At 41.7% G+C, this 144179-nt stretch overlaps 1 protein-coding gene across 1 annotated transcript; it reads right to left on the bottom strand.

Annotated features, from left to right (window-relative positions):
- Positions 1–44561: 44561 nt before the first annotated feature.
- mtmr14 (myotubularin related protein 14) lies at positions 44562–94252 on the bottom strand. Its single transcript, XM_028574814.1, has 19 exons — positions 93342–94252; positions 92191–92339; positions 89469–89577; positions 88717–88792; positions 76823–76883; positions 76579–76701; positions 74522–74595; positions 74000–74070; positions 73837–73911; positions 72763–72829; positions 71824–71909; positions 71359–71435; positions 68878–68914; positions 66317–66387; positions 66026–66084; positions 55749–55881; positions 48106–48282; positions 46539–46745; positions 44562–45105 (listed from the first exon to the last, which is right to left on the bottom strand). The coding sequence occupies exons 1-19, from the start codon at positions 93474–93476 to the stop codon at positions 44925–44927; spliced, it is 1968 nt and encodes a 655-aa protein (XP_028430615.1). The 5' UTR covers positions 93477–94252; the 3' UTR covers positions 44562–44924.
- Positions 94253–144179: the final 49927 nt, after the last annotated feature.

Below are 144179 nucleotides of genomic sequence, written 5' to 3'. Positions count from 1 at the left end.
GTAGCCAGTAGAGATTTGCTTCTAGCACCAATGCACTTTATGTGTAGCACATTTGTTTCTATAAAACGTAAAACTCACACCGGTTAAGTTACGCAGTGGGATGAACTCATGAGTAAATGTGAGTTCAAGATTATGTGAAGATGTTCTGAGCAGCAAAGCATAAATTATATAATTTAGCGTTACAGCTAATGGAGACTACTTGTCACCCCTCAGTCCCACAAATGACACTGTAAATTGTTGGTCAAATGGAAATCTGCCTCTGTCCTCAGTCAGACATCTCACCTTGGCTTACCTGCTGGCCTTTACTCACAAGATAAAACCGTTCTCTGTTTGGCTAGAGAGAGAGCAATGCTGATGGAGGACAGAGGCAGTCACAATGATAAAGACATTTAATTTGATGTGAATAAAGTACCAGAGTGTATACTGTAAAAAAGCATAAAATGTATCTCTCTTTGTTTCTACATCTTCCTGCTTTTTTGTCCCAATCTCAACACAGTTTTTTTGACTGCTGGGCATATAAACATTAAAAAGACATGAAATATAATGTTGCTAATATTTTGCTAATGTCTCTTCAGGCTCCCACCACCTACAATAACCCACCGTGGCCAGCCACACCCACCACCTCCACTGGGACATCATACCGCTCGGTATACTTTCATACTCATGTAACCTAAGTGGCTGTTTGTTGGTTATTTAATTTGTGTGGTGTAATGTTTCGGCATTAGTTCCAATCATGGTGGCATATTTAACACAACAATAACATGTGACAAGGTAACAACGTCTTTGGTATTTTGTTTATATTTCAAAACTGCTCAGGGCTCCAGCACCAGCGCTACCATACCTTTACCAACAACAGACTTTGTTCCAGTGACATGTCTGTCATGTTATTAATATTCATGTTCATATTTGTTTGATTTATTTCTCATTTACCTCTCAGTAACCTTTCATCTTTTGATTGTCCATTTTATTTAAATATTCCTTAAATAAATGTACAGTACAATCTATAATTCTCTTCAGTCAGTCTCTTGTTTGTTATAGAAACATGCCAAATGTCATATTCTTTGCTGTGTTCTAGAATGACCACCAAGGAAGACATCAGATTTCCAAAGAGGAGCTTGAACATGTTCTTTCACTGAAAACCACCTTTACAGAAGCGGCATCTATTCTTTCAATCTCAAGGCCAACTTTCTACAAGTTACTGCAAGACTATAATATCCCAACGTCAAAATTTAAGAGCATCAGTGATCAACAATTGGATCTTGAAGTGTCACAAATAAAAACTGAATACCCAAATGTTGGAGAAGTGATGCTTATGGGGCATCTCCACTCCAAAAACATTGTGGTTCAAAGACAATGTGAGATTGACAAGAGATTCACTGCGAAGGATTGGTGTCCTAGCCAGGAGAAGAACAGCAATAGCTCGGCAAGTATACTCTGTCCCACATCCAAATTTCATATGGCATGTAGACGGAAACCATAAGGTAATCGTTTTGGAATATAAAGCTTGGATATTACATTTCCTTGGACTCTTGGGGATTTATGAAAATCAAGTTTTGGTCAAAATACCACTTTGTTGCTGAAAGGACAACGAAAACAGGTATGCACTCTCGGCTGCGCAGATTGAGGCTGAATTGTTTTATTTTCTGTTACTTTGTAACAGTTGTGTACATGACTGTAAATTTTAAAGATTTAATGCTTTAAAGTAATAAAAACGCTATGAGTGGAAGTTTTATCGAGGTTACAGCGACGCCCCAGTCACAAAGCGTCCCGTTGACGGGACGGTGATTCTTGAGAGGTTAAAAGTTTATTAATTCTGAACGTGTCTGGCCTGTCTATCTATATTGCACCAAATACGACAGTGCACTCCCTTGTGAAGTCGTTTGGATGAAAGGTTCTCAAAATAATCAAAACACATAGAGATTCCTGCCTTTATTAGAGATAATAATATGTTCAGCCCCCTCTCTCCAAAGCTTCGAATATTCGATGCTCATTACTACCAAAGCTTCAAAGCTCAAAAAATGGTATTCGGACCAGCCCTACTCTTTACTGCAGCTATTGGACAGTTTGGCAGACCACTGCACATCAGGACTGATTACGGAGGAGAGAACGTTCAGATTTGGGAGGACATGCATGCAAGCAGGGGGGAAGGCTCTGTCTTAACAGGAAGTTCTGTACACAACCAGAGGATCGAGCGTTTTAACCGAGACTTGAACAAAAACTGCACCCATCTTTTATGAACCAGAATCCCTGGGTATCCTAGACATAGACAATGCAACAGACCTATTTTGTCTCCATTATGTCTTTCTACCCAGAATCAACTGCACTTTGGAGGAATTCAAAGCTGGATTTAACAATCACTCTATGTCATCTGAAGGAAATAGAACACCTGCTCTGCTTTTTCGTCTGGACAATGATTTGCCTCATCTTCACAACCCAGAACTTTCAACAGCAGGGTTAGTTTTTTGTTCCTCACCAAACTCTCAAACAGGATTTTCCCCATTGAATGACAGGGATTTGCAAGACCTGAATGATGCCATTAACCCTCTTCAAAATGACAACAACAATGGCAAAACATTGTTTCAGAGAACACAACAGTTTATTTTTGATAAACTTGTAAATGTGTGATCTTAGCATAACATGGACAACTAGGTAACATTAGCCTTATTGTACTTTCAAAAGTACACTGTGAAACAAATATTGATGTTTTGTTGTGCTTCTTGAACTGCAAGTTTTAAAGCCTCTTGCCAGCATATACAGTCATGTGAAAAAATTAGGACTAAAAAGAGGAATACAAATCTTTTGCAAATTGATCTTAATGTCTTAATTAAAAAAAAATGAGGAAAAATCCAATCTTTAAGGACACCAATTTTCTTTGTGAATGAATAATGTATCGTAAATAAATAATAAGTATATCGTATACATGCCCTTCACCATACCTAGAGATTGGCATGGGGTACTTTCCATAAAATCATCTCTCAATGCAAATCAAACCAGCTATTAGGCTAACTGAAATAACACCATGCCAATCTCTAGGTATGGTGAAGGGCATGTGATGATGTGGGGCTATTTTAATTCCAAAGGCCAAGGGAACTTTATCAGGATGCATAGTATCCTGGATCCATGAAATAACTAGCCTTTAAAAATAAAAATCTGCCTGCCTCTGGGGATTTAACATAGAGGTGTACTGACTTATGCCCCCTGTATTTTAAGGAAGAACATTTATTTATTTACGATACATTATTCATTCACAAAGAAAATTGGTGTCCTGGTGGTGAAAGGTTGGATTTTTCCTATTTTTTTTTAATTAAGGCACTAAGATCAATTTCCAAAAGATGATTTTTTTTTTTTATTTCTCTTTTTAGTCAACTTTAGCATCCATCTTCGTCCGCTTATCTGGTATCGGGTCGCGGGGGGAACAGCTCCAGTAGGGGACCCCAAACTTCCCTTTCCCGAGCAACATTAACCAGCTCCGACTGGGGGATCCCGAGGCGTTCCCAGGCCAGGTTGGAGATATAATCCCTCCACCTAGTCCTGGGTCTTCCCCCTAGGCCTCCTCCCAGCTGGACGTGCCTGGAATACCTCCCTAGGGAGGCGCCCAGGGGGCATCTTTACCAGATGCCCGAACCACCTCAATTGGCTCCTTTCGACGCGAAGGAGCAGCGGCTCTACTCCGAGCTCCTCACGGATGACTGAGCCTCTCACCCTATCTCTAAGGGAGACGCCAGCCACCCTCCTGAGGAAACCCATTTCAGCCGCTTGTACCCATCGAGAGCTTTGCCTTCTGGCTCAGCTCTCTTTTCGTCACAACGGTGCGATAGATTGAATGTAATACCGCACCCGCTGCACCGATTCACCGACCAATCTCCCGCTCCATTGTCCCCTCACTCGCGAACAAAACCCCAAGGTACTTGAACTCCTTCACTTGGGGTAAGTACTCATTCCCTACCTGGAGTAGGCACTCCATCGGTTTCCTGCTGAGAACCATGGCCTCAGATTTAGAGGTGCTGATCCTCATCCCAACTGCTTCACTCTTGGCTGCAAACCGATCCAGTGAGTGCTGAAGGTCGCAGGCCGATGATGCCATCAGGACCACATCATCTGCAAAGAGCAGCGATGAGATCCCCAGCCCACCAAACCGCAACCCCTCCCCACCCCGACTACGCCTCGATATCCTGTCCATAAATGTTACAAACAGGATTGGTGACAAAGCGCAGCCCTGGCGGAGGCCAACCCTCAACTGAAATGAGTCCGACTTACTGCCGAGAACCCGGACACAGCTCTCACTTTGGTCGTACAGAGATTGGATGGCCCTGAGAAGAGACCCCCTCACCCCATACTCCCGCAGCACCTCCCACAGTATCTCCCGGGGGACCTGGTCATACGCCTTTTCCAGATCCACAAAACACATGTAGACCGGTTGGGCATACTCCCAGGCTCCCTCCAGGATCCTTGCGAGAGTGAAGAGCTGGTCCGTTGTTCCACGACCAGGACGGAATCCGCATTGTTCCTCTTCAACCCGAGGTTCGACTATCGGCCGAACCCTCCTTTCCAGCACCTTGGAGTAGACTTTACCAGGGAAGCTGAGAAGTGTGATACCCCTGTAACTTTAGCATGGGTGTCCTAATTTTTTCACATGACTGTAGATGTTTAAAAATTACATGATGGCACATACTTGATGTCAGTGTTAAAAAGGCTACAGATGCACTTTGGCAACTGTTAAAATTTTCTGTCAAGCCTGATTTTTAAATTACCTAAATATGCAAAGTAAAACTACACAGTAAAGTAAAACGATACCTGTCATTGTTTTATTATCTTATACATTACATCCATAACTATTGTATCTTTATTATGAATCTCTGAGAAGATGGCTGTTCATAAGGTAAGAAAAAAACTGTTTTCAGCTTTGTGACAATGCATTTTGCAGCTAATCCAAAAGGTTTTGTAAAGTGCTTGAGTAGGAATAGGAGAAGGATTTTTTTTTCAAAACATGAACGAATACATTCTTCAGTTTATCACAAAACATTCAACATCAATAAATCTGAATATAAATGGCATTCAATGGTGAGGAAGGGAATTCAAAATTGTAATCTGAAAAGTACTTCAAATTTCTACTGAAGTACCTTGAGTAAATGTACATAGTTTATTCCTTCACTACTGTTTCAGTATAAAAAAAACTGGTAGTTAAATGAATCAATCATTGTTTTTTGTTTTTTTATACTTTATTTTTTTTACTTTTTTCGAAACAGATAAAACAACATCAGCAAACATACATTGGTCACCAGGGATAAACTTATATTACATTCATGATCACATGATTCAATCAAATTCCACAGTAGTTTTGTTAAGGGTTACATATCCCACACTGTCCATTCGTTAGAAGTCAAAAATGGTTTTCATCTCTTTTCAACCATTTCTGCCAATATGAAGCAGTACTTTTAGGTTGTATTCTTAATGAAAAAGTCAGAGATTCCATATTGTACACATCCGTTACAATCTCTTGCCATTCGTATATCGATGGGGGATCTTCTTTGAGCCATTTCCTTGTAATGACCTTACTGGCTGCTAGTAGTATATTAGAAAGATAAATGTCCTCCTTTGTCATATCTACAGGGATGATGCCCAAGTACATCGTTTTAAAGTCACATTCTAGATTCAACCCCATTATTGCATTCATCTCTCTATTCAGATCCTTCCAATAGGTATGAATTATGTTACAATCCCAAAAGATGTGAAAATGGTCAGCCAGTCCATTTCCGCATTTTCTCCAGCATTCACCAGTTTTTGGATTCCGAGTTTGTAGATACTTTACTTTGGGGGTTATGAAAAACCGTACTGTATTTTTCCAGACAAATTCCCTCCATGAATCTGAACTTGTTGTACTCATCTGTGTTTTACACATAGCTAGCCATTCTTCTTCTGTTATACTTATATGGGCTTCCTTTTCCCATTTTTGTTTCACATAAGTTGTCGAGTAATTTTTTGCTGACATTAAACAGGAATAAATTCTTGATACTACTTTCTTATTCAACTTCTTTTTATATGCATCTATACATATTTGCACTATTGTGGAACCAGCTTCTTCCACATCCTTTATATTCTTTTTGAAGTAATGTCTAACTTGAAGATATCTGAAAAAATCTTGTTATTATGCAGAAAGATGTTATACCTTGTGAACTCCATTGTTTAAATCTCGGATCCAGTTTTGCTGGTTTAAATTGTAAGTCATGCTCCACCCATCTTAATATTCTTCCCTGTCTTTCAATTTTAGGATTTTTTAGTTCTTTATACCATACTTCCAAGGGAATCTTTGTCCAGCAGTTCAAATTATGTAATTGTGTCTGCTGAAAATGTCTATCTCCCAATAACGCTTGAAGGGGTAATTCAAGTTGTGACTGTTCAAATTCTTTCCACCTTGCGCAGTATTCATCATTACACCAGCAAACCAAGTGTCTTAGCTGTGCCGCTTTATAATAATCATCTAACGATGGCAGACCTCTCCCACCCTGTTCTCTAGGGAGTTGTAAAGTATTAAATCTCACTCTAGGCTGCCCACTTTTCCAAATGAAGCGTGGCAAAATATTCATCTTTATAATCTCTATTTGATTGTATAGATCTAAAGGCAGGAGAAGCCATCTATTCAAGTCTGTTTTTATGCTTTCTGTAATAGGGCAGTAATTCAATTTATAAATAGTTGATAAATCAGCCGGAATTTGAACTCCAAGATATTTAATAGTGGATGTATTCCATTTGAATGTATATTCATTATGTATTTTATTACTCGGATTATAATTACACGAGAGAGTTTGGGTTTTATGTATTAAATATACATAAAACCCAAACTCTCTTGTGTAATTGAAAATTTTTTTCAAGGGAATGCATCACTTTGGAAAGGCTGAGTTCAGGGGATGTGAGAAATAACAACACATCATCAGCATATAAACATATCTTGTGTTCTATATCCTTTACTATCACTCCTCTTATTTCTATGTCAATCTCTGATTAGTTGTGCCAATGGCTCAATAAACAAAGCAAACAGGGCACGGCTTAATGGACACCCTTGTCGGCATCCCCTTTCTAAAGTAAAATAATCGGAGACCTCACCATTAATTTTAATTCTTGCTGTAGGGATTGAATATAAGGATTTAACAATTTTAATAGAGTCATTTCTAAACCCAAACCGTTGCAAAACTAAATATAAGAATTCCCAACTCACTGAATTGAATGCATTTTCTGCATCTAAACTAATTATGAGGGCACTTATTTTATTCTGACGTATATTGTCAATTATGTGTTAAGGTTCGCCATATATTGTCATATGTGGATCTTTGTTTGTTTTGTGTTGATCCAATTGATGGTAAATCTAATGTGTACAAAAATCTTTGTATGCTTCCAGTCTGGATATAATTTTTTTGAGTGTATAATTCCTTATAATACCTTTTAAAAGCTTGTTGTATTTCTTCCAGTTTATGACATACCTTTTTGGATTTGGGATCTCTAATTTTAGAAATGTTTCTCTCTGCCTGCTGTTTCTTTATTCTCCAATCCAAAAGCTTTTTTGCTTTTGGACCATTTTCATAAAATCTCTGCCTTATAAATTTCAGTTTTACTTGTTCTTGCGCATCGTAAATCTTATTAAGCTCTGATTTCACCTCTTTTATCTTTTTCAAAATAGTTGGGTCACTTCTCCTACCGTGTTTAGTCTCTAACTCTTTAAGTTGTGTGTTCAAATATTTTAAATATTTCTGTTTTTCCTTTTTTTTCTGTGATGCCCACATTATACGTTTGCCTCTCATAACCGCCTTAGCGGCATCCCATAGGGTACAGGGTGACACCTCTCCATTATCATTATGTGTTAAATATTCGGAGAGTTCTTTCTGAACATATTCTTTACATGCCCGATCATTTGCATTGAGCCGCCAGAATGTCTTTTTAGGTCTACTGTCCAGGAGCACTGTTAGGTACACTCCCGAGTGCTCTGAGATGTCCCTTGTCCTTATTTTGCAGTCTTTCTGAGCCAAACATAAAAAAATAATCAATTCTAAAGTGGGACCTATGGGCGGAGGAAAAAAATTTAAACTGTTTTTCTAAAGGATTTATATCTCTCCACACATCCATTAAACCTAATTCTTGCATAATATTTCTCATTTGTCTAGCTTCCTGACTAATTTGCTTGGTGGAATAAGATGAGTCAAGTTTAGGTTGAAGTTGCAAGTTCCAATCTCCCCTGCAAATCAGTGTCCCAGATGCCTCCACTGCCAGAAGATTATTTGTTGATTTTCTCTTTTCATTTTAGTAATAAGTTAACTTCTTTTAATTGGACTTAGTAACCCATTAACATTCAAGGTAACTACCTTATGTTCCTGTCTCAGCATGTAATCTAAGTAAAAAAAACTGTAGGAATTGAGGTGACCAAAACATACAATTCAAAACCGTGAACACATTGAACCACACAAAGAACGAAAAAGAACTGACCTCCAAACTTGAAGTTTTGCTTAACTTCCAAATGTGAGGGGTAGGCCTTCTTTCTCTAAAGGGCCCCTCTCTGTTGTGCTAATTGCACAAAATGTGTTATCTTTTCAGCACCCATAATGACTGGTCTTATATTCTTGTATTTTCGGCTAGGTTTACAAGTTAAGCCCTTATTTTCTTCTTTTATACTAACCGCTTTGCTTTAGGAAATTATAGTGTTCTTGTCGATTTATATGTCCGTTGTTCATCCAGTATTCTGAGTCTTGTGACAGCTTTATCAATTTAATCCGATCATTCAGACAGAGCTTGCGTTGTCTCTCTGAAACCCGCGTAGTTTCTCCTGGATCTTTGCTCGATGCTCTTCATTATTTTTCTTTGATTTTCGCGCCCACCTTTTCCCAAGGTCCCTGCTTCGCTTTTTCAGGAGGGCCCATTCCAGCAGCCTCTTCGGTATTTATCAGTCCCTTTTCTTTCAAGTCTTTCATTGCATCCATCATTGTATTATATGTAACCGGGCCGTTCTCCAGAAAGACTTTCAGCTTTGCAGGTGGTGGCGTTTGGAACTTGATTCCTTTCTCTTTGAGAATTTTCCTGATTGGTGCGAATGCCCTTCTTTTCTGTTGGACCTCTGGTGGATAATCTTGGTCAAAGAAAATCCTCTTTCCGTTGCAGTTCACTTCTTTCTTCTTCCATGCAGAGCGGAGAACCAAATCCTTGGTCTTATATTCCAGAAAGAATACCACTACCGATCTCGGGTATCATCCGTGGGAGGTTTGGGTCAGAGTGCTCTGTGACACTGTTGGATTTTGAGGTCCAGGTCGCCAAGTGATAGCTCCGTTTTAATGATAGATTCCACAAATTCTTGGACATTATTCCCTTCCCCCATTATACCTTCCGGTATTCCGAAAATCCGGATATTATTTCTGCGCGAGCGTGTTTCAAGATCTAACAGTCTCTCCTGTAGATTATCTTGTATTTGGATGCTTTGACCGAGGACCTCTTTCAACTCAGCTGTGTTTTCCTCTAAATCTGCCACTCGCTGTTCTGCCTCATCGATCCGCTCTGCTGTGGCGTTTAGGTCCGTGACTAGCCCATTTAACTTTTGGTTGACTTCTTGCTTAAGATTGCACAATTCTTCATGTCTTTCGCAAGAGAATCTCGGAAAACCGCCAGTTCAGTTTTAATATCCACACGAAAGGCTTTAATGTCAGCATGTATCGCCGCGATGGTTTTCAGCGGGGTCGTCAGATATCTCTTCCACTGTTTTTTCAGCCTTTTCAGGTTTTAGTTGTGATTTAATCCTAGCTTTTTTTGCTTTGTCCCCCTCCATGTTGTTTAATTAGATTTGTTGGTCGATACGAAGTATAAAATGGGGGATTAACACCAGACCGTCTGGGAGCACTTACATTAGGCTGCTACACGTGTCGGCGCCATTCCAGAAGTCCAATCAATCATTGTTAAAAAACACACACACACACACACACACACACACACACACACACACACACACACACATCACAAGGTTAAAGTAACTACATTAGTGATTTATTACTCCAATGACCGATTCCATATCCTTCCAATCATACAGTACAACATTTTACAGAATAAAGAAGGGTCAGATACAGTCTTCACAGAAGTAAACACTTTTTGTAATTAACATCCACAAACAGGAATAGAGTTTTTACAATCAAAAACCACAGAAACCACATGGAAACCAGAGCTGATAGCTCTATCAATCCTTTTATACTAATACTAGTACGTAATGAACTCAAAGGAGCTACGGTTGCACACTTTTTTTTTTCTTTTCATTAGGCTATACTGATTGCATATGGCTGGCTGTTGATTTACAGAAATCAGGAAGTGATAGATGTGTTTACATAATGTGTACATCACAATGTTGCATTTTTATTGCAAAGGAGCTCTTAACAGAAAATGTTATGACAAGATTAAAAAAAAACAGGGCAAAGAATGTGGAGCAAGATGGGAAAACACAATCTAAAGTATTTATTTTTTCAGCTTTCTTATGTACTGCAATTGAAACCACTGCTTTATAATATGGACAAACTATGCCCTCTATGAAGTACACTTACACATGGACACAATCAACTACTGGGCTGTAGTGTAAAGTTTTAGGGTTGTTACCATGAGGGGGGCAGAGGGTACACAGAACACCACAGCAGCCTGGTTTGACAAACATGGGGAGCCCTGCACTAAACAGTGGTGTATTACACTGCAGCGGTTCTTTTACAAATTAACTGATTTCAGTAAATTAGTAGTAGATTTACAGTAAAAATCAAAACTAGGACAGTACATGTATGCTCCAGTTGTGCTTGCAAAAAATAAGCCTTGTACTTTTATGGTAGCTGTTAAACGTCTCGTTGTTTAAATGGTGCTGAATAAAGAACCATTCATTAGTGCTACTAGGAAGCAGTAGTTAAATTCATCATCATCAGCCATTGTTGTTGTGTTCACAAAAAGGTGAAGCTCATTTGCACAAGTGTGCGCAATGGGAAGATGTTTTTTTTCATCATGAATAAATATTAATATAGGAGTTGGACAAAAACCAATGGCTGGGACTTGTAGCAAACGCCAGGATGTGACCAGGGCTCAAAGTCTTCAGGAATGCCTCCTCATCGTTGGTTAGAGTTTCTGTCCGCATATGTGTCTCTCAGCTCTTTATCTAAAAGGAAAGAGAAACCAGTTGACTTGGAGACTGGAAAATACTCAGGTTTAAGAAAGCCTGAATCAGTGAATAATTGAGTGACTAATGGATTACTGTATAGGTATTTTGGTGAAAAAGCAACATTTTATTCTGAAAAGCAATCAGATAACTGTATTCTTGTTTGTGGTACATAAACATTAGATAGGCATAGCTTCATGAGTTGTAAAGAATAAAATGAATCTGTAAATTCCCTGGATTGCCTGTTGTATAATATACTGAATTACAAATACATACTTACTTTCAACACATTGGAGAAACTCCCTAAATTTGACCACCATCAACTCCTCCTTAGCTCTTCTGTTGCTCCCCAGTACGGAGTAGCTTGGCTTGAGAATACCAGCTACAAAATCAGTGTCTTGACCTTTGTCCTCTCCTGGTATGTCAAGCAGCACATGCAAACTGGGGTTCTCTCTCAGGAGTGCTAAAACCTGGAGGGAAATTCAACACCATAAATGAAAGGCCATAAAGATAACCAAAGATGATACAGAACTGTGAGGTAAATCTTACTCCATAGTGGGACAAGCCATCAATGAGTTGATCAAGACAGCTCTGCCGTTGCATAACAGTATGGTATAGAACTGCATTTTTCACAAACACATCTCTGTTGGCCATGGTGACTGTGAGTGGAAGCCCCTCTACTTGATTGAGGGGCTTGACTTGCCCCCTCTATTTCCCTTGGTGATGAAGGCACTGTACTCCGCACTGCATAAAGAAAAGGAGGTCAAAGGGAAATATTTTATCTAAGTGCAATTTAACCCTAATTCCATCTTTAAGTGTGTTTCCTTTAAAAAAAGAAAAAAAAAATTAAAAGGCAGCCTTTAAGGATTTAGGGTGAAGCAAAACTGAATGAGATGAGCTAGGTTTGAGAGTTGCCTCTCCCTTTCAGTACAAATGACTGAATTGTGCTACTAAGCTCAGTCTTAGTCTCTTATGACTTGTAGTTAGATGAATCAAGACACCCAATCCAAATACAGTTTAGGTTGCTTACAGTGATCCATTTGAGGCTGACAAAAAAATAATAATAAAAGAACTGGTGCTTAAATTCTGTTAGGTTGGCTTTTGTTAAGCTTTGGTCACACTACAGGACTTTCAAAGTCTTAAGATCACTGTACTGTTCACACTACACGCCTGTTTTGTACTCAGGAGTGTTGTGGTTTGCACACTTCATGACTGGGGGGTAAATCATACATTACATTACATTACATTAGGTTAAAGTTTGTTGATTGCTCTCGGCGGAGTGGAAAATCAGGGCTACAATCCTAAAGTGTGAACTTAACTTTTGCAGTAAATAAAGCAGTAGTACTGAGTTGTCAAGGACAAGGGTATACTTTATTAATCACACATACAATTTTGTACAGTGAAACTTGTCCTCAGCATTTAACCCATCCCAGGAGCAGGGGCAACCATAGCACAGTGCCCTTGAACCAACTCCAGATTCTGAGCCAGTGCCTTGGTCAAGGGCACTGACTGGATAATTAACCTAAATGTGCCCGTTTTTGATGGTGCAGGAAGCCCACACAAATACGGGAGAACATGCAAACTCCACACAGAAAGGACCAGGGCTGGACTGGGGTTTGAACCAAGTTACCATACAGCCCATAGAAAACATTAAACAAGTACTTTAACCTACTTCTTCTTTGATGCGATGGACTTTCTTGCAGTCTGTCATGTTGGGGACCAAGAAGCTGGTTAAACAGTGATTTGGCTCAGATTGAGTTGACTGGTGAGACACAGGGGAGGCAAGACAAAGGATCTTGGCCTACATGTGAATCCCAAAGCCAGTATCACCAAACTCCTACAAGCCGCCACTTCGCAAGATGGAGAAAGTGCATTCAACACGAGGACGGTAAGGCAGACTGGTGGTGAGACAAAGAACTGCTTCACACCTGTGACCAGGTTGCAGTTTTCCCATTGGTCGTCAGGTCCTTGAATGCACCACCCCGCCACTAGGAGGCGGAGGAAGGATAAAAGCTGTCGGCACTGTGTGTTTCTTCGCTTTTCCACGGTGACTCAAGTCACTACAGGAAGCACTCTAGTCCCGACTAGTTAGCCAGCATCACCTCGCTGGTCGAGTTTTGAGCTGGGTCAAGTTTATATCGGCCTGATATACAAAGGGGATCCGAGGAAATACCGTCCGAGTATTCCTTCATCTGCAGCGGGTTTAATCAGCCTGGATTCAAGAAAAGGACGGAGTTCTGTTTCTTGTTTTGTCGAGCTGGATCACGTTCGTCTCCTGCTCGGGACTAAACGGATCGTTAACCTCTGGCAAGAGGTTTAACTGACAAACAACGCACAGTAAGAGGCTATTACACAGTTCTGGGCAGATATTAGAACTAGTGCGTTTTGTTTTGTTATTAATGAGCAAAGGGTTCGCTACCATTGTTGCCATTAATGTGATCTGATTTATGTGATCTAATCATGTACTGGTCCATATGTGATTATTAATCTGTTCTGTGAATGTATAAATTGATCACTATACTCGTTGATTTATGTTGTGTTAAGTAGCTGGTTAAAACCATAAGCGCTACCTGCTAAGTCACTCCTTTCATGGAGTTTAGTTAATGTCTGCGATGGAGTGGATGCTGGAGTGGTTATAGTGACGTTTTCCTCAGCAAAACCAAAAGTCTCAATCTGTCCTAACTACACGTTAGCCCAGACCTGAGTGGCTGAGGGGAACTGGGTCATTATCGATAACTAAGATCAGAGTGCCTCTTTTCTTTACTCTTCTTCTCTTTCTCCTCTTACTAACACACACACACACACACACACACACACACGACACAGGCTAGCCGCGTAGCTCCCGAGCTAACGCTGTAGGCTAGCTTCACACGTGGAATCGGCTTACGTTCGTACAGAGCTAACATAGGAACTAGCTACCATACCGGCTAAGCGTGCGCGTTGCCTAGCAACCCCCGGCTTCTTCAGCCCCTGCCCGTGCACCCAGCACCACTACCGCCCTCTTGAGGCTAAATAGTTTTGTGCAGCTCACAGGAGTAGCCATTTTTGGAGTTGTTTTTGCGTTAGAACTACACTTCGACACCGCCCCCTCCTTTTTCACTCACTCTCTCTCTCACACACACACTCACACACAGACACAGACGTGCCCATGCTGCTTTGTTTTTGCTTTGTTTTTGGTTGTGATATTGTAAAAAGGTATATAAGTATATTATTGAAGGATTATTGATTAGCTACTGATAATTGTGACGTTAATAAATCTTATTATACTTAATTAGCAGTTGCTTGTGATTATTTGTGTACTTGTTGTAATAACTGCTGGTCGATCAGGTCGGTCCTTGGATTCACCCCTTCCTTTATTTCCTTTTTAAAGGATTACCACAGAAATGAGACTGTTCTACAGTTTGATTATTGGTCCCTGACTTGCAGGGTGGTGCCCCGTTTTGATTGTTTGTCGATTTGATACAGTTATTAATAACCATATTCATAACTTTATTAATATTGATAAAACATCTTTGATAATTTGCCAATGATCAAATCTGTACCCTACAAGAATCCTACAGTCATTTTCACTCCCTTGACTGATGAGCTCACTTTCACTTGTGGAAGGTGACACTGTATGAACTAAATTACATGATGTTATGGACAAAAGAAAGGAAAACATATATCAGTAATTGGAAACAAAGTACTTAACATTTTTTATTTAATTACCCATATATGAATTTTGGGATGAGCAGAATTAATTATAAATAAAAAAAAAAGTATAAATAAATGATAAACCCATTGCTGTAAGAAAATAACTGTTGACTGTGCCTACAACCTGTTGCGAAACATTTCAAATTCTCAGACCCACCTCTCCTTCTCCAGCCCACAGGACTTTCAAAATCACTATCGGAGAGTTCCTCAGGTTCCTCCTGGAGAAAAAAGTATGTTATGTGTGATATATAATACATCAAGCCAGTGGCAATGCTAGTTAACCTAAAAAAAGGATATGCTATTTATGTAAAGAAGCAGAATAAGCAACATACATATTTTTTACTTCTAATACATTGAATGTTGCCCATAACTGAAACTCTGTACTGTCATATAAACTGTTTACCTGTACAGGTTTGCGTATTAATGCCATTATATAGAGATAAGTGGCTGAACTAATCGAGGCAACTTCCTTTCCACCCCACAGAAAACTGCTTGAGACATTTGGTTTCATTAGTCTTTTGCATCCCTTGACTGTACTCAAATACTCGAATGGGAATGACTGGCCCATAGACAATGCAAACGTTCTTCTGAAAATGGCAGTAATTTCTTCTTTAAGTTGTGCTTCAGACCAGTCAGATGTAAAGGAGATCTTCCCAATAAGGCCATCTCGTGCAAGCACACAACATCTCTTGTATAGTGTTTGCAGGCTTTGTTTTTTCTGACAAAACGTGAGTGTGTAGCAGGCCTTTGAAGAACTAATGGAAATGGAACCTGAAATCAATGAAAACACAGACACCTGTGCTTTACAAGAGAGCAATAAGTTTTTAGTTAATTGTGAATGCAAACTGTAGATGCAAACCAACTAACTGGTAGTATCATCAACCCATCATGGGGTCTCTATACGATTGATCGATTACTAGGTGGTTCCTTAACCTTTTTTTTGTCAATAAGCAATTTATTAAATCAAAATGCTGGTGTTGTGTAAAATATGCCACCATAATTGGAACTAATGCCGAAACACACAAATTAAATAACCAACAAACAGGTTACATGAGTACGAAAGTATACCGAGCGGTATGATGTCCCAGTGGAGGTGGTGGGTGTGGCTGGCCCCGGTGGGTTATTGTAGGTGGTGGGAGCCTGAAGAGACATTAGCAAAATATTAGCAACATTATATTTCATGTGTTTTTAATGTTTATATGCCCAGCAGTCAAAAAAACAGTGTTGAGATTGGCAAAGGACAAAAAAGCAGGAAAATGTAGAAACAAAGAGAGACACATTTTATGCTTTTTTACAGTATACACTCTGGTACCTTATTCACATTAAATTAAATGTCTTTATCATTGTGACTACCTCTGTCCTCCATCAGCATTGCTCTCTCTCTAGCCAAACAGAGAACGGTTTTATCTTGTGAGTAAAGGCCAGCAGGTAAGCCAAGGTGAGATGTCTGACTGAGGACAGAGGCAGATTTCCATTTGACCAACAATTTACAGTGTCATTTGTGGGCCTGAGGGGTGACAAGTAGTCTCCATTAGCTGTAACGCTAAATTATATAATATATGCTTAGCTGCTCAGACCATCTTCACATAATCTTGAACTCACATTTACTCATGAGTTCATCCCACTGCGTAACTTAGTGTTTTACGGTTGATAGAAACAAATGTGCTACGCATAAAGTGCATTGGTGCTAGTAGCAAATCTCTACTGGCTACCGTTAGCTAGTTTAGTTAAGTTAGCCTTGACAAGAATCCAATGCTACGTGATTTGGAAAACATAGCTACTTACCAAGGTGGCCTGTGGTGGCCCTGAGGCGGTTGCTGTCGCTGTTGAAAAAGTTTGTATAGCCGCCAGGACGGCTCTGCCGATGTTCTCGGCTAACGCCGATTCGTTGGACATTTTCGCAGCGCGACCATGGCCGACATTACCGTACCTGGTCAGGTGCGGGCGGGGACAGGCTCTTGCTGGCCTTCATGCAAGCGAACATGACAGATCAGTCAAAGTGAGCCCCCTCGTGGTTGGCTATAGTGGCTACAGGTCATAAGTCTCGCCCCCTTCATAAAAGTGACACTAAAAAAAACACTGAGGTGAGTATTGTGAACGTCACTTCCGTTTCCGCCTGACTTCCTGTTTCTTCCTGTTTCTTGTTGCAGACAACGGCAGATGCTTAACGTCTTGCGATTTTAAGTCCTCCACAACGAAATACAGTCACTATTTACACCGTTTTAGCTGTATATTAACCGGACCTGTCTGGCTGCAGTTTTTCCGTTGTTTGCAAAACTTTCCTCCGCTCCGTTAGCTAACGTCTAGGTATTTGTTGTGCTAACGGCTAGTTAGCCTGCCTGCTAGCGGGAGGTAAAGCGGACCACTCAGGATTTTGCCTCCTTGGAATTCTATTCTATATTTTGGTAGCAGTAACGGGCTATCCACAGCTGGCTAACACAAGCAGGAACACCTGCATTGTAATTCGACTTGTAAAAAGGGATCGATTTTAGGAAAAGGCCTCCATCAACGTTGCTACTAGCTAAACTAGCAAGCTACACGATGCCCTCCCTCAGCTGTTCACCTGGCTGTGACTCGTGCCTCCTGTTCAGCCAGAAGATAGTGGAACTTGAAGCCAGAATATCAACTCTCCACCAGATCAAGGCAAGTGAACAGTTCCTCGACTCCATTATCATTGGAAGTTCCCCTCACACACACACACACTGTTGGATGTCTTGATTCCACTGTGCCCTGCAATACTCTCACCCCACCACGCACTAATAAAACCTCTGTCCCTGTTGTCTCTCCTCGGCTTCTGCCTAGGACCCAGCCAGCTCTGCTGACCAGCTCCACTCCACACCAGCCTGAGCCATGGCGTGTAAGCAAGCACCAGAGCAGGCAGTCAGGACAACGCTCAGCCCCAGCCCAACCCCTACAACTAGAAAATCTAGCATTCTGATGAACGACGAGGAGTTCCCTTCTCTGCCACGTCCCCACGCAGCTCATCCTGGTCCATCCACACAGTCGACGCGCCCACTGAGGGAGGACTCTCCCCCTTCGGACTCATCAACCTCCACGCTGGTCATCGGAAGCTCCATAGTAAGGGACCTCCACATTCCCCCTTTACCTAGCGGTCCCTCCAAGGTCTACTGCTTCCCCGGTGCCAAGGTCTGTGACATCCAGCATAAACTTCCCGGCATCCTCGCCCGCCAAGCCAAGGTCGACAACATCATCGTGCATGTGGGCACAAACGACATCAGAGAGAGACGGTCGATAGCACTCCAGAAAGACTTTACCACTCTCCTCTCCACCCTGATGGGCACAGGTAAACGGATTGTCATCTCTGGGCCTCTACCTACCTACAGGAAGGGTGCGAAGAGATGGTCCAGACTGTTCTGGCTCCACACCTGGCTGGAACCACTCTGCACTTCCCTGAGCATTCCCTATGTCGACAACTTCAACTTGTTCTGGGAAATGCCCAACCTCTTGAAGCATGATGGTTTCCACCCAAACCGACACAGAGCCAGGCTGCTATCTGACAACATAACGACCACACTGAAAGGCAAGTATTGACATTCTGTTGAAAATATCACAGATTCATGTCCCCCAGGTATTGATCCTGATAGCACTATACAAGTGGATGAATCTGAAAATATTTTCTGCAGGATAACATGTAGTACTAGTATTATTCCAGTAACATGTAGTACTAGTACTATTCCAGTAACATGTAGTACTGGTACTATTCCAATTATAATCAACAATAGACCATACAAAGTGGTGAAGCCCCTAAGTAATAAGAAGTTGACTGCAAACATTTTAGCATCCAGTTCTTCAGTCAGAGTGTGCGTGAGGCCACGCACTGTTTTAACCACACCCTCGACCTCGTGCTGGCATATGGTATCAAAATTGAAGATGTATTAGTATTCCCGCAAAATCCTTTATTATCAGACCACTTCTTAATTACTTTCGAATTCTTAATACCCAATTATACGAAATTAGATAAAAGCTACTATACTAGATGCCTATCTGACAGTGCTATAGCTAAATTTAAGGAAGACATTCCAACAGCACTAAACTCATTACCTTGTTTTACACTGTTATACAACAGAGGACCTTTATGTAAACTTTAGTCCCTCTCAGATCGACAATTGTGTAATGGTGTTACGGCCTGCCTACGGACTACTTTAGACTCTGTTGCTCCACTCAAAAAGAAGAAGATGAAGCAAAGGAAACTAGCACCTTGGTATAACTCCCAAACTCGTAAATTAAAGCAAAACTCGCGAAAACTTAAAAGTAAATGGCTCTCCACCAAAATGGAAGACTCTCGTTTGGACTGGAAAGTCTGAAAACCTATAGGACAGCCCTCAGACATGCCAGATCAGACTATTACTCAGCATTAATAGAAGAAAACAAGAACAACCCAAGGTTTCTTTTCAGCACTGTAGCCAGGCTGACAGATAGTCACAGCTCTACTGAGCCATCTATTCCTCTAGTTCTGAGTAGTGATGACTTCATGAGCTTCTTTAATGATAAAATTATAACAATTAGAGATAAAATTCATCACCTTTTGCCCTCAACTTCTAATGGTTCACCTTTCAACGCAGGACTGCTAGAAAGAACGACTAGACCTGACATATACTTAGACTGTTTTTTTCCTATAGACCTTCAACAACTAATGGTAAAGGTATCTTCAGCAAAGCCATCTACCTGTCTCTTAGACCCCATCCCAACGAGGCTACTCAAAGAAGCATTACCCGTGGTTAACACCTCTCTACTAGATATGATCAATATGTCTCTATTAACAGGTCATGTACCGCAGTCATTTAAAGTAGCTGTGATAAAACCTCTTCTGAAAAAACCCACCCTTGATCCTGAGGTCTTAGCAAACTATAGACCTATATCTAACCTTCCCTTTCTCTCCAAGATCCTTGAGAAAGTAGTTGCTAATCAGTTATGTGATTTTCTCCATAGCAACAGCTTATTTGAAGACTTTCAATCAGGATTTAGAAAGAATCATAGCACAGAGATGGCACTGGTGAAAATTACTAACGACGTTCTAACTGCTGCAGACAAAGGACTTGTCTCCATACTTGTTTTATTAGATCTTAGTGCTGCTTTTTACACTATTGACCATACAATCCTGTTACAGAGATTAGAACACTTAGTCGGAATTAGAGGAATTGCACTAAGCTGGTTTAAGTCTTATTTGTCTGATCGATCTCAATTTGTTAATGTTAATGATAAATCCTCTAAGTACGCGAAAGTTAAACATGGCGTTCCACAAGGCTCAGTGCTTGGACCAATTTTATTCTCCTTATATATGCTTCTTCTTGGTAATATCATTAGGAAACACTCAATTAACTATCACTGCTATGCGGACGACACCCAATTATACTTATCAATCAAACCAGACGAAACAAGTCAGTTAGCTAAACTTCAAGCATGTATTAAAGATATAAAATCCTGGATGACCTATAATTTTCTGATGTTAAACTGTAACAAAACTGAAGTTATTGTGCTGGGCCCTAAACACCTCCGAACTTCATTATCTAAAGATATAGCTACTCTGGATGGTGTTGTCCTGGCCTCCAGCACTACTGTCAGAAATCTAGGAGTTATTTTTGATCAGGATATATCCTTTAACGCCCATCTAAAACAATCATCGAGAACAGCCTTTTTTCATCTTCGTAACATTGCCAAAATTAGGAATATCCTGTCTCAAAACGATGCTGAAAAACTAGTCCATGCATTCCTTACTTCCAGGCTGGACTATTGTAATTCCCTACTGTCAGGTTGCTCAAATAAGTCCCTTAAGACTTTCCAGCTGATCCAGAATGCTGCAGCACGTGTTCTGACGAGAACTAAGAAAAGAGATCATATTTCTCCTGTTTTAGCTACTCTGCATTGGCTTCCTGTGAAATTCAGGATTGACTTTAAAGTCCTTCTCCTGACCTACAAAGCCCTAAATGGTCAAGCACCATCCTATCTAGAACAGCTCTTAGTACCTTATTGTCCCACTAGAGCACTGCGCTCCCAGAATGCAGAGTTACTTGTGGTTCCTAGAGTCTCCAAAAGTAGAATGGGAGCAAGAGCCTTCAGCTACCAGGCTCCTTTCCTGTGGAACCAGCTCCCAGTCTGGGTTAGGGGGGCAGACACCATCACCTCATTTAAGAATAAACTGAAAACTCTCCTCTTTGATAAAGCTTATAGTTAAGAAGTGAGGAGTTGCAGCGTCCGCCTAACCCGGCCCACCTGCTTCTCTTCGTAGTCATCAGATTTATTGATCATATAATCAATAATATAGTGTGAGTAGAGGGAGGCAGGCCAGTACAGCCTCTCATCAATGTTTTCATTTGTTTCCTTTTATATGCATCCTGTCCCAGAACTGCTTGTTACTAACCTAGCTCTGGGGAATTTACTCCCCGGAGTCCTTATGTTTCTTCTTCGCAGAGCTATGCTCTGCGATTCCCTTCAAACGCCCGGCCGCGTCCTGCTGCGTTTGCTGCACCCACCCATGCTCTGCAGCGCCACGTTTCATCCCGCAACGTCCTGCTGTGACATGAACTACAACAACTACCTTCAAAGTCACTGTTCCACTATCTTTAATGCGACTATTATCGCCATCACACCCCCAACCGGCCCCGTCAGACACCGATACCAAGAGTCTGGGTCTGCCGAGGTTTCTTCCTAAAAGGGAGTTTTTCCTTGCCACTGTGCGTTTCAAAATCCACTAAGTAGGCAAGGAGAGGATTTAAAAGTTTAACAAGTATTTATTTAAGTAAAATTATAAGAGCATAAACGTGTACACGGGTCCGAGTCGAGCAGGCACACAGGCTTCTCTCATCAGACTGAATTTTCTGGCTTATACATGAATTCATATATCAGTCTCTAAGAGCATTTTGATTTGTTTATTAAAAGTTGGAGGAGTACCGTGGTTTAGACTTAGCGTCCCCTGGTTGGTGCACAGACTGGTCCCAGTCTTTTGGCACACGCCCTCTTCATCAGCTGTTAGGCAGACTTTAGCTATGCTGATGGTCAGAAAGAACAATGCGCCGCTGTTGCCTGTCACAGGTTGAGGAGTAACTTATTCTCATGGTCAAACTGATATCAAACTGATATTAACTTTGTTGCTGCACTCTTGTTGCTTTCTGACCACCGTCATACAGTGCTGCTGTACAACAGTACAACAGTATCCTTTTCTCATTTTGCATGACTAAGCTGTCACAGTGCTCTTCCACTAAACACACAACTATAATTCAACTATGATTTGTATCCTCATAAAGCATAGTCAGCTTGACTGATTATTCTTATTTCTTACAGATCCCCCTTTTCACACCTCAGGTGTGAATACTACTAAGCTTAGGATTATATGGCCCTCAAACTGGTAAATAATTGTCTGCACTAGGGGAAGAAGAAGCAAGATTAATATAGCATAGCATTACATTGGTGATTCACTTCCTTCATTGTCCGAATCAGTCTCATCACCATCCTCCATCCCCAACAGGGGCATGGAGTAGGCTGGAGGAGCATCTTTCTGGGGATCTTTTTTGGTCAGAGCCACATCAATCCATCTGTTCACCAGAGTGCAACAACAAGGGATGCAACAGCATCCACAACACACCAATATGCCCACAAACACTGCCACGGACATAAGCATAGAGAGCACAATTGCTTTGTATTTGCCAAAAACGTCCTCCAGCCAACTGGTGATGGGGTTTTCAGCCACACCCGAGTTCTCTGCTAGTTCATTGGCTAGAGAGGTCAACCCCTCCAAGGCTCTAGTGATGCTACCATCTGGGGCAGTATTATTGGGAATAAATGTACAACAAGCATCTCCAAACATGTGGCACACACCCCCTTTTTCTGCCAACAACATGTCCAGTGCCATACGGTTCTGAAATGCCATGAGTGAGGAGGCGGCTAATTGTTCGGACACACCCCACAGGCCATCCCTAGTCCGGTTCAAAAACCTCTGCTGGTTGTAGTATATATAATTTATCCAGTCCACATTCTTGTTTGTAGTTATCCAGGGCAGTATAGACTCAAAACCCTTTGCTATCTGATTCTGAGCTTTGAACTCCTCTGGTACACCCCTTGGTATTCCAATTGCATCTATATACACACTACTATCTATAGACCCGAACGGGGTGCTTGGATCTCCCCATGTACCAAAACCCAAGTCAGTGTCTCTTTTAGCCCTCTTCAAGGAATGTTTGTGGTAGGTAGACTGTACTGTCTCCTCTAGCTTCCCTGCGCTAATAGGAAGCATGGTAATTGGCAGTAATAGGGACACTAAGGAGCAGGTTCCCCCCCATTTAGCAGGTAAGGATGGTCTAAGGCGGGGCTGTGTCCCACACATCCACCAGACATCAGCGAGTCCCTTACTCTGATTGTTAAACATCGACTGTGTGACATTGGGAACGAACGAAGATGTGTTGTAAGTGTACATACAAAACTTCTTAGGTAGGTGTCCCACATTCATGGTAGAGCTGTTGGGTTGTGTGATGCAAGTATAGTTACCAGGGTAGGCGACCACTCCTGGAGGCGGTTGTATTGCACGCACTCTGGGATACAGGAGAGACAGGATCCTGCAGACATCACTTTCCATGGTCACATCACTGTAAAGACTTAACATACAATTATAACCAATAAGGTCGTCCACAGGTGAGAGTGGGAATGGTACGGTCCCCAAATGAGGTCTTGCTTTAGTACAGATAACACAGTCAGACATTTTATGCGTTCTAGCAGTATATTTCATCATTTTGAGCCACGTTGTTACCTGAGGGTGTGAAACCAGTTTCCATCTCCAACCTTTCCTCAATGGTAAAGTCCTCTAGGTTCAAATATTTCACTAATGGCCCTTTAGAGTCTTTCAGGACACCCATACCTGTGTTCATTGCGTCAACCTGGGCAGTAATGGATGTGGACGGTGTACTATTACTCCATGGGTCTGTGACTCGAATGATGAACTGTCCCAATGGATCTTTCCCTTCAGCATACAATCCCATAACATAAGTCCCTGCATCCTCTGGTTTTGGATCCTTCAACGTCACATATATAGGATTACATTTCTGTTCCTGGCATCGTCCTTCCTGCTTTCTACCTACACTCCGTCTGGATTTCAGGTCCCTATGTGTTATCGTAAGGTGCATTGTATCATATGGTTCACATCCCACATTTCCCCAATCTGAGCCTGTGTTAGCTATGGCACACTTCCAACTGCTACACCACTTGTCTGAGTTGGTCGTGACGCATATGTATATGACTTCCTCTCTTCTGTCTTTGGTGGTGCATGGCACTATGTCGCATAGGTCTAATAGGGCTGTGCTTGTGTGTCCCCTAATAAATGACAATGGGATCTGTCCCTTTGTTCTAGTCACCTGAACCTCCCTTCTTCCTCTGTCATATTTGGTATCTATGAACCAAAATAACAACATAACGAGTATGGCTGTAGATATTAGCATACCTACCCAGACCTTCCATGTGCATCCATAGTAGTATTTTTGTCTGGGTTCGCTCCCTTGGCCTGATTGCCTAAGTTTGAACGGGAGCGGCATTGTTGATCAAATCAGCTCTAACTTCCCTCAAATCACGGGAAGGTGTAGGTGCTGGGGCACAATGTGTCAGGTGGTGCCAAGCAGCTCCTGCCCGGCCTTTTACTTGGACAGAGTGTGAGGTAACCTCCCTCACTTCGTACGATCCAAACCACCTGGGCTCGGTCCACTTTCTCTTGTGGACTTTCACTCGCACCCAGTCACCTACCTTGACACTGCTCCGGGGCTCCTCTTCTCCCGGGGTCTGTGCTCTGGCGACCTGTTCAGATAAAACTGAAGTAAGACTGGTCAATGCCTTCATGTAGTCATCATATTCTTGTTTACACACATCCAGGGATGGCATATGACCTCCATCCCTGGGTGGGCCTGGCATTTTTCTTCCAGTCAGTAACTCATGAGGAGATAAGTGTGTGTCAGATCCTGGGGAACTGCGCATGGACATAAGAGCTAACGGCAGTGCTTCTACCCATGTTAGTTTTGTACCTTCACATGCTTTAGCGATTTTTCTTTTCAGTGTCTGGTTGGCCCTCTCCACTAATCCCTGTGATTGTGGATGATAAACTGACCCATATCTGTGTATGATCCCTAATGCCTCTTCTACTTTCTGTAGATGTTTGTTAGCAAAATGAGATCCATTGTCTGATCTTATTTTGCGTGGTACGCCATATCTGGGTACTAGTTCATTTTTCAGCCATTTTACAACTGTCTGTGCTGTTTCATCTTTACTTGGTATCTTTTCAACCCATTTTGTGAATCTGTCTACCATTACAAGGAGATACCTTTTTCCCCCTATTCTGTTCTCTGGCCCCATATCTGTGAAATCTATGGTGATGTCTTGAAAGGGGGCTGTAGGCACAGGGAATTTTCCTGCTGGGGCCTTGAATGGTTTCTTGTTATTGTGTTTGTTGCATGTGTCACATTCTTCCACAAAGTTGGTGATGATGTCTGACATCCATGGGTGCCACCATAGTTCTTTCATGTTTGTAAGGGTTCTTCTGGTTCCCTCATGGGTGGGTCCGTGCATGGTTGGGAACAATAGTCGACATAGCTTTGCCGGAGCCACTATGTGTCCAGTGTGTGACCTCCAAATGCCGTCTTTATCCTTGCATGCTCCTTTTCTCTGCCATTCTGAATGTTCATATGGTCCGGCCTCTTCTTGGATGTCTTTTATGTTTTCTGTGGTTAGTTCTGTTGGTCCTCCCTCTGGTTGCAGTGTCATTTGTCTGGGAGTGTACCCTCCAACTTCTTTGGCTCTTTGGTCTGCTGCTTCATTTCCTTTTGCCACCCTTGTGTCTGCTTTGTCATGTCCTTAAAACTTCATTATTGCCACTGCTGCTGGCGCTTTTACTGCTTCTAGTAGGGTTACCAGTTGATCCTTGTGCTTGACAGGAGTCTTGCTGGTGGTCAGAAAATTCCTCTTCTGCCATTGTGGTCCATCTATATGCACCGCTCCATGTGCGTATGCTGAGTCTGTGTAGATATTGACCCTTTTCCCTTTCTGACCACTGCAGTGCTTTTGTGAGTGCCAATATTTCAGCCATTTGTGCTGATGCAGGTTGTGGTATTATTCCTAAGTCCACTTCGGTGTGTGTACCGTCTGCGTGTTGTTCCATCACCGCATAAGCAGCCACATTTCCATTTTCTCCTTTGTAGCAGCATCCATCTCTGTACAGCCAATGTTGTGCATCTGGCAGAGGTTCGTTTTTGAGGTCTGGCCTGAGTTTCAGTTCTTGTGCTGCCACTTCTTCACAGCTGTGGGGTTTTCCGTGTCCCATTTTGTCTGCCAAATTTATGGCTGAGGTTACAAAAGTGATCTGGGGTTGTCTCAGCTCCTTTTCGTTCAGTACTTAACGTGAATGCATTGCTCTGCAGGAATGCGGTCACTCCGTGGTCCGTGTGGATCTGCAATGGGTGATGCATGACCAGGTGGGTAGTTTTTTGGACAGCTTTCGATAGTGCAGCCAGATTTTTAGCACAGCATGTTTGTCCTTGTTCAATAGTGTCCAATTTCGAGCTGTGGTAGGTTAGCACTAACCCGTCTCCCCCTTTTTTTCTGGAAAAGAGCGGCATGAACATGTCCGTTCTTGACAGAAACATCAAGATGAAATGGAATGGTGTAGTCAGGTGCAGCCAATATGGTGGCTTGGGAGAGTGCTTCCTTAGTGAGGGAGAAGGCAGTTTCAGCTTCAGGAGACCATTTGAGGAGAGCATTTAGGTTTCTGTTTCCAGCTTCAGCCACTAGGTCTCTGAGTGGTTTGATGAGGAACTTCTTCAGTGGCTTTCGAGACCTGTAGCTTCAGAGCTCTTTTGGTCAGTTTCTGCATCTCTTCATCATCTTTGGCTGTTTGTTGGCAATCTAGGTCGGTGTTATGGGAGATGTGCGCCAACCATTGTTCTTCTGGCAGGTGAGCTAGGCCAACGGTGAGTTTCAGTTGTTTTTGCACTGGCTCAGGCAGACCAGCTATGCATCTCTCTCTCCACAGCAGGATGGAGGCCTTGGAGCGGTTATACTTCTCTCCCCAAGCTGACTTTCATAGAGATTTAGCCCTGTTAAGATAATCAATGGGGTTTTCGCCTGGTTTCAGGGTTAGGCCTGTCATGGCTTCTGGGTTGGCCTTGGTGGGATATTTATCACGAAGCCCATCCCAGACAACTCCTCTATAGTTCCCGAAATTGTCTCCATCATGGTCATGTCTGGAGATGTGGAGGCTCTTGAGCAGGCGTTTGGCTTCATCACCACCCATGGCTCTGGTGAGGAGGGCTCTCATATCTCCTAGGGCCAGGGTTTGGCCCTGGCAAAGTTCTTCCAACTTTCGTATCCATGGTCCAGCTCCCTGGGTGATTGGCGGGAGGTCATCCAGTAACCCCTCCAGATCTCTGTGTTTGAATGACACATACACTCCGAAGTTGGTTGAGGGGTGTTCCATAATAGGGAAAGCTCCAGTCCCCCCTTTTTGGGGTCTGTCTCTAAGGTCATATACTCTTTGCTTCATCCATGACCTTCACTTCTCCTTCAAACTCACCTTGCAGCTGCAGTTTCTGCATGCCTCCATCGTGTGGGGGACCCCTTTTGGTGAAGTGTTTTATAATTCTGTGCTGCTTTTCATCTTCATCGTCAGTAGAGGATACGTCAGTTCCTGATTCCTTCAAGCTAACCGCTGAGGTGTGGCTGGAGAAGGTGTAGTCAGAGTGTTTGGAGACTTTATCTGAGGGGGCATACTCATTTACAAATGGATCAAAAGGAGGTGGTCTCACTTGCAGACCTCCTCTAGGAGGGCTCTGGGACCGAGGTTGGGGCAGGAGTTGAGGCGTTGATTGTGATGGTGGCAGTTGGAGTGATGCAGTGGATGGTCCTGGGGGTCCTTGGCCTGATGGTGACTGTGTCCCAACCATGGATTCCCCCTTGAGCTGGCTCATTTCTGCTCTGGTGTTTTGCATTTGATTTTCTAGTTTGTCAACTGTGTCAGGTCGGCTGTGCATTTCACCAGATTTGCCAGGTCGTTGTGTTGGGGGATGTCCAGATCCAGAACTCCTCCATTCACCTCCAGTACACCTCTCTTTACTGGCACCACAGGAGCTTGAACCACTGTTATAGCCTCGTAGGATGGAGGTGCTGTTGGTTGTGGCAGGGAAGGGTACATGATGGCAGTGGCTGTGGTTGGGTTATTATTAGTCTTTTCTGGTACTACTTCAGTTGTGCCACCAGATGTTGCCAACTTATCATTTTTCCTTTTCAGTTTACCCAGCAGTTCAGTCAGCCCCCTTGTGACATCTTTCTCCACGGCTTTCTTTTGTTTACGCCCCCATGCAGTCCCCCACCTACTACTCCCTTTTTCTTTCCATTCTGTGTCTGCCACTCGTGCCTGACTCTCTGCTCTGATATTCAAAGTTCTCAATACACTCTCATCTCTCCCTATGTCTGCCAACAGTCCTTCCTTTTCCCACTTACAGAGTATCTTTTTCCCTGTCTCAACCCATTGTTTCTGCTGCCCCCCCGGTGCTTTCTTCCCCAGTTTCACCAACAGAAAAGCTTTCAGTTCTTCCATTTCAGCACTGTATGCACAATCTTTCACTTCTTTATACCATGATACAGTTCCCAACAGCACCCGAAACACACTATATATAAGACACCGTATATATTTTCAACGAACAATTGTCTCTGCTTTTCAAAGTGTCAATTTGGCTCTGTAACGTCAGTCTGTCTCTTGTCCTGCTGTATGTTGCTCTCAAAATCTGAGTCTAGCTCTAAACTCACTTCGTCACCACTACCTGTTACTGTTTCACTCTTTTCCTAAAGTGTTCTCTCCTGTCCGTTCGGACACTTCACACAATGAACCTTCACTAGTAATTGTTTCTACTTCAAGCTGTGCCTTATTAATTTTATCCTCTTCACAGTATACCTCAAAATCAAACAGTGCTCTAGTAATTTTATTCTCTTCACAATATACTTCAAAATCTGCCTCCGTATCGAAATGTAAAACGTTTTCATTGCATTGAATTCACAATCATTGGCTTTTTACAGTATCTACTAACCAACCGATTGAATAACCAACCATTGTCTTTTTACAGTATCTACCAACCAACCGACTGAGATTCCTCTAATTAAGTCAAATTAAACCAATTCTCCGATTTTTCTAACCAAGAGCTTTTTACGGTTTTATTTCACCCAATGTACTCAACTTTCCAACCAGTTGTAGATCAAAAGCTTTTTACGAGTCTCTTATAGCCAATTTATAGGTCTCGTCAGACCATTGAACCTTCGAAGGTTTACCTCTTTGATTTTAGTTTTGCCCAACTCTCCAATTTCAATGAACCAAGAGCTTTTTACAGGTCTAATTTAGATTTAATTTTTGTCACCCAACTCCCCGGTCACGGCGGACCAGGAGCTTTTTACAGGCTAATTTAGATTTATTTTTTGTTGCCCAACTCCCCGGTCACGGCGAACCAGGAGCTTTTTACAGGCTAATTTAGATTTATTTTTGTTGCCCAACTCCCAGGTCACAGTAGACCAGGAGCTTTTTACAGGCTTTCTTTTCACTCTGTTAACAGTTCTTATTTTGCAATTTCGTTTTACTGTTTAGTTTTCTTTTATACTCTTAAGATTTCATTCAATTTACCAACAGCACTCTTGTTCTTTTTCACTCAAAAATTTGGTCATGCTCAATGTACAGAAGTTAGATATTAACAGGTCTCTGCTTACCTTATTTTTGACAGCGCGCTGTTTTGAGTGAAGGAAAAACTGGAGTCCGTCCTGTCTGCTCAATTCAGGGGAAAGTCCTCTGGCGCCACTTGGTGGATCACGTCCGGGGTCACCACTTTGTGCGTTTCAAAATCCACTAAGTAGGCAAGGAGAGGATTTAAAAGTTTAACAAGTAGTTATTTAAGTAAAATCATAAGAGCATAAACGTGTACACGGGTCCGAGTCGAGCAGGCACACAGGCTTCTCTCATCAGACTGAATTTTCTGGCTTATACATGAATTCATATATCAGTCTCTAAGAGCATTTTGATTTGTTTATTAAAAGTTGGAGGAGTACCGTGGTTTAGACTTAGCGTCCCCTGGTTGGTGCACAGACTGGTCCCAGTCTTTTGGCACACGCCCTCTTCATCAGCTGTTAGGCAAACTTTAGCTATGCTGATGGTCAGAAAGAACAATGCGCCGCTGTTGCCTGTCACAGGTTGAGGAGTAACTTATTTTCATGGTCAAACTGATATCAAACTGATATTAACTTTGTTGCTGCACTCTTGTTGCTTTCTGACCACCGTCATACAGTGCTGCTGTACAACAGTACAACAGTATCCTTTTCTCATTTTGCATGACTAAGCTGTCACAGTGCTCTTCCACTAAACACACAACTATAATTCAACTATGATTTGTATCCTCATAAAGCATAGCCAGCTTGACTGATTATTTTTATTTCTTACACCACTGTCGCAATAGCCACTGCTAATGCTTGCTCTTGAGGGAATTACTGTAATTGTTGGGGCTTTGTAAATTATAGTGTGGTCTAGACCTACTCTATCTGTAAAGTGTCTCGAGATAACTCTGTTATGATTTGATACTATAAATAAAATTGAATTGAATTAAAAACTCAGTACTCTTCAAATACAGTTTCTGTTTAATATTTAGGTACTTATTATCACGATAATCCATGTCCAAGAGTCCATTTCCCCGGATGAGATGTTTTTTTATTCACACTATAAACACACACTGACCTACTCAAGCTTTTATTTTGGTACTTCCGGTTACCGGCATTTTGAATTTGCATATTAGCTAAATATTTAGCTAATATTTAGATTCAACATTTAGATTTAGATTTAGATTTAACATTTATATTTAACATTTAGATTTAGATTTAATATTTACATTTAACATTTAGATTTAGATTTAATTTTAGATTTAACATTTAGATTTAATATTTAGATTTAACATTTAGATTTAGATTTAATATTTAGATTTAACATTTAGATTTAGATTAAGATTTAATATTTAGATTTAACATTTAGATTTAATATTTAGACTTATATCTAAATTTAACATTTAGATTTAGATTTAACATTTAGGTATAACATTTAATGTTTAGATTTAACTATTTAAAATATCTCTAAGTTGACAAATATTGTTCTAAATGTGCTAAAAAGTGACCCTCAAAAATTCATACCAGTTTTTTAAACATTGTTTAAAGCTAAATGTGACAAAATGTTGCTGTTATTTTCAGAGTGAGCCGCTTTACAAACGGCACCCCATAACGTTGGGGCCCAGGAAGTTGTACTGTACTCTTGTACGGTCCTAGGTACTGTAAGTGAGGCCTACCTTGTCCACTCACCTGATAACCTTGTGGAAGAGGGCGTAGCAGCTACTGTCTCGTGCTACTGCAGAAATACAGTGGGATATTTTCAGCCTATGAGGGAGATTTAGGTTGCACTAACCTCATTTCTCATGATATCCCATTACTAGATGACGTGCCAGTGCGCCAGTGATATCAGCGTATTCCCCCTTCGGAGTACGAGGCTGCGAAGGCCCACATTCTGGATGCACAGGTCATCAGAGAAAGTAGTCTTCAGGCCAGAAGTAAACTACCTGGGTCACGTCATTTCCAGCGAAGGTGTAGCCACTGATCCTGGCAAAATCGAAGCCGTGGCAGGGTGGCCAAAGCCTAACCATGTGTCAGAGCTACGCTCTTTTTTAGGATTCGCCAGCTATTACAGACGCTTTGTAGAGGGGTTTGCCAAGCTGGCAGCCCCTTTGCATCGCCTGGTTGCTCAACCAAAACCAAACCAAAGCACGGAAACCATCGAAAGCAAGCCTGCATGGTGTATGGACGGAGGAGTGTGAGCAGGGCTTCGAGGGCCCAAAAAGAAGGTACGTGTCTGCTCCAGTCCTGGCCTACGCCAACTTTTCATTACCCTTTATCTTGGAGGTGGATGCCAGCTACAGCGGACACGGCGCTGTACTCTCCCAAGAACAAGAGGGTAACGTCAGACCCATTGCATATACTAGTCGTGGCCTTAAGCCAACAGAACGCAACATGACAAATTACAGCTCCATGAAACTGGAATCTCTCGCCCTTAAATGGGCTATGACTGAAAAATTCAGGGACTACCTATTGGGACAGAAGTGTGTGGTGTATACAGACAACAATCCTCTCAGTCAGTTGACCCACAGCAAAGTTGGGTGCTACAGAGCATCATTGGGCTGGACAGTTGGCTTCTTTTGGTTTTCCATCAAGTACAAGCCTGGTCGAAGCAACAAGAATGCAGATGCACTTTTCAGGCAGTATCCCCCAAGCACTCACACATCAGAACATGTAGCTCCAGGCACGTCAGTCCCAGAATTGCTACAACAGGTGGCTGAGGAGAACCAGGTGACCCAAGCCACTGTCACAGCTTTTCCTTGCCACTCTACCCCTGACTTGCATGTTTTACAGGAAGCAGATCCAATCATCAAAGAGTTCCTGACCTTTTGGACCAGAAATAGGGCCCCTGATGCAGCTGAGCAACAGCAGGCTTCCAAGGACATCCTGGTGCTGGCCAGACAGTGGGACCGGCTAGTGGAGCAAGAAGGCTGTGTCATCCTCCCCAGGGGGGGACAAAGTGCTCCAGCTGGTACTACCTGCATCACTCAAGACACAGGTACTACAGAAGCTGCATAATGAACATGGCCACCAAGGTGCTGGGCGGACAACAGAGCTGGTCCATTAGCGGTGCTATTGGACTGGGATGCATCGTGACATCAAGCAGTGGTGTCAGGAATGTGAACGCTGCCAGGTAGCCAAATACACTCAACCTACAGTCTGGGCATTTATGGGTCACTTGCTTGCTTCTCGTCCAAATCAGGTCCTTGCTATTGATTTCACCGTTCTGGAGCCATCGAAGAATGGTGTGGAGAACATCCTGGTCATGACTGATGTTTTTTCAAAGTATACCCAAGCTGTCCCAACCCACGACCAGCGGGCTTCTACAGCGGCCAGAGTGTTGGTTAACGGGTTCTGCAGGTTTGGTGTGCCCAGTCGCCTCCATTCTGACCAGGGCAGGAACTTTGAGAGTAATCTCATCCAGCAGCTCTGTCATATGTATGGCATTGAGAAAAGCCGCACCACCCCTTACCATCCAGCTAGAAATGGCCAATGTGAGAGGTGGCCAAGACCCACAATTACCAGTTGACTTTCTTTTAGGCAGAGTACAGGAACCTGTAGCTGGCCAACCCCATGATTGGATCGTGGAACAACAGACTTGGCTACGCCATGCTTTCGAGGCATCTGGAAGCTGATAATGTTGACAATGGATGTAATGGAATATAACAGCACTTTCTATTACAAATCACCAATAAAGGCTTCTAAACAAAGTACTACACAACCGGACATCTTCCAGCAGGAATGTGATCTGAAATTGGGGAGAGATTAACAACATCTGCAGCCAGGTTGACAGGTTCCTCTGACATTAGCATGTAGCTACATGTAGCAGGGTATGTAATATTAAGTTAGGGCTGGTCCAGATTTTCCTTGGACCAGCTCTTAGTTATGCTGCTATAGGTTTAGACTGCCAGGAGACTCCCTTTGACACACTGAGCTCTTATCTCCTCCTCTCTCTTTCCATTTGTGTGCATTTATGTCCTATTAATGCATGTTACTAATTTAGCTTACTCCCCAGAATCCTTTGCGCCTTGCAAATATCCTCGGATTGTGGTGGCACCTGGATCATGGTTGCAGCTGCTGCTGTGGTCCTGCTCGACGCCAGAGTTGTCAAAAGTATTCACATTCATTTCTCAAGTAGAAGTATAGATACTAGGGTTTGAAAAGACTTTTGTAGAAGTTGAAGTATCAACTCAAGCTTTTTACTTAAGTAAAAGTGTAAAAGTACTGGTTTCAAAACTACTTAAGGTATAAAAGTAAAAGTAATGTAAGGCAGAGATCTTCAACAGGGGGTCCTCAGAGTCATTGCAGGGTGGCCTCCAAATTATTGTAAATTTTTGAGTCTTTAAAAAAAATAAAAATAAAATCCATCCATCTTCGTCCGCTTATCCGGTGTCGGGTCGCGGGGGGAGCAGCTCCAGCAGGGGACCCCAAACTTCCCTTTCCCGAGCAACATTAACCAGCTCCGACTGGGGGATCCCGAGGCGTTCCCAGGCCAGGTTGGAGATATAATCCCTCCACCTAGTCCTGGGTCTTCCCCGAGGCCTCCTCCCAGCTGGACGTGCCTGGAACACCTCCCTAGGGAGGCGCCCAGGGGCATCCTTACCAGATGCCCGAACCACCTCAACTGGCTCCTTTCGACGCAAAGGAGCAGCGGCTCTCCCGAGCTCCTCACGGATGACTGAGCTTCTCTCCCTATCTCTAAGGGAGACGCCAGCCACCCTCCTGAGGAAACCCATTTCGGCCGCTTGTACCCTGGATCTCGTTCTTTCGGTCATGACCCAGCCTTCATGACCATAGGTGAGGGTAGGAACGAAAACTGACCGGTAGATCGAGAGCTTTGCCTTCTGGCTCAGCTCTCTTTTCGTCACAACGGTGCGATAGATTGAATGCAATACCGCACCCGCTGCGCCGATTCTCCGACCAATCTCCCGCTCCATTGTCCCCTCACTCGCGAACAAAACCCCAAAGTACTTGAACTCCTTCACTTGGGGTAAGGACTCATTTCCTACCTGGAGAAGGCATTCCATCGGTTTCCTGCTGAAAACCATGGCCTCAGATTTAGAGGTGCTGATCCTCATCCCAACCGCTTCACACTCGGTTGCGTACCAATCCAGTGAGTGCTGAAGGTCGCAGGCCGATGATGCCATCAGGACCACATCATCTGCAAAGAGCAGCAATGAGATCCCCAGCCCACCAAACTGCAACCCCTTCCCACCCCGACTACGCCTCGATATCCTGTCCATAAATATTACAAACAGGATTGGTGACAAAGCGCAGCCCTGGCGGAGGCCAACCCTCACCTGAAACGAGTCCGACTTACAACCGAGAACCCGGACACAGCTCTCACTTTGGTCATACAGAGATTGGATGGCCCTGAGTAGAGACCCCCTCACCCCATACTCCCGCAGCACCTCCCACAGTATCTCCCGTGGGACCCGGTCATACGCCTTCTCCAAATCCACAAAACACATGTAGACCGGTTGGGCATACTCCCAGGCTCCCTCCAGGATCCTTGCGAGAGTGAAGAGCTGGTCCGTTGTTCCACGACCAGGACGGAATCCACATTGTTCCTCCTCAACCCGAGGTTCAACTATCGGCCGAATCCTCCTTTCCAGCACCTTGGAGTAGACTTTACCAGGGAGGCTGAGAAGTGTGATACCCCTGTAATTGGCACACACCCTCTGGTCCCCCCTTTTTTAAGGGGAACCACCACCCCAGTCTGCCACTCCTTTGGCACCGTCCCAGACTTCCACGCAATGTTGAAGAGGCGTGTCAACCAGGACAGCCCCTCCACACCCAGAGCCTTGAGCATTTCTGGACGGATCTCATCAATCCCCGGGGCTTTGCCACTGTGGAGTTGTTTGACTACATCAGTGACTTCCGCCTGGGAAATCGATGACAATCCCCCGTTATCCTCCAGCTCTGCCTCTAACATAGAGGGCGATTAGTCAGATTCAGGAGTTCCTCAAAGTGCTCCTTCCACCGCCCCTATTACCTCCTCAGTTGAGGTCAACAGTGTCCCATCCTTACTGTACACAGCTTGGATGGTTCCCCGCCCCTCCTGAGGTGGCGAACAGTTTTCCAGAAGCACTTTGGTACCGACCGAAAGTCCTTCTCCATGTCTTCTCAAACTTCTCCCACACCCGCTGCTTTGCCTCTTTCACGGCAGAGGCTGCAGCCCTTCGGCCCTTCGGTACCCTGCAACTGCCTCCGAGTCCTCCGGGATAACATATCCCGAAAAGACTCCTTCTTCAGTCGGACGGCTTCCCTGACCACCGTGTCCACCACGGTGTTCGTGGGTTACCGCCCCTTGAGGCACCTAAGACCCTAAGACCACAGCTCCTCGCCGCAGCTTCAGCAATGGAAACTTTGAACATTGTCTACTCGGGTTCAATGCCCCCAGCCTCCACAGGGATGCACGAAAAGCTCCGCCGGAGGTGTGAGTTGAAAGTCTGTCGGACAGGGGCCTCCTCCAGATGTTCCCAATTTACCCGCACTACACGCTTTGGGCTTACCAGGTCTGTCCAGAGTCTTCCCCACCCCTGACCCAACTCACCACCAGATGGTGATCGGTTGACAGCTCTGCCCCTCTCTTTACCCGAGTGTCCAAAACATACGGCCTCAGATCAGATGAAACGATTATGAAATCGATCATTGACCTTTGGCCTAGGGTGCTCTGGTACCAGGTACACTTATGAGCATCCCTATGTTCGAACATGGTGTTCGTTATAGACAATCCATGACTAGCACAGAAGTCCAACAACAAACAACCACTCTGGTTTGGATCAGGGAGGCCGTTCCTCCCAATCACGCCTCCAGGTGTCTCCATCATTGCCCACGTGTGCGTTGAAGTCCCCCAGCAGAACAATGGAGTCCCCCACTGGAGCCCCATGCAGGACTCCAGTCAAGGTCTCCAAGAATGCCGAATACTCCGAACTCCTGTTTGGTGCATATGCACAAACAACAGTCAGAGTTTTCCCCCACAACGCCAGCAGGCGAGGGAGGCGACCCTCTCATCCACCGGGTAAACTCCAACTAGCGGCGCCAGCCGGGGCTTGTGAGTATCCCCACACCCGCCCGGGCGCCTCACACCCTGGGCAACTCCGGAGAAGAAAAGAGTCCAACCCCTATCCAGGAGTATGGTTCCAGAACCAAGACTGTGCGTAGAGGTAAGCCCCACCAGATCTAACCGGTAGCGCTCCACCTCCCGCACCAGTTCCGGCTCCTTCCCCCACAGAGAGGTGACGTTCCATGTCCCCAGAGCCATCGTCTGCCGCCCGGGTCTGGTCCGTCGAGGCCCCTGACCTTCACTGCCACCCATGTGACATCGCACCCGACCCCAACGGTTCCTCCCACAGGTGGTGGGCCCATGGGCTGGAGAGATGGGAGCCATGTAGCTTGTTCGGGCTGTGCCCGGCCGGGCTCCGTGGCAAACCCGGCCACCAGGCGCTCGCCGACGAGCCCGCCGTCTGGGCCTGGCTCCAGACGGGGGCCCCGGGCTTCCTCCGGGCAGGGTCACTCCATCTCTACCTTGCTTATTCATTGGGGTTTTTGAACCATTCTTTGTCTGGTCCCTCACCTGAGACCACTTTGCCTTGGGAGACCCTACCAGGAGCACAAAGCTCCAGACAACACAGCCCTCAGGTTCACAGAGACACACAAACCTCTCCACCACGATAAGGTGATGGTTCACGGAGAAGTAAAAATAAAATGTCTTAACATAATTCCAACATATTATTAGCAAATATAAATTCCCACTGATGATAGGCTTACTGGCCTATAGGTAAGGTAGTCACTAAGTTATCAGCCCACAGATACAGTTAATCCTAGATTTACTGTGCCACATATGTAACATTAAAATATGATTTATAAAATCCTGCAAACAATTAATATTTTAATAGCTTATGAAAAAAGGTATGTAAGAAGGCTTTAGGTTACCCTAACAGTTTTTGTAGGCCCAGTTTAATATGTAACTTAATTTCATACAATACGTAGGGGGTCCCTGCTACATCTCACTTTAAGTTAAGGGGTCCTTGGCTTAAAAAACGTTCAAGACCCCTGATGTAAGGGGGGGAAATGCCATTAAGGACAACAGCTTAACTCTAAAACGCGGGGACAAAATCATATGACTATAATAATGTTACAGTATATTAAAATCATACCTGCAAACTCAGAAGGGCTGAAAAAGGTGACACGTAGGCTACATCTCTTCTGTGTTTTTCAGACAACGGCAGCTACAGTCTGGTGTCAGACTCCTCTCCAGTGAAATATAGACACACTTTTACACCGTTTAGCTCTCAGCATTTTATCATGTTTACTCCATCTTCTAGCTAACGCTAGGCTAACCTGCTTCCAACTGTAGTGTTGACTAGCGTCCCGTGCGGTGATGTTCAGTTCCCTCTAACGTCCGTTTTCGGAGCATCGCGCAGGCACCTAAGGCACCGAAATCCGTGTTGCTATTCAGTCCGGTAGATAGCGGTCGTTAAGGCACCGGTGGCGTATTAGCACCGGGTCTGTACAGGTGTTATGGATCGCGTACAAACCAATAGGGTGTCGGAATAGCTATGTTTATACTTATCATCCAACCACAATCAAATTCACTCTCTCCGGATGGAGCGATTTGGATAGGCTTTTTTGTGTGTGTGTTTTTTTGAACGATGACTGACGAGCTGGAATGAAAACAAGCTGAACTGAAATATGAGTAACAAGGCTATTTTTAAAATGTAGGGAGTAGAAAGTACAGATAATTGCGTGAAAATGTAAGGAGTAGAAGTAAAAAGTATGCTGTAAAATAATTACTCCAGTAAAGTATAGATACCCAAAATTTCTACTTAAGTAAGGTAACGAAGTATTTGTACTTCGTTACTTGACACCTCTGCTCGACGCCCTGCACTGCTACTACTATTAACACTAGTTGTAGTTCTATTTTTCTTCAGTTTTGTCTTTATTGTTTTTATATTTGCCACTGTTCATCATGTCACTGCTATAATTATGTGTCATATTTCTCTCTCTCTCTATCTCCCTCTCTCCTTTGGGAAAACAGAACAATTAACATGAAAATTCTCAAGAGTAATTTTTGTAGGGGACACAAATAATAAAGACAAAATTTTACTTGTAGAGGATGTTTGACGAGGTTAAAGCCAATACATGTTTAAATGCTAAAATACAGTTAAAAGCTGTCAATGCCACCTCGGATAAAAGAAGCCTAGGACTCCATAAAAAGGCTACACAGGTTCTAATTATCATGGGTGAGCAGAGTAAAAAAAATAAAAAAATCTGGATTAAATGTTCACAGATTTATTAGAATAAAGCAAATAACAAAACCAGCCCAAAGTCACGTATGGTGTTGGTTCTTAACAGTCCTTGTACTTGCTGTCTCTCAGGCTCTCCAACAGTTGCAGTCTGGATCCTTAAGAGGATAAAAAAAAAAAATAAGAGAGCGTCACTCTGATAATAGGAAACCAAAGGTCAACCAGGGTAAAAATGCAGGCTAAAAATATTCCAGCAAAAAGAGGGATCCTTTAAAAACGATACAGAAGAAAGTATAGAGAGAGTATTTAGCTGATCCATGTGGTTTCCCCTACTCTGGCCGGCGGCACTGCTTCCTTCACCGCTGCTGTCCACTGTTCCAGCTCGTCGCTGAGCCTAATGCCACTCGCCTAGGGAGTATAAACAGAAGCCAGCATCCGGCCACACAATGCCCTTTACTTCTCTTACCAGACTTAAAACATGCACACGCATCAGTCCAAAACAGTCACCCAGTCACAGATACGTGTAGTTGTGGAATTCCATAAAGCAGGCTGGCAAAGCGGTTTTATTAGTGGGAATGCTGTTCTACAGAGAGAGTGTGTATGTGGCTGCTAAGAGTGATGATATCATCATTCAGAGGGTGAAGCTTCGAAAAAATTATCTTTGTCCCTTCTCTATAAATTGCTCTCACGCCCACAATATCTACTCGTCATACACAATTTATACTTAAAAACGTAGGTATTTTCGTCTAGTTTCAGATAATGTGCTCAGTTAAGCGATATATCTTATACTTTGGGCTCAGCAAGCTTCCAAATGATGAGAGTTCAACATTTTCTTCCATCCGCCGCAATGATAAAAGTCCTCCATATTTTGCTCAGGTGCTCAGGATGACGTCATTTGACTGATAGCAGTTATCGTTTTGCCAGTCAGAGCCTTTATTTGAGAGCTTGCTCTCAGTGTCTGAATTGCCTACAGGAGACATATTAAGACCAGGTGCAATCGTTAACAGATGAAAGAGATCTCATCACAGACATCAAAAGGATGTTTATAAACATAGGCACAGGCACTTAGTAGCCATGACAACCCTTTCACAGACAGTCCACTTTAATACTGTAGTATTCAACTAACTAAACTAACTATGAACATCAGTCTATATCCTTTGCATTCCATTTCTGTCTGTCTGTTTGTCTGTCTCCCTCCATCCCTCCTGCCCTCTGTCTGTATCCCTCCTTCCTGTCTCCCTCCCTCCCTTTCTCTATCTCTCCCTCCCTCCATCCCTCCCTTCCTCTCTCTCTCTCTCTCACTCCCTCTCTCCCTTCCTCCTTCTGTCTCTCCCTCCAGGGTCATTTGTGATTTCATCCATGTACATAGCCCGTTTCTTTTCAGGCAATATATCCACCTCTCAGCTCTTTAGGGTCATGCTTGTTTGTTCTACGCAATGGATATGGCTGATAATAATACAAAGTCTTTAAACGTTCAGCCTTTTTAGTCAATTTTAGTCAAAGTTGCTCTCGTTCTCAATGTTTCTATCTTTCCTCTCTTTTTTCTCTCCTCTCTTTCCTCTCTCTCTCCTTCTCTCCTCTCATCTCCTCTCTTCTCTCCTGCTCTTCTTCCTTCTCTATTTCTCTCCTTGTCTCTTTCCTCTCATTCTTTTCACCTAATATATTTTACATCTCATCTCAGCTAGGTTGATGCTTTTTCGTTCTATGCAGTGTATATATCTGATAATAATACAAAGTGTTTCTTCTTTCAGCCTTTTCAGGCAATTCATTTCAATTTTCATCTTTGACAGTGTTACAGTTCAGCTTCCAGCTTTTCTAACAAGCTCTTCACTTATGTAGGTAATGCAGTTTAGTTTCCAACTCTGAAAATTTGCCTGATGTTTCAGCAGTTCAGTGTAATGCATTTGAGGTTAAAGATTTTTCATACAATTTGGTTCATATTTCTGCATATGTGTCATTATCAGTTCGAAAATCTACTCAGACCTCACAATGTTCTACATATTTTGTCATATTCAACCTTTAAAACCAACAGTTCAGTTTAGCATAATCTTTTAACTTTTTAATGAAATTCATACTTATTAAAACGATTTCCACTTTTTCAACTATTCTCACTTTCAACTTCTTCCTACGGATTTAAGCTATTCAACCAATTTAGCTTTACCAATTCAGCATTCCCACGCATTTTCTGCAGGAAATGCATTTTCTAGTTAACTTTAAACATCAGATGAAGTGATTCTTTTCTCTATTACAGATGAAGCTGAGTCATTAATAAATTAGTCATGAGGAAAAAAATGATGAGTCTAGCCCAGGGCCCTCTGCTGCATGTCTTCCCCTCACTCTGTCACTGTTAAATAAAACAGAACATGCCAATTAAGAAAAGGCATCTGGCCAGCAGAAGTGACCTCAGCATTTAAAGGGGCGAAGACAGAATTTAACAACAGAAAGCAGTTTCCTGTTGTCCTATTAAGTGATGGCAATTTATTTAGCACAACACAGGCAAATTTGATCATAAGTACCAAATGGGAATTTAAAACATCCAGTTAATGCAATCACATTACATTTGACATAGAATTCTCATTTGCCAAATTGTATGTAGAGGTCCTATCTGTGAAGTAGTTCATATATCTCACCATGGATGACCAATACAAGCTAATGAGATTATCATTCACATTCATTTGAACAAAAAAAAAATAAGGAAGTAACAAGATGTGTTTTTTGTTTATTCCCTGCTCCGTTCATCTTTCATTGTGGCCTGTCACCTGCCAACAATTAAGAGCAATTTATAACAAAAAATAAAAGTAGAATTACTTAAAAATGCATCAACTGTACAAAGAAGTCTTTACACAGAGAACATCGGGACAAATGCAATGCAGCATTTTTATCAGATTCTGAAATAAAAGTGAGTTTGTAAAACATTTTATGCTGTATGGAGATAAACTTGGAGGATGTCATACGAAACCATTGAGTGAAAACGTGACACGTATCTGAAGTAAACCAGGATGAGAAATTCTTACAATGACTCTTTTCAGCAATTTGAAAATGTTATTGCAAGGGTCCTGTGATTGGCTGCTTAACAGCTACAGGTAGACAGAATAGATGAAATGATGCAAAAATAAAGACAAATGATATGAAACCTTGACTGAACTAGAACTCCTTTTCAGGAAAGATATCCTGAAAGATGAGGCCATGCGTTGGACAGATTGTGTCACTGAGGGTACAACATGGAAGCAATCTGACAGCCCATGCAGAGAACATGAACCACATGCTCACAAACTCTTTAATGCATCAAGAACAAAAGGATGACACCTCCTGTGGTTTAAAAACAGCTTAGCAAATGTGTTTCTGTTGTACAAACAAAGCAGAATTTGGCTTATATTTGGCAAGCAGAACACTAAATTCTGCAAGTTGAAACAACAGTTGAACATTTTAGGAAATGCTTATTCAAATTCTTTCTAAGAGTAAGATGTGAAAATCAAGTCCTCTTTTTGTCTGTGCTTTAAGTACAGAGCCGGAGTCTGGAAGTGTTTAGCCCAGCTTAGCATAAATGCTAGAAACAGGGGGGAAAGCTAGCCTATGTTCAATCTGAAAAATACACGTAAGACCTCGAACAATTACTACATATATATACCACATATCATACTTGGCTTCAAAAAACCAACATGGCAATTAAGCTTTTGAGGTGTTGGTATGCACACTTAAACAGACTTCAAACTTTAAACAGAGCTAAGCTATCGGTTTCCTTCCCAGTCTTTATGCTAATCTGTCATTCACTATCAGAAAGAAAGTGAATAAATGCCTTTCCCAAAATTCCTACTAGAATTATTCCTTAAACCAATAAAATCCTCTTCTCCTACAGTCTTTTTCAAAAACAGAAATGAAAATCTTGCTCATCATCACATCAACCTTATAAAGGGTGTTTATAAGACTCGACCGCTTCATGATACAGTACAACAAACATACTTAGAATCTTGCTACCAGGTGAGTGATAAAGGGGAAGCCCCGAAGCTATCATTGCTAATGTTCTACAGTCAAACCTTTCATCAACAACCAGCTGCACACCCCCAAAGCTCTTACAATCATTTAAGAAACAGAAATACACCTGAAACTGGACCAGAAGAAGTAGAGATCTGACCCAGCGTTACTGAAGATAAAAAAGGCACAACAAAACATCCTGAGGTACAGCAGCGGTCCAAACCGTTTGGCAACAGAAAAGAACAAGAAAATTACTTCAAAGTGTGAATCTACCCAAAAGTAGCTCAGGTAGAAATATTTGTCCAAGAGTGACCTGAAAGAAAAGACACGTTTTTGACCGAACTTGGTGTGATCCTAGCTAGGCAGAAAGCTCAGCAATGGAATCCTGTAGACCTTGCTTCACTGGACTCCTGAAACACTGAAAAGGCCTCCGGTTGACAGATCGGCTACCACCAGGCTCAGTGGCTTGTGCTACCATGTCAGTGCTACTGAAGAAGAAATGACCAGATATGGACTCAGGTGGAGGATATGAAGACGGACTGGCGAGGTGAAACGACAGCTAGGATTGCTTCGTTTCCTGGGTTACGATCTTCAAACGCTGCTATGTGAGGCCATTCAGGAACTGTTCCTGTCCATGTTGAAACATCCAAATTTATGTTATGAAAATGAAGAAAATATCATAGAATTTTAAAGTTATCTAGTTAAAGGATAGGTTGCCTATCTTCCTAGCAGGTGGCTGTAATTGTCCCTTCTGTCCATACTAGGCATGGGCCGGTTACCGGTTTCAAGGCACACTGTTGTTTGAAAAAGTCAAGGTTTCAAAACCACTAACATTTTCTGTCATACCGTTCCTAAGGTATGAGCTGTTTTTTATGAGTGGTCAAGGAGATAAACTGCAATTTAGTAATCCCTCTCCCTGCCAGTGTGCAGTGTGCTTAAAAAATAAAATACATTGTGTTCAATGGGGGAAAAAAATATTCTTTACCCAGACATTTAAAAAACAAAAACATTTAAAAGCTGTAATTGCAATACTGCGATATCGTGAAACCATGATATTTTTGCTGAAGGTTATCATACCGTCGGAATCGTATACATGCCTAGTCCATACTTGCTTTTCTCCCAGCCTTCAGGTTTAATCATTCTTAACAGCTATTAACTCTTTTGCCTTTAGATGTTTCCGGATGGCACACTAAAGATTAAAAGTTTCGGTATGCTGCAAAGAAAGTGCTTGTTGGATCATGGAACAGCGTAGGAACCTGCGCTGCATCCAGCAGTTTCTGAAACTAAGGTTTCAACCTTAAATCAGGCCCCTTCACACAGTGTTGGCCAGGTGGTCTAAGGGGAGAAAGGAGGCAGGATTCTCACAACACCAGTTTGTCCCTATATGAACACTGCTTCGCAGCCCTCTCTTTGAGGCTTCAGGAGTGGCCTTTCCGCTAGAAACATTTGGGCCTTTTGATGTGGTCAGACGATATGTTGTATGGATTAGCACAGTGAACCTTAACCTTAAGGGGTCTTGCCAAAACTGAGAATTCCTATTTGAGTCACAGAATATGATGTAAGACCAGGACAAAGCACTGGCCCTTACTCAAACTGCTGAAGCCTCATATTAGCTATCAAAGCTGTAAACCAAAAAAAGCTTGGTTGTAGTGCTGGATTTATCTAATCTTTCAAATCCAACCCAACAAAACAAAATCCCTCGGTTTGGATCAGTAATGGGTAGCAGCACAACACAAGAGAACTAAGAACACATTGCTGCCTGCACACGGGACGATGACTGCAAGGACTCTGAAGGGAGTTTGGAAAATTAGGAACAGGTGAGGAAGAACAGAGGAAGAAAGAAGTGTTTATATTCTGCCTGTTACAGGGACACACCCCATATTCAGCCATTTACATTTCAGCAGTTAGAAAGCCTTCTTTATATCCCTTTTGATACTGTGGCTGAATGATGAACTCAACATGGAAGATTAAAAGTCCAAAGAAAAGTTGGAGCAGCAGAGATTCTTTTTTTTTTTTATCTAAGCATGTAAGGTTTGAAAACAAAATCAAAGGTAAAAATCAAGGCGTCACAATTGAACAGAGAGGTTTGGCACTTTATTGTCCTCCAGTCCAGGCATGTTGCATCGACTGTGGATGGATGGATGGATGGATGGATGGAAGCAGGAGGACGGTCTGCAGTCACATTGAGAGGGTCAGACGATGGCGCTGGTGCCCCGGAGGCCAACCCCACGGGCAAACTGCTCCAGCAGACCGGTGATGGCGCCAGAGGGGCTGGGTGCTGAGGACTTGAGGCCAACAGTGGAGCTGTAGGCGGCCAGGAAGACTTCCCGCACCGCCTCCAGACGGGCCTGGCGCTCAGAGGGGAGGGGACACCTGGACAGGAGAGAAAGCAAACAAGATGAGACACAACGAAACAGGAGAGATATCCTACATTAAAAGTGCTGTAAAAATAATAAACAAGAAATCCGAAGAGAAGAAGACCGGAATGACGCAGGCAGAAGCAGTTTGGATCAGCCCAACAGTAACCATCACAGAGCTCACACACTCATCATCATCTCTAAGGTTCTCTCCCTTCTTCCCAGTTCCTCTTGTTCCCTCCCAATAAAGATGGATAAATGTTATTTGCTTGCTCCCTGCAAGTGATGCTGGCGGGACACACTCAGTGTGGCCGTCAGATCAAGCAGAAATTAAAATGTGTCCCCTGATGGGAGCAGGCAACAGAAGGATGAGTCAGAGGTCTTCCAGGTCAATGGCTGGGTTCGGAGGGGGGGGCAGGAAACCATCTCTACAGAACCATATCCATGTTTTACATACACAAACGCTTCCCTTACATTTGGTCTTTGGAGAATATTGACCAAGATACAGTATGTACCGAGCGGAACACTATCGAGTCCGTGCTCTGTCAGAGAAGCTCGGTTTCAAAAGGTGTTTTTTGGACTGGGGGAACTTTTACATAGCTTTCTGAACCACGTTCTAAGAACCCCCTTTTTTTGTTGTGTCCGCACAGCAAGAACTATATATAAGTGTACGTTGATGATTGACCAATCACATGAGCCAATGCACCACCGGCAACAGTCATTTGTAACCACTAGCCAACCAGCCAGCCACTAAGAGTCAAATTTAACAACTTAATGCTTCATCCACACACTCTGGTCACTGCTATCAACAGATTGTTGATTGGCTCTTTTTCTGTAACCAGTGTTGCATCAAAGCATGACGGAATTAGCTAACTAGCTTTAGCTACCCAGCCAGCGGTCCACTAGTTAGCTAGCTAGCCTGTTAATTCCACCATACTTTCATAAGTTACCCCAAACATATTTAGCACTTTCGTACTGCAGTATTTTGTCATTTATAACCAGGCATATGCTCATGCATGTGCCATAAGTGTGACGTAAAACAAAGAATGCTAGTCAGTAAGCATGCAGGAAGAACCCATTACATTCTGGAGCGGATCACAATCATGGGGCAAATACACAGATGATTTTTCACTTTCGTTAAAAATAAGAGATGGGGCATTCAGTCTTGGCGGGGGTCTGCGCTCTCCCATTGCCTTTCTTTTTTAAAGATTATTTTTTTGGGCATTTTCAGCCTTTATTTTTGACAGGACAGTTGAAGAAATGAAAGGAAAGAGAGAGGGGGGAATGACATGCAGCAAAGGGCCGCAGGTCGGAGTCTAAACCAGGCCCGCTGCGTGGAAGTGTAAACCTCTATATACGGGCGCTCGCTTTACCAACTGAGCTATCCGGGCGCCCTGCCCTTCTTTTTCAATTAGAAAGCTGACAGAAGGACTGTACAGTGTTACTTACATCCGTCCACTGGGTCCTTCATCCTGAAAACTGAAGGGCAGAGGGCAGTCGTAGGCAGCAGCCACAGCAGATGAGCTGGAGAAGGCCGAGGCCAGAGGGGGAGGGAAGTGAGAGTGGTCATGGATGCTGCCACAACCCGAAACTATCTGCCAACTGCCGTACTCTGTAGAGAGGGAGGAACCTGACCGGGTGTAGTCTGCTGCTAACCTGAGAGAGACAGGGAGGAGACAAGACTCAATCTAACTACATAAAGACAGCCAGTCTCCTCAGAGGTAAGCTAGTTAGCAAGCAGTCATGTATTCACAGGTCTTTCTCACTGCAAAATGAAATACAACCAGTAGGTATTAAGAGCTGTCGCTCTGCTTTAGGAAAAAATAGGCATACATTTGTTGTTGCCGGTGTCATGCCTCCCAGGGGTCACACTCATATTTAGCTTTAAATGATCACTAAGACATATGGTTCTATACCATCCTGATAACACCACTCTATGTTTCCATCAGCCTCCAGCACATCTTCTCCTCTGCCAATTTAGAAAACAATACAAAACCAGCTGTGACTTTTAGGTTTTTTCCTTTTCAAATCTAAAGTATTTTCATAGATGTCAATACAAACATTTAAATTGGTTGCAGGAGAAAACTCTTCTTTAACCACTAACTGAAGTCAGCACTGAAGGCACTGTGAGATAGTCCAAAGAATACATCCGCTGGTCTGAGCCGCCTCAACCTGGTAGTCACTTTATCATGGTGTAGAGAGTCATGCTAAAATGTAAAAAATTTTATGACAGCAAAGACGGAAAACGTATAGTATGAGATTTTCTCATACTATACTTTGTATTTGCAGGCGACAGGATTCAGGTGGAGCTATGCTGAGTTGCCCAGGTGTAGGTTTCTTGTCAGCCAACAGCTATACACTCCACACAGTTTTGATCTGTGAAAGTGAAAACACCCAGATGGATAGGTTTGGACTACACAGTGAACAGTTGTTGTTTGTTTTTTTAAGGATAATTTTTTGGGCATTTTTAGGCCTTTATTGACAGGACAGCTGAAGAAATGAAAGGGGAGAGAGGGGGGAATGACATGCAGCAAAGGACCGCAGGTCGGAGTCAAACCCAGGCCCACTGCGTCGAGGAGGCTCTACCAACTGAGCTATCCCGGCGCCTTGAACACTAGGTTTTAATAGCAATGGAATCTTTTCATCTTATTTCAGTCATTGCTGGGATATTGTATATCTATCTATAAATCGGGATCTCTCTGTGTCCCCCCACACATCCGCAGTGCAGCAGCGAGGGCAGGGAGATGCTAAATTGCTATAGGCTCATTGATTGGGGTTCACCGGCTACCGGTGACAAAAACTGATTGCTGTCTACCTTACATGCACATGATGAAATAGGGAACGAGTTTTGTTGATGGCGGCGCGCGCAGCAGTGATCGCTTCGGCGTCTCCGTGATCTGGGAGTGAATGTGTCAAGCCAGGTAGGTAATCACATACAGGAAGGCCACAGCGCAGCTGGATACTTTAGAAAATAAATCAACTCTTCACGCCCCAGTAGTTCCATCGACTCACTCACCTTCTTCCAGGGACAGCCAATGGGCTGCTGCCAATGCGTGTGGCGCCATGTTCTGATTGGTTGGAGGAGGAGGAGCTGGAAGACCTGGCCTCAGTGAGTGGATGGGAGAGGTGCTCGTCCAGAGGGTGGGCTTTATTCCAAACAACCATCTGAGGAGAGGAGGCGGGGCCTTTTCTCCTGAGGACACAAACAGAGCAGGGCCGTGTGCAACACCAGCAGCTTAGGATCAGAAAAATACCTTGGTACCAAATCAAGTTTATTTTGATTGACATGAAGAATCGTCATAACTTAACAGTTCCTTCTGAAATATCTGACAGTAGTCTGCTGTGTTATTTTTATTACAGTGATCCAAATCCCTCCACCTCCCCCACTCTGGAGCTAAGGTAAATGAGAGCGTTAGGTGGGCACAGAGGGGGTTCGGACACAGACCTCCTTGTGGTTCTATGCTTCTGCTAAACGGTCCGTGCATTCACATCCATGTCTGTCTGGACTATATGCAGTGAAGACTTTGAAGCAATTTAATAAAAAGGTATTGTACTGAATTCTCACTAGTCCCACTAGGTGGCAGTATTAGTTAGATAAATAGACAGGCATTAGGCCAGGCAACTAAGCAAAGACTGGGGTCCTTTACTACTGCGTCTGTATTTGTAGTGAGTTATTCCCAAGGGGGTAAGCTTCGCTTCAGAACTCGAACCTCCGATGGCGCCATTTTGTTGCTACAAAGGTATCACCTCCTGTTAGCATTCCAATGACCGCCATTTTTTTTTTTACGTCACTTGACTGCAAATAACTTTACATCTGAAGCGTTTAAAGACTATTTGTCCACTGTTTAATTCTAAAGAAACACGACAATGTATAAAAGGCTCCTTTACCTTGTACTTCACGTTATGGCTCCGTAGCAGACGTTTTTGTATTATGTTATCTCCTTACATATACCTACACTCTCCGACTCTGTAAGATTGGAAATGATTGAGATTTCTCTTGGCACAGCTACCAGAAGACTTACAACTTTCAGACACGCTGCTCACGTCACATTTACGTTGTCTCTCTCAGTTTGAGGCTGTGTCAGTACCCGATCCGTTCCACCTGTACAATCCGTTCTGCGCATGCGCGATATGTTCACGCATGCGCAGATGATAATACCGTTTTACGACCTGCCCGATCTGTTCCACGCTAGCCTCCACCCAAGCTAACGTTAGTTTAGCTAACAGCTAATTCGGCTAACCGCTAGCCGACAAATAACGCATGCGCAGAACGGATCGTGCAGGCAGAACAGACAGCTAGATTCAGTCTAAAATAACGTTAAGTCAAACATAATGGGAAAAGCAGGCTACAGCAAAATTAAGACTTTACAGTAACAATAAAGACAAGTATTGAGTGATTGTATTTTAAATGAGCACAAGTAAAGTAGAACTGACGTAACAGCTGTTATATATGTTAACGTTTGTTTTGAAGTTTTATTTTGAGGGTCTTTTAAAAGTTTGCATGCTGTCTCAGCTAGCGGTTAGCCGAATTAGCTAAACTAACGTTAGCTTAACTGTGGAGGCTGACGGACGGCAGACCGCTACAATCAGCTAGCGGTTAGCCAAATGAACTGTTCGCTAAAGTAACGTTAGCTTCCCAGTGGAGGCTAACGGCAGACCGCTATAATCACCTAGCGGTCCGCCCGAATTAGCTATTAGCTAAACTAACGTGAATTAGCTATTAGCTAAACTAACGTTAGCTTCCCGGTGGAGGCTAGTGTGGGAACAGATCGGTAGTGTCGTAAATCATCGTACCACAGCGCATGCGCGAACATCTTGCGCATGCGCGAACATCTTGCGCATGCGCAGAACGGATTGTACAGTTGGAACGGATCGGGTACTGTCAGCCTGCGCAGTAAAGGAAGAGATCACCGGAAAAGTGCTTCTAATAGCCTTCACTGGTCTCCGTCCAGAGCAACGGGGTCTATTGGTCCATTATATATATGTCAATGGTTATTGCACTCGGTACAGCCAAGGAATGAACGTTGTATGCGTGAATGAGCACATGTAAGTTTGTTAAATAACTAGAACCCATGTTTCAGTCACTTAGATGTTCTGTGGCAGAGTTTTACTGTGTTTACGGACGATTTAGAGAGTTTGATTGTTGTTGATATTTCTGAGTAGATTTTATTAAGCTAATGCTAACGCGCTAATGCTAACACGCTAATGCTAACTCTGTAAGAAACTAATCTGTGAGTGTAGTATATTAAGATAGTTGACGCTAATGTGACAGTTTTGTATTCATTTGACATACTTTAATTTTGCTGTCACTATTGTTTTCTACTCTGATTATTATTTCAGATACCATACAAACATGTATAAGGACAGTAGGATGCCTGTATGGTGTATATATACCATACAGGCATCCTACTGTCCTTCTACAAAGCTGTTCCTACTGTTCAAACCACTGTACCAGATTCTGAACACCAGTCAAGTTAAAGGAGAATTCCGGTCGATTTCAACCCGTAGCTCTGTTGTTTGTAAATCAGGAGTACTGTCAGTAGCGAGAAAAATGAAAACAAACAGTGCCGCCTACACCGAGTTATCCTCCTGCTAGATTTTGCACCCAACAGTCTTAAACAAGGCTTAAACAGGGCAAGTTTTAAACGTGTTTTTAGCCTCTAAACGTGTTCGAAATGCCATTACTAGTGCTTAGCCATGTGCAGTTATTCCTTACGAGGGAACACAGCGAATTTGACGGCAGTAGATGTGACAGAAAGGCATAAAAGTTGTGTTAATCCTTACCTCTGTTTATGTACTGCTTTCCGGTCAAGTCCTCAACAATCGAGTGCCGATCTCATACAATCCAATAATCCAAAATGTATTTTTTCCACAAAAAAACGATTTGCCGAGGTCCTGTCCATAGTAATGAGCATGTATCAACAGGCTGTAACCTGACACCGCAGTGAAGCGGAGCTGCTGACCTACAGTTCAAAGGTTCAGGAGCTCATTTGCATAGGTAACCTAGCAACGGCGGAGCCTGCCTGTCGGCAGAAGCAGGGAGGAGCTCACAGAGCTGACAGACAGAGCTTGGAGTTAGATCAGGACTAATATGAGAAAATGCTTCGACTTTGTGCCTTTCCAAATTGCGGCAACCAAATGAAGAGATATTTGAGATTGTGCTTTCACCGTCTACAACCTCCGCAGCCGGGAGATTTTACCGTTATGGCTGGTTGCACTTCAGCTCCCTTGATAACATTAGCTACATGAGAGAGATTACCGTGTTTGCAGCGAACATTGACTTCACCAAAAAGAGCGTCAAATCCCGGTATCTGAAGGAAAATGCCATTCCTAAAGCGAAAAGACCTGCTGCAGACAAATTGGAGGTAACGTCTTTATGCTTTATACTTTCCAAGGCTATTGTAATTCTCACTTTTTTTTCTGTGAAAAAATGTTTCACGGTGTTGGTGAATTCTTGAAAAAAAAAAAAAACACTAAATGTTGTAACTCCCGTTACTGAGACCCGTGTATGATATTACCGACATGTAATTAGTAATGAGCTATATTACTGCGTTACAGACAAAATGTATATATTACTGTAATTGCCTTACACCCAACACTGATTATGATAGATGCATCCTCAATGTTACCGTTTTGGCCATTGAGTCTGACTACAATGCTCTTTCTCCTTCTTACTTATTTAGGGGACACCATCCAGTGACATAGAGACAGAATAGCTGCAGTGCCACAGTCAACTCCCAAGAAGGCGTCCAGCTGGTCATCCAGCCAGTTTCAAAATAGTTATTTCAAGTCCACAGAAGAAAAAAGCCCTTACCCCGTCATGGACTGAGAAGAAGGCGACTGCTTTGTAACATAGCCCCAGTTCCTCTGCTGGATAAGAGTGAACTGGTTGCTCAAGCCAGGTCACATTATAAGAGCATGTTCTAGGCCTAGGAAAAGAGTACTGAACTATTTTTTCTTTGTACACTTCAGACTATGCTGCAGCATGATTATGTATAAAACCACACACTGTACTGTACATACTTTACATTAATTGTGTCTAGATTGTGATATTGTTATTTCCTTTTTTTTTTGAAGTAAAGACATAAAAGCTCAAATACAAAAAGCACAAATGTAATGTGTATTGTTATATTATAAAACCACTATAACAGACAAGTGCAGTATAGAACTGTACAATGTACTTATTCTTACAATTTATTTATTCTTACAATTTACTTATTCTACTTTACTTGTACAATATACATATTCTTACGTTTTCCTAATATAACTGTGCAATTGCTTTATTTATTCCTAGTAATGGCCATACCAAGTATTACTAGTAATGATAGTTTTTTTGACTCAGAAAATGTCCTCTGCCTCTTTGAATCCTGTGTAACTTCCAGTTGGGGGGGTACTCTTGTCTGATTGCTGCTATAACACAAGTAGGCAATGTTCTTCTGGTGCCCCGGCCAAGGCACTCTCCTCTCAGAACCCACTCCAGAATCACCCGGTAGGCCACGAGTCTGCATTGGCTGGGAGGGGGGGAGAGGGAGAGCTTTGGTTATTTCACTAAAGAAGTGAGGCATTTATTTATAATAAATAAGGGCTTTTCATCATACTCAAAGACACTTTACAGTAAAAACCAGCACATACATCACATTAAAAACAGATAAGCAATAAAACCAACACATACAACAAGCATATTTAGAAGCAATTAAAAAATAATAAAACAGTAACTATCAGGTGAGAAATGTAAGATTATTGTATGTGGAAAGCTAATGTGAAGAGGTGTGTTTTGATTAGTGTTTTGAATGTGTATTTACAACTAAAATCAAATGTACCTAAGCTAGACAGAGTCACGAAAGCCTGTTGTACTCACTCATTAGACAGCTGGCCATCAGGTCTGTCCGGTTAGATCATCCTTATAGATCAGATGGGGAAACCTCTCTGTATGGGCGAAACAATGTCCGTTGACGCGTCCAGACCAGGCTGTATCCTTACAGCACAGGCTTTCTTCCTCGGTGGTCATTGCGATACAGTATCCACACGAGCACCACCATGTACCCGCATCAAGTGCAACCAGCCATAACGGTAAAATCTCCCGGCTGCGGAGGTTGTAGACGGTGAAAGCACAATCTCAAATATCTCTTCATTTGGTTTCCGCAATTTGGAAAGGCACAAACTCGAAGCATTTTCTCATATTAGTCCTGATCTAACTCCAAGCTCCGTCTGTCAGCTTTGTGAGCTCCTCCCTGCTTCTGCCGACAGGCAGGCTCCGCCGTTAACTAGGTTACCTATGCAAATGAGCTCCTGAACTTTTGAACTGTAGGTCAGCAGCTCCGCTTCACTGCGGTGTCAGGTTACAGCCTGTTGATACATGCTCATTACTATGGACAGGACCTCGGCAAATCGTTTTTTTGTGGATAAAATACATTTTGGATTATTGGATTGTATGAGATCGGCACTCGATTGTTGAGGACTTGACCGGAAAGCAGTACATAAACAGAGGTAAGGATTAACACAACTTTTATGCCTTTCTGTCTCATCTACTGCCGTCAAATTCGCTGTGTTCCCTCGTAAGGAATAACTGCACATGGCTAAGCACTAGTAATGGCATTTCGAACACGTTTAGAGGCTAAAAACACGTTTAAAACTTGCCCTGTTTAAGCCTTGTTTAAGACTGTTGGGTGCAAAATCTAGCAGGAGGATAACTCGGTGTAGGCGGCACTGTTTGTTTTCGTTTTTCTCGCTACTGACAGTACTCCTGATTTACAAACAACAGAGCTACGGGTTGAAATCGACCAGAATTCTCCTTTAAGTGGAATCAAGACCTCTGCCCCCTGTGTCTATCTCTCTAACCGGAGACCCATTGTAGATGAGGAGCCGGCCTACAACTGTTACGGATATACATATTCAGTCCAGTTAATTCTTACAGGTATTAAGTGTATGTTTTGGTTTCTAAACAATCACCACAGTTTCAAGATTAGTGTCACCAATTCAGTATCCGACCAGATGTTTCCCCTTCTGTTCTGGAGTAATGGCGGTGAATAACGGGCTTTTCAGAACATTATGGAGTCACAGTGAAGTTGACTCCTGGGATATAAAATGTCATCACTATCCTATTAGACATGAGGAAACTGTCATAATCAGTGTATTATTCTTTGACCTCAAAATCTCATCAGTTGATCCTTGAGTCCAAGTGGTTTGCGGGCACGCGGTCACCGGCGCTGAGTAGGGCTGTTGGAACGAATTCCAAAAGTTGAATATAATTCGAATAGAAAAAAAAAATTAGAATTATTAGAATGTGATTTTTTTTTTATAAATAGGTTGGCTAAAGTGAGCTAATCTCCCTCTTCGCATTTCACGTCTGCCCTACAGCTGTCAGAGTTAACTTTGACTTCATATATTACCTTCTTAGAGCTGTATTCTCAGTAATGAGACAATCTGCAAGAAAAAAGGTTGCTTTCAAATCACTAAAATAGTAGTGACAGCACCGTTTGGTTTGGCTAGTTATCAATGCCATTAGCATCGTGGCTAACACTATTATTACTTAGTTTATGACAAATCGTTTCGGCTGTGCTTTCTAACATGATGTCATTGCGCTAACCGAGCACTGTTAGCCTTCACAATAGAGCCGCTTGAATACACTTGTTAGATAATGTTTCATTACAGAGTTCTCTGTTGACTTCTGTTTGGCACTGTGTGCTCGTGGTGGAAAATAATGTAAACAGAGAGGCAGAAATGCAATGTGCCATGACATAGATCCCCTTTATAGACCTTTTTCACGGCAGACATGTTGACATGTCATAGTAGGAAAAGCACAGGTGTATTCAAAAGCATTAATGATGGCTGCATTCCACTTCGGAGAGGCCCTGGTATTGTGCATGCTGACTCACTGAAATAGCTTACTGAGAAACTTGATGGAACTGAGCCATCGTCAAGGTTATCAATTTCAACTGTACTTTTCCTACTATGACAAGTCAAAATGTCTGCTGTGAAAAAGGTCCATAAAGGGTGCTAGCCAGGCTGATGTTGGAAGTCCCTCTAGTGGACAGAACGTGCAACAACAACCACCACATGCTTATAGTTGCATTGACGATGCATAAGCCTGAGTAAAGCCTTGCCGTTTTACGGCTGATCATGTGTAGGCAACTCATCCCGGCGAGTACCAGATCGCGTAGGAGACATTTCTGCAGTCAGTTCTATTTCAGTGTTTCATGGACTGGAGCAGAAACACTTCCCTGTTTCCTTTGTTTCTGATGTGGAGTTCCTGTCATCACCATGAACGTCCCGACCCAGTCAGGCAGAGTTATGGACTGACAGAAAGTGAGCATGTAGAGTTGGCCTCCCCCCCCACATTCCCGAGTCCTCATCAATTCACTGAGCGTGTGGGTGGACAGGAGTGGAACTGAGCAATTGATTGTTACTGTGATAACTTTCTCAACTTGAAAGATTAGTATTATCGACTCACTGAAGCAATATGCCCACGCAAACGCTGTGTTCAACACTGAAATACATGGAGCTCCGTGTGTTGTTCCTTGAAATGTTTGCATTTGAACATGAATGATTCACTTATATGAAAAGGTCATCTATCAACTTTCCAAAACATCCAATAAAAAAGAATTGTAATAAATGAAGTGAGCCTGTGTGTGTGTGTGTGTGTGTGAGAAAGATACTGACCAGCTGGAGGCCTGGGGTTGCCTGGGGAACAGGTCCACAGTGTCGTTTGTGAAGCTGGAGGCGGCGCCCGCCTCTTCAGTGATGAGGGAGAAGTCGCTGCTCAGACTGGTCACACTGCCGCGGTCCTTGGGCTCTGAAAGCAAACACACAGCACGGCTGTTGGCTCACTTCCTTTTTAATGGCTGACATTCTGATGTATCATAGCAGGAGCTGTAGTCAAACCACAACGTCTGGGTTCTGTCATACAAGTAAGAAAACCTCATTCAAAATGCCATTGACATTTGTTGGGTCGCAGTTAGTTCAGACATGGACAGGACAGAGGAGGGAACCAGGGGTAAAAGCATAGACTGTATAAGTCAAGCCAAAACATCTGGAATGCCCCCTGGTGACTGGCTGCAGTATAGCTCATAAGCCCCACCCCCTCCATGTTAGCTGATGGACTAAACTAAAAAGTCAAAGGACCCATCAAATATTTTTTTCCAAAGATAGTTTCTGTCCTTTTAGGTAGTTCTGATAACACTTATGTTTGTTCAAGTGTTCATTTTTTCTGCTCAGTTTGGTTTTTTAGTTATTTGATGCTATAAAAACAGCTGAAACTTCATGATTGACAGCTGGGGATTGGTCGGGCATGTGAATGGGCGGAACTTGCGGCTCCACTGCCTGATCACTACAGCGCAGACTCTGGCAGATGGCAGCGCCCGCATCCGGGAGATTGATCTGCTGTTGCTGCCTGTGTACAGTTTGTTACAGTCATTCCACATAAAACTCCTGCTACAGCCTAAACCAAAAATGATGGGGGGTTGCCATTTTCAGGACTGGTCCAAAACTCCGCAAGGACCTGAGTACTTTCCTATGATGTGAAAAAGGTGAAAAAAAGTGAATTCAACATGAAGTTGTTATATTTAACTATTTTAGAGGTTGTGGACATTGTTTACTTCATTAATGTGTTTACTGTGTTAATGACTGATCTCTCCAGCCCATGGGCCCACCACCTGTGGGAGGAACCGTTGGGGTCGGGTGCGATGCCACATGGGTGGCAGTGAAGGTCAGGGGCCTCGACGGACCAGACCCGGGCGGCAGACGCTGGCTCTGGGGACGTGGAACGTCACCTCTCTGTGGGGGAAGGAGCCGGAACTGGTGCGGGAGGTGGAGCGCTACCGGTTAGATCTGGTGGGGCTTACCTCTACGCACAGTCTCGGTTCTGGAACCATACTCCTGGATAGGGGTTGGACTCTTTTCTTCTCCGGAGTTGCCCAGGGTGTGAGGCGCCGGGCGGGTGTGGGGATACTCACAAGCCCCGGCTGGCGCCGCTGTGTTGGAGTTTACCCCGTGGACGAGAGGGTCGCCTCCCTCGCCTGCGGGTTGTGGGGGGAAAACTCTGACTGTTGTTTGTGCATATGCACCAAACAGGAGTTCGGAGTATTCGGCCTTCTTGGAGACCTTGACTGGAGTCCTGCATGGGGCTCCAGTGGGGGACTCCATTGTTCTGCTGGGGGACTTCAACGCACACGTGGGCAATGATGGAGACACCTGGAGGCGTGATTGGGAGGAACGGCCTCCCTGATCTAAACCAGAGTGGTTGTTTGTTGTTGGACTTCTGTGCTAGTCATGGATTGTCTATAACGAACACCATGTTCGAACATAGGGATGCTCATAAGTGTACCTGGTACCAGAGCACCCTAGGCCAAGGTCAATGATCGATTTCATAATCGTTTCATCTGATCTGAGGCCGTATGTTTTGGACACTGGGTGAAGAGAGGGGCAGAGCTGTCAACCGATCACCATCTGGTGGTGAGTTGGGTCAGGGGTGGGGAAGACTCTGGACAGACCTGGTAAGCCCAAACGTGTAGTGCGGGTAAATTGGGAACGTCTGGAGGAGGCCCCTGTCCGACAGACTTTCAACTCACACCTCCGGGCGGAGCTTTTCGTGCATCCCTGTGGAGGCTGGGGAATTGAACCCGAGTGGACAATGTTCAAAGTTTCCATTGCTGAAGCTGCGGCGAGGAGCTGTGGTCTTAGGATCTTAGGTGCCTCAAGGGGCGGTAACCCACGAACACCGTGGTGGACACCAGTGGTCAGGGAAGCCGTCCGATTGAAGAAGGAGTCCTTCCGGGATATGTTATCTCGGAGGACTCCGGAGGCAGTTGCAGGGTACCGAAGGGCCCGAAGGGCTGCAGCCTCTGCCGTGAAAGAGGCAAAGCAGCGGGTGTGGGAGAAGTTTGGAGAAGACATGGAGAAGGACTTTCGGTCGGCACCAAAGTGTTTCTGGAAAACTGTTCGCCACCTCAGGAGGGGGAAGGGGGAACCATCCAAGCTGTGTACAGTAAGGATGGGACACTGTTGACCTCCACTGAGGAGGTAATAGGGCGGTGGAGGGAGCACTTTGAGGAACTCCTGAATCCGACTAATCGCCCTCTATGTTAGAGGCAGAGCTGGAGGATAACGGGGATTGTCGCCGATTTCCCAGGCGGAAGTCACTGATGTAGTCAAACAACTACACAGTGGCAAAGCCCCGGGATTGATGAGATCCGTCCAGAAATGCTCAAGGCTCTGGGTGTGGAGGGGTTGTCCTGGTTGACACGCCTCTTCAACATTGCGTGGAAGTCTGGGACGGTGCCAAAGGAGTGGCAGACTGGGGTGGTGGTTCCTCTTTTTAAAAAGGGGGACCAGAGGGTGTGTGCCAATTATAGGGGTATCACACTTCTCAGCCTCCCTGGTAAAGTCTACTCCAAGGTGCTGGAAAGGAGGGTTCGGCCGATAGTCGAACCTCGGGTTGAGGAGGAACAATGCGGATTCCGTCCCTGGTCGTGGAACAACGGACCAGCTCTTCACTCTCGCAAGGATCCTGGAGGGAGCCTGGGAGTATGCCCAACCGGTCTACATGTGTTTTGTGGATTGGGAGAAGGCGTATGACCGGGTCCCCCGGGAGATACTGTGGGAGGTGCTGCGGAGTATGGGGTGAGGGGGTCTACTCAGGGCCATCCAATCTCTGTATGACCAAAGTGAGAGCTGTGTCCGGGTTCTCGGTAGTAAGTCGGACTCGTTTCAGGTGAGGGTTGGCCTCCGCCAGGGCTGCGCTTTGTCACCAATCCTGTTTGTAATATTTATGGACAGGATATCGAGGCGTAGTCGGGGTGGGGAAGGGTTGCAGTTTGGTGGGCTGGGGATCTCATCGCTGCTCTTTGCAGATGATGTGGTCCTGATGGCATCATCGGCCTGCGACCTTCAGCACTCACTGGATCGGTTCGCAACCGAGTGTGAAGCGGTTGGGATGAGGATCAGCACCTCTAAATCGGAGGCCATGGTTCTCAGCAGGAAACCGATGGAATGCCTTCTCCAGGTAGGGAATGAGTCCTTACCCCAAGTGAAGGAGTTCAAGTACCTTGGGGTTTTGTTCGCGAGTGAGGGGACAATGGAGCGGGAGATTGGTCGGAGAATCGGGCGCAGCGGGTGCGGTATTGCATTCAATCTATCGCACCGTTGTGACGAAAAGAGAGCTGAGCCAGAAGGCAAAGCTCTCGATCTACCGGTCAGTTTTCGTTCCTACCCTCACCTATGGTCATGAAGGCTGGGTCATGACCGAAAGAACGAGATCCAGGGTACAAGCGGCGAAATGGGTTTCCTCAGGAGGGTGGCTGGCGTCTCCCTTAGAGATAGGGTGAGAAGCTCAGTCATCCGTGAGGAGCTCGGAGTAGAGCCGCTGCTCCTTTGCGTCGAAAGGAGCCAGTTGAGGTGGTTCGGGCATCTGGTAAGGATGCCCCCTGGGCGCCTCCCTAGGGAGGTGTTCCAGGCACGTCCAGCTGGGAGGAGGCCTCGGGGAAGACCCAGGACTAGGTGGAGGGATTATATCTCCAACCTGGCCTGGGAACGCCGATCCCCAGTCGGAGCTGGTTAATGTTGCTCGGGAAAGGGAAGTTTGGGGTCCCCTGCTGGAGCTGCTCCCCCCGCGACCCGACACCGGATAAGCGGACGAAGATGGATGGATGGATGGATGACTGAGGATTCGGTATTCAGTTTTGGATTCGGCAGAATCTTAACCAGTGGATTCGGTATTCGGCCGATCCCCAAAAATCTGTATTCGGTGCATCCCTAATTTTAACTGATGGCTGGGCCCTCTTGATCGATCCTCCAGTAAACCTAGTAACCCATCCAAATTCTCTAAGGCTATGAAAACTTTTCTTCAGGAATTCTCTGTTTCAGACTCATGGTGTTTTTTCAATCCTATAGGCAGGGAGTATTCATTCTTCTCCCTGTCCACCGCACCTACACCCGCATTGATTACCTCTTTCTTGACAACAGACTTATACCCTCTGTCCGCTCATGCTCTCATAATCCTATTGTTGTATCAGATCATGCCCCGCTGACTTTAGACTTAGTAGTGGGCGGGGGACCAGTGTCGTGTGCACCATGGCGTTTCGATTCACGTTTGTTATCGGACGACAAGTTTGTCCACTTTCTAAATTGTTAGATTGACTTTTTTAGAGCCACTAATTAAAACGCCTGGTGTCTCACCATCCCTGCTGTGGGAGACGTTTAAGGACTTAATTAGGGGGCAAATCATGTCCTACACCGGTTTTGCGAGAACAAAAGAGGAAAAAGAAGATGTCTGAGCTGATGACCGGTATACTACAGCTGGATAACATTTATGCAACTTCCCCCTTACCATCAGTATACAAGGAGAGCCTCTCCCTACAGGCAGAATTTGATAACCTTTCTACTATTGAAATTGAAGGAATGCTGGTCAAATTACACCATAATCACTATGAACATGGTGATAAGGCAAGTAAATTACTTTCCCATCAACTACGCCAGACATCCTCAGCACATCAAATCCCCCAAATTCTAACTCCTACTGGTATAACGACCAACCCTCAGCTGATAAACATTGAGTTTAGGGACTTTTATGCCACTCTTTATACTTCCGAACAGTCAGCGGACCCCTCACTCTTTGACTCTTTTCTTTTTTTTTTTTTGTAATCTTGCTGTCCCCTCTGTTGCTACAACTTTCAAACTACTGGAGGAACCCATAACAGTGGAGGAAGTTTCACAAGCGGCAGGTTCTTTACAGTGTTCCAAGTCCCCAGGACCAGATGGTTTTCCTGTCAAGTTTTATAGGAAGTTTATAATCAAGCTGGCCCCCCTCCTAACCAACATGTTACGCCTATTCATTCAACTCCGCCTCTCTCCCTGAGTCCTTATCTCAGGCCTCCATTTCATTGATATTGAAAAGAAAACAAAGACCCTCTTCCAGCGGATCTTACCGCCCCATTTCGTTACTCAATGTTGATTATAAAATCTTAGCTAAGCTACTGGCTATGCAGTTGGAAACAATCCTGCCTTCTGTAATCTCCCCTGACCAGACAGGCTTTATTAAAAATAGATATGCCTTTTATAATGTTAAGACGTTTATTTAATGTTCTGTACAAGCCCTCCAGCTCGAAAAACTCAGATCATAAAGTCCTTAGATACCAAGAAGGCTTTCAATAGAGTGGAGTGGGGCTATGTTTTCCGTACGTTAGAAAGTTTCGGCTTTGGTGAGAAGTTTATAGCCTGGGTGAAATTATTGTACATCCACCCACTCACCTCTGTCAGAACTAATAACAACCACTCTGACTATTTCCCTGTCTTTAGGGGTACGAGACAGGGATGCGCGTTATCCCCCCTGCTCTTTGCAGTCGCCATAGAGCCTCTCGCCATTGCGCTCCAATCTCATCCTCATATCACTGGTGTGAACAGGGACGGCATCGAAGAGAGGGTTTCTCTCTATGCGGATGATTTGCTCCTCTACGTCTGTAGGCTAGATTCATTCATACCCACCGTGCTTTCTGTTCTTGATTCATTTGGTCTCATCTCTGGCTATAAACTGAATTTCAATAAGAGCGAATTATTCCCCACAAACGCTGCGGCCCACAAATACCCTCTTCACACAATACCTTTTAGAACTGTTCTTGACAAGTTTACATATCTGGGGGTCAAGTTACAGACCAATTCAAGAATCTCTTCAAATGTAACTTTACCCCTCTCCTCACCCGAATACAGCAGGACTTTGAGAGATGGTCAGTACTCCCTCTGTCTTTAGCTGGTCGTATCAATTCGGTTAAAATTAATATCCTGCCCATATTTTCCTTCCTTTTCCTGTCTTTATCCCTAAATCCTTTTTTAAAAAACTTGACGGGATTATTTTAAAGTTCATCTGGGAAAAAAAAAAGAAATAAGAAGAATTCATACAATACTGTATATCTCCAGAGACCAAAAAGGTGGGGGGCATGGCCTTCCCTAACTTTCTCTTCTACTATTGGGCGGCCAATTTTAGTTTTGGCAGCGTGCAGACACTTTGCAGTGTGCCCCCGCTTGGTTAAGATTAGAGGCGTATTCTTGCAAACCGTCTTCTCTATCTGCTTTGATTTAAACCCCTGATCTCTCAACTTGTTCAGCATACTGCAAAAACACTCTGGTTAAGTCGACTCTAAAAATCTGGAATCAACTCAGACGCCATTTTGGATGGCAGACTTTTTCACTGCATGCCCCAATAGCTATGAACCATGCTTTCGTACCCTCTCTGGCAGATGGAGCATTCTCCATGTGGTCCAGTTTTGGCATTAAATCATTCAACGATTTAAATCATTCAACGATTTGTACATTGATTGCCTCCTTTCAGCAGTTTTCAGCTAAATTTAGCATCCCAAAAAGAACTTATTTTCGATATCTTTAGATTTGTAGCTTTGTACGTAGTGCAAGCTCCCAATTCCCCTCTCAGCCTGTAGACCTCCCATGGACACTTTTTTACTTCCGCTCCCATCGCAAAAAGGTATCATTTCATGTGGGTATGAGAGAATGCTTTCACTCCGGTGTTACTCGTCTGCTGTCAAGGCAGCATGGGAACAGGACATGGGGGAAGGAATCACTGATGACTCATGGGGGGGGGGGGGGCATTCTTTCCCGAGTTCACTCTTTTTCTTCTATGTGCACCAAACATGGTCTAATTCAGTGTAAAATCCTCCACCGCATTCACTGGACCAAACTCTCAGATTTACCCGGATGTTAATCTGGTCTGCGACAGGTGTAGAATAGCTCCCGCTTCGCTTATTCATATGTTTTGGTCCTGCCCGTCTATACACAACTATTGGTCCAATATCTTCCAAACATTATCTGCTGCTCTTCAGGTGCAGTTTGCTCCAGCAATATTAACAGCTCTCTTTGGGACTCTGCCACCCACGGTGGCCCTGTGTGAAATTAAAGCAGACCTTGTGACTTTCTTATTTAGCTAGACGGCTCATACTACTTCGTCAGCTTGCCCCCCATCCTCAGACTAAGACCTGAACTTCAACAGCCACATTAAGACAATTACACAGTCAGCCATACTATCAATATCAGCTGGTCTGGGTCAGCTCTGCTTTCTGTCCCCAGACTCACAACTAAACATGGAGAAGCAGCGTTCAGTTTTTATGCTCCAGTAAGCCATCCTATGCTTCCATTTCTTACACTGCCCTTTAACTTTTATTCTATACCTAACTGTTTTTATATTCTCTTTAATAAATCTTTTTATTATTTTTAACTCTTTAATATTCTATGTTAAGCACTTTGATGCCTTGTTGTTGATGTATAAATAAAGCTGCCTGGCCTAAAGATGGCTTCGTTCCACTTAGAGGAGGTCCTGGTATTGTGCATGCTAAAATAGCTTACTGGGACACTAAACGTAACTGAACCATTATTATTATTATTATTATTATTATTATTATTATTATTATTAATAGCACATGTTTATTTTTCAAAGTGTCATGCACTAAAAGGTGCCCAGCCTGCATGGAATTATAAGACACTACAAACATAAAAAAACAAGAGCAATACCATAATGAGAAAACAAACACAATCCTACTCCTCAGACTCTAAAACATAACTTAGGTACTTCTGAGGCACAGACTGGGCCTTTAACACGTTTAGGCCAACTAGGGAATTGAATGTTCTGAGCTATCCCGTTATGCAATTGGTTCCAAGGTGGTCACGGACTCCATGTTTGATACCAACATTCATCTGATTTCCATTGACATAGTGCAGGGAATAGTGGAAAAATGTAATAAATTATAAAAAAAAAAAATCACTGAAAAAATGCCCAGCTGTTGCCCATTTGGCTGCAATGAAAGACAAGGAAGCGGCAAAAGATTTCACAAGACCCCCCGTGAACAAAAAGGCGAAAAGTATGGGAGCTGTTCATAGTGTGTGAGGTAAATGTCAATTTCTCTCTTCAATATGATAACAAATGAATTGGGACAAATACTGTCAAAAAAGTTCTAACGCTGCTTTAGAAATTAAGTTTGAATTTAGCCTTATGCTAGCGTTAGCTTTTTCACTAGCACTCCATGTACCTAAATGCTTGGGATCTTGCCATAGTCATATGGCTTTTGGTCTCAACCGAGCCCAGGTGTCTTTATTGTGTTCATAATAATATTGGAGGGAAAGTGAAACACAGCTTGGACGGGGATGTTGTTCGGCTTTTCACAAGTTTAGACAGCTAGCTAACACTACGCCGACATTTGCTAACGTTAGCTCAACAGCATTAGCCTAGCCTGCAAGGTAAATATTACGACTGCCTTCGGAGTTTCCTATATCTGCGTCTACGTTATCAACATAAAACCTGTGGCGTTAGTGCTCCTTTTGTACCATCATTTTGTTGAATGAAATATTGAGCTCCGCTCCTCTGAGATGAGTGGGTTTTTGTTACGTTACACACAAAGATAGCTATAGTTAGCCTGTATGCTAGCGGACATTAGAAAGGTAAACACTGCTCAGAGACTTATTAGGCGACATGGTCACTCACTACAATGGGCATTTTTTTAGGCCCATTTACGATATAGAAAATATAAATATAGGCCTTTTACATATTGACAAACATTGATAATAAGTATATGCCCGTTTATGGTGAAAATAAGCAATTTATTTCAAGATAGCATATTCGCCCCATAGGGTTACACTGTAGAGTCATGTGACGTTGGTATCCAATATGGCGCCCATGATTTGAGTTGGCCACACTCTCTATATAAAGGGCGCTAAACACGTCAAACATAGAGCGCCCTCCCACGCTGTTGGTGGGCATTAACACAGACTGAGCCAGGTGAAACCCTGTCTGTAAACAGGTACAGAAGTTTACAACTCAGGACATTCTACAGACATTTGAAGGAAAAGCCTGTGTCTAAGATTGTTATATAATAGACTACAGAACAAAAAGGGATTTCATCTTTGCACCTGTCCCAGATCACACAGGTGACGCTTTCTATTCTCCCCTGGTGTTGAGTGGAAGCGTCTACAGACAGACCTCTGTGCTTTGGATGAGAATACACTTCATCTATCGATCATCTTTAGCAAACTCCCTTGCCGAACAATAACTATTTGAAAAACCCCAATAGAAAATGTGTTGTCAGGGCATGTTGATCAATCTGTTCTACAGTGGCAACACGTCTCCTTCTGCCACACTTCAAATGGCTTCCATCCCATATCACCACATACTGCACAGCCAGAAAACAGCGCATTGCTCAGCTTTGAACTGTGTCACATTTTCTTTGCTTACAATAATGCCAGACCCCTGCACCATAATCCATACGTTTATTTTAAACTGTTATAAAACCAAGATCCCTACATAGCTTAGCTCCCAGTGTCTCAGAACACTTTTATTCATCTTCTAAGTTCAGATGTTCATCTAGAGTAAATCAAAGTATTTGTAAAGCTCAGTGAATGACAAAATTCAAACTTCCATTTACTGCACCAACAGTACACACTATCCAACAACCTCTGAAGATCATTTTGTGTATAGCTGCTTTCAAGGCATATTCTGAGCATTGTTCATCAGCAGCTTTTCTCTTCCTTTCCTCCTCCAGAAGGGTCTATAAATGTACTTTAAACTGTAAAAACTTAGTATTTAACAGAAATGACAACGACATGTATAGCTGTGAACTTGATAAACTTTGCATTCGTATACTAATGCAAATGCAACTGACTATTGAAGGTTAAAAGCCAGCAGACATAAAGTATTGTGACGCAAGTTGTTTTGGAATCAAGCCTTGCGGTTTTCTAAAGAGATGAAAGTGCCGTGTTGTCAGCCACCGTCTGATGTAATGACACCAGAGGCTGTGACACACTGTCGGCCCGGACACCCCCCCTCTACCTCACCAAACATCAAGAGCTCAAGCTGACGGTACAAAAGCAGTTGCACTACTCCAATTAAACATCATAATGCTAATGAAGTCAGAGGAACCTGTGTGTGGGGAGGAAGGTATGACACCTACTTAACTGGCAGAGGTCTTCCACAGTGAAATCACTGTCTTTGAAGTGGGAGTTCTTCCTTCTGAAAGAAGAACATGATGATGTATAGGACATATGACATAACATCAGAGATCAGAAGAAGAGAAAGAATACTGGATTCACACAGCTGACATTTAAGCAAATTCACTCAGTTACTTATTTCTTGTATGAGTGTTAGTATAAAACTTTAGCAACCGATAACTACAGCTTTATAAAAAATACATTCTTAGACCATGACAGACATGTATAGAGCATAATGACATGAAATAACACACCTTTGTTTCTTAACAGCAGAGAACTTCTCTGAGACAATGTGCTTCAAAAAATTGAAGCAAAAAAAGAAAATCTGAGGGAGGAAAAACATTTTAATCAGAGAAGAAACACAGAAATCCAAACTCAATCAGTAACAGCCAGTAGCTGTCCTTCACATCAGACAGTAGTCATACATACTACAGCTAGCTGTGAGCACCAGGTACAAACCAGCCTGAAGCAACATCTCTGATGTCATCCTTCTCTCTGTGGTCATTGGCTGCTAAAAAAGAAGCCCTCTCTTTGATTCTCAAAGCCTGACAGCAGAACATGGATTAATGTTGATTGTTTAGAGCCAGCGACACATTTTCTCTAATGAGGCTCCCATGTGCCTGCACATTTTAAGTGCGACTGATACTAGATTTATAAGGCCAATACCATCATCAATAGATAAGAAAATTATATATTGGTTTTCTTTTTTAAGATTTGTGACCATGAAATGTATAAGTAGGACATTTACATTTGGGAAATAGAGTTGTCAGGTGTCTGAGGATCACATCTGGGATTTCTGTAGTCAAATGTCTTGTTTCTTATAGGCCGACATGTATGCCAAGCCACGTGATGAGCTAATATCAGCCAATGAGGTATGGACTGGGCTCCGCAGAAAGGATTGTAGTTGCACTCCTTCATCGTCTTCTTCATAACTTAATGTGAATTTACATCCGTTTGGCCACAGGCAAACTCACTCACTTTACAATCATCTTACACACAAATACACAACAGCAAATAGTCTTGGTCAAACACTCATCTATCAATCACAGGTGCATACAATGAGGGGTTGGGGTGAAAAAGTTGCAACTTCTACTCTGACCACTAGATGGTGCTGAGAGCTGAAAGCTAAAGAAACATCTCTCAATACAAGTAGTAGATCAAAACCAATGGAAACTTTGATTTGACTAACACCATTAACCACAGTCATTCTGAAAAGGGACCTTTTCCTGGGTGTCCGATTTAAAGATAACATAACTCGTGCCTGTCTTAAAACAAAGACTTTTTCTGTAAAGTTGGATCACAACTAAGTATGTTCCGATGTTTTTAAATTATTGTTTTAACTGCTGTGACACAAACTTGACCTTATTAGGGGTCCAAGCCCGAGGGCGCTGGGAGCCGCGTATGCCTGCCAAAACACTTTGGCATATCTCGGCCAAAGTAAATGCTATCAACACCAGATTCAAGATTCTTATTTCCATGCCACTCTGAGGCTCTGGAAACAAAGTTGGGCCAAAGGTTGGCCAACAGGGAGCGCTACACATAAAAAAAAAGTGTATATCTCAGGAACAACTCACGCAATTTTTACGATATTTGGAGTAAGGCATGGATACCCGAACCGAGCCTGACGGGTCCTGACGGGTCCTGACGGGTCCTGACGGGTCCCAACGGTACCCGACGGGCCGGGCCGGGTTCGTACAGATATTTAGAAATTATGGTCGGGTTTGGATTGTGCTCGGTCACATCAGCACGAAAATGCATTTGTTGTAAAATGGTGCTGCGGCTCCTTTAAGAGAGCTCAGTGCGTGTGTGGAAAGTGGGCAGAAGATTGAAAGAGGAAGCAGATGTGTTGTATGCAAACGGAGCAGAGTTGGAGCAATAATTTTAAGTTTTGTAGCTAAACAGTGTGTGCGGTGTCCGATATAAACCCCAGACTGAAAGCCAAATTCATTCATTTGCTCACCAGAAACAGGATATTAACCCTGATGATATTCATGTTATAACGTCGGCCCTGGAGGTAACGAGTCTCCCCTGATTTTCTGACCACAGTCGGAAAAGAAGCAATCAGGAAAGGTTAACGCATTGAACATTTTAACAGCTTATTAACGTGTGCTTGTTGCCCCGTGTGCACTGATGCCTCATCTGTTGACATTTCCAAATGCCTTCCTACAGTTGCTTAATGAAAGCTTTCCACAAAAAAAACGTAGCCTACATGTGTCATTAGTATGAGAAAAAAAATTTGATTTTAACTGTGTCGGGCTCGGACACAAATTTCTTAATGCCTGTCGGTCACGGCTCTGTCGGACGCGGGCCAAGCTCGGACAGAAAAATTTGGCCTGATCCGGACTCTAATTTGGAGGGTGCCATCTAGGGCCACTCCTGTGACCATGCCTCCAGTGGTGTACTGAATGGTCAAAACGGGCCTGGCCTATTAAACCCAAAACAAATGCATGATAGAATGGATGTTTTAAATGAATGTAAATGACAAGTTTGCATTTTCAATGAACTACACACATTTTTATATTTTCCTGACGTTTGCCTCGCCCCCATCACGCTTTGTGTTTGACTTTGGCGGGTCGTTGGGGTGACGCGCGTTTTAGTGTATCAATTTTATATGCTTTATTTTATGCTATTATGAATATTTCCATCAGAAACAGAAGAAACCTGATTGCTACAAATGTGTTTCAAACTCTTAAAGTCTTAAAGGAATATTATTTATCAATTGTTTAGGATGATGATTTGATGCATGTAATATTGTGTACCTTTCAGTCTCTCATCTGTAAATAGAAACATAAAAAAATAAACAACCTTAACTTACCTCCTCCCCTTTGGAAAGTCGATCTGGCAGCATGTGACTGGAAACAAACCGAAACCTTCATTACAGCACTTAATAATGTCAAACAAATACTCAACTAAATCCCATGTTGTCCATGTGAAGACGCAGTAACAAAGTCTTTGAACATGAATGAATCCCCAAAAACCTGCTTTAGTTGACATTTTTGATGTAAATAGTTTGACAGAAGTGAGATCCAATGAGGATCAAAAAGCTGCAGCTACTTGCTGCTAAAGACAGATTTTATAAAAGTAGTTGACAGAAAGGTTTGTGTATTGACGAGCATTAACAGAGTTTTAGAGGGAGTTTAATGAAGTGATATAGAACCTCAGCACATAAGATCCAAACTATCTGGCTGTATATCACCGGGGCTGGGTCAGCAAATATTCAGCTAATCAAAGCAGAAATCAACCAATTCACTGGGGAGCATCATGGGTATTATGAAACCATGATTTGCTTTACATTTTTTCCATATAACATAAGAAGATTACTTCAAGCATAAAAAGTGTGTGTGTGAGTATGTGTGCAAGTATGTTTGTGCAAGTACAGTGGTGTGAAAAAGTGTTTGCCCCCTTCCTCATTTCCTGTTCCTTTGCATGTTTGTCACACTTAAGTGTTTCGGAACATCAAACCAATTTAAACAATAGTCAAGGACAACACAAGTAAACACAAAATGCAATTTGTAAATGAAGGTGTTTATCATTAAAGGAGAAAAAAAATCCAAACCATCATGGCCCTGTGTGAAAAAGTGATTGCCCCCTAAACCTAATAACTGGTTGGGCCACCCTTAGCAGCAACAACTGCAACCAAGCGTTTGCGATAACGTGCAATGAGGCTTTTACAGCGTCCTGGAGGAATTTTGGCCCACTCATCTTTGCAGAATTGTCCTAATTCAGTTACATTAGAGGGTTTTCGAGCATGAACTGCCTTTTTAAGGTCATACCACAACATCTCAATAGGATTCAGGTCAGGACTTTGGCTAGGCCACTCCAAAGTCTTCATTTTGTTTTTCTTCAGCCATTCGGTGGTGGACTTGCTGGTGTGTTTAGGATCATTGTCCTGCTGCAGAACCCAAGTTCGTTTCAGCTTGAGTACCACGAACAGATGGTCGGACATTCTCCTTCAGGATCTCTTGGTAGACAGCAGAATTCATAGTTCCTTTTATCACGGCAAGTCTTCCAGGTCCTGAAGCAGCAAAACAGCCCCAGACCATCACACTGCCACCACCATATTTTACAGTTGGTATAATGTTCTTTTTATGAAATGCAGTGTTCCTTCTACGCCAGATATACTTGGACACACACCTTCCAAAGAGTTCCACTTTTGTCTCATCGGTCCACAGAATGTTGTCCCAAAAGTCTTGGGGATCATCAAGATGTGTTCTGGAGAAATTGAGACGAGCTTTGATGTTCTTTTTGCTCAGCAGTGGTTTTCTCCTTGGAACTCTGCCATGCAGGCCATTTTTGCCCAGTCTTTTCCTGATGGTGGAGGCATGAACGCTGACCTTAACTGAGGCAAGTGAGGCCTGCAGTTCTTTGGACGTTGTTGTGGGGTCTTTTGTGACCTCTTGGATGAGTCGCCGCTGCGCTTTGGGGTAATTTTGGGCGGCCGGCCACCACTCCTGGGAAGGTTCACCACTGTTCCATGTCTTCGCCATTTGTGGATAATGGCTCTCACTGTGGTTCGCTGGATTCCCAAAGCTTTGGAAATGGCTTTATAACCCTTTCCAGACTGATAGATCTCAATTACTTTCTTTCTCAATTGTTCCTGAATTTCTTTGGGTCTCGGCATGATGTGTAGCTTTTAAGGATCTTCTGGTGGACCTTACTGTGTCAAGCAGCTCCTATTTAAGTGATGCCTTGATTGTGAACAGGTGTGGCAATAATCAGGCCTGGGTGTGGCTAGAGAAATTGAACTCAGGTGTGGACAACCACAGTTATAGTATGTTTTAACAAGGGGGGCAATCACTTTTTCACACAGGGCCATGATGGTTTGGATTTTTTTTCTCCTTTAATAATAAACACCTTCATTTACAAATTGCATTTTGTGTTTACTTGTGTTGTCCTTGACTTTTGTTTAAATTGGTTTGATGTTCCGAAACACTTAAGTGTGACACACATGCAAAGGAACAGGAAATGAGGAAGGGGGCAAACACTTTTTCACACCACTGTATGTGTGTTTGTGTGTGTGTGTGTGTGTAGATAGATAGATAGATAGATAGATAGATGTGTGTGTGTGTGTGTGTGTGTGTGTGTGTGTGTGTGTGTGTGTGTGTGTGTGTGTGTGTGTGTGTGTGTGTGTGTGTGTGTGTTTGTGTCATGTGTCGCAGACCAACACGGTGCGTCTCCAACCAGATGGCACAGAGAAGTTGCAAATGCACCTCTAAAGTATTTCTGCAGGCCAATGCAATGTGAGTAATGGCTCACCATGAAGTTAGGATAGAGACAATTTAAATGAGGATTTTACCCAAAGAGGAACCAGTCGTAAGCGATGGTCAAATACAGGATCTGGGCCGGCTCCAGGTTGGCGTGCACGGCGCCATCCTGTGAAGAATAATGACAAAATTGAGTCAAATATCTCTCCTTACATAAACATGGCAGCCAACAGTCCACAGGACACCACATGGGATTTCTCACTCCATGTGTGCTCTTTGCTTTGATGAGAAGCTTCCAGTGTGGACCATGTCCTAAGAAAAAGATTACATATTTAGAACCGAAGGGTTCCATTTTAATAAAGGCAATGAATAAAGAAGAGGCTAATTAAAATGGTAACTGAGTTGTGTGTGGAGTAGGTGTGAATGTGTGGAGGCCGATGGATTCAGCGTGGGATTACTCAAGTCACTAATGAATGCTGGAGCTGTCGGGTGGAGACACACCAGGGGAGAAGAGAGGAGACGAGGAAACAGACAGAGAGAAAAAACAAGGAACTTACTGCCCACAGGGAGAGCCTGAGGAGGGACACAAACAGAGGCGTACGGTCCCAGCCCGATATACAGTGCACCAGGAGACCGCTCTCATCTACAACACACACACACACACACACACACACACACACACACACACACACACACACACACACACACACACACACACACACACACACACACACACACACACACACACACACACACACACACACACACACACACACACACACACACCTTTGGATGAATATCAAGTAATGTAAAGCGTGGAAGGTGTGGCTGCAGCTGTGAAGTTTGAGTTAGTTAAGTTTCCTTTTTGAATAAAGATACTGTAAAATAGAAGTAACGTTAGATTTTGGCATAATATAGTACCCAGCCATGTTTCACAGCAGTCCGCCACCACACACTCCCATGTATGGAACTACAACTAACCATTATGTTCTAGATTGATTGAATCATTTTGTCACAGGGCTGGGCAATATATCAATATTATATTGATATCGTGATATGAGACTAGGTATCATGATATGACATAAGTGGTGTCTTTTCCTGGTTTTAAAGGCTGCATTACAATAAAGTGATGTACTTATCTGAATTTACCAGACTGTTCTAGCTGTTCTATTATTTGCACCAACCAAAGCACCAATTGTCGAGGTATTTGGTGAAGAATATCGTGATATCTGATTTCCTCCATATCGCCCAGCCCTATTTTGTCAATAAAATGGCACATAGTATAGACACTTTTTTCAAAGTGCTTGTTATTTCTGAGCAACAGTCCAAACCTACAGATCTTTACTGTCATATAAAGCAGCGACTCTGCACACTGACTGTGCATAAATAATTAATAAAAGAAAACAATAAGCCAATCAGTCATTAGTTAGTCAGCAGTTCTTTTTCATATTCTAATTTGAAGCCAAGCCTAACAAAAACTCACAAACACCACCTACCATCACTGTTGATGATGTGGAGCAGTAGCTTCAGGTAGTTCTGGGTCTGCTCCACCAGGTCCCACGACTGAAAACACACACACACACACACACACACACACACACACACACACACACAGTAAATGTGTGGGATTTGCTGGGGGATGTGTGGGATTTTCCCCTTTCTGGTCTACATATCCCCACCCCTCCCCCCTCCTCAAAGTGATCACTGCTACTTCACCAATAGACAATATTATACCTAAAATATAAGTATTCATAACTACATAAAGCGCTGTAATGTGAATAGTCTATAGTGCCATATATATATATATAATGTGAATAGTCTATATATATATATATATATATATATATATATATATATATATATATATATATATATATATATATATATACACACACACACAGTACAGGCCAAAAGTTGGACACACCTTCTCATTCAATGTGTTTCTTTATTTTCATGACTATTTACATTGTAGATTCTCACTGAAGGCATCAAAACTATGAATGAACACATATGGAATTATGTACTCAACAAAAAAGTGTGAAATAACTGAAAACATGTCTTATATTTTAGATTCTTCAAAGTAGCCACCCTTTGCTTTTTTTGATAACTCTGCAAACCTTTGGTGTTCTCTCAATGAGCTTCATGAGGTAGTCACCTGAAATGGTTTTCACTTCACAGGTGTGTGTGTGTGTGTGTGTGTGTGTGTTATTTCACACTTTTTTGTTAAGTACATAATTCCACATGTGGTCATTCATAGTTTTGATGCCTTCAGTGAGAATCTACGATGTAAATAGTCATGAAAATAAAAACGAAACGCATTGAATGAGAAGGTGTGTCCAAACTTTTGCCGTGTGTGTGTGTGTGTGTATATATGTATGCATGTATGTATGTATGTATGTATGTATGTATGTATGTGTATATATATATTACTGTGTGTGCCAGTGGTTCTGATTAATGGCCTAAGCACTTTGCAGGTTGGACAACAGATGGCGCTGACATTGCAGTAAGAGAGAGAGAGTCCCAGCTGGCAGAGACGCACAGTTAGAGAAGAAGAGAAGAGGAGCAGTCACCTGGTATCGAGTCCAGTCGATGTTGAGGTTGTGAGTGAAGCTCGTAGGGATTGTCAGAGGAGCGTCCACATAGTCCTGTGAGTGGACACACAGTGTGATCATACCTATGGCAACTATATACCCTCTCCCCACCTCCCCAACACACTCCCAGCTGTCTCTGTACCTGCTTCCAGTTGAACACCAGACCCTCTGCTGTGTAGTCTCTGTCTTTGTAGTCCTTAAAAAACTCACACCCTAAAAAAAAAAAAAAAAAAAAAAAAAACATCCACACATATTAGCAGCCCCTTATCTTCAAAATCCACCGAATAAAGCCTACTTTATTACTCTGAGGGCTAGCTACAGGCTAACTACATGGAAAATGAAGTAATGTTATTTTATAGGTTTAAAATCAAACACTCTAAATGACAGACGGCGATTAGAAATGTTTAAGATCTCTGAGCTTGGCTCCCATGTTTACACATATTGTGGTGGGCAAACTCTTTTAATATGTTTTTAAACACTCATGTCAGTTGAAATTGTGTTATGTCAGATATGACTGCTTTATTTAAAAAAAAAAAAACGAAATCCACAGCACTTTTGGCTTGTGTCTGTTCCCGTAAACATCTTGTTACTTATCTGCCAACAGATAGTGACGTATGTGCATTGGGCTAACATCCCCTGATCCCCAGGCTGGGCATGTCTTTACCTGGGTAAGGCACAGAAAGCAGGGTGAAGTCTGCATAGCGCTGGGCCTTGTCCGCCTTCTCAGAGGATGTGACACTGCCAGACACAAATAAAGACGCTCTTTTACAAAATATGTCTTATCACAGCTATTGAGAATGAATACGTCACGATTTGTGAGGTGTCTGAGCCCGTCCACCATTTTGGGATCCTACAATATTGGTTGCCAGGGGCAACAGTGTCAGAGCGACACAGACACAGAGCTGGAAAGACGGCTCAAGGAATTATCATTAAGGCATCTTGTTCTCTTAATACATCCATGATTTAAAGGAACACGCCGACTTATTGGGAATTTAGCTTATTCACCGTAACCCCCAGAGTTAGACAAATCGATACATACCCTTCTCATCTCCGTGTGTGCTGTAATGCTGTCTGACGGCTCCAGCGGCATCAGGCCAGCACAGAACATGCAGGTGAATGGTTCCAGCAATCCTACTGCTCCGAATAAGTGACAAAATAACGCCAACATGTTCCTATTTACATGTTGTGATTTATAGAGTCACAGCGTGTACAAAAAACAAAGTAACATGAGACACAGCAGTCTTCTAACTATAAACAAACCGGGAACTATATTCTCAAGCGGAAGAATATAGTACTTGGGCGAAGTGATATGCTCGCAGCAAGCCTGTCTGAGAATATAGTTCCCGGTTTGTTTACTGTTAGAAGATGGCTGTGTCTCATGTTACGTTGTTTTTTTTTGTACACGCCAGACTATACAAATCACAACATGTAAATAGGAACATGTTGGCGTTATTTTGTCACTTTTGTCACAATTTGGAGCAGTAGGCTAGTTGGAACCAGTTACCTCCAGGATCTGTGCTGGGCTAAGCTAATGCTGGAACCGTCAGGCAGCATTACAGCACGCACAGAGATGAGAAGGGTATGTATCAACTTGTCTTACTCTGGGGGTTAGGGTAAATAAGCTAAATTCCCAATAAGTCGGCGTGTTCCTTTAAACAGAGAATTTACGAGAAAATTAAGAAGAAGGCAGCGAAAGAAAAGGGCCCTTACAGAGACAAACCGATAGGAACAACAACCTCTGAAACTGGTCCAGTATATTAATCAGTTAACATCCACTAAAAGTTCAGTTTTTGCCGCTGACAGACTCAGATTATTATTCTAAGTGTGTGACAACATTATGGAAAGGATCCCTACAGAGATAGACCTTTTAGATAAAAGAGTAAGATCCTTTTAGTTTAACATGAAACAGCCCCGAAATCACCATCACCAAACTCCACCAGACTCCATGCAAATAATCAAGGCTTTTAGCATCGTAAAACACACTTCATTCAAAGTGGACAGAAACAAAATAAAACTACCAAAAGCCGTCGTGGTTCATCTTTCCACTGTTCCAACAATCACCACTCTGGTTTGGTTGAAATAAACCCTTAATTCACCCATTTACATGTGGAGATATGCTGGCTCTATACACGCTAAAAGTCCTGATTATTTACATGGAGTCTGGTGGAGTTTGGTGATGGTGATTTCGGGGCTGTTTCATGTTAAACTAAAAGGATCTTACTCTTTAACTAAAAGGTCTATCTCTGTAGGGATCCTTTCCAGTCAGTGCGGTGTCTCTGTGCAGGACCAGAGAAAGGTCCTTTCTTCTAATTGCAGCCACCCAAGAAATCAGATGTCTCCTTGTCACATCGGAGACATGCTCCCCTTCATGCTTTTTCCATGTAGGGAAACGAAAAAACTTGAACACATGGTTGCTATGGTTTCCACGACAATCGTGTGAGACACTGGAGCATTTTTTTTTTTTTTTTTTTTTAAAGCACTGTTTTCCAGGCATTTAAAAATAGTGAGGAATTGCAACAACCTCCTCTGCTACCAACACAAACAATGAACGGTTCTGGCGGGTAGCCTCCCAAAATGGCACAAGGGGGCGGGGCGCTGTGTAGTGACGGCACCTCCACATTCTCAATAGCTGAATCAATCTGTATACAGCCCTAAACACACACACACACACACACACACACACACACACACACACACACACACACACACACAGTTCCTTACTTTAGGCCAAACTTAACCTTCTTGTTCTCCACCATGAGGTCACAGATGTAGCGGACCGAGAGGTAGCGTAGCAGCTTAATGTCATGGCCTCGAACCTTGTCAAAGAGCTGGGAGTCCCCGTTCCTGAGGAGGGGGAGGGGTTGGATAAAGAGAGGGAAGGAAGTAGAGGAGGAGAAAAGTGTTTTTTCTCTGGCTAGTTTTTAAGCTGTCTTCCAGTCAGTAACATCTTGAGTTTCATTATCACCTCACTGCACTGTCATCCTCTGGAAGCTCCTCAGACTCCGTCCACGTGTCATCACTGCCCCCTAGGAAACACAAACTTACAAGATCAATATCACTTCACTGTGTTACTTACATGACAAACTACATCATCTTCAGAAAAACAAAAATGCACCTTTTATTTTTATTAATTTAGCTAACTGTATCTACCATTATTTTCATATATTTAGCTAACTATCAACCATTATTTTCCTATATTTAGCTAACTGTATCTACCATTATTTTCATTAATTTAGCCAACTATATCTACCATTATTTCCATTCATTTAGCTACAAAATAAATAATATTAAAAATCAATTTAAAATACAACATCGTGTTTATTTTCTTTGTAGATTGAGATCTTTTGGAGCTAGTAGTCAAATCATCTCTCTGTTTTTCACATCAGTAATTCAGAGTATGATGCTTTACTGTAGTACTGCTTGGCTAAGTAGCCTCTCAGTTAAAACTAAAACAAAGCTATTTAATCAGATTAAAATTTGCGCAAAGATTATAGGGCTACCTGTAGTGCACTCCTTTCAGGAGGCTCACAATAATAATATGCTTAGACTAGCCATAAATATTTCAAATGACTCTTTACATGTCTTGCACAGTGAATATCAGCTTCTGCCTTCAAACAGACGCTTTAGAGTTCATTCTTTTAATCGTATTAGACTTAAAAACTCCTTCATACATCAATCTATCCTATTGCTAAACCGGCTACATTAAACCCAGTGCAATATTTATTTCAGGGATATACATCTCCAAGACTTTGTCTGTGTGTATGTTCATGTCATGTACTGTTGTTATATATGTTTTCTCTGTTTCCTTATTTTGGAGTTTATGTCATTTGTGGTATTGTCTCATGTATGTCTGTTGGTGTTATTAATCCCATGTATGTTTGGATGTTTTTGGATGTATGTGTATGTCCTCATTTGGATGTATGTGTATGTCATTCACTGTTTGGATGTATGTGTACGTCCTCATTTTTAAACGAGCTACCCAGGGATGTACAAAGAATTGCAGCCTTTGGCTGACAATAAAGTTGTATCGTATCGTAACTGTATCTACCATTATTTTCATTCATTTAGCTAACTGTATCTACCATTATTTTCATTCATTTATCTAACTGTATCTACCTTTATTTTCAGGTCAAAGCAGAGCTAACAGGCTGCAGCAGAGCATCTGGCTGACTGAGGGTGGAGCCCAGAGGAATGTAACTACATAAGAGGCATCAGACTGTTCTTCTCAAAGCCCAGGAACATTAAATGTCAAAATTCAGGGTGCAAAGTTTGTCAACGGGGAGGCAGGGAGAGTTAGAATAGAATATATCTTACAACAACGACAAGTTGTCTGTTCCATCTGACCATTTAACTTCTGTCCTGTAAGTAAAGTGTATTTGTAATTTATTTTCACCATATGACCTTCAGGTACCATTCAGTAGAAACTATTTTAATTCAGTACCTGTTCATTTTGTTGATATATGGCGCTCTGGATCAATGGACTGAGAAATTAAAAATGATGTATACTGGATGTTTGTTAGGTGTAAGTGATGCTTTAGTCTTAAGCTGTAGATCATCTTACCTTTGCGGTCTCACAGAATGGTCTAATAACGCCAGAATGAAATGCTTTCCTTCAGAATGAGAATTTCATCCTTTGACACCTGTGTTGTTCTTTTAAAAGAATAAATACTTAATGTCCTTGTTAGACAAAATTAATATTAAATGTACATATTGGATGCTCTATATGTAATAAGTATTTAGAAAATTAAATGTCCAAATTCAAGGTGCAAAGTTGGTCATTAGGGATGTAGGGAGAGTTAGAATAGAACACATTGTATTGTCCACCAGGGTGGACATTTCTCGAGTTGATTGTTATACCGTGTCCTCTACCTGTAATACATATCATATTATATCATATCATATAATAAACGAGTTCTACGCAGTTAACCACTTCTGTTCATTTCTTTGATGACTCAAATGCTGGCTCCAGTGGATTTTGTGTTTTGACCATTTGTGAACTAACCCTGTCTCGTTTACCATGCTTTGTAGGTGGGACTTTTTTGCTGTGTCATCACCATTCATATCTATACAAACAATGTGTTCATGAATACATTGCTTACAAGAACAGAGATTCTTCATAGATCTAGCTTCTTAATGTTGCTCTCAGAGTGCACCAGATTGACTAAATGTCCTTCCTCATAGAAAGACTGGTGGGCTACGAGCTCCTCCACCAGACTTCAGATGCTAATAGTTCACCTGTTCAAGGCCATGACCACATGACTTAAGAAGTGAGAAAGCTCAGAGAGGCTTGTTGTTCCTGCTGGAGATCTGCTGCTAACTGCAGGAACAACAAGCAGATGGGCCTGTGCTCTAGGCAAGGATTGGAACGCTCCCTGTAAAGAATCAGAACCGCTGGGTCCGCTAGTCTCGGTTCGGAGAATGTAGGTATTCTTCTGTTAATTTTAGCCTCACAGACTTCATTTAAAAAGGAATGTGCAGAAACAAATGATAAAATAATAAATGATTGTGGCCGGGTTAGCTCAGTGGTAAGAGCAGGCGCACATGTACTGAGAGGTTTATGCCTCGACGCAGAGGTCCAGGGTTCGAATCCGACCTGTGACGATTTCCTGCATGTCTTCCCCCTCTCTCTCCCCTTTCTCACCTAGTTGTCTTGTCAAAAATTAAAGGTGGAAAAGCCCAAAAAAAAAAACATCTTAAAAATAAATAAATAATAATAAATGATAAATAAAAAGCTTTGCCCTGTAGTGAATTTGCAGTCGGCACGGTTGAGGTGCCATCTCTGTCTGCTGTATGGGAGCATTACACATTTACTATGTACAAGCCCTGTGCAACTTGTGTGGCTAATGCTGTTAGCCTAGTCAGTTTGCTTAAAGGGATACTTAACCAATTTAGCATTTAAAGGGGTGATTGAATGCAAAACCAATTTTACCCTGTCATAGTTGAATAACGATTCGGTGGGTAAATAGGAGATACATAGAAGCTCAAAATCCCATTGACACCCCTTTACTATGAAAATCTCATATTTTGAAACTGCCGCTGAAAACGGGAAAATCTCAACAAAGCTAGAAGCTGACGTAAGCATCTCAGGACCTGTACCTTTGTCAAGCCATGGGCATTTCTGTATCTTGGGGAATACAGTCATTTAACAGGCTGTAGGGGGAGGGGCAATATGTGGTTGCAGTTGATGAGAAAAACCAGAGACTATTTAGAAGAGACCAAGGGGGTAAGCTTCGCTTCAGAACTCGAGCCATCATTGCGCCATTTTGTTGCTAACTGGCCATCACCTCCTGTTAGCATTCCGCTGACCGCCATTCTTTTTTTACGTCACTTGACTGCGAATAACTTTACATCTGAAGCGTTTAAAGACTCTATTTGTCCGTTGTTTAGTTCCAAAGAAACACGACAATGTATAAAAGGCTCCATTACCTTGTACCTCACGTTATGGCTCCGTAGCAGACGTTTTTGTAAAAATAGGCTAACGATTGTGTCATAACCAAGTGACTTACTGTCGCATAGTAGAGGAATTACCGTATAGTACAGGAGAAGCTACTTGGCAGTTTCGATTTACATGAGATGTTTAGGTTTAATTACTAATGTTAACTAGCATGTTAGTGATCAATAATTAGCCTGTGCCCATGTTATCTCCTTACATCCACCTACAGTCTCCGTATCTGTAAGATTGGGAATGATTGAGATTTCTCTTGGCACAGCTACCAGAAGACTTACAACTTTCAGACACGTTGCTCACGTCACATTCTTTCAGTTGGAGGCTGCGCAGTAAAGCTGGCCATCACCGGAAAAGTGCTTCTAATAGCCTTCACTGGTCTCCGTCCAGAGCAACGGGGTCTATTGGTCCATTATATACTGTCTATGGAAGAGACATGCCACTTCCTCAATCCTCAATACAACTATATAAGGAAAACCCGTAACGGCAAAGATGGCGGTTGTATGCACATGTCCCGCCCCTCCCGCTGGAAAGCCAATCATCTGCTTTTTAACAGTCAAGCCGGGAAACATTTAAGCCTATCGTCTGGTTCCATTGACGCATGCGCACAGTTGAGGTTTTGCGACAGCGGAGACGATTTGGCCACAGCGAGTTGTGGCGTGTCACGACGCCTTCACACTGGCAGTTGAAATCAGCTCCGATACGGCCGGAAGTCATTCATTTCCTATGGAGATTCGCAGAGCGCATGCAAATGGGTCCAAACCGGGTCCGAACGAGTGCAGTGCGAAAAACAATTGTGTCAGTTGGTCATCCGGATGCGTTCAAAAAATTTAACTCTTGCGAAAAGCTACGGACGGTTCCTATCCGACGGAAGGTAGCGTTGCTATGGTACTGATAAACAAGCCTGCTAATGCTAATTGGTTAGCTAGCAACAGACGTCTAACTATTGACATTATACCACTATATCACATTTAACCGACGTGACATGTCAACGTCCTGGGCAACTTTACTCCACGCAGCAGCCTTTCTATTTATAGCTGTATAAGAGAGGTCAGAGAGAATCGGACATTCAGACACTTATCAGTCCTTCTAGTTGTTCTGCCATTTTTGTAAATCGCTTCCGAAGCTCTTCAACGGTGTAGTACGACGTCCGCTGGGGGCGTATTACGGAGCTGATTTCAACTGCCAGTGTGAAGGCGGGTGTGTGCAAGATCAGATGGAAGAGGATGATAACAACGCCAAGGAACCGGACTACCAAGGTAGTTAAAGCACAACACCGGCATTCTGGATAGAGACGTAAATGAAGTTGGTATCGTGAACCCTTGCGCATGCGTAGTAACAGTATAACCTGTGGGGAAAAAAGCGTTTTAAACGTTATTTTGAGGCAAAGTCATCAAACTTTTTCAGCGATTTTTATCATATTCTACTGCGGTTTCTATACATGTAGTTTTTATGTCCCGATGACCAGTAAAAGTGCAGTTTTGACTCTCTGCCCATTCATTTAGATAGGAGCCTGGTCTTGTTAGTCCGAAATAGCTGCCCGGAGGCGTTGCCAAGATGGCGGCCGAGTGGCATGACTTGCCTAAAAGGACTTTGGAAACACTGATGGGGTGATGGGTCATGTAATCAGGTCATGTGACTTTATGCCAACATTCCAAACATTTGTATCAAAATCCAAAATGGCAGAATACGTGGACAAAGACACTGGCCATGAGGCAAGTGTTTTTATATTTTTCACGATTATGATATTTTAGAGTGATTTTGTTTTAGAAAATAGTTTTTTAAGGATAGTTTTACATGTTCTTGTGGATATTTTTAAAATAATCTTCTCACAACTTTGATTATCAGGCAATTAATGCTTGTATCCTGGGGGATACATTGCCCATATAAGGGTATTTAACAGGGCTGATCACTCACAGATATATTTATGTTTTGAGGCCTGTTCTCTACAGATATTGAATAGGATAAAGGTGTGCAACATTGATTACTTTGTTATTTTACTCTCAAATGTGTATTATTGATGAATTCAACAGTGTACACGTTTTCAGATAATTTCTGTCAGCAGTTTCTACAGTACAAGAAAGAGAGGTTAAGTCTGTAGTTTTGCCACATGATGGTTCATCAGATTCAGAGGAGGGATCCAGTGAGGAAGTCGAGGAAGATGAGCTGTATAGGCCTACAGTGTGACAGTGTGAGGATCACAACAGCAGCAGTGACAATTTGAATGGCAGCTCTAGTGATGAGGCCGAGGAAGGAGCAAAGCAGAATAAACAAGCAAACCAGAATAAACGAGGGAAGATGTTTATGTAATGATTAAGAGTATTTCAAATTGTTATGTGAAATATCTAGGGGTTTTGCTGTACATATTGTATCTGTGTGTGTCCACATGATGTGTGTTATGGTGTGTTAGTAAATGAGTGGAGGGAAGAGGGAAAGAACCCCCCTTCCCAATACTTTCTCTATTTTACTCTCTCACACACACACACACACACACACACACACACACACACACACACACACACACACACACACACACACACACACACACACACACACACACACACACACGCTAATTAATTGTTCATGAAATGTTTTAAAAGTTGTCACATAATAAAAAAGAATACATTGAAAAATGTTACCCTAAATGGGCAATGTATCTCGGGAGATACAGAGTGTAACTTAGACAATAAAGATCATATTTTGGGGAAAAAACATGAACTGTGTTATTTTAGTCTAGATACATAAAAAAATAGCAATGAATAATTTTTCCTTCAAATATATTTATGCTTGCCCCTTTAAGGGTTAAGAGAACGGTCACGCCCTAACATTTACATAGGCTACACAACTGACCTGAGATCAGGTAGTCTTCTGAATCTAGGTCACGCAGATCTCCGCTATTCCATTACAAAATTCACTTCTGAAACTTTTTTATGCGAGAAATCAACCATGCAAAGCTCAAATATGGGCCGTTTTACGACTGTGTGTCGGAGTTCAGCGGCTGGTGCTGCCTGGGTTGCTACATCGCCGCCCTGCCTGTCCTCCGTCACAGACACCAGCCTGCTGTGAGCTCGATTGAGGGCCGGCAGCCCGGTGCTCAATACCCGCGCATACTCACCCTTTTCTGGGTCACTGGACTACCAAACGCCGCTGCCCTGACAGAAATCCAGGGCCTGCAGCTCGCTGTTCTCCCTCCCCTCTTCCTGCTAAATGGCCGGCCGGTGAGTGACTGAGAGCGCGGTCAGTGAGCTTGTTACGCCCGTAATCTCTTACTGCAGGTTCCAGTTAATCTTATGATGGATATGTGTGCTGAGTTATTTAAACAAACAAACAATCGGGGAAATAAACGCCTCTTGTCCGCGAGTCTCATTGATAGAGCCCGCGGTGAGCTAGAGTCCATCAATGAGAGCTAGCTAGCCTCATCCTAACGAGACCTCTGACATTCACAAAAATGCATTCAATTGAAATCCGAAATCCGACAAGTGTTAGCTAAGCTTTGTAAGACCTTGGGGAACCTGTAATATACATGCCGTGACGAAATTCAAACTGTAAATATACTATAGTTATGCCGAAAGTGTAGCTAGCTAGCCGCAATCGTTTCCCATTGTATTGAATGGGACATATAGCTAGCTTGCTGCTCGTCCTAACAAGACCCCTCAGTTCATAAAAAAACCTTAAATTCAAATCGGACCCAACGGTTAGCTTTATAAGACATTGGGGTAGATGTTATATAAGTGGCGTAACGAAATTCAAACTGTAAATATACTATAGTTATGCCGAAAGTGTAGCTAGCTAGCTGCAATCGTTTCCCATTGTATTGAATGGGACATATAGCTAGCTAGCTGCTCGTCCTAACAAGACGCCTGGCGTTCATAAAAATGCCTTAAAATCAAATCTGACACAATGATTAGCTTTATAAGACATTGGGGTAGATGTTATATAAGTGCCGTGACGAAATTCAAACCGTAAATATATTATAGTTAGGCTGCCGGCCGCGGAGCCCCGGTAGTGCAGTATCCACAAAGGGTGACTTTGCCCTGGGTATGGAGCCCAGCAGGCTGCCGCTTTCTTGTCAGACTGTGTGGAGCTCCTAAAGTCCGACACGTCTTACCAAATTTGCAATTAGCCATTGATTTTCGTAAAACGGCCCATATTTGAGCTTTATATAGTTGATTTCTCGCATAAAAAGAGTCTCAGAAGTGACGAAAGCAGTGTCTGGAATATGAGATTATGTTGCGTCTCTAATGTGTGTGTATTGGGGATTCCCTCAACCAATCAGCACGCGTCTCTAATGTGTGTGTATGGCGATTCGCTCAACCAATCACCGTGCGTCTCTAATGTGTGTGTATAGGGATAAGGCTCAACCAAGCAGCGCGCAGCTCATCTAAATATTCATGAGCATACCATATTTGGAAGAAAAGATCTTGTTACAAATAGGGACAAAACACAGGGATGCATAAGGGCCAATAAAATATCAACCAGGCCATTTTCAGCCCAACCAATGTTACATACCCCATTAGGAGACCATAAGGAACAGTGTGAAATACCATACATAATCATTCTATCACCTCTTTAAGCTTTGTATCAGTAGAAACACGGTAGTATTTTCGAATGAACGTGCTTCCCTCCCCCTGAGACGAGATATCTCTGTATTGTGGGTCTGGAAAAAAGTTTTTTGCCCAGAGGCAATGGACTACAGCCAGTAGTAGGAGCTACTTCCGCCCATAGGGGGTTGGACGGTTCTCTTTACCCGAAGCAAAACGAGTGTCAGCCATCTTGAAGCTTCGCTAAACAGGCTCCGTCTTTTCAGCAGAAAACTTTTATAACAATTATGTGCATTCAAACTACCACACGTGTACCACCGCGATACATTGGTACAGATCGGAGAATATGCAGGACACTTTATTAGAGACGGAATACTCGACACACTACGCGAGCTTTGCCTGCTACAGAAACCAGTCTTTCTCTGCTCGCAGGTAAACGCTGCCGCGCTCCGGTCACGTCCCCCTCGCTCAACCTCTTGACTCTGCGCGCTCAACTCTAGACACACTTTGGAGACGAACAGCAAATCAGAATTGACCTTTTGATTCTCTGGTTGGTTGGTTTTTGTGGCACACTTGTAACGCTGTGAAAATCTGAACCAAGTGTGTCTAGAGTTGAGCGCGCAGAGTGAAGAGGTTGAGAGCGAGGGAGACATGACCAGAGCGCAACAGCGTCTACCTGCGAGCAGAGAAAGACATGCAAATATATTTATTGTGCAGGAAATAGGTTTTTGTTTACTCAAACAAAATTATTTTCTGTTCAAAATGCAATGTAATGTGCTTGCAAAATACAGTTCTCTGTGCTCAAAACATACAATTACTCTTTCAGGAATGTGACACATATACAACGCCATAAACCAGCACCTCAGTTGCTCGATGCCGCTAGCCCGTAAGGGGACATCCTCAGCGGTGAAACGTGGAGTGCAGGAGTATGACCTAGCTAGGTAGAAAGCTAACGCTAGCCAGCCACCTGTTCCATCAATCCTGCTTGCAAGCGTCCACTCATTAGACAACAAACAGGACTACATCCAACTTCAACGAAACTCCCAACGCAAGTTCAGAGACTGCTGCGTTTTTGTTGTTGTGTACCGGACTATCCAGCTACCAGGCCTGCTGCTCTGTCTCTGGGTAAGACTAGTGGAGGTGGGCTGTGTTTACACAGACTGGTGCAGAAATGGGGTGCTTGTATCCAACTAACTGCTAGTGGAGTTTGTGACTGTTAAATGCAGACCATTCTACATTCCAAGCAAATTTACGGCTGTGTTTATACTCTGTGTTTACAGCCCTAAGTGCTAATGCTAGTATGCGTTTGCTGAACTTTACGGAGCCTATAATGTGTGTGCACTAAATGTAGCCTGTTTCGTATGTCGTTTTTATATAATGTCGTTTTTATATATTTTAAATGTGTAACACCACTTGAGCCATGGTGAAACGTTTCGTGTATATGGTTGAAATGACAATAAAACACACTTGAGTTGACTGCCTCACTGTCTGTCTGTAAATGGCAGACGTGGCTTGGGATTGGACTCTAAAGCAGCGAAGCAAGTGCATTCTGGGATTTGGTGTCTTTCATCCACATGAGCCAAAAACACATTTTCTGACCTAGAAGCCACCAATTTCTAAAAAAATGTCACATTTCTACTACATAAGTGGCCCAATTTAAAGATATATTCATCTTTCCAATGGTGAAATATCCCTTTAAGGCCCTCACACACCAAGCCGACCGTTGGTCCTAGTTTGTGCGGTGTGTCCCACACCGTCGCCAAGCATCAGCCTTCTTTGAGCCGAATCAACCTATTGAGCCGAATCAACCTATTGAATCGGTGTCGGCCCTCAGCCGAACAGCCAATTCATCGGATTGGCTGTTCAGCTTGAAAACGAGAGTGAGGAAAACACAAACGACTGTGAGAGGAACACCCAAGGCTCTTCTCATTTTTCATCTCATCAATCCAAGACACATAGAGCTGTCAAAACTGGTAAAAAATTACGTTTGAATGTTTCTTCTAAAAAATACACAGGTTCAAACAATTGGAATATTCTTTTTTGCACATTAACGTTAATAAACTAATATCCCATACCGTGATATAGACCGTAATATAATTCTCTCTCTCTCTCTGCGCCCTCTGCAACGCAAAAAAATGTTCCCCCAAGCAATAGCAATCAAGCTAGCTCACTAGCCAACCTCTAATTTAGTAAAATTTAACAACTTAATGTTTAATTCACATGCTCTTGTCAAATCGAAGGAAAGCACATTGGTAGGGTTGGGTGATAAATCAATTTTATCGATTAACTTTAATGTGTAGTTAAAGTCGATTTGTTTAAATGAAAATTTTAGTTTTCTCCTCAACATCCGTCAACGCTCCCCTCTGGGCTCCCGTAGTTCCGAAAGGGCTCAGCCCTCTCCCTGCACGTTTGCCATAGAGATACACAAACAACATGGCAGCGACAGGGACTAACAGTTATTTTCTTAACTAGTCGTTTCATTACTTACTTAACCGTAATCTCAGCTGAAACGACCGGCAGCTCGCGGTGCTCTGTACCCGGCTGACAGTCCCCTATTCTCGGATAACTGAACCACCAACTAAGGCTGAGTACCATGCGGAGCACCAGAGGCTGTGTTGAGGAACTCTGTTGCGGCTCAGCACATCTACTAAATGCCGCTGATATGACCAAGCTGTGACGAAGGTCTGTAGCGGCTTAAACAACTAGCAAATTGCCGCTCTGTAGCATGGAGCTCCTCTTTGACGTTTTTTTTAACCACTAGTTATTGCTACAGTTATGCTACATTCATGAGACCATGGGATGTTAATGTATGTTACTCAGCAACAGGTGAAAATAGGGTCAAGGTTGCGTGACTAAAGTCTAAATGATTTGAACTTTTAGCGAGGAACGAGAAGTGAATTACCTGTATGTGTGCAAACAGCTTTACCTCATGCATCCGTTTTGTTGTTTTTGTTGAATCGCTAACGTTAGCCAACGAGCCAGCAGCCGGCCATTCGGTCACTCCCACCGTAGGGAGACTTCTTTGCCGAGAGAACGCATAACAGACAGTCCGGTTAGCCATCTCCCGGTACCGCTGTCTTCCCCGCGGGGAATGAAGCAGAGGACAGCAGGCTCTGTTCACTTCTACCGCTGATCGAGCAAACGCTGTTTGTTGTGGGTATCATAGCAACGTTATCCAGTTTCCCTTGTTGAATGACGAATAGATTACTGCCACCTGCTGGTATGGAGAGTTTTTTTCTCTCACCCAGGCGCAGAACGTACGTGGTACTTGGCCGTTGGCTGTAGTCTCTGCGGTGTGTTCCAGTGGCCAAGACCAAGTTGATAAGGGCCGACGTGAGGCGACGCCACAGTCGGCGTGTGTTGGTATGTCAGGGCGTTTAGGGTGAAGGTGGGTGGAGCTTTGGTGGGAATGTATTACGTCACAAAAAATGTTAACAATAAGAATGATAAAGCTGTAATTTCTTCCGCCCTATCAGGTTCCACAGAGTGTGCTCAGGGAGATGTCAATCATCAGTCTAGACACGCCCACAGTCCTGGAGAGGTCCAATCACACACATTCATGAAAACACCTGTGGCTGTGTATAAACTGCCTCTCCATGCAGTCTGAGAACAACAGCACTGGGCGGGGTTACGGTATGTACCAGAAAGACTCGTTCCTTCACATTAGTTGTACTTGGTGACTTCTGAATAAAGCTAACACCCAGTCATGTAGAGGAACACTGACTCTTAGTAGGAAACCTTTGACAGCTGGCTGACAACTGCTGCAGCTATTAACAGCTCAGACAGCACACAAGGAAGCTGCCACAACTTCCCTGTTCACGCTAAATTTAAAGAGTGTGTGTGTTTGTGTGTGTGTGTGTGTGTGTGTGTTACCTGAGAAGATGTAGTTGTAGCCTGTGCGTCCGTACAGCTCCCCCCATCCTGCCAGAGTGGACGAGCGACAGATGTGCTGCAACGAGGCAGAGAGCGTACTGAATCAGACTGTTGTCTCACTGCTAAACTCGCATGTTGCTACAATAATTCATATCTTACCAACTTCCAAGCCCAAACATACAGACAGGATCAAATATGCTTATTTCATTCTGGGTGTGGTTTGGGATTCACTGTTCACTGATTGGTACATGAGACCTTCCTCAGCTGTAATGATACTCAGTCCGTGCTCTACACAAACACATTTTACATTTGCTTGCCATTGCAGCCAGTTGAAGAAATTCAATTCAATTTCTTGAATGTTTTATTTCTGTTCAGAGTGAAGACACAACAGGGACTACTGCTATTGGCATCACATCATCTTCAGCATCTCATGGTTCTGCGGTTTGCTCTTCCATGAGGGAAGTTGGAATAAATGTTTGGGATTTTTAGTTGTTCCGTCATGTTTTGTGTGACTTAATGTTTTGCCCAGTACAAACATTGTTCCAAATTAACTCTCCTGTACCAGTAAATATTAAAGTTAGGAATGTTGGAGACACAGAAGGAAAATAAAAAGAAAGAAACATAAAGATATATATAAATACTGTGATTTACACTGGTAATGCCCATGATTACATTAACGATAGATACATAAACGTCAAGATACATAATGATAGACATTAACAGTAGAGACTGAGCCAGCAGGCTGACAGTACCTTTCCATTGTAGAGGATGACGGGACAGACGAACCTCCCTCTGCAGCGAGCCAGCTTACTCCGGTTCACCAGGTCCTGCAGCTTACTGATCTGCACCGCGCTCTCAAACCTGCACACAACCACCACCACCACCCCCCCCCATCAGTCAGTGGACTTTAGCCCCTCATATGGAAAATAATTTTCCAACCCTAACACTGCTCCCAACTCCAGATCATCAGCGGGGCTTTTCCACAGAGGCGTGGGACATTCAGCCATAGTCGCATGATCGATCGATTTGGGTACCAAGACTAGGTCTACATTAAGCTGTCAAACTTTTTTAAAGCTTTACTCTTTACAGTTTTACCTTTCACAATAAAAGTCCAACTTAAATTCCCTCGCTAAAGATGGCTCAACTAAATAGACAAACATTAGTGGCATTGCGACCAAGGTTATTATAGTTTAGCATTTTTCATTCTTTTTGACTTTTTGTTTTCAAATTCAGTTTATTTTTAATTTGTTTTTAAAGCGCATTGGCTAGTTTAGTTTTTTTTGAAAATGCTCAGTTTCAGTTTAGGTTTTATTAGTTTTAGTCTTTTTTTGCAATGTGGGTTATTTGTCAGGGCCAAGATTCAAAAAGGTCAGAAAAAGTATTAACGTATTAATTTGTAATAATAACAAAAACATCATACAATTTTAGGATTATGTATTCACAATGTATTCAACAATAACACCAGTACATAAAATGTACATATGATGAGCACAAAAATGTCTACACAAGACGCACTAAGAGCAAAATGTGTAAGTGACGTGTGCCAGGAAAAAACCTAAATAGCCAAAAGACTAAAGAAGACAGATATTAACAGGTGTTTTGAACTTTGGTTCGCGTAAAGTGGTGAACTTTTTGAAGTCAATCGAGTCACACAGTTGTGTAGACATCCCAGTATCAATACACATAAACCATGCTTCCTCCTGCTTTTGGTGTTCCTGCGTATTTACTAACCAGCAGCTATCGGGTCGCCGGTGAAAGCCCTCCTGTAGTGTTCTCTGTCCTACAGTTTGTTTTCTCCTTTACCTTGTTAAGGTAAGCTAGGTTAGCCTCATTGTGCGTGCTTCTCAAATGTACTTTCAAATTTGTGTGATTTTTCCCTTTAATAAATTATCCACATATTGTACCACCTACCACTGCAAGGAACTTGCTTTTATCTGACAGTCAAATAGGACTCTGCCGCTTTCTTCCGACTTTCAGTACCGCCATGACGCCAGGCAAGGAGCATGGACGATGTTGTGTTCAATTTGACATGGAATGTCGGAATTTCTGGGTTCCCAGTCAGAAACTATATATATCTACGGCATAGACTGTATAAAACAAGTCTATGGTCAGAAATGTCAACTCTGAAAGATATGTTATTTGCTCTATGAAAGACAAGGACCTTTACTCAATCATTTTATTTAGTTAGTTTTGCAAACAGACAATACAGTTTTAGTTAGTTATTGTTTTTTGTAATGCTTCGTTTTTATTTTTATTTCAGTTAACGACAATGTTTTTTCCCACCTATTTTTTGTTATTTTGTTCGTTTTCTTTGACGATTATAACCTTAATTGTGACACAACAAAGACGTCAAATCCAGAGTGACCAAAGCGTTGAGTAGATGCTGCTACTATCAAAGTGCTGAACAGGAAGTAGCTGGCTGGGCCCGGCGGAGGCCTTGAGTGGCCTGCTCTCTGGGCCGCCCAGAGAGTACGCAGCCGGTCATCCTGCCCATTACATACGTGTCAGTTATATTTTGTTTGGCTGAATGCCCCACTGAGCAAGTATCTGCCTCCAACGCTGGATCCAGCTCTGATTATACAGCCATGGTTGGAGCACACCATTCTCATCCCTAAAAATATTACTCTGCCATTTCCAGGTCGAGATTACATAGTTTAATCAGAACCTGTTTTTCAAACATCTGGTTATCAGACAACTGAACGGGTTTGAAACAGTTTCATTGTGGCCTCTAAAGCCCAGTTCAGACCAAAGATTCGCGACGAGATGAAACCGTTTTAGAACATCGCAGGGAAGAGTTGCAGCGTTCTGAACCGGCCCATCTCAGCTCGACTCAAACCAGCTGATGGTTTCGCTGCGACTCAGCTGTTCCAGTCTCCAGAGGCTGGTTTTAGAATGTAAGAGACGTCTCCTGTTTCAACAGCCAATAGAGAAGTCCGCTGGTAAAGTCAGCTATAAACTATAGAAATAAAATGATCCATAATCCATTTTATTATGTTACAAACAGCTGATCGCAATGGCGGATTTTCAGACGGAGCCTCAATGACCGCCTGAAAGCACGGTAACGTTATATGGTCAAGCCAGACAGAGAGAGACTGAAGAAAGGGAGCGCCCAGCGGCGTTTGAACAAAGCAGTGAATCAGAGAAATAAAACGTGTTAAGCACAATTTCTGTTTTCAGCACTACAGCAGAAAATAGTTCAACTGCACTGAACTGCAGTGAGAACCACTGCAAATCATATCCCCTTACTGGCTGCAATGGGACATCATGTGATCAAACAGTAACCTGACCCCTGTGCTGCCTCGATGCGATCAGAGGGGCTGCAGACGGAGGCGGACCTTTGCCCCACCCCACCCCCCCACAGTAAGGGGTGCATGATTAGAACAGTGATGCAAACAAACAAAGGAGAATGGGTAACAGAGTGGATTGAACTTTGTATGGGAGAACGGTCGGTTGGGCTGAGTGGTGAACAGGTACCTGTCTCTCTCCACATCTGTGCATTCGTACTCCAGGAATACTATCTGCCGGGGGTAGTGGCCACACACTTCTCCATTGGAGTTGTGGATGATACTGTACTTGTAATCTCTGCCAAATAACTCCAGACAGCGCTTCTCTATCGCCTCCACCTGAAGAGAAACACAAACAGTTATGCTAGTGGTTTAAAAGGAACCTCATTTTACATCTGGGTAACATACATGGGTATAGCAAGGTCTTGCCACAGAGCCTAGATTCATCTCAATGGGTTGCATTGTTATTAGACACTAGACATTGTTATTAGATACTAATTAAGCATACATATCTAGGAATTTATAAACAGGTAGCATTCAAATCAGTATTACCTTTACACTTCTAACTTAATTACCTATTTAATGACCAAATAGGATATTGTCAGTCATCAGTCACTGATCTACTAAATCCCAATAAAAAATAATTAACCCATGTACAAGCACATGGAGCAGTTGTGTGACAGACTCCCATAGCAGCAGAGTGAGAGTTACTATGCAGTGTGTAAGACCATTCAGGATTATTACAGTCTGAAGAGTGCTGGCACTTGCCTGAAAGAAGACAGTTTTACTCTATTTAGCTGTCAACCCTTGAATGAACATTCATTTACTGAAATACTGTAAAATATCGCTTCTTGAACTATAAAAAAGGCACTTACTGAACTGTACAATTTTAAAAAAGGAATATATTTTCTAATGTAACGTGAGAACTGCTCAGAATATTTAGAAAAATATATTCAATTAGGGCATTTTACAATGCAGTTTCCAACAAAATCGCATCCATTCCGGGGATGAATGAAGGCCATGAGTACAGGAAAGTCATCATATGACGCCTGGTCTGAGGTAAAAAAAATATATATATATAAAAAAAACACTGTCTAAAAACACTAAATTTAGGGACATTAAGTACAGCTTGGTGGATTAGAGTTATGCCGAACTGAGCAGTGGTTCCTTAAGATAGTTACGAGATCATAAATCACTAACTACAGTATTGTTGTTTTGCTGATGTACAAGGTCACTTTAAATCACTTGATTCTGCAAGGCAGTTTGGCTAATCGTTGACACAAAAGACAATGACAGGTTGTCAAGTAGCAAAAGCCCACAAAATGATGAGCCCTATCTTACCCGAGGAGTGACTTCCTTTGCTCTGTACTGCATCTTAGAAAACAGATCTATCAAATCCGCTATTTCCTCGCTCTTTCTGACCGACAGACCGGAGGCTGGGTAGCCGCCGGCCGAGGAGGGGCAGGCGGCCATCATAGCGCCTCGACCCGCGGTGGTGGCCTCTAGCCGAACTCGACCTCCTTCAAACACCGCAGAGCCTTGTCCTTTGGAACGGGAAGACCGACCAGGCCATCCCTTCCCAGCCAGCTTCTTCCTGACTGCCTGCTTGAGGGGGCCGGAGCCGGGGAGTCTTCCTGAATTCAGGGCACCGGCGAGCTGCTCCACTCTCCGAACACAAGCCGCCAGCCCGCACAGCCAGCCGCCGACTTCACGGCTGCTGCTATCGGAGTTAGCACGACAAGCTAACAAGCTAGTTCAGCTTTCCAGCCGTAGGTTGGTGGTTCGCACTGACTCAAAACACCCGTACACTCATTTAAGACAATGTTCAGACCTGTGTAGTCCTCCACATCACCACTGTTTTGTTTGCGCTTGTGACATAAGTGATGACCGACTCTCAGCACCAGCTCACTGAACTCCGGTCCACTGGAGTCAGGAAATCTCCAGGATCCTTCCCGGCCTGCTCACGTTTCCCCAATGTCACGTCTTCATGTCTCCTTAGTAACCACGACCATGAAGATAAACGGATATATAGTATTCAGTCCTGTGGCTGCGGGGTCGCAATGCTGCATATGTTGTTGTGGATGAAAGCCCCAGCAGTGGTGTTGCAATTGCAATATGTGTACTACAGTCTGAAGGTTCACCAGGCGGTAAACAGGAAGCTGACACGAGTACGTCACACAGCCATCTCCCCCTTTAAATGACGTTTGTTGTTGATCAGAACGAACTCGGATGTTTTGGTCTGTCTGTCGCCGCAGTTTGTTTACTCCGAAACTCCTGGGCCAATTAACAATAACTTCTTATTCTTAGTCTGTGGTTTACTCACCTTCCTTAATTAAATTAATTAACACAACTAACAAAATGTGTCACCAATCAAAACACCAATTCTGAATTACCTCACTCTTCCTCTAGGCTACTGTTCCACAAAGGAGAGAAAAAAAGTAAAACCAATGATGACAACGAAGGTCAGTCTGTATGGAATGCCGTTTTATTCACAATTAAATAAATGAATAAATACATGAATACATGAATACATAAATAAATATGCCTTTGGAATACATCATGAAATAAATAAATGAGGCAATAAATACATAAATAATTAAATAAATTTAATTATTTCATGGTACTTTTATTTCATAAGTCCATATTTATTTATTTCAAGAGACTTTTATTTTCCTAATGCCACATTTATTTATTTTACTCTCTATTTATTTCAAGTTCTTATATGCAAATCAAGGGGCGTGGCTATCTCTCACATTCAGAACAGAGCCATGGGCAAAAAAAGGCTGGCGAAGTGAGAGTGCAACACTGTACTCTTTACCCAGTGCACAGTCACCTATTCTGGAGTAATTAGACCACCAACTAGCACTGACCCAGGGCTGGACTGGGACAAAAAATCAGCCCTGGCATTTTTAGCCCAGGAGGCCCACACCCACTGTGATTGGTCAGACACATTCCCTGCAGACAGTCCTCTTAAAATATGCGTGCATTCTATGATATGAGTTGCCTAGTGTTCAGCGTTCATGTGATAGTTTTGGATCCTTCAAGAGGGGTGTCAAGATGTATCTGTTGATCTTACACTTAAATAATTAATTCATTCTTAGAGTTATGATTTGTATATTTATGGTATTTTTATATTTTTTTATTATTGATATTTGATATTGTATTGCCATTATTGTTATTATTACTATTTTGCTTAATATTGGCTTAGCAACTTTAAATTTAATTTTAACTATTGTAAGATTCATATTTTGTCGCTTTGGACAAAAGTGTCTGCTAAATACAATAACCATAACCCTTCCCAAAAGCTACAATAAAGCTGATAGTAGTATATGCCCTGGAAAAGAGCACCAATACAAGAGAAGCTAATTAAGCATTTCAAGGAACACTGATTTTATAGATCACACAGACTTCTCAGCTACCCAACAGGCTAACCGTAAGCATTTTCAATGTAAGCTTAAACAGTTGGGTTACCTGACAGCCACTAACTTTAATGTTACAGACAAACTGCTTGTTGTCGTTATGACGTGACACACGCATGCGCGCGCGCGCGCGCACACACACACACACACACACACACACACACACACACACACACACACACACACACACACACACACACCCTCCCTTCCTGAGAGTCCCTGTTAATTTGCCTACTCCTTACCACATCGTCATCTACTCTCTCTTCCATCTTTTCCTCACTCACTCCCATGGCCCTGTCATGATGCTGTTTCTGCCACCTCTCCTCCTCCTTCGGCTGATGTTGAAGCAGCTACTACAGCCCCAAACATGTCAGACATTTTTGAGGAATCCGCCTGTAGATTCTTAATATTTTTCTCCTGTAATTTCTCTGCACCTCCCTTGCTAGTGGTCGTTTGTCCATTTTAACGGTGGATGCTAAACTTCCAGCATAACTATTATAGCTCGTGTCTCAGGAATTGAAATATATATATAATGGACCAATAGACCCCGTTGCTCCCAAGGGGGTAAGCTTCGCTTCAGAACCCGAGCCATCTATGGCGCCATTTTGTTGCTAACTGGCCCTCACCTCCTGTTAGCATTCCGCTGACCGCCATTTTTTTTTTACGTCACTTGACTGCAAATAACTTTACATCAGAAATGTTTCTTTAGAAATAAACAACGGACAAATAGAGTCTTTAAACGCTTCAGATGTAAAGTTATTCACAGTCAAGTGACATAAAAAAAAAAAATGGCGGTCAGTGGAATGCTATCAAGACGTGATCGCTTTGTAGCAACAAAATGGCGCCATCGTAGGTTCTGAAGCAAAGCTTACCCCCTTGGTCTCAGGGCCGGGAGGCGTGGCCATAGGGGATTCGTAAATTTGCGGAAGGAGGTTCCTGGATTTGATTGGGTCAGGCCAGTGCCAATAAAGAAAATTAACCAATGGGCCGCTGTGAATTCTTTATGGGCCGGCCCGGCCCAAAAAATAAAAAAGGCCTATTTATATCAACGATTTGGCCCAAAAGTACGTCGGCCCAGCGGGAAAATGCCCGGTATGCCAGATGGCCAGTCCAGCGCTGACCTGACGGAGCATCACGACCGGCAGTTTGCGGTGCTGTGTGCCCTGCCCACAGTCACCCATTCTGGGGTAATTAGACCACCAACTAGCGCTGACCTGACGGAGCATCATGACCGGCAGTTTGCGGTGCTGTGTGCCCTGCCCACAGTCACATATTCTGGGGTAACTAGCTAGACAACCAACTATCCCTGACCTGACGGAGCATCACGACCGGCAGTTTGCGGTGCTGAGTGCCCAGCCCACAGTCACATATTCTGGGGTAACTAGCTAGACAACCAACTATCCCTGACCTGACGGAGCATCACGACCGGCAGTTTGCGTTGCTGTGTGCCCAGCCCATAGTCACCTATTTTGGGGTAACTAGACAACCAACTAGCGCTGACCTGACAGAGCACCACAACAGGCAGCTCGTGGTAGCCTAGGCTGATCTGTCCACTGCGGGTTGACACGACAGCTGAGGCGTAAATTGCAGGTTACATTTTTCATGAAGTTAAGCAATGTGCTTATTAAACATAAAGATTAGAGCCGCCCACCATTGTTTTGTATGGCTTTTTATAACAAAATGCTGAATATAATATGAAAAGTTGGTACTTTTTACAGTGGTTTTAAGCACTCCCCCTCCCTTCCACTAAGTTACCGTTAGTCGAACCACGGGTAGGTTAGCAGTTATATTGGAGACCTAGCAAAAATGGTAAACTATTGTGTTTGTGCGGGATGTACGAATACATCAGAAACAGGGCAGAAGGTCCACCAGGACAAATGGCTGATTCGTGCCTGGGTGAGGTTTGTGGCTACAAAGTGGGCTGATTTTACTGCTGCCTCTGTGACCCACTCTCTGCTCTGCCTGCTGCGCTGTGGCCCTGTGTGTGTGTGTGTGTGTGTGTGTGTGTGTGTGTGTGTGTGTGTGTGTGTGAGAGACGGCCGGCCAGCGAGGTTGTCAGGTGCTTGTTGAGTTTTAAAAAAGACAGTTAAGCACAGGTTCCCATTAATCTTATGATGGACATGTGTCGTGCATATTTAAGCAAACGATCCATCAACGGCGAAATAAAAGCCTCTTATTTACGAGAGCGGTCTGAGAGACCTCCGGTTTACAGGTGTACGAGCGAGACAGTCCGAGCGACGAGCCAGCAGCCGGGGCAGGCGCTGCTTGTTGTCGCGTTACTTTATGGAGCTTCTCAACTCCGAAAACTTTGAAGAAAATTGTCAATTCGGCAACGATTTTTGCAAGACTGCCTATATTCGAAATCTAAACAGTTAATTTCTCGCCTAAAACGTTCTCAAAAGTGAATTTAGTGATGAATAAGATGGCGAAAATTGTTAAAATTGTCCTGTTGTTGGTCTGCCAAAGAAGTCCTATTCACCTTGTTGTGAATGTGAGAGATAGCCACGCCCCCTGATTTGCATATAAGAACTTGAAATAAATAGAGCTCAACAGTCCCGCCCACCGCGGGTTCCGGAAGTAAAAATACAATGCAATTTCTCCATTGACTAATTGGAGTATAAGCCATAAAATGGTAATCGTCGATGGTAGACTTAAAACCAGCATGCCGACGTGACTAAGCAATTCTATATGCTCATATAGATGCCAAAAATCATGGGGCACCAATCTTGTTTTGAGATAAACGTCTTTTATTCGTGATGTCTTGAATAAGTACTTCATTACCCACAATCCTGAACAATCCCACAATCCCACAGTGATGCCTCTGATTGGTGGAACTCATGCTGGTGAGGAGGGGGAGCTGCCTGCACGATCCGTCACGAGGATTTACGACACTGCACGAATCACGATCTGTTCCACGCTTCTGTCGTTAGCCTCCACCGGGAAGCTAACGTTAGTTTAGCTAACAGCTAATTGGGCTAACCGCTAGCTGACAGCTTGATTCAGTCTAAAATAACGTTAACTCAAACTAAACACTGGGGAAAGCAGGCTACAGCTGATGTAACAGCCGATATATATTTTAACGGTTATTTTCAGGTTTTATTTTGAGGGTCTTTTAAAGTTATTACATGCTGTCTCAGCTAGCGGTTAGCCCAATTAGCTGTTAGCTAAACTACCATAGCTTCCTTTATTCAGTGGTGCGCGGTGGTTTATGGAATGAGTAGTTCCTTCCCTCTGAAATGACGATATGTACACAGTCTTGTACCTTTGACTTATTTTGGATTTTCTGTTCGTTTTTTCACTCGAAATGGTACGTTGTATTCATATGAGTCACGTACCACCTGGTTAGCCAAATGCATGATCTAAAACTCTTTATATACGGATTTTTCCAGACGTCAATGGGAGAAATGAATGGGAAATTTACTTCCGGAACCCCAGGTCTCTCAGAGGAAGGGCGGGACTGTTGAGCTCTAAAGAGAGTGAAATAAATAAATGTGGACTTATGAAATAAAAGTCTCTTGAAATAAATAAATATGGACTTATGAAATCAAAGTAGCATGAAATAATTAAATGTATTTAATTATTTATGTATTTTATGCCTCATTTAGTTATTTCATGATGTACTTCAAAGACATATTTATTTATTTATTCATGTATTTATGTATTTATTCATTTATTTAATTGTGAATAAAACGGCACTCCATAAGTCTGTGTCCAATTATTTTCTGCTAACAGTAATGGAGAGGGTTGAAAAGATGCAAGAAGAGTCACTGAGGAGGTTGCAGTCTTTGGAGGCGACAATTTAAGATAATACAAACAAACAAACAATAAAAGAAGCAACAGACAAAGTTGAAACCCTACAGAAAAAAGTTGGATTCCTGGAGAAAGAAAACTGTGTGCTCCGTGACAGGTGCAATGAACTTGATAATTACAAGAGGAGGTGGAATCTACGTGTCGCTGGGGTCAAGGAACAAGCAGGAGAAAATGTAAAAACAATTATGGTGGACCTACTCAGCCAGGTCTCACCAGACATCGCAGACCAACTGGCCTTTTCAGTGGACATTGCTCACAGACTGGGACCCCGCTGGGCAGAGGCACGTTCCAACCGCCGTATCATTGTGCAGTTTCTATCACGAACCCACAGGGACAAGATTTGGATGCCAGAACATCGACCGTACTCAAGGAAAGGAAAATAAAAATATTCGAAGACCTGACTCAAAATGCCAAGGACGCCAGGAACAAATTGTGACCGCTGGTCAAACAGGCGAGGAAGGAGGGGAAGAAAGCGGGTTTCAGAGGACATTTCGCACATATTGATGGTAAAAGGGTCACAGTGAATGACATGTAGGCTAAACGAGGCCTCTGAGCTGCTCTGTATGCTTAGGCTTGCACATGTGAGTCTTAACAAAGGTATGAACAGGCTTAACTTGTGAGGTTATCTGCTCTACCTCTGGGTGGATTATTCATCTCAGGAATACAAAAAAAAAAAAAAAAGTTCAGATTTAATAAATAAATGATAATAATAATCTATAAAATGTAAGGATCTAATTCACAAACAAAATAACAAGTATTTTCTAAGGGTTTACCTTCTAACTCACCCAAGGTTATCTATGTATTTATTTTCTACTCTTGCTAGTGTGAATAATTCACACAATACCTCTGTTGTAAAGTTGCTAGAACCTACTATGAGTTGTATGAATAGTAGCAACTCTCCATTGATTGGATGACATGAATATGGGTCTTCTGTAGATGGATATATAGGTTGTTTTGTTTTCAAGTTTAGATGTAATGCTCTCAATGCTGAATATCATTTTATGGTTAGGACCTCAGAAAAGGTGGGTAGAACAGAAAAATGAAGGGTACAGATAAAAAACAATTGTAAGGTTAATGGCTCTTTTATAGCCTACTTGGAGAAAAAAAAAAGAAATTCTCTAAATAGATAGATAGAATAGGGTAGATTTCTCAAAATATTTATACAGAATTTACCTACATGCCCGTGGTCTTTTGCTAGGGGTTTGTTTTTTCTATTGCAGAGTTTACAACAACCTTCTAACTAAGTGTTTAGAGAGAATATTGTGTATTTTTCCAGTTTTCAGGTTATACTTGATATTGTTCTATGTCTTTGTCCTTAATGTCTATTAATGCCAGGGGTCTTAAAAATAGTGTGAAACGTAAGGCTCTGTTTTTAAAGAAAAATAAGACAAATTTTTGCTTTTTTGTAATTTATGGAGGTCACAGTGGGGAGACAACATCTGGTTAGCACATGGATCAGAACACAGCTGGTGTAGGAATCTTGTGTCATTTTCCTTAGTAAAAATATATATTTTTTGCTTTCTTCTTGCGTCTCGCGGAGTGAAGTCACGTATGCGACAAGTCACGTTTTCAGCATGTGGACAGTTCACGTGTACCACGCAACGACACAAACGTAAACAACAATGGAGGGAGGAGAGAGATGCGTGCTTTCTAGCTGGAAATACAGTCACTATTTAGAGTTTGTGTCAGCTAAAGATGGCAATATTAAGGTTCGTTGCACACTCTGTGTCAAATTTGAAAAAACATTTGGGGTCGCAGCACTGCAGTCAAACTTACAGAGCAAGTCCCAGCAGGTGGAGCGAAGCAGAGAGCAGGAGGTCCCCCACCACCCAAACAACAAAAGCTGGACTTCGGTGCAAAACCAGTAAGTGGGGGAGAGTTGAAGAAGTTGGTTGGGCAGTAGGCCTATGTTGTAGCGGAAATGCTGACCTTAAACACGGGTGACTCGCTCTCTTTCGTGCCATAATAAACCAGATCCTACTACTGGCAACGCTGAGCTGCCTCACAGTAAACCGGTCGTCATTTTTATGTTGAGGCTGTAGGGGTGTTGTCGGCAGCTGCTGCATGTAACTAATAAAGTAACTTGTAATCTAATTTCTTTACTTTTAAAATCAAGTAATCTGTAAAGTAACTAAACTACTTTTAAAATCAAGTAATCTGTAAAGTAAGTAAGTTACTTTTTCAAAGTAACTGTGGCAACACTGATAAACACAGCCGTGAATTAGCGTGGAATGTCGAATGGTCGGCATTTAACAGTCACAAGCTCCACCAGCAGTTAGCAGTAGCTCGTTGGATTTAATTTCTGCACCAGTCCGTGTTAACACAGCCCACCTCCACGGGCCGGCGAGAGCTGCCTGGTAGCTGGATAGTCCCGGTGCCGGTACACTGTTGTTCAGCCATGTTTCCACAAAAACAAAAATACAACAGTCTCTGAACTCGCGTTGGGAGTTTCGTTGAAGGTGGATGTAGTCCAGTTTGTTGTTTCATGAGCGGACACCTGCATGCAGGATTGATGGGACAGGTAGCCGGCTAGCGTTAGCTTTCCACCTAGACAATGAGGATGTCCCCTAGCCGGCTAGCGGCAGCGAGCGACACCGCTGGCCTCCGTGCAGGCGAAGCTCACGTAGTGGGCCGAGTATTCTGTCTGTAATAACGTTTCCTGCATATTCTCCGATCTGTACCAATGTATCCCGCTGGTACACACGTGTGGTAGTTTGAATGCACATAATTGTTGTAAATGTTTGCTGCTGAAAACAAAGAGCCTGTTTAGCGAAGCTTCAAGATGGCTGACAGTCGTTTTCATTCGGAATACCTTAGCCAGACTCGGCAGTCCAACCCCCTGTGGGCGGGTTTAAAACATGCGGAAGTAGCTCCTACTACTGGCTGTAGTCCTTTGCCTTTGGCCAAAAAAATCTTCCTATGACGCAAAAATCATCATTTTACGTCATCGGAAGATTTTTTTCCAGACCCCCAATGCAGAGATCTCTCGTCTTAGGGGGACATGAGGGAGGGAAGCACGGTCATTCAGAAATACCAGGTTTCCACGGACACAAAGCTGAATGCTAAATCGGTGAAGTATCCCTTTAAATGTATTAATAACGATGGAGTTCAATATCCAATACACTGTATGCTCTTGTACATTAAAACCTTTTGTATATCTGCAAACAAGTCTCTCCTGATTGAATTATAGATGAATCACAATCTGGGTTCATGAGGAAACACATTGCAAATAACATTAGATTAGTGCTGGATTTATTAGATTATAATGAGTTTATCACTGACAACAGCTTCATTCTGTTCCTTGATTTTTATAAGGCATTTGATTCACTTGAACATGGTTTTATCCTGCAAGCGCTTAAAAAATTTGGATTTGGAGATGGCTTTTGCAGAACTGTCAGGACCCTGTATGAAAATGGTAGTAGTGCAGTAAAACTGAAATATGGTTCTTCCCCTAGATTCAGAGTATCACGTGGAATCAAACAAGGGTGCCCAATCTACTGCTCTCAACTCTTAGCTCTACATGTCTCTAACAGTGCCTTGGAAGGGATAACATTGGCTGAAAGAAGTATCATCCTTAGTCAACTGGCTGAGGACACAACCATCTTCCTGAGAAATGCCTCCCAAATTCCCCCTGCAATAGAGCTGATCAGAGGATTTTCACAAGCTCCAGGTCTCAAATTAAACTTAAGAAAATGTGAACTAATGGGAGTTAAATATAAAGAATGTGATGCTGCGCATCGGAGTGTAAATGTGTGTGAATGTTTATCTGATGAGCAGGTGGCACCTTGTACGGCAACCTTGGCCACAGCGTATGAATAAGTGTGAATGGTGAATGGTTCCTGTACTATGTAAAAGCGCTTTGAGTAGTCGTTAAGACTAGAAAAGTGCTATATATAAACAGTCCATTTACATTTAAAGACCACAATACAAGAAGTCTAATACATTTATGCCCTATCATTGAAAAAACAAAAAAGAAACTAAATTCTTGGCTACAAAGAGAAAGGAAGAGTGTTAGTGACAAAAGCGGAGGGAATTTCCAGACTTGCTTATTTGGCAGCCTCTTTGGATTTTGATTGTGGGGTATCGAAAATAATTGACGATATGTTGTTTAATTTTGTGTGGAAAATCAAAACTCGCTTTGTCAAAAAGTCTGTAATAATGAACACAAATCAATGTGGGGGCTTAAATTTTTTGGACTTCACAACTTCAAGGAACACCTTCAAAATCAACTGGCTCAGACAATTCTTTAATAATCCAACATCACTATGAAATTTATTCCTAACTATATTTTCTCTAAAATCGGTGGCCTGAATTTTCTGTTATTATGCAATTATAGTATTGGCAAACTCCCAATCAAACTGTCCAATTTTCATGAAAACATGCTTTTGGCTTGGTCTCTCTTATTTAAACATAACTTCTCACCTTATCGGTATTACATTTGGCATAATAAGGACAAAAACAAATTTTATTTTTTTAAAACTGGTACAGGAATATTTTACTTGTTGGCCAACTCTATGACACGAATGGCAGACTGTACAGTTATTCAGAATTTTTGCGGAAATTTCAAATTCCTGTTTCGGTCAAGGAGTATGAAATTCTCTTTGATGCAATTCACTTTGGAATCAGAATGCTGCTGGGAGGCATTAACTTCCCATGGCCACTGACTCACAATATGAATTTATCTGATACTGCTGTGGGGAGTTTATGCTTTTCTGTGGCATGCCGGACTAAAAATAAAACAATTAGTCACATTGTCACATTAAATCACTTCTTTTTTTCTCATTTACAATATCTCTTACTAAAAGGCAGGTAACGGGTATTCAATATAGGCTCTATCTACCTACACAAATATACTATAAACTGTGCTTATCTTTGCCCCTGTTAAAATTACTATTCCTCATATAATACCATATTGGAACAGTTTAATAGAGAATGTCCCTTGGAAAAATGTTTGGTCTTTACCTTTCAAATATATGCTTACTAATAAAGTGAGAGAAGTTACGTTTAAATTAATTCACAGATTCTACCCAGCAAAGTGTGTGCTTAAGCGGTATAAACCAGATATTGAATCTGAATTCTCTTTCTGTAAAAGGTCAGATGAAGATATTTCCCATTTATTTTTGAATTTCCCATTTATTTTTGAATTTATCCAAACCTATCTCATTATAGATTTCTCTTTTTGTTTTAAGGATGTTTTCTTTGGTGTGGTAGAGCTTAAGACGGATAAGGAAGGGAAATATTTCATAATTAATCTTTTATTTCTACTCGCTAAATATCACATCCATAAATGTAAGTTCAGGGGTCCTAAACCTCTCTTTCCTGTGTTTGAAAATGAAGTCAATGAATATTTGGACTCGATAAGATATTCAAATAACTGTAAAGCTCTGAAGACTGTGCATATATACTCAACATGACTCTCAACATACTTTACATGACTGAATGATATTGGAACTCTTCTAACTGTAATTGTAGGCGGCAATCTGACACTTCATTTCGTCCGCCGAGAGGCTTAGCAGGGGAATAACAACTTGCCAGACGCGCTTAAAGTTCACAATTTAATCTTGCGATAACACAAACAAGGTTCTGCTTCCAACATACTATAATCGTGTTACTGGCATACATAATTGTTACTTGAGGTCATCAGCGGCATAGAAAGACGTAAAAACATGCATGAAAACAGCGGTCAGCCAAAATATGACTTCCCCCTTTCACCCCCTCTCCTCGTTCCCAAAGCAGAACAGGTGAACAGATAATACTACCTTACTTTCTCCGCCCCCACCAGGTGCCTTGATTACCAACAAATATACTTTCAAAATAATGGAACTATACCTGGCTCTTACATTCCGGCCCCTAATTACTACAGCTAATACATAGTAATAATTACATATATATCACACATGCAGGGGAATACACAAACAACGTATTTATAGTCCATCATACAAAAACTTATCCAATCTTCCATCTTCTCTCCGAGGAAAAAAGTCAAAAAATAGTCTAGTCAAATCAGTCTAAAGTCAAGTTATCAAAGTACAGCAATCAGGAAACAGCTGACACCTGAAGAAGGCAGATCTTGGTTACAGGCCTGCATATACAGCTGGTTTGGATCTTGATCCGGACTTGTCTCACGAGTCCTCTTCTGTCTGGAACCACTTCTGTTATCCTTCCGATGATTCAGGAGTTGCGGGGTGCAGAATCATCCACTACAAGTACGATATTTCCAGGAATTAAATTCCGCTTGATCTTCGTCCATTTCTGTCGTTCCTGCAGTTGTGGTAACTACTCCTTAGTCCACCTTTTCCAAAACAGATCAGCCATGTATTGGACTTGCTTCCATCTTCGCCGTGCATACATGTCCTCTTTCTGAAACAGTCCAGTTGGTAAACATGGTTTAGTTTTAAGAAGCAGAAGGTGGTTAGGTGTTAATGCTTCCAAGTCATTTAGATTCCTTTGTGATAGGTCTACTGTTCAGGATTGACTCAACTTCACAAAGCACTGTGTGGAGTGCCTCCTCATCCAGACTTTGTGTCCTCAAAGTAGAGTTAAGAATCTTTCTGACAGAATGGATCATTCTCTCCCACACTCCTCCATGATGCGATCCAGTGGGAGGGTTTATTCCTTTCAATGAGAGCATATCATTGATCCTTTCCAGGTCCCACCCTTCAATGGCTCGCCTCAACTCTCACTCTGCACCGACAAAGTTGGTGCCATTGTCTGACCGTAGCTCTTTGACCTGCCCTCGTCTTGCAATGAAACGCCGCAAGGCATTAATGCAAGAATCGGTGTCCAGCGAGGTGGCAACTTCAATGTGTACTGCTCTTATTGCTAAACACGTGAAGATGACTCCATATCTCTTAACAAGACTCCTCCCACGCTTGACCTCAAACGGACCAAAGTAGTCGACTCCAACATGACTAAAGGGAGGTTCTTCTGAAGAAACTCGGTCTACAGGCAAGTCAGCCATTTGCTGTTGACCTACAGCTCCATGTAGCCAACGACAGACAACGCATCTTGCCAAGACTTTTTTTATTAAACCACTGGCACCAAGGATCCAGTATCTCTGGCGTAGCCATGACAACATATGATTTCTACCTCCATGGCCAACCTCTTGATGAATGTGTCGTAGGATGAGATCAGAGATATGAAGGTCTTTAGATAGTATGGCAGGATGTTTTGACTCTTCAGGCATGGCAGCCTTACTCAGCCGTCCTCCAACTCTTAACACACCATCTTCCAGTATTAGACTAAGCTTATAGATGTGGCTGTTTCTTTTCACACCTTCTCCCTTTTGGAGATAGGAGATTTCTTCAGAGAACCTTCTTCTCTAACAGAACATGATTATCTTCATTTCAGCTTCTCTGATCTCTCCCAAAGAGAGATAACCACCACAGAGTTTATGCTTGAAATCACCCATGTCCTTTTTCCTGAGATTCATAAGCAAAGCCTTCCATCTTAGGATCCAGCCCATTACTCTTGTTAGATGTGTCCAAGATGAAGTGCGGTTGATCAAACATGTCACTGCATCATCTTTGTCCTTAACTGTAGAAAATCCAATTGCAGCTGAGATCTTGACCTCAGGGTCTCCAGGTGGAAGTTCTTGCAACATGTCTGGGTTAACAGGCCATTCTTCTTCTGATTGCAAGAGAAATGCAGGACCAGATATCCAAGTTTCGTTCTTCAGGAATGGCTCTGCCCTCACACCTCTGGAGGCAAGGTCTGCAGGATTATGTACAGTGTTCACATATCTCCATTGAGATGCTTTAGAGACCTTGAGAATCTCTGAGACCCTGTTGGCCACAAAGACTCGAAATCTTGAAGTTTCATTCTTAATGTATTTTAGTACAGAAAACTGAGTGTTGAAGCTGTAGTCTTATCTCCTTTCTCCACAGTTTGTCCATGCGAGCAGCTACAACAGCAGTTGTCAGCTCCATGCGTGGGATGGTAACAAGCTTTAAAGGTGCCACCCTGGATTTTCCCATTATGAAGGCACTGTGTGTCTGGGAGTGTTTATTGCGCAGCAGATAGGTAACAGTACCATATCCCTCCTCACTTGTGTCGGAGAAATTATGCAACTGAGCAGTGGTTGCTTCTCCAAAATTCAGTGGTTTTAAACATCGTCTGATGCTGAAGCCTTCCAACTGATGTAGCTCCTTCAACCAGTCCATCCACTCCTGAGCAACCACTGGTGGTATAGAGTCATCCCATCCTAGCCGGTCCCGGCACAGGTCCTGCAGAATCCTTTTAGCTGTAAAAACCACAGGAGCTAGGATCCCCAGAGGGTCATAGAAAGAGCTGACAGTTAAAAGGATTCCTCTGCGGGTCAATGGTCTCTCCTGAATTGTTATGCTGAACTTAAAGGTATCAGACTGGATGCACCAACTCACTCCCAGAGCTCTCTCAACCGGTAACGAGTCATGGTCTAAATCCAGGTCTTTGACCTCCTTTGTTCGCTCTTCCTCAGGTATTGAAACCAACACACTGTTGCTTATCCATTTTGTTAGATGAACGCCCCCTTTAGCACAGATGGTTTTAAGGTCTTTATAGAGGGACATAGCATCCTGTTCTGAGGCCACAGAGGCAAGGCAGTCATCCACATAAAAAATGTGCATGACGGTCTCAAACACTTGCTGGCTGAAGAAGTCTTTGTTGTCCTCTGCGCACCTTCGGAGAGCAAAGTTAGCACAGCTTGGAGAAGAAGTTGCCCCAAACAAATGGACAACCATCCTGTACTCCTCCATACGCTGACTGAAGTCTCCACTGGACCACCAAAGAAATCTCAACAGGTCTGCGTCCTCCTTTGGAACTTGAACTTGGTGAAACATTGCCTCAATGTCAGACATCAGAACAACAGGCTCTTTCCTGAACCTGGTCAGGACTCCAATCAATGTGCTAGTCAGATCAGGACCATTCAAGAGTTGTGCATTGAGTGATATGCCTTGAAATGATGCGGCACAATCAAAGACAACTCTAATCTTTCCTTTCTTCGGATGGTATACACCGTGGTGTGGGATATACCAAACCTTTCCGTTGCTACGTTCAAGATCTGTGGTTGGCACTTTTTCTGCATATCCACTGGATACAAGTTTATCCATAAAAGCAGTGTAATCCCGGTGAAATAATGCATCTCTGATAAACCTTTTCTTCAGATTAAGGATGCGTTGTTCTACAATCTTACGGTTGTTAGGCATGCTTATCGTAAAGCTCCACATCTGCATCTATCTCAGGTAAGTACACATGTTTCAAATGAGGCCATTTATGCAGATCTTTTTGTCGTGGGATGTTACTCCTATTCACAGGCATCTTGCTTTGTGTAAAGATATCTGGCATTTCACAGTACCGGCCACCGTCCAATCCAGCCACTTCCAAGTCTGAGACAATACTACTGTCCACAATTCTCTCTTGGCCCATGGTGCGCAAAAGAATCCTTGTTTTTCTCCCAGAGAGATTCAGTCTATCCATCAGACCCATTGTGCAGAAGGATGCTGAACTGCCCTGGTCCAAAAAGGCATATGTTTCCACTGTCCTTTGACCTCTCCTAGATTTGACCTTGACTGGTATGATGGCGAGTTTAAAGTCTTGTTCACCGGCCCCAATAAGACCACTGGTTTGGACTGCAACCGAAGAACATCCCACTGCACTCTCTGAATTACTCCTGCCTTTATCCGCATGTGCTCCCTTGTCCGCACGATGAATATGAAGCACACTAGGGTGTCTCAAGCCACATGTTTTGCAAGAGAGACGTTTCCTACACTCCTTACTGATGTGACCAATACACAAACAGCCAAAACAAACTCCATTCTTTTTTAGGAAATCAATCTTCTCACTTTGAACGCTCTTCTCCGGTAGAGTACAAAACTCCAGCATGTGTCCACCCTTGCAGTACAGGCAAGTCTTTTCAGGTGAGTATCCATCTTTAACCTTGTGTTCTATTAATGTTTTTTTCCATTGAGTAGCAGCAGTGGCAAAGCTATGTCCTGTAGATCTAAAACGGGATGGCTTTATCCTGCTGCCTTCTTTACTTGACACCAACATTGGAGCATCCTGTAGGTTTCCAAACGCAGGATCTGTTAATATTTTCACTTGACGATCCATAAAAGTCACAATATCAATCAACACAGCTCTCCGGCGATGCCTTTCCTGGATGTCACATGACACTGTTCGCCACTTATCTCTCAGTTTGTATGGCAATCTTTAAATCACAGTGATCATATTGGCAGGAGTATTCAATTCACACAGACTATGCACCTCCTCCATGGCATTGCAACATCCACGCAAGAACAGACTGTATGCCTGTAAAGCCCTTCCATCTTCAGATTTTATTGTTGGCCATGAAGAGACCTTATTCAAGTAGGCAGATGCAATCATGTGCTCATTTCCAAAGTCTTTGCATTTGCATAGCCTGAACCAGTCATGTGTTGGCAGCTTCTGACAAGTTGTTGTGGTTGCCCCCTGGTGTACTGTTCCAAAAAATGAAGGCAATCTTCAGCATTGTCAGTCTTTTCCTCAACCACTTGTTCAAAGGTCCGCATGAAAGCATGGTACTGTAGAGGGTCCCCATCAAATATTGTGATCTCTCTCTTAGGCAGTGATGCAAGACATTGCTGATGCACCATCTGCATCTTATTCTGGTTTTCCATTATAGACAACATGTGGGTTTGGTCACTGTTAGTATTTGGGGAAAAGCGTGTATGGACATCTCTGTGATGAGACACTGGAGGTGCTGTAGTAGCAGTATTTAGAACTGTGCTCTTTCTCATAGGCTCTAGGGGCCTCTGCTGGAGATAATTGGTAATGTCTGCCCTTTTCTGTTTTGGCATTCCAAGGTGTAAAACAGTATTTCCACTTGCCGATTTTCCTTTTTCATCCTTTTCAAGTTTATGTGGAACAAAAGTATCTGCATCAATGTTAAGAGATTCAATTTTTTTTTCCTTTTTCTTAAAGTATGATTCCATACCATTAGATCGCTGAGAAGCAGCACTCCGCACACCAGATCCAGAGGTCCTTAGAACATTTGCCTTTGCCACTGATGCGGCTATATTGGTTTCAAGCTGAAGTTGTTCTTTTCGTTTTCTTAATTTCTCTTCCTGTTCCTCAAGAGCATGCTTTTCTTTTAGCAACCCTTGACGGGCAAGAAAAGAAGCCGTTTCAGCCTCTGCTCTTAGACGTGCAGATGAGGTGCTAGTAACATTTGATTTTGAACCTTGTTTGTTGCTGCTTAGGTTTGATATGCTGTCAGATGGCAATATGTCATCTGGGTCATGTTGAGAAGATGGATTCTCTTGTCCTTTTTTCACATCCTTATGAACCCCACTTTCTTTAACTGACAGAGCTTCCTGGTGACACTCAACATCATGAGTTAGCCCTGAAAGAGGCCTGCCAGGTTTTGGAAGCCACACTTTAACATCCTCAATAAATCCTTGATTGTATTCAGTGATGCTGGTGAACCATACATTTTGTTTTTCACATTCATCAGATGGGATTAAAGACATCAGAGATTTGTGCAATGCTGTAGCATTTTCAGACAATTGCAGCAGAACATCAAATTGTGCCTTAACTTGTAAAGCATTTTTATCATCTCTCATAAGCTCTTTGAGAGACCGTATCTGGCCCTTTAATTTGTTCACTTCCTTTTTACGTTGGTTCTGAATGGACTCAATCTTGCTTGCCAGAGCCTTTTCAGTCAGAATTTGAACCAGCCCTTGATCCACTCATTTTGTGCATACAGTCAGATGCAAATCACAGTATGAATCCAACGTAGCCAATAACGTCAATAGCCACAGCAGTCCCATGCTGGCATGATAGCCTACCAGAACCAACACGATGAAGTCACAACACACACAAGTGGCTCTCCATTCCAAACACAGCGGACATAAACCCGATCAGTGACAGTCAACCCGACACAACAACAGCAACACCAACAAGTGGCAGAAACCCGTTCAAACTGCGTTTCAAATAAACCATAACACAGTACGAAACACAGGTTACATACCGCTGTCAGGCGCCACCGTTCTCCACCAGCCGTCCGTCCGTGTGTGTGTGTGCTCAATGGCCGATGATCCAGTATGTCAGCGTGGCTACCGCCCTCGGATGAGCGCGTTTTCCTTTCCTTTATTCTTCTTATCTTTTTTGCTGACAAATGTAGGCGGCAATCTGACACTTCATTTCGTCCGCTGAGAGGCTGAGCAGGGGAATAACAACTTGCCAGACGCGCTTAAAGTTCACAATTTATTCTTGCGATAACACAAACAAGAAGGTTCTGCTTCCAACATACCATAATCGTGTTACCGGCATACATAATTGTTACTTGAGGTCATCAGCGGTCAGCAAAAATATGACTTACCCCTTTCACCCCCTCTCCTCGTTCCCAAAGCAGAACAGGTGAACAGATAATACTACCTTACTTTCTCCGCCCCCACCACTTTTCAAAATAATGGAACTATAACTGGCTCTTACAGTAGGCCTAATGATTGGACTGCTTGTTGATTGGCCTTGCTGGACTTTGCAGACTCTCTGGGATATGAGTTGCTTGTGTATTTATTTTGTAGTTGTATGTATGTGTATCTTTATGTGTTGTTTGTAACTGCAAATGCTCTCAATAAATGAATTATAAAAAAATAAAAATACAAAAAATATGAGCCAGATCTGCGCAGAATCGATCACCGGCGATCGCTGCCACGAGATCAAGGCGGCCGCAGTTTTTAGAGCCAGGCGCCGCAGTTGCTCTCCACCGACTGCAAGAGCCATGCTGGGAAATGCCGGCCTCTCAGCTGATCTAACAGCTGATTTTATCTAAACTTTGTATTGATTTTGAATCGGCGGGATTTTAACTGCGATTTGTCAAATTTAAAGGCTTATTCTGTACAGAACACATGTTGTGATAGTGATGTTTAGAAGTTAGAGAGACTAATGGTGCTTTTCCATTGCATGGTACCTGCTCGACTCGCCTCGACTCTACTCACCTCGACTCGTCGCACTGTGCGTCCGTTTTTCATTGCAGATTTTAGTACGCCTCAGGCACAAAGAATGTCATTGCATGTTGTGCATAGTGTTGCAGCCCCATCCATCCCTGCGGATATCTGAAATGCTACATCCCTGGACATTTTTTAAATGTTAGTGCATGTTACAACAAAGATACTTCAAAGACTAAATAAATCACCTGATTAACGCAACGTTATTACCTATCCCGGACATTTTTCACCCGCAGAGTTGCCAGAAAGCTGCCACCAGCCAGGCTAAAGCTAATATAGTTAGCCTTAATAATCAAGGAGTCTGTCCCCAACCAAGGTTATAATTGTTAACGAAAACCAACGAAATAACGAAAACTAGGTAGGAAAAAACATTGGGCCTCATTCACCAAACGTTCTTACAAAGAAATGTGTTCTTAAACCCCACTTTGGCACATTTTACGAAGATTCTGACATTCACTAATGTTTTCTTATCTTGGATTTGTTCTTAGCTAAGAACAAAATCTACAAACACTGAAGAGCACTCTTACGCACATTTGAGTGATGACAGTTTGCTCCAAATAACTGGTTACTGCATTTTATTTAATTCTACAGTCGTTTACAATGATAATACTAACTACAGTAAATACTATCATTGTATTTCTGATCATTTGTTGAAAAAAAAATCATAGTATGCAAAGAAACACAAACACTGCAATTTACATCAGCAATTAAACTGATTAAATCCTGCGTTATTTGGTGATTGATCGTGCTATTTATAGGGGCAAAATGCAGTGGTGGAATGTAATCAAGTACAAATACTTAGTTACTGTACTTAAGTACATTTTTCACTTATCTGTAGGCTACTTTACTTAAGCATACTTTTGACTTTTACTTTGTTACATTTTGCAGCAATTATCTATACTTTCTACATTTATGCAACGTTCCGTTTCCGTTTTCCCCTTTGCCAAAACGTCTTCTTTTTTTTTGTTACATGTAGTAAGCATTAGCCTCACGCTAATTTATCAAGACTAGGCCTACCGGCTAAACTAATGCTAGCTCCATGGCTACCTCTACACCTGGAACAGCCTTTTTCCATCTTCATAACATTGCCAAAATTAGGAACATCCTGTCGCAAAACGATGCTGAAAAATAGTCCATGCATTCGTTACTTCTAGGCTGGACTACTGTAATTCCTTACTATCAGGTTGCTCAAATAAGTTCTTTAAGACTCTCCAGCTGATCCAGAATGCTGCAGTACGTGTTCTGACAAGAACTAAGAAAAGAGATCATATTTCTCCTGTACTAGCTTCTCTGCATTGGCTTCCTGTAAAATCCAGGATTGAATTTAAAATCCTTCTCCTGACCTACAAAGCTCTAAATGGTCAAGCACCATCATATCTGGAAGAGCTCTTAGTACCTTATTGTCCCACTAGAGCACTGCGCTCCCAGAATTCAGAGCTACTTGTGGTTCCTAGAGTCTCTAAAAGTAGAATGTGAGCCAGAGTCTTCAGCTACCAGGCTCCTCTTCTGTGGAACCAGCTTCCAATCTGGATTTGGGGGGCAGACACCGTCACCACATTTAAGAATAAACTGAAACCCCCCCCTTTTTGATAAAGCTTATAGTTAGGGAGTGAGGAGTTGCCTAGACCGGCGGTGTATATGTATGTATATATATATGCAGACACAGCACCCCTGCTTTTCTCTGCTTCTCTTCATAGTCACCAGATTCATCTATCATATAATCAATAATATAATAAGAGTAGAGGGAGGCAGGCCAGTACAGCCCGATCCGGTTGGGGAGAGTTCTAGCCCAACCAGGCGCCTCTCCTTAACCTGCCTCTCTTAGTTATGCTGTTATAATTCTAGACTGCCGGGGAAGTTCCTTCCTTCACTGAGCTGCTCTCTCCTCTCTTTTTTCATTTGTTTCCTTTTGTGTGCATCCTTGTCCCAGAAATGCTTGTTACCAACCTAGCTCTAGGGAGTTTACTCCCCAGAGTCCTTATGTTTCTTTTTCACCCAGAATATTGCCTTGGATCAGAGTGGCACCAAGATCTGGGTCTTGGGTGCAGCTGTCGCTGTGGGCCTGCTACACCCTGCTACGCTCTGCGTCCACTGCGTCCACCCATGCTCTGCTGTGCCACGCTACATCCCGTAACGCCCTGCTGTGCCCTGCTATGACATGAACTACTACGACTACCATTGTAGTCACTGTTCCATTATCTTTATTATGACTATTATTGTCACTGTTCATCACACCCCCAACCGGCACCGTCAGATACCAAGAGTCTGGGTCTGCCGAGTTTCTTCCTAAGGGCCGAGACACATCAGGCCGATTATCGGTTTGGCGAGGTCAGTGACTCAAATCTGTTCGGTGTGTCCCGTGCTGTCGTCCGTCTGAGGGGCTGTCGGTGTTCATTTTGGCCGACCTGACATGTTCGGTTGGCGGCAGGGCCGTCAGGACTCACACGGATATGGGGAGCAGAGTGAGGTGACTACAGTCTCTCAAAATCTGACAAAAATCTTTTAAACTGACTCAACTTTGTTGAGCTGAAATGAAGACATATTCAGCAACTGCACGGCCTATTTCTTGCTTAAAATGTTTTCAGAAACATGTTTCAGTGAACTATTTTAGTACAATATGAGATCGTATTCTGAACAGCCGCCATGACAGTCTGGTTTGAATTTGCGTTCATCCAATCAGCTGCCGGTTTTCATTTCTTGGGCAACATTACAGATTAGCGCCGCCTGCTGTTATAGAGATGTATTACGTCTCGTCTCCTCTCGTCTTTTTGGTCTGTTCTGTGGCAGTTTTTTGGACCTCGGGGACGCGACTGATCATATCGACGGGGTTTTCTGTCAACGGTCGGCCGTCGGCTATATGTGTCTACACCATTAAAGGGAGTTTTTCCTCGCCACGGTCGCAATAGCCACTGCTAATGCTTGCTTTTGGGGGAATTACTGGAATTGTTGGGGCTTTGTAAATTATAGAGTGTGGTTATAGACCTACTCTATCTGTAAAGTGTCTCGAAATAACTCAGGTACTTTTTACTTTTACTTAAGTATGGTTGTCATTGTGGTACTTCTACTTTTACTAAAGTAAAGATGTCTCTGGTTATTTGTACTTTTGAGATTCAGTACACCACTGCAATGTACAAATCATCTGCTACTCCGACAACCATCTCAGCGCTTCCCAGGAGGTGCACAGGAAGTGTCATGTCCTTATATGGGAATTTGGGGGGCGTTTTCTTATGCTAATTAGGAACAACTGGCATGCGCTTTCAATTACGAAGACGTGGGATTCATCAATCCTAAGAACACAGGTATGAACAATTCTGCTGTTTAAGAACACGTCATGAATCCGACATAGACTTTTCTTAGAGACTTTCTTGAGAACATATTTAAGAGAAAACGTAGGAAGATATTGGTGAATGAGGCCCATTGTCATTAATTGAAATGAAAATAAAAACAAGGTATTAGTAAATGTCCTTAGTTTTCGTCTTTGTCAAGATCTTTCATAGAGCTTCAGAGTTGACATTTCCGACAGTTTCAGACTGGGAACCCAGAAATTCCGACATTTCATGGCAAATTGAAAGTCTGAAGAAAGATATGGAAACAGGCTTTACTAGGCTTTAATAGAAGCCGTTTGGAGACCCTTGAACATGATTCTGAAACAGAAACATCTTTATAGGAGTTTCTTGAAGGAAATGACGTAAAGCTATTTGAGATACGGAAACAAGCTTTACACGCCGCAAGAAGCCGTTTGGGAAACCTTACACACGATTCTGACATAGAAACTTCATTTATAGGAGTTTCTTGAAGGAAATGACGTAAAGCTATTTCAGATATGGAAACAAGCTTTACCCGCCGCAAGAAGCTGTTTAGAGACCTTTGAACAAGATTCTGACATAAAAACATCTTGATAAGACCGTCTGGTAGGAAATAACTGACAATCTATTTCAGATATGGAAACAAGCTTTACACGCCACAAGAAGCCGTTTGGAGCACCTTACACATGATTCTGACATAGAAACTTCCTTTATAAGAAATTCTTGAAGGAAATGACTGTATAGCTATTTTAGTGATGGGAACAAGCTTTAGACGCTGCAAGAAGCTGTTTAGAGACCCTTGAACATGATTCTGAAACATAAACATCTGTATAGGAGTTTCTTGAAGGAAATTACTGCAAAAGCTATTTTAGCTATCGAAACAAGCTTTACACGCCGCAAGAAGCTGTTTAGAGACCCTTGAACATGATTCTGACTTAGAAACTTCTTTTATAAGAGATTCTTGAAGGAAACGACTGTTGATCTATTTAAGTGATGGAAACAACCTTTACACGCCGCAAGAAGCTGTTTAGAGACCCTTGAACATGATTCTGACATAAAAACATCTTGATAAGAACTACTGGTAGGAAATAACTGAAAAGCTATTTCAGAGATGGAAACAAGCTTTACACGCCACAAGAAGCCGTTTGGGAAACCTTACACACGATTCTGACATAGAAACTTCATTTATAAGAGATTCTTGAAGGAAACGACTGTTGATCTATTTAAGTGATGGAAACAACGTTTACACGCCGCAAGAAGCTGTTTAGAGACCCTTGAACATGATTCTGACATAAAAACATCTTGATAAGAACTACTGGTAGGAAATAACTGACAAGATATTTCAGATATGGAAACCAACTTTACAAGCCACAAGAAGCCGTTTGGAGCACCTTACACACAATTCTGACATAGAAACTTCTTTTATAAGAGATTCTTGAAGGACACGACTGTAAAGCTTTTTAAGTGAGGGAAACAAGATTTACATGCCGCAAGAAGCTGTTTAGAGACCCTTGAACATGAATCTGAAATAGAAACATCTTTATAGGAGTTTCTTGAAGGAAATGACGTAAAGCTATTTCAGATATGGAAACAAGCTTTACATGCCTCAAGAAGCCGTTTGGAGCACCTTACACATGATTCTGACATAGAAACTTCCTTGATAAGAAATTCTTGAAGGAAATGACTGTAATGCAATTTTAGTGATGGAAACAAGCTATACACGCAGCAAGAAGCTGTTTGGAGCACTTACACATTGATTCTGACCTAGAAACGTCTTTTATAAGAGATTCTTGAAGGAAACGACTGTAAAGCTATTTTAGTGATGGGAACAAGCTTTAGACGCTGCAAGAAGCTGTTTAGAGACCCTTGAACGTAATTCTGAAATAGAAACATCTTTATAGGAGTTTCTTGAAGGAAATGACATAAAGCTATTTGAGATATGGAAACAAGCTTTACCCGACGCAAGAAGCTGTGTAGAGACCTTTGAACATGATTCTGACATAAAAACATCTTTGATAAGCACTTCTGGTAGGAAATAACTGACAATCTATTTCAGATATGTAAACAAGCTTTACACGCCACAAGAAGCCGTTTGGAGCACCTTACACATGATTCTGACATAGAAACTTCCTTTATAAGAAATTCTTGAAGGAAATGTTTGTAAAGCTATTTTAGTGATGGGAACAAGCTTTAGACACTGCAAGAAGCTGTTTAGAGACCCTTGAACATGATTCTGAAACAGAAACATCTGTATAGGAGTTTCTTGAAGGAAATTACTGTAAAAGCTATTTAAGTGATGGAAACAACCTTTACACGCCGCAAGAAGCTGTTTAGAGACCCTTGAACATGATTCTGACATAAAAACATCTTGATAAGAACTACTGGTAGGAAATAACTGAAAAGCTATTTCAGAGATGGAAACAAGCTTTACACGCCACAAGAAGCCGTTTGGGAAACCTTACACACGATTCTGACATAGAAACTTCATTTATAAGAGATTCTTGAAGGAAACGACTGTAAAGCTATTTTAGTGATGGGAACAAGCTTTAGACGCTGCAAGAAGCTGTTTAGGGACCCTTGAACATGATTCTGACATAAAAACATCCTGATAAGCACTTCTGGTAGGAAATAACTGACAAGATATTTCAGATATGGAAACCAACTATACAAGCCACAAGAAGCCGTTTGGAGCACCTTACACACGATTCTGACATAGAAACTTCTTTTATATAAGAGATTCTTGAAGGAAATAAAGCTTTTTAAGTGAAAGCATATTTTTAGTGAATCTGGAAACATCTTTATAGGAGTTTCTTTATTTCAGATATGGAAACAAGCTTTACACGCAAGAAGAAGCTGTTTGGAGCACCTTACACATGATTCTGACATAGAAACTTCCTTGATAAGAAATTCTTGAAGGAAATGACTGTAATGCAATTTTAGTGATGGAAACAAGAAACGCATCAAGAAGCTGTTTGGAGCACTTACACATTGATTCTGACCAAGAAACGTCTTTTATAAGAGATTCTTGAAGGAAACGACTGTAAAGCTATTTTAGTGATGGGAACAAGCTTTAGACAAGCTGTTTAGAGACCCTTGAACGCTAAAACAGAAACATCTGTATAGGAGTTTCAAGAAATGCGAGCTGTTTAGAGAAGCTGTTTAGAGACCCTTGAACATGATTCTGAAACAGAAACATCTTTTATAGGAGTTTCTTGAAGGAAATGACTGTAAAGCTATTTTAGTGATGGAAACAAGCTTTACACGCCACAAGAAGGTTTGGAGCACCTTTGAACATGATTCTGACATAAAAACTTCTTTATAAGAGATTCTTGAAGGAAACAACTGTAAAGCTATTTTAGTGATGGGAACAAGCTTTAGACGCTGCAAGAAGCTTTTTGGAGCAACTACACATTGATTCTGACCTAGAAACGTCTTTTATAAGAGATTCTTGAAGGAAACGACTGTAAAGCTATTTTAGTGATGGGAACAAGCTTTAGACGCTGCAAGAAGCTGTTTAGAGACCCTTGAACATGATTCTGAAACAGAAACATCTGTATAGGAGTTTCTTGAAGGAAACGACTGTAAAGCTATTTTAGTGATGGAAACAAGCTTTACACGCCGCAAGAAGCTGTTTAGAGACCCTTGATTATGATTCTGACCTAGAAACGTCTTTTATAAGAGATTCTTGAAGGAAACGACTGTAAAGCTATTTTAGTGATGGGAACAAGCTTTAGACGCTGCAAGAAGCTGTTTGGAGCACCTACACATTGATTCTGACCTAGAAACGTCTTTTATAAGAGATTCTTGAAGGAAACGACTGTAAAGCTATTTTAGTGATGGGAACAAGCTTTAGACGCTGCAAGAAGCTGTTTAGAGACCCTTGAACATGATTCTGAAACAGAAACATCTGTATAGGAGTTTCTTGAAGGAAACACTGTAAAGCTATTTTAGCGATGGAAGCACAAGAACGTTTGGAGCACCTTACACATTGATTCTGACATAAAACTTCTTTTATGAGAGATTCTTGAAGGAAACGACTGCAAAACTATTTTAGTGATGGGAACAAGCTTTAGACGCTGCAAGAAGCTGTTTAGAGACCCTTGAACATGATTCTGAAACAGAAACATCTGTATAGGAGTTTCTTGAAGGAAACGACTGTAAAGCTATTTTAGTGATGGAAACAAGCTTTAGACGCTACAAGAAGCTGTTTGGAGCACCTACACATTGATTCTGACCTAGAAACTTCTTTTATAAGAGATTCTTGAAGAAAACGACTGCAAAGCTATTTTAGTGATGGGAACAAGCTTTAGACGCTGCAAGAAGCTGTTTAGAGACCCTTGAACATGATTCTGAAACAGAAAACATCTTTATATGAGAGATTCTTGAAGGAAACGACTGTAAAGCTATTTTAGTGATGGAAACAAGCTTTACACGCCACAAGAAGGTTTGGAGCACCTTACACATGATTCTGACATAAAACTTCTTTTATGAGAGATTCTTGAAGGAAACAACTGTAAAGCTATTTTAGTGATGGGAACAAGCTTTACACGCTGCAAGAAGCTGTTTAGAGACCCTTGAACATGATTCTGACCTAGAAACGTCTTTTATAAGAGATTCTTGAAGGAAACGACTGTAAAGCTATTTTAGTGATGGGAACAAGCTTTACACGCTGCAAGAAGCTGTTTGGAGCACCTACACATTGATTCTGACCTAGAAACGTCTTTTATAAGAGATTCTTGAAGAAACGACTGTAAAGCTATTTTAGTGATGGGAACAAGCTTTAGACGCTGCAAGAAGCTGTTTAGAGACCCTTGAACATGATTCTGAAACAGAAACATCTGTATAGGAGTTTCTTGAAGGAAACGACTGTAAAGCTATTTTAGTGATGGAAACAAGCTTTACACGCCACAAGAAGGTTTGGAGCACCTTACACATGATTCTGACATAAAACTTCTTTTATGAGAGATTCTTGAAGGAAACAACTGTAAAGCTATTTTAGTGATGGGAACAAGCTTTAGACGCTGCAAGAAGCTGTTTAGAGACCCTTGAACATGATTCTGAAACAGAAACATCTGTATAGGAGTTTCTTGAAGGAAATGACTGTAATGCGATTTTAGTGATGGTAACAAGCTATACACGCAGCAAGAAGCTGTTTGGAGCACCTACACATTGATTCTGACCTAGAAACGTCTTTTATAAGAGATTCTTGAAGAAAACGACTGCAAAGCTATTTTAGTGATGGGAACAAGCTTTAGACGCTACAAGAAGCTGTTTAGAGACCCTTGAACATGATTCTGAAACAGAAACATCTGTATAGGAGTTTCTTGAAGGAAACGACTGTAAAGCTATTTTAGTGATGGAAACAAGCTTTACACGCCGCAAGAAGCTGTTTAGAGACCCTTGATTATGATTCTGACCTAGAAACGTCTTTTATAAGAGATTCTTGAAGGAAACGACTGTAAAGCTATTTTAGTGATGGGAACAAGCTTTAGACGCTGCAAGAAGCTGTTTGGAGCACCTTGACACATGATTTTGACCTAGAAACGTCTTTTATAAGAGATTCTTGAAGGAAACGACTGTAAAGCTATTTTAGTGATGGGAACAAGCTTTAGACGCAACAAGAAGCTGTTTAGGAGACCCTTGAACATGATTCTGAAACAGAAAACATCTTTATAAGAGATTCTTGAAGGAAACAACTGTAAAGCTATTTTAGTGATGGGAACAAGCTTTACACGCCACAAGAAGCTTTTTGAGCACCTTAACATGATTCTGACATAAAACTTCTTTTATAAGAGATTCTTGAAGGAAACAACTGTAAAGCTATTTTAGTGATGGGAACAAGCTTTACACGCCTCAAGAAGCTGTTTAGAGACCCTTGAACATGATTCTGACCTAGAAACGTCTTTTATAAGAGATTCTTGAAGGAATCGACTGTAAAGCTATTTTAGTGATGGGAACAAGCTTTTTACACGCTGCAAGAAGCTGTTTGGAGCACCTTACACATGATTCTGACATAAAACGTCTTTTATAAGAGATTCTTGAAGGAAACAACTGTAAAGCTATTTTAGTGATGGGAACAAGCTTTAGACGCCACAAGAAGCTGTTTAGAGACCCTTGAACATGATTCTGACCTACAACGTCTTTTATAAGAGATTCTTGAAGGAAACGACTGTAAAGCTATTTTAGTGATGGGAACAAGCTTTACACGCCACAAGAAGGTTTGGAGCACCTTACACATGATTTTGACATAAAACTTCTTTTATAAGAGATTCTTGAAGAAAAACGACTGTAAAGCTATTTTAGTGATGGGAACAAGCTTTAGACGCTGCAAGAAGCTGTTTAGAGACCCTTGAACATGATTCTGACATAGAAACTTTATCTTTTATAAGAGAGATTTGAAGGAAAAACTGTAAAGCTATTTTAGTGATGGGAACAAGCAAGCTTTTTAGACGCTGCAACAAGAAGCTTTTGGAGACCCCTTGAACATGATTTCTGACACAGAAACATCTTTATAAGAGATTCTTGAAGGAAACGACTGTAAAGCTATTTTAGTGATGGGAACAAGCTTTACACGCCACAAGAAGCTGTTTGAGCACCTTAACATGATTCTGACCTAGAAACGTCTTTTTATAAGAGATTCTTGAAGGAAACGACTGTAAAGCTATTTTAGTGATGGGAACAAGCTTTACACGCCACAAGAAGCTGTTTTTGAGCACCTTACACATGATTCTGACATAGAAACTTCTTTTATAAGAGATTCTTGAAGGAAACAACTGTAAAGCTATTTTAGTGATGGGAACAAGCTTTAGACGCTGCAAGAAGCTGTTTTTGGAGACCCTTGAACATGATTCTGACCTAGAAACATCTTTTTATAAGAGATTCTTGAAGGAAACACTGTAAAGCTATTTTAGTGATGGGAACAAGCTTTACACGCCACAAGAAGGTTTGGAGCACCTTACACATGATTCTGACATAAAACTTCTTTTATAAGAGAGATTCTTGAAGGAAACAACTGTAAAGCTATTTTAGTGATGGGAACAAGCTTTACACGCCACAAGAAGCTGTTTAGAGACCCTTGAACATGATTCTGACCTAGAAACGTCTTTTTTATAAGAGATTCTTGAAGGAAACGACTGTAAAGCTATTTTAGTGATGGGAACAAGCTTTACACGCTGCAAGAAGCTGTTTGAGCACCTTACATGATTCTGACCTAGAAACTTCTTTTATAAGAGATTCTTGAAGGAAACGACTGTAAAGCTATTTTAGTGATGGGAACAAGCTTTAGACGCTAAGAAGCTGTTTAGAGACCCTTGAACATGATTCTGAAACAGAACGACTGTAAAGCTATTTTAGTGATGGGAACAAGCTTTACACGCCACAAGAAGGTTTGGAGCACCTTACACATGATTCTGACCTAAAAACTTCTTTTATAAGAGATTCTTGAAGGAAACAACTGTAAAGCTATTTTAGTGATGGGAACAAGCTTTACACGCTGCAAGAAGCTGTTTAGAGACACCTTGAACATGATTCTGACCTATAAAAACTTCTTTTATAAGAGATTCTTGAAGGAAACGACTGTAAAGCTATTTTAGTGATGGGAACAAGCTTTACACGCCACAAGAAGCTGTTTGGAGCACCTTTGAACATGATTCTGACCTAAAACGTCTTTTATAAGAGATTCTTGAAGGAAACAACTGTAAAGCTATTTTAGTGATGGGAACAAGCTTTACACGCTGCAAGAAGCTGTTTAGAGACCCTTGAACATGATTCTGAAACAGAAACATCTTATATAAGAGATTCTTGAAGGAAACGACTGTAAAGCTATTTTAGTGATGGAAACAAGCTTTACACGCCACAAGAAGAAGTTTGGAGCACCTTACACATGATTCTGACATAAAAACTTCTTTTATGAGAGATTCTTGAAGGAAACAACTGTAAAGCTATTTTAGTGATGGGAACAAGCTTTAGACGCTGCAAGAAGCTGTTTAGAGACCCTTGAACATGATTCTGACACAGAAACATCTTTATAAGAGATTCTTGAAGGAAATGACTGTAAAGCTATTTTAGTGATGGGAACAAGCTTTACACGCAGCAAGAAGAAGTTTGGAGCACCTTACATTGATTCTGACCTAGAAACGTCTTTTATAAGAGATTCTTGAAGAAAACGACTGCAAAGCTATTTTAGTGATGGGAACAAGCTTTACACGCCACAAGAAGCTGTTTAGAGACCCTTGACACCTTGAACATGATTCTGAAATAGAAACATCTTTAGGAGATTCTTGAAGGAAAACGACTGTAAAGCTATTTTAGTGATGGGAACAAGCTTTACACACGCCACAAGAAGCTGTTTGGAGCACCTTACACATGATTCTGACCAAAAACTTCTTTTATAAGAGATTCTTGAAGGAAACGACTGTAAAGCTATTTTAGTGATGGGAACAAGCTTTACACGCCACAAGAAGAAGTTTTTAGAGACCCCTTGAACATGATTCTGACCTAGAAACATCTTTTATAAGAGATTCTTGAAGGAAAAACTGTAAAGCTATTTTAGTGATGGGAACAAGCTTTACACGCTGCAAGAAGCTGTTTGGAGCACCTTACACATGATTCTGACCTAGAAACGTCTTTTATAAGAGATTCTTGAAGGAAACGACTGTAAAGCTATTTTAGTGATGGGAACAAGCTTTAGACGCTACAAGAAGCTGTTTAGAGACCCTTGAACATGATTCTGAAACAGAAACATCTTTATAGGAGATTCTTGAAGGAAATGACTGTAAAGCTATTTTAGTGATGGGAACAAGCTTTACACGCCACAAGAAGAAGTTTTGGAGCACCTTGACATGATTCTGACCTAAAACGTCTTTTATAAGAGATTCTTGAAGAAAACGACTGTAAAGCTATTTTAGTGATGGGAACAAGCTTTAGACGCTACAAGAAGCTGTTTAGAGACCCTTGAACATGATTCTGACATAGAAACGTCTTTTATAAGAGATTCTTGAAGGAAACAACTGTAAAGCTATTTTAGTGATGGGAACAAGCTTTACACGCCACAAGAAGCTGTTTAGAGCACCTTGAACACATGATTCTGACCTAGAAACGTCTTTTATAAGAGATTCTTGAAGGAAACGACTGTAAAGCTATTTTAGTGATGGGAACAAGCTTTACACGCCACAAGAAGGTTTGGAGCACCTTACACATGATTCTGACCTAAAACGTCTTTTTATAAGAGATTCTTGAAGGAAACGACTGTAAAGCTATTTTAGCGATGGGAACAAGCTTTAGACGCTGCAAGAAGCTGATTAGAGACCCTTGAACATGATTCTGACATAGAAACGTCTTTTATAAGAGATTCTTGAAGGAAACGACTGTAAAGCTATTTTAGTGATGGGAACAAGCTTTACACGCCACAAGAAGCTGTTTGGAGCACCCTTGAACATGATTCTGACATAAAACTTCTTTTATAAGAGATTCTTGAAGGAAACAACTGTAAAGCTATTTTAGTGATGGGAACAAGCTTTACACGCCATAGAAGAGTTTTTGAGCACCTTGAACATGATTTTGACCTAAAACGTCTTTTATAAGAGAGATTCTTGAAAAACGACTGTAAAGCTATTTTAGTGATGGGAACAAGCTTTACACGCCACAAGAAGGTTTTGAGCACCTTAACATGATTCTGACATAAAACTTCTTTTATAAGAGATTCTTGAAGGAAACGACTGTAAAGCTATTTTAGTGATGGGAACAAGCTTTAGACGCTGCAAGAAGCTGTTTAGAGACCCTTGAACATGATTCTGAAACAGAAACATCTGTATAGGAGTTTCTTGAAGGAAACGACTGTAAAGCTATTTTAGTGATGGGAACAAGCTTTACACGCCACAAGAAGGTTTGGAGCACCTTACACATGATTTTGACATAAAACTTCTTTTATGAGAGATTCTTGAAGGAAACAACTGTAAAGCTATTTTAGTGATGGGAACAAGCTTTAGACGCGCAAGAAGCTGTTTGGAGCACCTTGAACATGATTCTGACCTAGAAACGTCTTTTATAAGAGATTCTTGAAGGAAACGACTGTAAAGCTATTTTAGTGATGGGAACAAGCTTTAGACGCTGCAAGAAGCTGTTTAGAGACCCTTGAACATGATTCTGAAACAGAAACATCTTTATATAAGAGATTCTTGAAGGAAATGACTGTAAAGCTATTTTAGTGATGGGAACAAGCTTTACACGCAGCAAGAAGCTTTTGGAGCACCTTGACATGATTCTGACCTAGAAACGTCTTTTTTATAAGAGATTCTTGAAGGAAACGACTGTAAAGCTATTTTAGTGATGGGAACAAGCTTTACACGCCACAAGAAGCTGTTTTAGAGCACCTTGAACATGATTCTGACATAAAACATCTTTTATAGAGATTCTTGAAGGAAACGACTGTAAAGCTATTTTAGTGATGGGAACAAGCTTTACACGCCACAAGAAGCTGTTTGGAGCACCTTGAACATGATTTTGACATAAAACTTCTTTTATGAGAGATTCTTGAAGGAAACAACTGTAAAGCTATTTTAGTGATGGGAACAAGCTTTAGACGCTACAAGAAGCTGTTTGGAGCACCTACACATGATTTTGACATAAAACTTCTTTTATGAGAGATTCTTGAAGGAAACGACTGCAAAGCTATTTTAGTGATGGGAACAAGCTTTAGACGCTACAAGAAGCTGTTTAGAGACCCTTGAACATGATTCTGAAACAGAAACATCGGTATAGGAGTTTCTTGAAGGAAATGAATGTAATGCGATTTTAGTGATGGTAATAAGCTATACAAGCAGCAAGAAGCTGTTTGGAGCACCTACACATTGATTCTGACCTAGAAACGTCTTTTATAAGAGATTCTTGAAGAAAACGACTGCAAAGCTATTTTAGTGATGGGAACAAGCTTTACACGCCACAAGAAGGTTTGGAGCACCTTACACATGATTTTGACATAAAACTTCTTTTATGAGAGATTCTTGAAGGAAACAACTGTAAAGCTATTTTAGTGATGGGAACAAGCTTTAGACGCTGCAAGAAGCTGTTTGGAGCACCTACACATTGATTCTGACATAGAAACGTCTTTTATAAGAGATTCTTGAAGAAAACGACTGCAAAGCTATTTTAGTGATGGGAACAAGCTTTAGACGCTACAAGAAGCTGTTTAGAGACCCTTGAACATGATTCTGAAACAGAAACATCTGTATAGGAGTTTCTTGAAGGAAACGACTGTAAAGCTATTTTAGCGATGGGAACAAGCTTTAGACGCTGCAAGAAGCTGTTTAGAGACCCTTGAACATGATTCTGACCTAGAAACGTCTTTTATAAGAGATTCATGAAGAAAACGACTGCAAAGCTATTTTAGTGATGGGAACAAGCTTTACACGCCACAAGAAGGTTTGGAGCACCTTACACATGATTTTGACATAAAACTTCTTTTATGAGAGATTCTTGAAGGAAACAACTGTAAAGCTATTTTAGTGATGGGAACAAGCTTTAGACGCTGCAAGAAGCTGTTTAGAGACCCTTGAACATGATTCTGAAACAGAAACATCTTTTATAAGAGATTCTTGAAGGAAATGACTGTAAAGCTATTTTAGTGATGGGAACAAGCTTTACACCACAAGAAGGTTTTGGAGCACCTTTGATTCTGACATAAAACTTCTTTTATAAGAGATTCTTGAAGGAAAACAACTGTAAAGCTATTTTTAGTGATGGGAACAAGCTTTAGACGCCACAAGAAGCTTTTTAGAGACCCTTGAACATGATTCTGACATAAAACGTCTTTTATAAGAGAGATTCTTGAAGGAAACGACTGTAAAGCTATTTTAGTGATGGGAACAAGCTTTACACGCTGCAAGAAGCTGTTTAGAGCACCTTGAACATGATTCTGACATAAAAACGTCTTTTATAAGAGATTCTTGAAGGAAACAACTGTAAAGCTATTTTAGTGATGGGAACAAGCTTTACACGCCACAAGAAGGTTTGGAGCACCTTACGCATGATTTTGTCATAAAAAACTTTTTTATAAGAGATTCTTGAAGGAAACGACTGTAAAGCTATTTTAGTGATGGGAACAAGCTTTAGACGCTGCAAGAAGCTGTTTAGAGACCCTTGAACATGATTCTGAAACAGAAACATCTGTATAGGAGTTTCTTGAAGGAAACGACTGTAAAGCTATTTTAGTGATGGGAACAAGCTTTACACGCAGCAAGAAGCTGTTTGGAGCACCTACACATTGATTCTGACCTAGAAACGTCTTTTATAAGAGATTCTTGAAGAAAACGACTGCAAAGCTATTTTAGTGATGGGAACAAGCTTTACACGCCACAAGAAGGTTTGGAGCACCTTACACATGATTTTGACATAAAACTTCTTTTATGAGAGATTCTTGAAGGAAACAACTGTAAAGCTATTTTAGTGATGGTAACAAGCTATACACGCAGCAAGAAGCTGTTTGGAGCACCTACACATTGATTCTGACCTAGAAACGTCTTTTATAAGAGATTCTTGAAGAAAACGACTGCAAAGCTATTTTAGTGATGGGAACAAGCTTTAGACGCTGCAAGAAGCTGTTTAGAGACCCTTGAACATGATTCTGAAACAGAAACATCGGTATAGGAGTTTCTTGAAGGAAATGAATGTAAAGCTATTTTAGTGATGGGAACAAGCTTTAGACGCTGCAAGAAGCTGTTTTTGGAGAGACTACACATTGATTCTGACCTAGAAACGTCTTTTATAAGAGATTCTTGAAGAAAACGACTGCAAAGCTATTTTAGTGATGGGAACAAGCTTTACACGCCACAAGAAGGTTTGGAGCACCTTACACATGATTTTGACATAAAACTTCTTTTATGAGAGATTCTTGAAGGAAACAACTGTAAAGCTATTTTAGTGATGGGAACAAGCTTTAGACGCTGCAAGAAGAAGGTTTTGGAGCACCTTACATGATTCTGACCTAAAACGTCTTTTATAAGAGATTCTTGAAGGAAACGACTGTAAAGCTATTTTAGTGATGGGAACAAGCTTTAGACGCTGCAAGAAGCTGTTTAGAGACCCTTGAACATGATTCTGAAACAGAAACATCTGTATAGGAGTTCTTGAAGGAAAATGACTGTAAAGCTATTTTAGTGATGGGAACAAGCTTTAGACGCTGCAAGAAGCTGTTTGGAGCAACTACACATTGATTCTGACCTAGAAACGTCTTTTATAAGAGATTCTTGAAGGAAACGACTGTAAAGCTATTTTAGTGATGGGAACAAGCTTTACACGCAACAAGAAGCTGTTTGGAGCACCTTGAACATGATTCTGACATAAAACTTCTTTTATAAGAGATTCTTGAAGAAAACGACTGTAAAGCTATTTTAGCGATGGGAACAAGCTTTAGACGCTGCAAGAAGCTGTTTAGAGACCCTTGAACATGATTCTGACCTAGAAACGTCTTTTATAAGAGATTCTTGAAGGAAAACGACTGTAAAGCTATTTTAGTGATGGGAACAAGCTTTACACGCCACAAGAAGGTTTTGGAGCACCTTACACATGATTCTGACATAAAAACTCTTTATGAGAGATTCTTGAAGGAAAACAACTGTAAAGCTATTTTAGTGATGGGAACAAGCTTTACACGCCACAAGAAGGTTTGGAGCACCTTACACATGATTTTGACATAAAACTTCTTTTATGAGAGATTCTTGAAGGAAACAACTGTAAAGCTGTTTTAGTGATGGGAACAAGCTTTAGTCGCTGCAAGAAGCTGTTTAGAGACCCTTGAACATGATTCTGAAACAGAAACATCTGTATAGGAGTTTCTTGAAGGAAATGACTGTAATGCGATTTTAGTGATGGTAACAAGCTATACACGCAGCAAGAAGCTGTTTGTAGCACCCTTGACATTGATTCTGACCTAGAAACGTCTTTTATAAGAGATTCTTGAAGAAAACGACTGCAAAGCTATTTTAGTGATGGGAACAAGCTTTACACGCCACAAGAAGGTTTGGAGCACCTTACACATGATTTTGACATAAAACTTCTTTTATGAGAGATTCTTGAAGGAAACAACTGTAAAGCTATTTTAGTGATGGGAACAAGCTATACACGCAGCAAGAAGAAGGTTTGGAGCACCTTACACATGATTTTGACATAAAACGTCTTTTTATAAGAGATTCTTGAAGAAAACGACTGCAAAGCTATTTTAGTGATGGGAACAAGCTTTAGACGCTACAGAAGCTGTTTAGAGACCCTTGAACATGATTCTGAAACAGAAACATCTGTATAGGAGTTTCTTGAAGGAAACGACTGTAAAGCTATTTTAGTGATGGTAACAAGCTATACACGCAGCAAGAAGCTGTTTGGAGCACCTACACATTGATTCTGACCTAGAAACGTCTTTTATAAGAGATTCTTGAAGAAAACGACTGCAAAGCTATTTTAGTGATGGGAACAAGCTTTACACGCCACAAGAAGGTTTGGAGCACCTTACACATGATTTTGACATAAAACTTCTTTTATGAGAGATTCTTGAAGGAAACAACTGTAAAGCTATTTTAGTGATGGGAACAAGCTTTAGACGCTGCAAGAAGCTGTTTGGAGCACCTTTGAACATGATTCTGACCTAAAACGTCTTTTTATAAGAGATTCTTGAAGAAAACGACTGCAAAGCTATTTTAGTGATGGGAACAAGCTTTACACGCCACAAGAAGGTTTGGAGCACCTTACATGATTTTGACATAAAACTTCTTTTTATGAGAGATTCTTGAAGGAAACAACTGTAAAGCTATTTTAGTGATGGGAACAAGCTTTACACGCCACAAGAAGGTTTTGGAGCACCTTACACATGATTTTGACATAGAAACTTCTTTTATAAGAGATTCTTGAAGAAAACGACTGCAAAGCTATTTTAGTGATGGGAACAAGCTTTAGACGCTACAAGAAGCTGTTTAGAGACCCTTGAACATGATTCTGAAACAGAAACATCTGTATAGGAGTTTCTTGAAGGAAACGACTGTAAAGCTATTTTAGTGATGGTAACAAGCTATACACGCAGCAAGAAGCTGTTTGGAGCACCTACACATTGATTCTGACCTAGAAACGTCTTTTATAAGAGATTCTTGAAGAAAACGACTGCAAAGCTATTTTAGTGATGGGAACAAGCTTTACACGCCACAAGAAGGTTTGGAGCACCTTACACATGATTTTGACATAAAACTTCTTTTATGAGAGATTCTTGAAGGAAACAACTGTAAAGCTATTTTAGTGATGGGAACAAGCTTTAGACGCTGCAAGAAGCTGTTTAGAGACCCTTGAACATGATTCTGACCTAGAAACGTCTTTTATAAGAGATTCATGAAGAAAACGACTGCAAAGCTATTTTAGTGATGGGAACAAGCTTTACACGCCACAAGAAGGTTTGGAGCACCTTACACATGATTTTGACATAAAACTTCTTTTATGAGAGATTCTTGAAGGAAACAACTGTAAAGCTATTTTAGTGATGGGAACAAGCTTTACACGCCACAAGAAGGTTTGGAGCACCTTACACATGATTTTGACATAAAACTTCTTTTATAAGAGATTCTTGAAGGAAACAACTGTAAAGCTATTTTAGTGATGGGAACAAGCTTTAGACGCTGCAAGAAGCTGTTTAGAGACCCTTGAACATGATTCTGAAACAGAAACATCTGTATAGGAGTTTCTTGAAGGAAACGACTGTAAAGCTATTTTAGCGATGGGAACAAGCTTTAGACGCTGCAAGAAGCTGTTTAGAGACCCTTGAACATGATTCTGACCTAGAAACGTCTTTTATAAGAGATTCTTGAAGAAAACGACTGCAAAGCTATTTTAGTGATGGGAACAAGCTTTACACGCCACAAGAAGGTTTGGAGCACCTTACACATGATTTTGACATAAAACTTCTTTTATGAGAGATTCTTGAAGGAAACAACTGTAAAGCTATTTTAGTGATGGGAACAAGCTTTAGACGCTACAAGAAGCTGTTTAGAGACCCTTGAACATGATTCTGAAACAGAAACATCTGTATAGGAGTTTCTTGAAGGAAATGACTGTAAAGCTATTTTAGTGATGGTAACAAGCTTTAGACGCTGCAAGAAGCTGTTTTGGAGCACCTACACATTGATTCTGACCTAGAAACGTTTTTTTATAAGAGATTCTTGAAGAAAACGACTGCAAAGCTATTTTAGTGATGGGAACAAGCTTTACAGCCACAAGAAGGTTTGGAGCACCTTACACATGATTTTGACATAAAACTTCTTTTATGACAGATTCTTGAAGGAAACAACTGTAAAGCTATTTTAGTGATGGGAACAAGCTTTACACGCCACAAGAAGGTTTGGAGCACCTTACATTGATTTTGACATAAAACTTCTTTTTATAAGAGATTCTTGAAGGAAAACGACTGTAAAGCTATTTTAGTGATGGGAACAAGCTTTAGACGCTGCAAGAAGCTGTTTAGAGACCCTTGAACATGATTCTGAAACAGAAACATCTGTATAGGAGTTTCTTGAAGGAAATGACTGTAAAGCTATTTTAGTGATGGTAACAAGCTTTACACGCAGCAAAGAAGCTGTTTGGAGCACCTTGACATGATTCTGACCTAGAAACGTCTTGTATAAGAGATTCTTGAAGAAAACAACTGCAAAGCTATTTTAGTGATGGGAACAAGCTTTACATGCCACAAGAAGGTTTTGAGCACCTTACACATGATTCTGACATAAAACTTCTTTTATGAGAGATTCTTGAAGGAAACAACTGTAAAGCTATTTAAGTGATGGAACCCATCTTTATGGGAACAAGCTTTAGACGCTGCAAGAAGCTGTTTTTAGACCCTTGAACATGATTCTGACCTAGAAACGTCTTTTTTTAAGAGATTCTTGAAGAAAAAATGACTGCAAAGCTATTTTAGTGATGGGAACAAGCTTTACACGCCACAAGAAGGTTTGGAGCACCTTACACATGATTTTGACATAAAACTTCTTTTATGAGAGATTCTTGAAGGAAACAACTGTAAAGCTATTTTAGTGATGGGAACAAGCTTTACACGCTACAAGAAGCTTTTGGGACCCCCTACACATTGATTTTGACCTAAAACGTCTTTTTTAAGAGATTCTTGAAGAAAACGACTGCAAAGCTATTTTAGTGATGGGAACAAGCTTTAGACGCTACAAGAAGCTGTTTAGAGACCCTTGAACATGATTCTGAAACAGAAACATCTTTATAGGAGTTTCTTCTTGAAGGAAATGAATGTAAAGCTATTTTTTAGTGATGGTAACAAGCTTTACACGCAGCAAGAAGCTGTTTGAGACCCTACACATTGATTCTGACCTAGAAACGTCTTTTATAAGAGATTCTTGAAGAAAACGACTGCAAAGCTATTTTAGTGATGGGAACAAGCTTTACACGCCACAAGAAGGTTTGGAGCACCTTACACATGATTTTGACATAAAACTTCTTTTATGACAGATTCTTGAAGGAAACAACTGTAAAGCTATTTTAGTGATGGGAACAAGCTTTACACGCCACAAGAAGGTTTGGAGCACCTTACACATGATTTTGACATAAAAACTTCTTTTATAAGAGATTCTTGAAGAAAACGACTGCAAAGCTATTTTAGTGATGGGAACAAGCTTTAGACGCTACAAGAAGCTGTTTAGAGACCCTTGAACATGATTCTGAAACAGAAACATCGGTATAGGAGTTTCTTGAAGGAAATGAATGTAAAGCTATTTTAGTGATGGTAACAAGCTATACACGCAGCAAGAAGCTGTTTGTAGCACCTACACACATGATTCTGACCTAGAAACGTCTTTTATAAGAGATTCTTGAAGAAAACGACTGCAAAGCTATTTTAGTGATGGGAACAAGCTTTACACGCCACAAGAAGGTTTGGAGCACCTTACACATGATTTTGACATAAAACTTCTTTTATGAGAGATTCTTGAAGGAAACAACTGTAAAGCTATTTTAGTGATGGGAACAAGCTTTACACGCCACAAGAAGGTTTGGAGCACCTTACACATGATTTTGACATAAAACTTCTTTTATGAGAGATTCTTGAAGAAAACGACTGCAAAGCTATTTTAGTGATGGGAACAAGCTTTAGACGCTACAAGAAGCTGTTTAGAGACCCTTGAACATGATTCTGAAACAGAAACATCGGTATAGGAGTTTCTTGAAGGAAATGAATGTAATGCTATTTTAGTGATGGTAACAAGCTATACACGCAGCAAGAAGCTGTTTGTAGCACCTACACATTGATTCTGACCTAGAAACGTCTTTTATAAGAGATTCTTGAAGAAAACGACTGCAAAGCTATTTTAGTGATGGGAACAAGCTTTACACGCCAAGAAGGTTTGGAGCACCTTACACATGATTTTGACATAAAACTTCTTTTATGAGAGATTCTTGAAGGAAACAACTGTAAAGCTATTTTAGTGATGGGAACAAGCTTTAGACGCTGCAAGAAGCTGTTTGGAGCACCTTACACATGATTCTGACATAAAACGTCTTTTATAAGAGATTCTTGAAGAAAACGACTGCAAAGCTATTTTAGTGATGGGAACAAGCTTTAGACGCTACAAGAAGCTGTTTAGAGACCCTTGAACATGATTCTGAAACAGAAACATCTTTTTTATAGGAGTTTCTTGAAGGAAATGACTGTAAAGCTATTTTAGTGATGGTAACAAGCTTTACACGCAGCAAGAAGCTTTTTGGAGCACCTTGAACATTGATTCTGAACCTAGAAACGTCTTTTATAAGAGATTCTTGAAGAAAAAAACTGCAAAGCTATTTTAGTGATGGGAACAAGCTTTACACGCCACAAGAAGGTTTGGAGCACCTTACACATGATTTTGACATAAAACTTGTTTTATGAGAGATTCTTGAAGGAAACAACTGTAAAGCTATTTTAGTGATGGGAACAAGCTTTAGACGCTGCAAGAAGCTGTTTGGAGACCCATGATTCTGACATGATTCTTGACACTGAAACTTCTTTTATAAAAAGGTTTTTTAGATTCTTGAAGGAAACGACTGTAAAAGCTATTTTAGTGATGGGAACAAGCTTTTTTAGTGACAAGCTTTACAAGCAAGAAAGCTTTTGGAGCACCTTACACATGATTCTGACCTAAAACGTCTTTTTTATAAGAGATTCTTGAAGGAAACGACTGTAAAGCTATTTTAGTGATGGGAACAAGCTTTAGACGCTGCAAGAAGCTTTTTTAGAGACCCTTGAACATGATTCTGAAACAGAAACATCTTTTATAGGAGATTTTTGAAGGAAAAACAACTGTAAAGCTATTTTAGTGATGGGAAACAAGCTTTACACGCAGCAAGAAGCTGTTTGGAGCACCTACAACATGATTCTGACCTAGAAACGTCTTTTATAAGAGATTCTTGAAGAAAACGACTGCAAAGCTATTTTAGTGATGGGAACAAGCTTTACACGCCACAAGAAGGTTTGGAGCACCTTACACATGATTTTGACATAAAACTTCTTTTATGAGAGATTCTTGAAGGAAACAACTGTAAAGCTATTTTAGTGATGGGAACAAGCTTTAGACGCTGCAAGAAGCTTTTGGAGCACCTTTTGACACATGATTCTGACCTAGAAACGTCTTTTATAAGAGATTCTTGAAGAAAACGACTGCAAAGCTATTTTAGTGATGGGAACAAGCTTTACACGCAACAAGAAGTTGTTTAGAGACCCTTGAACATGATTCTGAAACAGAAACAAAACATCTTTATAGGAGTTTCTTGAAGGAAATGACTGTAAAGCTATTTTAGTGATGGTAACAAGCTTTACACGCAGCAAGAAGCTGTTTGGAGCACCTACACATGATTCTGACCTAGAAACGTCTTTTATAAGAGATTCTTGAAGAAAAAACGACTGCAAAGCTATTTTAGTGATGGGAACAAGCTTTACACGCCACAAGAAGGTTTGGAGACACCTTAACATGATTTTGACATAAAACTTCTTTTATAGAGAGATTCTTGAAGGAAACAACTGTAAAGCTATTTTAGTGATGGGAACAAGCTTTAGACGCTGCAAGAAGCTGTTTGTTTGACCCTTGAACATGATTCTGACCTAGAAACGTCTTTTATAAGAGATTCATGAAGAAAACGACTGCAAAGCTATTTTAGTGATGGGAACAAGCTTTACACGCCACAAGAAGGTTTGGAGCACCTTACACATGATTTTGACATAAAACTTCTTTTATGACAGATTCTTGAAGGAAACAACTGTAAAGCTATTTTAGTGATGGGAACAAGCTTTACACGCCACAAGAAGGTTTGGAGCACCTTACACATGATTTTGACATAAAACTTCTTTTATGAGAGATTCTTGAAGAAAACGACTGCAAAGCTATTTTAGTGATGGGAACAAGCTTTAGACGCTACAAGAAGCTGTTTAGAGACCCTTGAACATGATTCTGAAACAGAAACATCGGTATAGGAGTTTCTTGAAGGAAATGAATGTAATGCGATTTTAGTGATGGTAACAAGCTATACACGCAGCAAGAAGCTGTTTGTAGCACCTACACATTGATTCTGACCTAGAAACGTCTTTTATAAGAGATTCTTGAAGAAAACGACTGCAAAGCTATTTTAGTGATGGGAACAAGCTTTACACGCCACAAGAAGGTTTGGAGCACCTTACACATGATTTTGACATAAAACTTCTTTTATGAGAGATTCTTGAAGGAAACAACTGTAAAGCTATTTTTTAGTGATGGGAAACAAGCTTTACACGCTGCAAGAAGCTGTTTGGAGCACCTTACACATGATTTTGACCTAAAAACTTCTTTTATAAGAGAGATTCTTGAAGAAAACGACTGCAAAGCTATTTTAGTGATGGGAACAAGCTTTAGACGCTACAAGAAGCTGTTTAGAGACCCTTGAACATGATTCTGAAACAGAAACATCTGTATAGGAGTTTCTTGAAGGAAACGATTGTAAAGCTATTTTAGTGATGGTAACAAGCTATACACGCAGCAAGAAGCTGTTTAGAGCACCTTCAACATGATTCTGACCTAGAAACGTCTTTTATAAGAGATTCTTGAAGAAAACGACTGCAAAGCTATTTTAGTGATGGGAACAAGCTTTACACGCCACAAGAAGGTTTGGAGCACCTTACACATGATTTTGACATAAAACTTCTTTTATGAGAGATTCTTGAAGGAAACAACTGTAAAGCTATTTTAGTGATGGGAACAAGCTTTACACGCCAAAGAAAGCTTTTGGAGCACCTTACATGATTTGACATAAAACTTCTTTTATAAGAGATTCTTGAAGAAAACGACTGCAAAGCTATTTTAGTGATGGGAACAAGCTTTAGACGCTACAAGAAGCTGTTTAGAGACCCTTGAACATGATTCTGAAACAGAAACATCGGTATAGGAGTTTCTTGAAGGAAATGAATGTAATGCGATTTTAGTGATGGTAACAAGCTATACACGCAGCAAGAAGCTGTTTGTAGCACCTACACATTGATTCTGACCTAGAAACGTCTTTTATAAGAGATTCTTGAAGAAAACGACTGCAAAGCTATTTTAGTGATGGGAACAAGCTTTACACGCCACAAGAAGGTTTGGAGCACCTTACACATGATTTTGACATAAAACTTCTTTTATGAGAGATTCTTGAAGGAAACAACTGTAAAGCTATTTTAGTGATGGGAACAAGCTTTACACGCCACAAGAAGGTTTGGAGCACCTTACACATGATTTTGACATAAAACTTCTTTTATGAGAGATTCTTGAAGAAAACGACTGCAAAGCTATTTTAGTGATGGGAACAAGCTTTAGACGCTACAAGAAGCTGTTTAGAGACCCTTGAACATGATTCTGAAACAGAAACATCTGTATAGGAGTTTCTTGAAGGAAACGACTGTAAAGCTATTTTAGTGATGGTAACAAGCTTACACGCAGCAAGAAGAAGCTGTTTGGAGCACCTACACATTGATTCTGACCTAGAAACGTCTTTTATAAGAGATTCTTGAAGAAAAAACGACTGCAAAGCTATTTTAGTGATGGGAACAAGCTTTACACGCCACAAGAAGGTTTGAGACCTTACACATGATTTTGACATAAAACTTCTTTTATGAGAGATTCTTGAAGGAAACAACTGTAAAGCTATTTTAGTGATGGGAACAAGCTTTAGACGCTGCAAGAAGCTGTTTAGAGACCCTTGAACATGATTCTGACCTAGAAACGTCTTTTATAAGAGATTCATGAAGAAAACGACTGCAAAGCTATTTTAGTGATGGGAACAAGCTTTACACGCCACAAGAAGGTTTTTGAGCACCTTACACATGATTTTGACATAAAACTTCTTTTATGAGAGATTCTTGAAGGAAACAACTGTAAAGCTATTTTAGTGATGGGAACAAGCTTTAGACGCTGCAAGAAGCTGTTTGGAGCACCTACACATTGATTCTGACCTAGAAACGTCTTTTATAAGAGATTCTTGAAGAAAACGACTGCAAAGCTATTTTAGTGATGGGAACAAGCTTTAGACGCTACAAGAAGCTGTTTAGAGACCCTTGAACATGATTCTGAAACAGAAACATCTGTATAGGAGTTTCTTGAAGGAAACGACTGTAAAGCTATTTTAGTGATGGTAACAAGCTTTACACGCAGCAAGAAGCTGTTTGTAGCACCTACACATTGATTCTGACCTAGAAACGTCTTTTATAAGAGATTCTTGAAGAAAACGACTGCAAAGCTATTTTAGTGATGGGAACAAGCTTTACACGCCACAAGAAGGTTTGGAGCACCTTACACATGATTTTGACATAAAACTTCTTTTATGAGAGATTCTTGAAGGAAACAACTGTAAAGCTATTTTAGTGATGGGAACAAGCTTTACACGCTGCAAGAAGGTTTTTGGAGCACCTTACACATGATTTTGACATAAAACTTCTTTTTTATAAGAGATTCTTGAAGAAAACGACTGCAAAGCTATTTTAGTGATGGGAACAAGCTTTACACGCTACAAGAAGTTGTTTAGAGACCCTTGAACATGATTCTGAAACAGAAACATCTGTATAGGAGTTTCTTGAAGGAAATGAATGTAAAGCTATTTTTTGAGTGATGGTAACAAGCTATACACGCAGCAAGAAGCTGTTTGGAGCACCTACACATTGATTCTGACCTAGAAACGTCTTTTATAAGAGATTCTTGAAGAAAACGACTGCAAAGCTATTTTAGTGATGGGAACAAGCTTTACACGCCACAAGAAGGTTTGGAGCACCTTACACATGATTTTGACATAAAACTTCTTTTATGAGAGATTCTTGAAGGAAACAACTGTAAAGCTATTTTAGTGATGGGAACAAGCTTTAGACGCTGCAAGAAGCTGTTTAGAGACCCTTGAACATGATTCTGAAACAGAAAACATCTTTTTTAGGAGTTTCTTGAAGGAAATGACTGTAAAGCTATTTTAGTGATGGGAACAAGCTTTACACTGCAAGAAGCTGTTTGGAGCACCTTGACATGATTCTGACCTAGAAACGTCTTTTTTATAAGAGATTCTTGAAGAAAACGACTGCAAAGCTATTTTAGTGATGGGAACAAGCTTTACACGCCACAAGAAGGTTTGGAGCACCTTAATGATTTTGACATAAAACTTTTTTATGAGAGATTCTTGAAGGAAACAACTGTAAAGCTATTTTAGTGATGGGAACAAGCTTTAGACGCTGCAAGAAGCTGTTTGGAGCACCTTGAACATGATTTTCTGACCTAGAAACGTCTTTTATAAGAGATTCTTGAAGGAAACGACTGCAAAGCTATTTTAGTGATGGGAACAAGCTTTAGACGCTGCAAGAAGCTGTTTAGAGACCCTGAACATGATTCTGAAACAGAAACATCTTTTTATAAGAGATTCTTGAAGGAAACGACTGTAAAGCTATTTTAGTGATGGGAACAAGCTTTACACGCAAAGAGAAGCTGTTTAGAGACCCTTGAACATGATTCTGACCTAGAAACGTCTTTTATAAGAGATTCATGAAGAAAACGACTGCAAAGCTATTTTAGTGATGGGAACAAGCTTTACACGCCACAAGAAGGTTTGGAGCACCTTACACATGATTTTGACATAAAACTTCTTTTATAAGAGATTCTTGAAGGAAACAACTGTAAAGCTATTTTAGTGATGGGAACAAGCTTTACACGCCAAGAAGGTTTGGAGCACCTTACATGATTTTTGACATAAAACTTCTTTTATAAGAGATTCTTGAAGAAAACGACTGCAAAGCTATTTTAGTGATGGGAACAAGCTTTAGACGCTACAAGAAGCTGTTTAGAGACCCTTGAACATGATTCTGAAACAGAAACATCTGTATAGGAGTTTCTTGAAGGAAATGAATGTAATGCGATTTTAGTGATGGTAACAAGCTATACACGCAGCAAGAAGCTGTTTGTAGCACCTACACATTGATTCTGACCTAGAAACGTCTTTTATAAGAGATTCTTGAAGAAAACGACTGCAAAGCTATTTTAGTGATGGGAACAAGCTTTACACGCCACAAGAAGGTTTGGAGCACCTTACACATGATTTTGACATAAAACTTCTTTTATGAGAGAGATTCTTGAAGGAAACAACTGTAAAGCTATTTTAGTGATGGGAACAAGCTTTAGACGCTGCAAGAAGCTGTTTGGAGCACCTTGACATTGATTCTGACCTAGAAACGTCTTTTATAAGAGATTCTTGAAGAAAACGACTGCAAAGCTATTTTAGTGATGGGAACAAGCTTTACACGCCACAAGAAGGTTTGGAGCACCTTACACATGATTTTGACATAAAACTTCTTTTATGAGAGATTCTTGAAGGAAACAACTGTAAAGCTATTTTAGTGATGGGAACAAGCTTTAGACGCTGCAAGAAGCTGTTTGGAGCACCTACACATTGATTCTGACCTAGAAACGTCTTTTATAAGAGATTCTTGAAGAAAACGACTGCAAAGCTATTTTAGTGATGGGAACAAGCTTTAGACGCTGCAAGAAGCTTTTAGACCCTTGAACATGATTCTGAAACAGAAACATCTGTATAGGAGTTTCTTGAAGGAAACGACTGTAAAGCTATTTTAGTGATGGGAACAAGCTTTAGACGCTGCAAGAAGCTGTTTGGAGCACCTACACATTGATTCTGACCTAGAAACGTCTTTTATAAGAGATTCTTGAAGAAAACGACTGCAAAGCTATTTTAGTGATGGGAACAAGCTTTACACGCCACAAGAAGGTTTGGAGCACCTTACACATGATTTTGACATAAAACTTCTTTTATGAGAGATTCTTGAAGGAAACAACTGTAAAGCTATTTTAGTGATGGGAACAAGCTTTAGACGCTAAAGAAGCTTTTTAGAGACCCTGACACATTTTTATGAGATTTTGACATAAAGAAACATTTTTTTTTGAAGAAATTCTTTAAGAGATTCTTGAAGGAAACGACTGTAAAGCTATTTTAGTGATGGGAACAAGCTTTAGACGCTGCAAGAAGCTGTTTAGAGCACCTTTGACATGATTCTGACCTAGAAACGTCTTTTATAAGAGATTCTTGAAGGAAACGACTGTAAAGCTATTTTAGTGATGGGAACAAGCTTTAGACGCTGGGAAGCTGTTTAAGACCCTTTAACATGATTCTGAAACAAAAAGAGAGAAGAAAATCACCTATTTTACATATTTTTTGAAACATAAAAATTCTTTTATGAGAGATTCTTGAAGGAAACAACTGTAAAGCTATTTTAGTGATGGGAACAAGCTTTAGACGCTGCAAGAAGCTGTTTGGAGCACCTACACATTGATTCTGACCTAGAAACGTCTTTTATAAGAGATTCTTGAAGAAAACGACTGCAAAGCTATTTTAGTGATGGGAACAAGCTTTACACGCCACAAGAAGGTTTGGAGCACCTTACACATGATTTTGACATAAAACTTTTTTATGAGAGATTCTTGAAGGAAACAACTGTAAAGCTATTTTAGTGATGGGAACAAGCTTTAGACGCTGCAAGAAGGTTTGGAGCACCTTACACATTTTTGACCTAGAAACGTCTTTTATAAGAGATTCTTGAAGAAAACGACTGCAAAGCTATTTTAGTGATGGGAACAAGCTTTAGACGCTACAAGAAGCTGTTTAGAGACCCTTGAACATGATTCTGAAACAGAAACATCGGTATAGGAGTTTCTTGAAGGAAATGAATGTAATGCGATTTTAGTGATGGTAACAAGCTATACACGCAGCAAGAAGCTGTTTGTAGCACCTACACATTGATTCTGACCTAGAAACGTCTTTTATAAGAGATTCTTGAAGAAAACGACTGCAAAGCTATTTTAGTGATGGGAACAAGCTTTACACGCCACAAGAAGGTTTGGAGCACCTTACACATGATTTTGACATAAAACTTCTTTTATGACAGATTCTTGAAGGAAACAACTGTAAAGCTATTTTAGTGATGGGAACAAGCTTTACACGCCACAAGAAGGTTTGGAGCACCTTACACATGATTTTGACATAAAACTTCTTTTATGAGAGATTCTTGAAGAAAACGACTGCAAAGCTATTTTAGTGATGGGAACAAGCTTTAGACGCTACAAGAAGCTGTTTAGAGACCCTTGAACATGATTCTGAAACAGAAACATCGGTATAGGAGTTTCTTGAAGGAAATGAATGTAATGCGATTTTAGTGATGGTAACAAGCTATACACACAGCAAGAAGAAGAAGCTGTTTGGAGCACCTACACATTGATTCTGACCTAGAAACGTCTTTTATAAGAGATTCTTGAAGAAAACGACTGCAAAGCTATTTTAGTGATGGGAACAAGCTTTACACGCCACAAGAAGGTTTGGAGCACCTTACATGATTTTGACATAAAACTTCTTTTATGAGAGATTCTTGAAGGAAACAACTGTAAAGCTATTTTAGTGATGGGAACAAGCTTTAGACGCTGCAAGAAGCTGTTTAGAGACCCTTGAACATGATTCTGACCTAGAAACGTCTTTTATAAGAGATTCATGAAGAAAACGACTGCAAAGCTATTTTAGTGATGGGAACAAGCTTTACACGCCACAAGAAGGTTTGGAGCACCTTACACATGATTTTGACATAAAACTTCTTTTATGAGAGATTCTTGAAGGAAACAACTGTAAAGCTATTTTAGTGATGGGAACAAGCTTTACACGCCACAAGAAGGTTTGGAGCACCTTACACATGATTTTGACATAAAACTTCTTTTATGAGAGATTCTTGAAGAAAACGACTGCAAAGCTATTTTAGTGATGGGAACAAGCTTTAGACGCTGCAAGAAGCTGTTTAGAGACCCTTGAACATGATTCTGAAACAGAAACATCTGTATAGGAGTTTCTTGAAGGAAATGACTGTAATGCGATTTTAGTGATGGTAACAAGCTATACACGCAGCAAGAAGCTGTTTGGAGCACCTACACATTGATTCTGACCTAGAAACGTCTTTTATAAGAGATTCTTGAAGAAAACGACTGCAAAGCTATTTTAGTGATGGGAACAAGCTTTACACGCCACAAGAAGGTTTGGAGCACCTTACACATGATTTTGACATAAAACTTCTTTTATGAGAGATTCTTGAAGGAAACAACTGTAAAGCTATTTTAGTGATGGGAACAAGCTTTAGACGCTGCAAGAAGCTGTTTGAGCACCTACACATTGATTCTGACCTAGAAACGTCTTTTATAAGAGATTCTTGAAGAAAACGACTGCAAAGCTATTTTAGTGATGGGAACAAGCTTTAGACGCTACAAGAAGCTGTTTAGAGACCCTTGAACATGATTCTGAAACAGAAACATCTGTATAGGAGTTTCTTGAAGGAAATGACTGTAAAAGCTATTTTAGTGATGGTAACAAGCTATACACGCAGCAAGAAGCTGTTTGGAGCACCTACACATTGATTCTGACCTAGAAACGTCTTTTATAAGAGATTCTTGAAGAAAACGACTGCAAAGCTATTTTAGTGATGGGAACAAGCTTTACACGCCACAAGAAGGTTTGGAGCACCTTACACATGATTTTGACATAAAACTTCTTTTATGACAGATTCTTGAAGGAAACAACTGTAAAGCTATTTTAGTGATGGGAACAAGCTTTACACGCCACAAGAAGGTTTGGAGCACCTTACACATGATTTTGACATAAAACTTCTTTTATGAGAGATTCTTGAAGAAAACGACTGCAAAGCTATTTTAGTGATGGGAACAAGCTTTAGACGCTACAAGAAGCTGTTTAGAGACCCTTGAACATGATTCTGAAACAGAAACATCGGTATAGGAGTTTCTTCAAGGAAATGAATGTAATGCGATTTTAGTGATGGTAATAAGCTATACAAGCAGCAAGAAGCTGTTTGGAGCACCTACACATTGATTCTGTCCTAGAAACGTCTTTTATAAGAGATTCTTGAAGAAAACGACTGCAAAGCTATTTTAGTGATGGGAACAAGCTTTACACGCCACAAGAAGGTTTGGAGCACCTTACACATGATTTTGACATAAAACTTCTTTTATGAGAGATTCTTGAAGGAAACAACTGTAAAGCTATTTTAGTGATGGGAACAAGCTTTAGACGCTGCAAGAAGCTGTTTGGAGCACCTTACACATGATTCTGACCTAGAAACGTCTTTTATAAGAG

The sequence above is a fragment of the Perca flavescens genome, chromosome 4, assembly GCF_004354835.1.
Source record: "Perca flavescens isolate YP-PL-M2 chromosome 4, PFLA_1.0, whole genome shotgun sequence".
In the NCBI taxonomy this organism is placed as follows: Eukaryota; Metazoa; Chordata; class Actinopteri; order Perciformes; family Percidae; genus Perca; species Perca flavescens.
Note: the sequence above shows the minus strand (reverse complement) of the source record. Positions and strands in the feature narration are given on the sequence as shown.

Bases quoted from the DNA above. Each gene is read 5' to 3' on its own strand.
- mtmr14 (XM_028574814.1), bottom strand. From the start codon at position 93,476: ATGATGGCCGCCTGCCCCTCCTCGGCCGGCGGCTACCCAGCCTCCGGT. The intron at 71,910-72,762 runs GTAGGTGGTGTT...TGTGTGTTGTAG, and splicing joins CCACATCATCAACAGTGATG to ATGAGAGCGGTCTCCTGGTG. The intron at 66,388-68,877 runs GTAAGTTAAGGT...TTCCTCCCTCAG, and splicing joins GACTTTCCAAAGGGGAGGAG to ATTTTCTTTTTTTGCTTCAA.